Source organism: Ylistrum balloti, unplaced genomic scaffold (assembly GCF_031769215.1).
Source record: "Ylistrum balloti isolate Yb309-2 unplaced genomic scaffold, AGI_CSIRO_Ybal_v1 Utg369752, whole genome shotgun sequence".
Classification (NCBI taxonomy): Eukaryota; Metazoa; Mollusca; class Bivalvia; order Pectinida; family Pectinidae; genus Ylistrum; species Ylistrum balloti.
Window position 1 is genome coordinate 979,688 of NW_026781955.1, and position 124,415 is coordinate 1,104,102.

The window sequence follows — 124,415 nt, forward strand, 5'->3', positions numbered from 1 at the left end:
ACGTCTACGACACTACCATCAGGGTTATCTGTATCCACAGACATGGAAGGGTCCAATAGGTCTGATTTAGACACCACCAAGACAACATGAGAGGATGTTGTCTTGTTCAGGTTGTCCATAACCTCTTCTGTTTTATCAGCCATTAAAGAGTCTCCATTGACAGAGAGTAGGACATCACCAGGGGCAATTCGACCATCCTTTCCTGCCAGACTGTCAGAATCCACACTTAGCACCTGATTCAACACAACAAAATTACAACATTTTTTAATAAATTATCATAGCAATTATAACCTACCAAAGCAGCACTATATAAGCATAATGATATATAACTTCATGTCATTAAAATTGAGAATTAAAAAAAAAATGCTCATTTAAACAAGGACATCAGTCACTTAGTTATTCTAATATCTACCTATGGGGGTTGGGTGAAAAAAAAAACTGCAGTAAAAGACAGTAAACTAGAACTCAACATTGATATACACCTGAAGGAGACTGATTTTAGCATTGCTAGGATTTAGGCATTTCTGTCTTTATTCATCCTAATTAGAGCTTTAGATTTTGGTAACAGCTTTTCTAAATTATCATTTCTGACATGATAAGTTTTCTATCAAAATGTCTTCCTCAGTATCAGTAACAGAGGAAACACAATCTTATCTAAGAATACCATACTTTTATTTATCCTACAATAAGCCTATGTCTGGTAATATGTCCCTGTCTGGTGATAAACTAGGTCTGGTAATAAGCCCATGCCTGATAATAAGCTTATGTCTGGTAATAAGCCTTTGTATATTAATAAGTCCATGTCTAGTAATAAGTCCATGTCTAATAATAAGTCCTTGTCTGGTTATAAGCCTATGTCTGGTGATAAGTCAATGTCTAGTAATAAGTCCATGTCTAGTAATAAGTCCATGTCTAATAATAAGTCCTTGTCTGGTTATAAGCCTATGTCTGGTGATAAGTCAATGTCTAGTAATAAGTCCATGTCTAGAAATAAGCCTATGTCTGGTGATAAGGCTATGTCTAGTAATAAGTCTATGTCTGGTTATAAGCCTACATCTGGTATTAAGCCGATATTAATTGGTGTTCTGTATAACACTACACGACAAATTCTATTTCTTTACCTGCATTGCCCACCAGGGTTTGCTTCAGGATAAATGTGATTTATGACACAATGTAAATTTGTGATAATAAAGGAATAGTATATGAGGTGGCGTTATATTGTGTGCTAAGAGTTAGTAGTTGTTATAGGTATAAACTAATGATATATGAGATATACATTTATGGTTAGATGTCTCCACTACATGTATAATATGTATATAGGTTTTAATATTTATATTTACATACGTAAATATACCCTGTAGAATTGCCCAGGTGATATCATTACCTGGTTATACATTTCAGAAGAAAATGGGATATTTAATTGTTTCCATTTTACTGAGTGTCTGGCAAGGTAAAATGAATTATTCAAGACTAGTTTCATAAGCCACATTTGAATTGTAAATGAATGCAAAATTCTGCTTATCACTTTACTAAGATACTTTAAAAAAAAATTGTTATGATAGAATTTTATTACATTCAGATATAAAATCTAAATTGGTGATATTCTCACTCACTTTTCTTAGGTTACATCATAATGCATATGATGTCATGAAGTAATGACATCACAATGGAAATGACAGGCACATTCAGTCAATCACAGCATCGATAGGTCATATTACACATGTGTGATAATGATAACAGTGTAGCTAGGTGGTAAAACAGTATAACATGTGTTATCACATCTGATACATTTTGTTGTAAGTGCGTTATCATTGTATGATATGTGTTATCACTGTACAAAGTGTAATTCCTGTCTGATGAGTGTTATAATTGTATGACGGGTGTCTGTGGAGATGATGAGAGATGAAATGAGATGACACTCATACATACCACAGCCTCCTGATGTGGTCCAACAGTCAGTCTCACACCGATCGGCATCGCCAGATCAATTCGATGAAGGATGATGACAACAATTTCATCATCAAGAGATAATCCAGTCTGATCCATGACGTCATTGGCACTTTCCAGTAGAATGGCAAGATTTTCTGAACTCATTATAGACTCATCCAGAGTTAAGTCTGAGCTGACGGAACCGTTCACATTAGCTACATTTAATTCCTGAGGCCCTGTCATAACAGACCAGCGTCGTCTACTCTTTATCATTGAGGAATCATTATCAGAAAAACCCCTGTTGGGAGATTTGATATCGGGGTTGTGTGTTCCACTTCTGCTTTGATAATTTTTTAGTAGAAAGTTTGATTGATCACCAGAAGAACAGGGCTCTCCAGAATTGTCGTGAAAAGGAGAGTTATCTCCCCTTCTTTGATTTTCAGCATTGTCAATACATAAAGCAATATCAGCACTATCTAATGTGTTCTCTGGATTGTACACATTAACAGGTTCTTTATATACAGGATTTACACCATTATCTACAAAATCTTCAACAATGTTCAGAGAATTTCCACTAAAATGATTGGAAGATTTCTCAAGGTCATTTAGATCACCTGGATGACCTTGGAATCCAGGAGAATCCTGTTGGAAGAAAACAGAGTCATAAGTACTGTTTCCGGTGTCCAAATTATAGGAATCAGTGAACATGCCTCCCTGTACTTGTGGCTGTGAATCTATGACCACATTTGGACATGCATCTTGTGAGGAATTTACACTACATAACAAATCATTTGATTCTGACATGCAATGCACAGGTGAAGCACCATCACGGACACTGAGGCTAGCATTAGTATTAAAGTCATCTGGTAAATCCATCAATGCAGGTTGATCACCAATACTAATACCATCCTCAATCACAACACCAAAATTTGCCCCGTCATTATTAGGAATAACACCAACAATATCATCTACTGGGCTTTCTGTCAATTCATCTAGGTTCATCGGGGGAATAGTAGAGGGAAGAGGAGGAGGAATGGAGGGAGGAAGGGATGGAGGGATGGAGGGAAGGAAGAAAGGTTTGTCTTCACTAGAATCTTCAGTTGAATCTTCAGAAAGCTGAATGTCATATTCCTGGTCCCTCAACATCTCCCTAGCAATAGTTGAAGGCACAGCTGGAAGTTGAGGAGAGGGTTCCTCACCTACATCATTGAGAATGTCATCTAGCATGTCCTTTGCAATGCCCAAAGCCACAGGCATGGTGCTTTGGGGAGGGAGGGGAGGGGCATATTCCTCACTGTCAGCCTCAGATGTAGGTTCCTCACCAACACAAATATCATCCTTCATGTTATTTGGCAAGTTGTGGCCAGACAAAAATGGTTTAGTAGCATCATCTTCATGCAAAACCTCCACCGAAGCGTCAAGCGCAGGCCAAACCTTACCTTCATCGCCATCTTCTGATTCAGGCATATGTGACACCGAACAAATAACTTCCTGTGAAATTTGGTCTTGCACTACTTGATTGTCACCGTCACTATCCTGCTTATCCACATTTGGAAGACTTTGGGCGCTAGCATGCAGCATATCGACAACACTAACATTGCTTTCACTTTCCACATTTTGGACATCAACATGCGGTTTATCAACAACACTGATGATATCTGCTTCCACATTTACAGCAGGTGAAGACTCAACATTATGTGCATTTTGTGGAGTTACAACATCAATGTCTGGTGCATTTGTGTCAGAATGTGTCTCGTCACTCTTACCTGGCTGCTTAGGCAAAGTTGGTCTGAGAAATCCTGTGGCATTTTCTGCAGGTAACTTCTTCGCCGGTGCTGTAATTTGAGAAGATGTTGAAAACAGATTAAAATGACTATGATCTTTGCTTTTACGTGGACTAAGAGCAGAATTGACTTTTCTTGGAGAGATTTTCATGGTATCTTTAGCTGAAGGTGATGGCAACTTAGGAGACATTGGTCCAGGTAGATCCTGTCTTGGTGAGGAGGGATTCTGTTGAGATCTTGGTTTAGCTGATGAGACATAGTCCACATGTCCTGATGGGATCAGTCTAGGCTCTTGGTCATCTTGACCAGACTTTGGCGGACTTTTCTTTGGACCACCAATGGAGGTGAAAATAACTGTGTCAATAGGCCCTGTAGAATCTATTTCTGTCTTTGTTGTATCTGTTGATGTGGCACTTTTCTTGGCTGAACAACTTGGAGTGGAATAGGAAGAACCAACATCTGTCACACTAGGTTTCTCATATGACCTCACCTTACCAGCAGCTGAACCAACATACCCACCCATGGATGCTCGGCTTGCAGCCATTGGCTCTGGCTTTGAAAATTTGTCCAGTTTTGGTTTCGGGGCAATGGGAGGCAGTTCCTTCCTAACAGCTGGCTCTGAAACAGTTTTTATTTCTCTAGGTGCAGGTTTTGGCACAACATCCCGAGGTGCAGGTTTCGGTAAATCATCCCTGGGTGCAGGTTTTGGGATTTCATCCCGAGGTGCAGGCATTGAAATGTCAGGTTTTGTCATTTGCTGTTGGTGGTTGTTAGTAATTATAGTGTTCTGAAGCTTGTTACTGACTGTTGGCACTACTGTATCAGTCACCGGGTTACCTGGGGAAGATATATATTTGGTAGGTTCTGAAGGTGCTACAACAGTCGTAGGGGTTACCTTGGGCCCAGAGGGATTGACCTGGGGAGTAGGGGAAACCTTTGGAGACAACTGCTGGGTTGATTTTTTCATGTCAGTATCCAACACTTTTGGCCTTGAGGAGGTTTCATTAGAATCTGAAACAAAGTCAAAATAAATAACATTAAATTTCTTGATTTCTCGAAGCTCATCAGGAAATCAATATTTTGAGAGTGAACCAGAAATGCAATTTGAATAAACCTCAACATACTGTACGGTATGATTTTATATTTTTATGGAATTCAAACTTCATGGTTTCTTTTAAAATGTTTTTTTTATGGGTTCTTGATTTCATGGATGAAAGTATTCAAGAAATCCTCTAATACTAACAAGATTTGCTGAAATGACATGAATTCTCCTGCCAGTAACCAAGACGAAGTTTGAAACTTTTTAATGTTATTTGTTTTGTTAAGTCCTGCCTACAGAGTTAATAGTAAAGAATCTGAAATTAAAGTGAAGTTCCGTCTGTAACAACATCTTATAAAATTGAAAAGTGTTATACAAGGCTCTCCAATGTGATCATTTCAATTAAAATTCTCGAAGTTAAATGTCCATAATTCTGCAAAAAAAAAAGAAGTTGACCACACTTAACAAAGAAGCTGAATGGCCTGTTATTATCATACATCATTAAATTACAGTCCCACAGAATATGTTAAAGAATACATAAGCGAAAATGAGATTATAACAGAATTGTAGAATGATGGACAAGGGTAACACTACATGCCCCTTACAATGAAATGTGGGGACACCAATGACAAATTCATGTTAAATTTGAAACAATTTATTGATAAAATGACAAAAATTAATGGATTAAGAGAACCTACAAAATCACTGATAGTAAATCACAAAAACTAATGATTTCACACATCACTTTGGATCACCAGGGTTTAACAAACTTCAGAGAGCCTACCATATTTTTTCAAATGAGATTTATACAGCTAAAAGTATAACTGCCAAATAACACACATACTGGATGTAATTTCAAAGAAAGGAGATGAAAAGAGAGATCCAACATTATACAGACATGCAGACACCAACTTTGCAGTGATGTGATAATTTAATGTAATATGTTGTAAATTCTTCTTAAACTTACTTCCTCTTGGTTCACCAGAGTCACCACTAGGTGGAGTTGCTGAGGCAATAATTTTGGCGAGGCCACGGGGAAGGAGCCTTAGGATTTGCTGCACTTTACTGTCATGGAGACCAGTCAGTTCTGTGTTGTTTATAGCAAGGATGTAGTCCCCAGCCCTGGTGTAGACAAATCACAAAAACAGCTTATCAAATTAACTCCATTAATTCTGAAGTGATTACTTACAATTTTATGAAACAGTAAATGTATAGAACAGGTTGGTGTTCCAGGGGTCTGCCATGCTACATTTTCAGAAAGACCTTTCCTCTAGGATATTAATTTCCTTTGGAATTTGTACTACTAAATCTGACCTGTTCAATGTAAACTTCAAACTTTGACACTTTATTATGAAATAAGGCAACAGCTAATGTGGTTGAACATTCTAATTGTTTCAGAATTAACACCCTTATTGACAGAAGAAGGTCGCATACATTTCACTGCATTGAATACAAAACTTTTACTCATTTAATAGTGCTTCTATCACAACAATCCTACACTTCATAGATCTTCCCATTAATGCACCTGTAATATGTGTTAATATATTGTGTATATGTGTTGTTTGAATGAAATCTTTCAATATCATTTAAAATAGGTCAAGGTCAAAATTATACAAATTCTATCACTAGTAAGGTGATACTCAGACATGATAGCCTCAAATGTGACAGTCATTATAAATGTTATTACAATAAGACTTTATGACCTCTTGAAAAAGTATTTTGCCATATTAAGACCTGTATGACCCAGAAGGTATTAGGTCATTCACAAATTGATATAAATTTGATACCTCTTTATCCTTGCATTCTACTTGCCAAAAATCATAATACAAGTAATATGAATCTTGTATGGTGTAATGGACCATTCATGATTAGTATGAAAAGGTAATTTTAGATATATAATAAAAAAAAAAAGTAATGGATTGTGTCTAAGAAACCACACCCCTTCATCCATACAAAAGTATAAAGAAAAGCAATTTGGAAATAACACGTTATTTGGTCTAACATTTAACTTAAAACATGATTTTGATGTTTATATGGATCTTTGTCACATTTAAACTTATAACCGAACAGAAAAATCAGATCAAGTGGATCCCCTCTGGTGTTTACTCACGACTCTGTAGATATCCTATATGTAAACACAGGCTTATGAATGAACTAACTAAGTATCACCATTCATAGTTCTATAGACTTATTTAAATCCACACGCTATTGTTCCTTCTTGCCTCAGCTGCGCGAAGATCAGTTAACTTAAACAAGCAGTACAAAAAAACCATACCACTCAGAAACAAAACAACCTTTAAAATTATTTTCAAAACTTCAATATTTCCAGTTTCAACAATTTCATATAAAACCATATCATATGTTTTTAGTCCTAATTACTTCCCACGTGATTGACCAAAACCAAACTTTTTGGTGCTCATTTACAGATATATACTAATTAAGTTTTACTGATTAATCAAAAGAATGCTGGGAATTTCTCAGTTGATAAACCCTCTTGTGTCATTACTGTAGCTTATCACTGGAGATAATCTTATCTTTCCCTACAGGTCACTGGCTTGTAATATCTAGCTTTCATCTATACCAGCTAGCCCATGAAGATTTGCTTCACCTCATTGAACATATCAAATGCAACCTTAGTATATTTTCACCAATATTTTCGACCAAGCCCATTTTTACTAGAGATGGTAAATGTGCTATAGTTCTGATCGCCATAATAATGAATGCTACATAATAAAGAAAATATGTTCTCTCAATATAGATATCACAAAGAATTTTTTTTACCTTGAGATGGTAAATGTTCTCTTGTTTGATTATCTTAATAATGATCACACACTGCATTAAGAACAAAGAAATCACATTTTTCATGAAACCAGATCTTTGAGACACTAGTAGCTTTTATCAAATATAGACTTAACATAGGAACTTCAGTCAAGAATGCTGGTTTTGCTTTATTTATTCAGTAATAAGCCCATGCCTCGTAATAAGCCCACCTACAGATGTTGCTGGTCATAACATAAAAGTAATTTTGGGTAGACTTCACACCAGCCTCTACTAACATTTACTGAAAACACTATGATACTGAAAGTATAAGAGTTATTTTATTTTAATTATCTAGATCTATCTAGCCCAAACTTAATTAAACTGAACAGTTTTTACATTTTGTAATATAAATAACATCATTCATACTGTCCAGCTTAGTTACAAAAAATGCTATTTTGTTGTCCTGCAGTAAGCCAATCACTGATTTAATTTGAATGATTTGTATGCTGGACCAATGGGCAAGTTTTAGGATGAATATTTTAAGTGTGTGAAGGTTCTTCTCTAGTCTTGCAATCAGCACATGGGATTAAATTCTGACAAAATAAAGTTAAATTTTTGATATGATTGCATCAATAAGGGAGAGGGAACATGCCTTATACACGACGAGAACACTTTCCTTGCAGTTAAAATTTTCTTGTTTTCCCCTTTTGGCAATTAGCTTTACAAATTACAAAATTATTTACATAAGGGGAAGTTAAGACTGGGTAAAAAAGAAAAGTTTTCTGGTAGAGTGAATGAAATCTCATATAAAGAAGCTATAGTATTCTAGTTTACATACATTCTAGTTTCTGTCAGGAATGTTCACATCATATTTCAAAATTTACAAAGCACTCCATTTGTCTTCCAACGATACCTGGTAGAGACGCCTATGAAGTGTATTAATACATAAGGATTTTTTCTCCCGAAAAATTATTTTTAAATGCTATCATACTTTGCACTGCTAGAATGTGACCCATAATGACACTGCTATTGTATCAGGCTATGAAGCACACACACTATTATGTACAAGACTTGTGTCACAAAGTGAATGGAATACAAAAGGTCCCTAATCTCCACTAGAGATACAACATGTCAGTAATGTCAGCTGACACTAAGCCCAGATCTGTTTACTGTCAGGTTCTAATACTTTCAATAAACAGGATGTTGATCATGGTAATCATCTTCGCTATCTATTACAAATAAATATTTTGAGAATTTTTTTAAAATCTCAAATTCTCAGGTGATGAAAATTATGCAGAACAATGTTTAATTCAAATAAATTTCTGCACTATGGAACAAATTGTAAGAGATATCCAAGTGTGACAACAAGCTCTGTTTACATTTGTTTTGTGGATAACCAATGTTCTATGCAATGGAACTATTAAAGTAGTGAACCTACAATTACTCAATGAGTAAACAGTATTCTGGTATTCTCAATTTCATGATTTTAGAGTTCAAAATTTAAGTTGTACAAACCTGATATTTTTGTCCTTGGCTATCGGACCTGTGGACTGGACTTCTGTGACCTGAGTATGACCTTCAGGTGTGACCTTGACTTTCATTCCTAATCCCAGAATACCTTTCAGCACATTGACCTGAAATGGTTCGTCTTCCGACCTTGAAGATTTGGCCTCTGCTGTAGAGGTTGTTGAGAGAGCTGAGCCATGCAGGGTCGACAAAAGAGATGGCTTGGTGTTGATAGTGGTACTGTATTTTATAGGCTTCGGCTGAAAGCTTGTGTTAATCTTCAGTGGTTTGATGGTAGACAATGGCTTCAGGTTACCAGATGTTGTTGTTTTCTGGGACCGAATGGTACTCAGAAGACTTGGCTTGGTAACAGCTACAGATGTCGTGTATTTTGTTGGCGGTTTTGGTGCAGGTTCAGTAGGTGAATCCTGTTTCCTTACAGCTTGAACTTTTTCTTCTCCTTCTGTAGTTGTAGTTGGAGATGGCACAGAAACAGATCTTGGGGAAACAACAGATATTTTGGTCGTTGATAATTCTTTGACAGGATCCACAGACATAGTCACACCTGAAGATACTGCCCTGGGTGATGGGGAAGGAGACTTCCTGCCTGGAGAAACATCTTTCCTCGACCTCGGAACAGGAGATCTAGCTTCAGGAGACCTCGGAACAGGAAGTCTTGCTTCAGGAGACCCTGACACAGGAGATTTTGCTTCTGGAGACCTTGGAACAGGAGATCTAGCTTCAGGAGACCTTGCAACAGGAGATCTTGCTTCTGGAGACCTCTGAACAGGAGATTTTGCTTCTGGAGACCTTGGAACAGGTGATCTAGCTTCTGGAGACCTTGGAACAGGAGATGGCAATGTGTCGTGCGATTTCATGACAGGAGAACGCGGTGAATCAGATTGAGAAAGTACAGGTGATGATTCAGAAACACTACTTGATATCAAAGGCTGGCCTCCGCTAATGTCTGTATCTATTAAAACATCATTTTCTAAAGTCACAGCATTTTCATATGCCACAGGCAGATTTGGATCACTATCTGTAACATTGTCAGAGACACACAAAATTGTTTTGTGAGTTGTCGGTTGATTGACGTCTGTCTGACTGCTTTCTGACAAATCTGCATTATGTACTACTGTTATAGAGACTTTTTCATCCTCGTTTTCATCTCCAAAGTCCTCAATCCTTGGAGTGATTAGGTGTTCCTTTTCACTAGAGTTCTCTTCAGAACTATGATAATCTTGGGCAGTTTCAAGACTGATGTTGACAATGTTATCACCAGGTTTAGATCCTTGTACATTATTCACTGGTGTGACCTTGGCACTAGACTTTTGCTTGTTGTCCATAGGTGTTATTGACTGGACAGTAACACCACTGACTTCTGGTGCAGAATTATCAGTTTTGTCCGACTTTAAGTTTGATATAACATTAAACAGTCCTCCTCCACTACGATCACTTGAATTTGGTGATTTTGCTGCCCATTTATTTGCCATTACAACAAGCTGGACACCACTCCATGAATTTTCTCGTTTTGATTTCTCTGGAACAATCAATGTCTCCTCAATATCAGTGCCAATTTTTTCTTCCAAAACTCTAGAACCTTTCTCTTTCTTAACATGAATGGGAGAAACAACTTCCTCCACACTTTCTTCCGATTCACTAGATTTGGACTTGCGAGGCTGAGGTTTTGGCCTTTTTGGTGGTAATTTTGCTCTAGGAGGACTAACATCAAGATGCGGTGTGGGAGATTTATGTACAGATGTTTTCTTTTCTCTGTGAATTGATGCAGGAATGATAACATCTTCATCAACAGAGGATCCTGGCAGGTCAAATACAGATGCTGGAATATTGCTGGACAGGCTATACTTTGACCAGTCTGGAGGGGTTGACATTTCCCGTTTTAACTGTACAGGGACAATGGGTTCATCATCACTTACCTCTGTCACCACATTTTTATGTCCAAACTTTATATCTTCAGGATTAACATCTGTCACTTCATCCATATTGTTATGAGGTTGCCAATCGACCTGTTTTGAAAGAATGTTTCTGTGTTTGCTTTGAGAGCTGTCTTGAACATCTACACTGGAATGTGATGGAGATTTGGTGTCGTTGTTTTGGTGATTAGACACAGTGGAATCATCCTCTGAGGTTAGATAGCTATCAAATACATCCATGACTTGTCTCTGTTCTCTCAGAGTGTCATAGCCGTAATTATTCATAGATTTATTTGGAACTTGTAAATTATCACCATTGGTTTGGTTGTTTACTTTAAGCTTTTGATCATCTATTCCATTTTGTATACTTAAGTCTGATTCCAATTCTTGAGGACATTCCTGAATTTGTGTCAAGGAATTTACTCTCTTTCCCTCTTGTGATCGATCTAATCCACTAGAAACATCTCCAGACTGCAAATCCTTTTTGACAGAATCAAGCCTGGGAGAAGAAGGTCCTGATATGGATGGTGCATAGTCACTAAGTATATCATCAATGTTTGTTGTTGGCACCTGTTCATCCCCCGTATCTCCAGCTTCACTTGTCAATCCCGCATCATCTGAGAACTCGGCAGGAGGTGGAAGGGCCAGGCTCCAGGGATCTGAGGAATTGGATGCCATCTTTGCCTTAACAAGTTTTTGGTGTTGTGATTTTAGTGAGTAGTCAGAATCCTGGTCAGACACATTGGACTCCGAATTGTTTCTCTTAGGTGGATGTTTAGTCGGTGCACGATTTTGTAGCTTTGCGTTCTGTGCAAACACTTGACTCACACTATCTGGGTGACTTTTCTCACGATTGAAATGAAATCCACTCAAAACCACATCATTATCACTTTCAGACTCTAGTCCAGAGTTAGGATAAATCTCCTGTTCATTTGATGAAGAAACTTCAGATTCTTTCGATCCTACCCCATTGGCAACAATTACCGATATTTCCATAGGATTGTCATTTTCAGCTTGACGTAGAACTTCAAGTTCAAGGTCACCACGCTGAGCCTCAGTTTTTAGAATACTTAAACACTTAGCTTGGGCAAGATTCCGTAAGCTGGCTCCATTACAGGACACGAGACGATCTCCAACTCTGAGTTTGGTGGACCTGGCTGCAGCACCGCTTGGTAGTAATCTCTTTATCTGAAATAATGAGATTAATCATAAGAATCATTGTATCACAGGTACATAACATCTCATCCTCTATCTCTGTAATCATCGTCTGTAATCTTACAATATCTATGAACTAAATATCAAATCTAATACATTACATATGAGAACAGAAATTCCAGAAGTATCATGTCACCAATTCATTACTATCTATAACATAAATGGTGACTCACATGAACTTCAGCTAAGCACTGAGTGACAAAATCATTATGCAATCATAAGTTATACAACGTCACATATACATATGAAAATACGTACCATGTATAAGACCTGTATTGATGTACAGAAGCAAGCAATGAGTGAATCTGTTTCTGTGTGAGGACAAAAAGTGTGACACACAATTTTTAAGCAAATAAAATCATATGAACCAAAAGAATTTTAAAAGACGGAATCAAATCAATAGCCAATGCTTCATGTTAGTGACATTTCCATACTGTACAACATGTCTGTATGAGGATTACTCTGAAAGCATGACAAAACACATTTATGTACCTAAAAGTTCAAATAAGTAAAGAAGTGGCTAAACTCTTGGACAGAATTCAAAAAGAAAACATCTGAGCTGTTATAAAACCATACAGCTTACATATTTAACAAAAGAATTCAAATTCAGCCATGCTACCTATAATAACAGACAGATAATTTAGACAGATCACCATTAAAGTTTAAAGGAATTCATAGACATGGTGTCCCGGTGTCCTGTCCCGTACACCTAACTCTGGGCTAATAAATCGGTGTGAAGTCTAATTATAAAGGATAAACTACAAACAGTTAATCTAACATATCCTTAAAGTAAATAAGTCGGGATTTTTTTTTTCTTTTCAGATAAAAAATGCCTGTAGCGTCAACCATGTCATTCAGAGCTCATAACAATTGTTGAAATTTAAATATGAATCATACTACACATTCTGTGAATAAGGGCTTATAACCCAAGTAAGTAATACTATCAACTTATCCTTTTTCTCTCTGTGGGGATATGTTTGATCTGCATTGACGTAAAGGATGTTAACAGACATCGTACATTTAACAATTTCAAAAATATATACCCAGTTCATGGATAATTTCTGACAAAGCTTTTAGTAAATATACCACATTTTATAAAATACAAAAGACATTTAAATCATGTTCATTTAAATTAAAATACAACAAACCAGTGATGTATGACCCAGAATAAGAATATGTATTCTTAAAACTGAAATTTAACTGTGCTGAGAAAACTCAATTTGATATCCCCTCAGGTGTAGAGCTGTATATCTCTGTAGTAAATCTACACATAATCGTGTTTGTCACGCCACTGAAAACTTACTTTTGACAAGTAGGTCACACATAAATTTCTTATGTAAGAGATTTTCTCTATATATGGTTTTTGAGATAATTTCTAGGTGTATTTGAATTGACTCTGTGAGATATTTATATCAGACAGGGAGTGAGAGAAGGTGGAGACGAACAGAACTGAATGTGGAGAAGTATATACACACTCTTACAATGTGTCTACTTTGCAATGAACCCATATCTGGTAAAAATGCAACCTTAACACAAATATATGTTGATGTCAACATATGCTATTCTGTTACCCTGTAATTTGCTTATCCTTGACATTGAGTAAGAGGTTATATGCTCCAACCCCTTTCTAGGCTAATTGCAGGATGAAAATTTAAATACCCTGTTATGAAATTTGTAGGTAGAAATTTTCCACAACCAAAATTATGAAGAGGTTATTATGTAGGATATATTTCTAGATAGGCAGTCCTTGTAGAGAGGAGATCCTTGTAGGCAGGAAACCATTATAGACAGGAGACCCTTATAGACAGGAGACCCTTATAGACAGGAAACCATCATAGACAGGAGACTCTTATAGACAGGAAACCATCATAGACAGGAGACCCTTATAGACAGGAGACTCTTATAGACAGGAGACTCTTATAGACAGGAAACCATCATAGACAGGAGACCCTTATAGACAGGAGACCCTTATAGACAGGAAACCATCATAGACAGGAGACCCTTATAGACAGGAGACCCTTACAGACAGGAGACTCTTATAGACAGGAGACCCTTATAGACAGGAGACCCATATAGACAGGAGACCCTTATAGACAGGAGACTCTTATAGACAGGAGACTCTTATAGACAGGAGACCCTTATAGACAGGAGACTCTTATAGACAGGAGACCCTTATAGACAGGAGACCCTTATAGACAGGAAACCATCACAGACAGGAGACCCTTATAGACAGGAGACCCTTATAGACAGGAGACTCTTATAGACAGGAGACTCTTATAGACAGGAGACTCTTATAGACAGGAAACCATCATAGACAGGAGACCCTTATAGACAGGAGACCCTTATAGACAAGAGACTCTTATAGACAGGAGACCCTTATAGACAGGAGACCTTTATAGACATGAAGTTTTTAAAGACAGGACATCCTTTTTGAAAGTTTTCTCTAAGGCAGGTGTCATGGTATCAAATTAGATAGAGAAAGAATATTACTGAGATCACCATAGAAAATTGTACTTCCAAAGTGCTCCAAATTTCCTTTTCCATTGAATGCTTAAGATATCAAAGTGGTAAATAAAATGTTTGACTATTTTTTCAAAGTATCTCTGTATACATCTAATGTTACTTTATTTGTCTGAAGGTAGTATTTTTTCTGTAATTAGAATTCTAAGGAAGCCAACATATTAATACTTATTTCTAAAAAGCAGGGGGCAGTTTTTTTCCATTTAAAGGATAAAGAAAGGATATTGCTTTACCCTGTTGTCCTTCTAGCTGCTAGGCATAGATTATAATTAGACACTAGTTAACGGTAGGTGAAAAAACTGACAACTTCGAACTTGTATGTGAATAACTGCAGTTTGATTTACAACCTTCTGACTAACCCTCCGAATAAATCAGACTCAGGGATTAATTTTGAATTAAAAAGTCACATGGGCCAAATACTCACTACACAAGGCTATAGCTGAAGACACCGGAAAATGATAATTAGCTGTATGAAAGCAAGTCCTATATTACAGAGTGCTTGCTATGACATCGTTGATTGGACTCGTTTCAGTATATCATGCATGGTCTGTCGTGCACTTTGCCGTTAGCAAGAATTCGTAATTTAATAAATACGTAGAGAACAAAGACAGAGATTTATATACTCATATTCCTATTTAATTTAAAATAATTATCTTTATATCCAATACTAGACATGTCCTACAACACAACCAGAGGGCCAACACTTCTTACTCAGAGTCTGGGAATTCGCTACTAATATTAATGGACAACCATGTAGCAATATTTAATTTCTTTCTCAGTAACATCATTGGAGCAGGCTTATAACCAGGTATGGGGCTTATTGCCACATACACACTGCACTGTGAATTTCTTCCCAAAATGTTATTTTCCCAATAAATATCATGACTTTACAAGTCATACAGGAATTATTTCAAATGAATTTTCATATCATACAATGTATTACAGGGATGTGTTTGTTTTCCTTTTAATTTTATTGGCAAGCATAGCAAAATAAAAATAACTATTTGCTAACCAAATGATCCATAAGATATATATATATATATATATGTATATATATATTAAGATTGCAATACTTGTAGGACCTATTGGTGTACTCAGAAATATATTTACTGGTAAAAATGACCAGAAGCAAGAAGCCATATGACTGATTTCAGGGTCAAACTTCCTTAACATGAAGAAATCACTCAAGCATGACCATTGATTGATGCACATAACTGACCTCATTTCTCTGATGTAAGATTAAATAACACCTAGTCATGCTCTAGATATATACATATTTATACCAATATCGTTGCCACTCTGCCTTGTCTGTCTGTAATTCAGAGCAGTATGCTTATGTCAGAGTTCATACACTACGTAAATTTGTTTCCTATCGTCCACCGCTCTTGCAGGTTTTGTCTGTACATAGCATGTATACAAAAGAAGAATCTGAAATGAGTTGTCTTCTATTCTGTTTCTATTTGAAAATAAAATTACAAGTAACCTTTTTCACAGACATATTAATATTCTACAAAGCAATTTTCATGTAAAAATTTGCTAATACAAAAGATGATGTAGAACATACAAAATTATTAGACCCCTAGATTTACACTTAAAGAGTTCATACATACATACATGGACATATTGATTATGAGTATTTACCTTGTCAGAAACAGATGTCATACTTATGTTTCAATAAGGATCATCCATAACCATTGTCTCCATTCTTTTGTGAAAATAAAACAAACAGTCCTGATGATATGGGCTACAAGGTTTACAATTTAGATGGTAAGGAAATAGCTGAAACCTGTATATACACACTACCTTTAACTGACCAGTGTATGGTTCCATTAGTGCCTGGCTCTATAGACTAATGGATATTCATGGTCATGTCTTATTGTAGATCATTAAAACCTCAATTTGACATAAATATGGTCTTACAGAGAGTCAATCAGTGAAGGACCTTGTCCTTCCATTACAGACAATGCTGTAGGGGATTCTGGATGTTTTTAGTTCCTACAATGACATTGCACTATATATAATGACTTTGTAATGTGGTAAGTCCTGAAGTTAATTCTTTAAAATGGCCACAAGGTTAAAGTAGTCGGACCCAGTGACCATCACAATCCAGAACACTACCTGATCTATACCTCCATCTTGGGAGCTTTTTCTTGTAAAACAGTAAAGATATAATACTTACCATAACTTAAGTATGTATATTCAATGCCTTCAGCAATCTTTGTATCACCTTGACAAGGATTTCACTACCTTCCCCAATAATCATATACAAACCCTTGTATTACTTAACATCCTCGGAACCATAAAAGGCAGAGCTATGTCACACAGGAAGAGTACTACCTAAATTATATACTCAATATTACCTATAGTCATTGTTGTATCTTGCTGAAGTATGCAGTGCTTATATCATAGGAAGCGTTATTGTCACTTATAACACTGGAATCAACATTTTAACTGTCTGTCACCTGTCTGATATGTAATACTTGTACCTAGAAATGAACGTCCTTTGCACTCATAATTAAATCCAATCACAAATCTTACCTGGAAATTGTGTGACACTGCGATACTTTACACATACACAAACACTCACATACATATATTGACACAGACACTGCACACAACAGCCTGGTTCTCTTTATTACCCAAATTATTGACGCCGTAACATATTCTATCAATAATCTCCCTATGCCGTACTCTAAAACACAAAGACAATTAAACCTGATGGAGGTGAACAGCTGACTCAGCATTTATCCAGTAATAAGCACATGCTTGGTAATAAGTCTGTCAATATTGATTGCTGTGAAGTGGAATTAAAAAACAAATGCTATTTTATTGCCATGCAATAAGCCCAGTCTATGACTTAGATCATCATAATATGTTTTGACCTCCTGACCTATTTCAGGATAATTTGTATTCTTTGCTGGATTAATTGACCCATTAACAAACTGTCATTTTTAGGCAGGGCTTCCTTGTAATAGCTGGTGGCTACCTCACTGAACAACATACAGAAGGCCGTCACAAACTGCAACAGGTAGTTATATCAACAGCACTGAACCACACACCTCAGATCTTGTTGTGATGTAGTCAACAATCTACTGACAAAGACATTCTTCTGGCAGTTGGTAGGTGAAGAAGACCTTGTCACTCATGTCAGTATAGGTAAACATAGTTTATACACTGGAGTAAGTTTGTCTACAAATGATATATATATATATGAGTCTCTGGAATTCTTATAGTACAAGACAAGGCAGGAATATAGAAACATATACCTATCTCTACAGAAATTCTTGAACAAGTTGGAGCAAGAGTTTAAACTGTCATAGATAATTTTTCTAATCCTACTATTTGTGAATTATGTCATGAAATGAAGAATCTATCTGGTATCATGAACTTAGATCTTAGTCTGGTGATAATTTAGAAGAAACAGTGGGCTAGATACAATAGAGGTTAGTAGACAGCTGCCATAAAAGGAATAACATTGATAATCTTTGTACAACTACTAAATAAATACACACACTCCTCGGTGGTCTCAAATGTAATCTTCACATTCCATGGTTGATCAATTTTACTCCATACTCCAGCAAAATAGCTAGGGATCACAAAACACTTGTTCGCCTATAGTTTTACACAGAGACTCTGTTGGAGATTTCAAAAAATTGTATGTACTAATTAAAGTTCAACTTGCTGGCGACTATTGTATTGACTGACAAATAAGTTAAATAGGTTGTTACTCCCAACTAATTACCTCAGTAGTAATTAACTTTGTATCACAATAATTACCGTAGAGTCAATCATGTATTCTGATACCACTGTCAGGGCTTATTTTCACTTACCAAACATGGTCACTTACTAAAGATCATCACTAAGTAAAGATGGTCACTAAGTAAACATGGTCACTTACTAAAGATCATCACTAAGTAAAGATGGTCACTTACCAAACATGGTCACTTACTAAAGATCATCACTAAGTAAAGATGGTCACTAAGTAAAGATGGTCACTTACCAAACATGGTCACTTACTAAAGAATGTCATTAAGTAAAGATGGTCACTTACCAAACATGGCCACTTACTAAAGATCATCACTAAGTAAAGATGGTCACTAAGTAAAGATGGTCACTTACTAAAGATCATCACTAAGTAAAGATGGTCACTTACCAAACATGGTCACTTACTAAAGATTGTCACTAAGTAAAGATGGTCACTTACCAAACATGGTCACTTACTAAAGATTGTCACTAAGTAAAGATGGTCACTTACCAAACATGGTCACTTACTAAAGATTGTCACTAAGTAAAGATGGTCACTTACCAAACATGGTCACTTACTAAAGATTGTCACTAAGTAAAGATGGTCACTTACCAAACATGGTCACTTACTAAAGAATGTCACTAAGTAAAGATGGTCACTTACCAAACATGGTCACTTACTAAAGATTGTCACTAAGTAAAGATGGTCACTTACCAAACATGGTCACTTACTAAAGATTGTCACTAAGTAAAGATGGTCACTTACCAAACATGGTCACTTACTAAAGATTGTCACTAAGTAAAGATGGTCACTTACCAAACATGGTCACTTACTAAAGATTGTCACTAAGTAAAGATGGTCACTTACCAAACATGGTCACTTACTAAAGATTGTCACTAAGTAAAGATGGTCACTTACCAAACATGGTCACTTACTAAAGATTGTCACTAAGTAAAGATGGTCACTTACCAAACATGGTCACTTACTAAAGATTGTCACTAAGTAAAGATGGTCACTTACCAAACATGGTCACTTACTAAAGAATGTCACTAAGTAAAGATGGTCACTTACCAAACATGGTCACTTACTAAAGATTGTCACTAAGTAAAGATGGTCACTTACCAAAAATGGTTACTTATGTAGGCGGTCACTTACTACAGGTAGTCAGCTGATGTGCAATAAGGGGTTAACATTTAGGAATTAAAAACCTATACTATTGCTATGACTACATCTCAATGCCCTTGACATTCACTTGTTCCACTGACCAGTGAAAGTGATAAAGCTATCAGAAGCAGATGGACAATACTGACCATCGATAACAGGTAACAGGAGTGACACTAGAACACAATGTAGTTATAATCAGCTAGCAAAATATTCAAAAATATACTTCTCCTTAACAGGTGAGAAATCCCTTACAAACAAAAGCTTGACTATAAAGCATTATAAATACAGAAACTTTTGTTCAAAATGTTTCCAATTTATCTTTGTACTGGTAAAAGGAATACCACAGTTCCTTCTTCAACTAGTGGTCAGTTCCATCTTGTTTACATAAAAGCCTACAAATTCATGTAGGTATTGTCAAAGATTATAAATACATTGTACCTTACAATAAACAGGTACTTGAAACACCTGAGGTTTAGTTATAATATCTACCTCGATCAATACAACATAAATCAGCACCTATAACTGCTACTACTACTGTAAACTTGTCAGTTTAAATCAAGGAGTAGCTCTGAAAGTATCTACAGTAATGGTAATCAAAGCTGACACTAAGAAAACTTGAAATTTTCAACACTGATAAAAAAATTACTTGTTTTGTTATCTTCAATTATATGTAAATGATGATTATCAAACTGATAAAATAATGATTATACATAAAATTAATAGGAGAAACTTTTATCACTGATCGACTGAAGTTATAACTTTGAGTACAAAACACACAATCCACTATAGTTTTCTATACACACTATCCTTCACGATCTGACTGTGAAAAGAAACATCTCCAGTGACAAGATGTCCTTGACAAGAGCTAAAAAATACTATAGGATCTACCTTCAGTTTAGACTCTACCTTCCATGATTTCCCATTATACATTGTCATAAGTTAATAGGTGTCTCAGGTAATCAGTGATACTTATATGACAAATTCCACAAAACATTTCCCTGACTAAGGTCACAAGTGAATATAAAGGTCATGTTGACCTTATAGTTCTAATTCAGATAAAACCAAAAACTTACTTGTTTATATAAAGGTCAGAGGTCTAAAGAATATAAAGGTCATGTTGACCTTATAGTTCTAATTCAGATAAAACCAAAAACTTACTTGTTTATATAAAGGTCAGAGGTCTAAAGAATATAAAGGTCATGTTGACCTTATAGTTCTAATTCAGATAAAACCAAAAACTTACTTGTTTATATAAAGGTCAGAGGTCAAAAGCTTATTTTGATGTGCCTATATGTACAGGAAGGAGATTATGGTTAGCAGGAGACTGTGTGATACCTACACTGTATAAACTGGTCTTGTCCCCTCCCTCACACCATGCCCCGCCCCCAAAGTAGCCATGCCTGTCACCAAACTTCATTAATACGGGGATCAGAATTATATATATATTAAAATCTAGTAAGTGGTCCAATATTGGTACTGGATCCTAACAAACAAATGTTCATTGAATGCAAATTACTGGGATAGATACGTGATCAATGAAGTAATAGCAACAGTACAGACGAGTGAATTGTCAAATTTTCGAGGTAATCTGCCCCTTTGTCAAGACGCAGATATTACATGAATTACATCACATATATAGAACATGAAACAAATACAAAGTTATAAATCTAGATTGAGAGCAGTGGCGTCCATCAGCCAAAGGGATTATTGAGACACCTAAATTTACACCACCACTCTATCACAGTAACAAAACTTTCTATTGAAAGAAAGATTACAATGTTTCAGATTGTACTTAAAGTTTTACTGTAATTGATATAGACTTAGAATCTCTGAAGTTATAATATACCTGATTTGAAACCTCTCATGACGAGATATGATCCAACTACATCAGATCACATCGATCAAACCACATGACTTCAGAAAATGATAAAAAGTGACTATCAATCGTCTGGGTGTAAAATGACATCACATATCTATCAGTATATGTACAGTGATAGGGGTGCACAGCCAATAGACAACGGTGTCAGATTCCCAGAAAAATTAATGCACCTACACACTCACTATGTTTGTTTTTTGAATTTAAGTAGTGGAGAGTTATTTTCATTACCCATGCAGTGGTTTGAAATAAAAATGAACTTCAAGCCAAAATTTATGAGGGTTGGACCAATATTTACACAAGCAGAGCATTAGAAATTCCTTCATGTCTGCATTCCATCATAAAAAACTGCCTGATATGAAACACAAAACCTGTCAACATAATACTGTAATCCCTTTTACTCAGAGACATATAATTACTAGTGTACTGTGAGTACAAACACTAAGTACCGACAGGTACATGTAACAGAAAAACCTAACCTAGATATTTAAAAAATCACAAAATAAGACATTACACTTACCTGTCCTGATATAATCACCTGGAGATAAGTAAAACACCTGTACTTTCTTTACTTGATGTGACAAATAAAACATGCTCACTTTAGAATGAAGTTGTGCAGACACTCACACCTGAGTGAAAACTATCCCCCTACTCACCTGTGTGTGATACAGGTGTGATCTTCACTACCTCCCCGGCTTCTTGTTGTAATAAACACTAGTAATTTTTCCCTTGGTTCACCTCTTATGTTTATTCATACCTGACCGGATCAACCTGTTCAGGTAAACTGACAGGATTTCGTCAATGCTCAGATTTCTACCTGTTCTATATATGGCCTTTCTACCTCTACCTACACTATAGCTTGTTATTCAGGTATAGGGCCAAGCAAGTCTGAGTCTACCTGGCTGTAGCTGCCTGACTACCACAAATGTTCTCAAATTATGATGGTCATATATATTTGAATTTTAACTTTGTACTAGGAGTAATTGATTTAATGTATTTATTTTGACTATCAAGAAGTATCCAGTATATCATAACAAATTGATCACCTCTTTATCTATGTTATTCCCCCTCATTACACTTTCATTCTTCTGCCTAAATTCTTCCCTCTCTTCTTTCTTCTTTATCAGTTTCTCCAACCTTCTCTGCTTTTCTCATTCTATGCCCCAACACTTATTCCTTTCCTTCTTCTTGCTTTCTAGTCTACCATTACTCTTCCTCCTCCTCCTCCTCCTCCTCCTCCTCCCCTTCTTCCACTTTGCTTTCCTAATTTCCATTCCTGATTTTTTCCCATTAATCACCACTTAACTTCATTGCTCTATTTTCTTCCATTTTTCCTTCACACATTTCCTTTCCTGTCTCTCAGTTTCATTTGATTCTCTCATTCACCCAGCCTCTACAGTCTTCAGTTTTTACATTTCTCTCAGGTAACAGTATCATATACATTGGACATTTCCCCATGAAATGAAAACAGCATCAAAAAAGGGAAAAAAAGATCTGATGGAGCATTGTTTACTGTATTGATGAAAAAAACACTAAGGCAAAGAGATTTCGCTAAGCAAGGTTTTAAATATTTGTCATAATTTTAAAATTCAGTTTTACTGGAGCATGACTATGATAACCAGTACATAACATTTTTACATTGTCTGGGCCACAACAGCTATCACTTAGGTATATATTCAGTGCAAAACTATTTCTTATCATTCTGTCATGTAATTACATGTTTAAGCTGATAAAACTGATGGGTTTTTTTAGATATCAGATACATTTGTATTTTAAATATTGAAAATATATCAATAATGATTCATAATTGTTGTAAATACACAGAATAAAAGCATTTGGAAGCCATCTTTAATGAAAATGTTTTTCAGATCAAGAAGGAGGTTGGGTGTTTGTTAACTGATCATCTAAGGTACATGAAACAGGATAAAACACAGTATCAGCACAGATGTCCAGGTATTATCAATACTGTAGTAAAATCACTGGTCGACAAGGCAGCAACAGGAATGTGTTAGATCAATATACCTCAGCCTGATTGATTACACATTCTATAAGCTGTTTGAATGGCATTATTCTCGGCTCCTCTTAATAGGTCACTCCTCATTGTACACACAGGAATTTATAATAGCTGACACGAAAGAGTTGTCTCCCCTGACACAGTTTCTAAATATTTGCTATCTTATCAAATATTTATCAATCCACCCATGATCGAAAACATTTACAGAGCATTGTATCAATACATAAATTCTGAAAGTATTTTTACGTGTATCTTCCTCCAAAAAGAGTGAAAGATGGGTAATATTTTTGAAGGTAACACCTGTTTCAACAGATTGTCCAAATTTAAAGTTAGTTTTCCTCAATAATTGATTCTTCAAGAAAATGACCTTGTCAAGTGGTAGCAGTAATAGATTTCAACTAATCACAGAAATCCTAGGCAATATCAATTGGGCTTTATCAGTCACTTAAAATTCGATCTATGTGTAGCGGAATTGAAGGGGTGTATAATGTACAAAATATTTCAGTACATGAAACATATAGGAATTGTCAGGAATCTTGAACTTGATGTGTGTCAGTGAATTACTATGATTGAATTACCAATGAATATATCAGGAATCAAATACAACTGAGAACTTGTCAACTAAAAACTAGTGGTACCTTATATAGCTGGGAACAGTACTAATATAACTATACAGACTAGACTTATACAGCTGGAAACAATAATGATAAACCCATACATACTAGACTTACCAAGTAGAACTCCCTAGTAGAACCATATATAGCTGGGAACAGTAACGATGTAATGACTTACCAAGTAGAACTCCCTAGTAGAACCATATATAGCTGGGAACAGTAACGATGTAATGACTTACCAAGTAGAACTCCCTAGTAGAACCATATATAGCTGGGAACAGTAACGATGTAATGACTTACCAAGTAGAACTCCCTAGTAGAACCATATATAGCTGGGAACAGTAACGATGTAATGACTTACCAAGTAGAACTCCCTAGTAGAACCATATATAGCTGGGAACAGTAACGATGTAATGACTTACCAAGTAGAACTCCCTAGTAGAACCATATATAGCTGGGAACAGTAACGATGTAATGACTTACCAAGTAGAACTCCCTAGTAGAACCATATATAGCTGGGAACAGTAACGATGTAATGACTTACCAAGTAGAACTCCCTAGTAGAACCATATATAGCTGGGAACAGTAACGATGTAATGACTTACCAAGTAGAACTCCCTAGTAGAACCATATATAACTGGGAACAGTAACGATGTAATGACTTACCTGGTAGAACTCCCTAGTAGAACCGTATATAGCTGGGAAAAGTTATGATATAACTATACAGACTTACCTGGTAGAACTCCCAAGTACAACCATATATAGCTGGGAATAGTAAGGATGTAACGACTTACCTGATAGAACTCCCTAGTAGAACCATAACTAGGAACAATACTGATGCCAAGACTTTCATCTGGATTCTTGTCCACCTCTACTTTACGGAGGGCAAACCCTTCTAGGAGATCATCCTCACTCTCCGAGGTTGTAGTTGTCATGGCGTAGTTCTGCATGAATCTTTGACCTTTACACACCTTCATTTCTCTTGAACTAACCTCCTTCATCTTCTGTCTAAAATGAGACACACCATCAGGTGTGGTCGGTCCAGAAAACTTACTTCCACGCCTCACCATTAAATTTACACGTAGGGGCATTTCCTTAAGAACGGTCATACATTCTTCTCGGTTCATTTCTTTCAGGTCCATACCATTCACTTCCAAAATTTCATCACCTACAGCGATTCCCTTGGTGCTTCCAGTGGCTCTATATGCAGCACCACCTATTGTCACGGTTTTAACAAACACTCCTGATATTGTTGAATTAAATTTACCGCCTTCGATTCCAAGAATCATTCCAAGATTTTCTCCGGGAAGTCTATGTAATAATAGATTCTCATATTCCCTTAAAGCTTTATTGTCATTATTCTTTTCTTTGTCATTGGTGTAAATTTTCTGGTATCGACCATAAACACTGTGCACCGGTGAACTGTTCACACTGGAAGTTGTATCATCAGAGTTACTCTGACTCTCAAATGACGTCGAACTGTCAGTTAAGACTGATCCAAATGCTGAAAAAAGAGAACTTCCAAGAGCACTGTCTCTGGAGGATACAGAATTGTTCCAGTTTTTCGGCATCCTTCCCTGATTTTCCTTTCCGGGTGTCCAAACCTGCTCCTTGTGCTTTTTTTTGTTTGGACTCAGTTGAACATTTTCTGCTGTTGCCTCAAAAGAGATAGCATCAAATGTTTTCTCATATGATCGTTTTCCTGGGGATCCTGGGGGCACATGATTGTCGTCATCAGAGGGTTGGTTTTTGTGGATAAGTGGTGGAGAAGTGATCCTGTGTCGACCAAACTGGCGGGTCTCCCAGTCTGACAGATCAGAGTCCGTACTATACATTTTGCTGGGAATATCTACTGCGATGGATGATGTCAGATGAGCAGGATCCTCATGGTATCCCTCACTCTTGAGTTGGATCTGTAAAAGAAAATGTTTCATCAAGTTTGACCATACACCATGTGTAGATACCTGTCAGGTGCTATCAAATAACTACATAATGTATCTGCTAAAACTTTTGAATTGCAGCCAAAGTTTAATAACAGAATCTTGATAATTTGAATCATTAAATTTTCTTTTGATTGAAAATCTTTGCATAAGTGATGATACTGCTAATATCTATACTCTACTTATATTGAAATACTGTTCTTGTTTTAGTTATAAATCTTGAATTTCTTCAGTAAACCACGTTACTGGTCACTCTGTCCAACCTAACAGGCCTCAAAGGAATACCACTTGTAATTGTTTATAGTTTGTTTGCTGAGTGTACCGTGAACAGTCAGGGTCATTTTGCAGTGGGTCCTCCTTGGAGAAGCTGGTGGCTTTTCATTGAGCACAATACAAGAGGCCCATTACATGCCATCAGCAGACCAATTAAGGTAAAGTGTCTTGGCCAAGGGCACAACCACATCAGCACACTCTGGTATGTTCTCAGTTTCCTGAGAAACACAAACCATCACCTGCTATCGAGTACCCCCAAATTTTTGTGAAAACCATAGCACCTATCATTACCAATTATCATTGTGGTATGATTTTTAAATAATGCTACAAAGCACTTTGATCTATGATATAACCCAAACACAATTTTTGCTGCTTTGTAATTTGTTGTTTCAAAAACAAATGATATTCCTTTTTGAAATGTTTTTGAGGTTGGGAAGATATCATAAACACATATCCCCTCCCGTTCCTGGCAGACACAAGAAAGTGGAGTAGGGAGGGGGCTTAAAATAAGTGGTACCAAACAGTATCAAACATACAAGTACAAAGACATGCCACAAGCACAGACTTTCTAATTGTGAGTGCAACAAATGCAGGTGATCAAGTGCACTTTCTAATGACACATCGTACCTAGTACGCCTCAGGTATATTTGAATAATGAATATATGTCAGCTTCTAAGTTGATTTTAAGACTTTTTTAAAAGATGACAGGTCACACAATACCTTCATTTTCACTCCATCAGAGTTTTAATTTCTGATATATATGTTTACCGGGAAACTCCTTTGAGATTCTCCATGTTATTTGAGTGTAACCTCTGGTCCACATTTATATGCTAGCCCTGAACAATTTCATCAATCTGCTTTTATATGCAAGACTTTACCATCCTACCTTAAGTAAATGGGGTCTATATTGATTTCTGGGATCACAATTGATATTGATTTTTAACCTGAATGTTGTTTGTTGTAGCTGCAGTCAAAATTGGTACAAATCATGAAGACTCCCAACTCAGTTGTGGTTAGTTTAATACTGACCCCACCAATCCTACACAGATCATCTCATACAGATCACATGACACACTACTCCCACATAGATCAAATGACATTCTACTCCCATACAGATCACGCTACTCCTATACAGATCACATGACACAATACTCTTCAGATCACATGACACAATACTATTCAGATCACATGACACAATACTCTTCAGATCACATGACACAATACTATTCAGATCTCATGACACATTACTCCAATGTATTCAGATCACATGACACAATACTATTCAGATTACATGACACAATACTCTTCAGATCACATGACACAATACTATTCAGATCACATGACACAATACTATTCAGATCACATGACACATTGCTTTTCTGCAGGTAAAACTATTCCCATACACATTTAAATCACATGACACAATACTATACAGATCACATGACACATTACAGTACACATATTCATAAACACTAACAGATCTTGCCTTGCAATTATCTACAAGATGTATCTCCTAGTAGGATAACATTTATTGTGATCTATATCTTCAGTCTGTGTAACATCAATTATTCTATAGTCTTTTCACATCAAAATTTATGTATGAAATAGGCTTTGACTCCAAATATAGCATACAAACACTGTATAATTTTACCTTTGTTTTGTATAATTTAATAGGTTAATAATCTAACTAATTTAAAAAGTTTTCTCTTTTTCAGGAAGCAAGGCATTTTCAGAAGCCAATAAAAGATTTGAAAATTTTCATAGACTGAAAATTGTTTGAAAATTCACTGTCAAGTACAATTATATTACTAAGTTGTTCTGCAGGCTCTTTACAGTTGACCTTTAAGATATGTCAAGGCCATTCATTTAAACATATTTCATTGCCTTAATTTCAGAATGGTGCAACAGTCCACATATCATGACTCGATCACAGTTATTAAGAAGAAATCTTTTAAAAGACCTTAATGAATTAAACACCTATGAACCTGAGAGTAGGTCATAGTCATAACTTTGAACAAACTTGGTATCCTTTCAACGGCTCCACATGACAGACGCAGCCTCAGGTGAAGACCCAAGGTGTGAATTTTTTATCCTCTGAACCACATGTCAAGGTTTTGTCATTGGACAAGTTATCGCTGTTACAGAGTAACAATTATACACTTCCCACGTGTTGTTCAGTGAAGTACCCACCACCTACAATATGGATATCCCACCTAAAAATGACCCTAAATGTTGGCAGGGGAATAAACCCAACAAACAAACAAACATTGCCATCCATTAATGCTGTGGTCCAAGTCCTGCTGAAACCCTGTATGTAAATGGCTGACTACATCTGTAGTACAATTGTAAAAGACATTTGTGTAAACTACCAGCAGCAATATATCCTATATCACACAAATTCAATAAATGTTGATATTTCCAAGACAAGCTTATACTTACTACTACCAGGTAAAGTCTATCCTATACCACGTCTTATTCGGTTTTCCCCAAAAACTGGCCAGTTTGTGTGGTGGCTACAGAGCCCAACTCACAGAATGTAACCAGGCTCATTAATTATCCATGACACAATATGTTGCTCTAGAGGTAAATAATTCCTGGCCAGGTAACACAGGTAAGACAATGCGCTGGCCTAATTAGGTTCCAACTTCATTTATTATGCAAAAATATACACAGACTTAGACTTGACCAATGATATCGGAGATCTCCAAGTTATCTCTGGACTGTACAGTTTTTGTTTTTGTTGAATAACCCCAACCAATCAATTTTTCATATGAATGATGAGGCATTTATAGTACAATGACAGCCAAATATGTAGGGCTATAAAAATATGATATTTAAGACTTGACATAATTAACTATCTCAAAGGCAATGGTAATTCATTCTTCTAAGTAAAGGTCAAATGTCATATAAGGGTCAAGTTATGATACTGAAAAGGTCAAATTACAAAAATGAATAGCATTCATACAAGAAGAATGAACAGGGTTACCTATAGCCAAGACATATTCCATCACACAGAAGTTATGAATGTGAAATTGAGGAGATTATAATCACTGACAACTTAAGTACAGACGTATGGAATTTCAAGAGAACAAACTGATTATGATAAACTGTTACCTTGAAATAAGGTATTGAAAAGTTTTTCTCAAACGTTTTTGAATAATAGTTTTATTCAATACATTAATGAGTTTTTATTTGTGTATCTAAGGACCAAACTAAATAAAAATGTACAGACACTTTAAAATTATTGCGGGAAAAAAAAGTCATAATTTTATAAAGGAGTGAGAAAAGTTTACCGATTGATTAGAGGTTTATTGGAGTAGGACACGATATCTGACTTTCAATATTGATGGTCAGTTACAATGTGTTGCTCCTGAAAGACCAGAAGAGTTTGACCAATAAAACAGTCCAGCCCAATAAATTTTTTTTGTGTTTTTCTGTCAATATGACATAAAACAGCATCTAGATCTTTTTTCTCATTAGGTAACATCACTCTGCGACGAAAAGTGCATTTTAACTAAACAGGAGCAGCAATCAGGGTATGGTGTTAATCAGATTGGATTTCCCTTTATCAATTTTTAAATTTTATTTCATCCTTGAAAATAAACAAGGTCAGTCCATAATTTTGTGTTATATTTCATATGTATAATCCTCAAGGTATCATGTTTCTGTATCATTATAAGGTATCATGTTCATATATAGCTGTGTAAACGTGCCTTAACTTGGCGAGGACCACCATCAGGAAGAAAATTTGGCACAGGTATATATCAATTACATAATATACCTAGGTCAAACTTGGAATACTTACCTTACCAGACTCCTCCATTTTTAAAACTTGAATTAAAACCTCAGTTCCTGGTTTCCATCGCTAGGTAGACATCTGTAAGAAAACAAGATGATTAATTTTTGTAAGAGAGATTGCATGATCTAATTAAGAAAACATTTAAGGTTCTGGCTAAGAAATAAGGAGGCAGAGTTTCATGGCACCCTTAGCAACCTGAATCATTCATGAGTTTCAGGCTGGAGATGGTTGAACAGAGCTGAGGAAGAAAATAAAGATCAACCTTGAAAATGACCACAAGTATTTAAGTAGAACCAGACAAAAAACTGTACAATGTGCTTGTGATCAATAACCATTAAACTAAAAACAAAAAATTTGATGAATAAAGCACTAAACTTAAGATTAGGATACACAAAAGGTTTACCTAGATTATACAGATAATCATAGTTATTAAAACAAAATTGCTGGGTTTTATCATCTCATGATCATGACCAGCCAAGCTCATTTTTCTGAAATCTTAGACATCTTAGTAGTAATTCACAGTGGCTTTCTCTTTGAGTATAATACAGAAGTCCTGTTGTATGTAATCCATAGCATTTTGGTAAGGTGGCTTGCTGATAAGGACACACCCACAACAGTAAAGGATGGTCAGAGGCCCCAGCATCTTAGGAACTACAATCTGTCTTATGTATTAATCATACTACATAACTTGAGTTATCACCTGCAATGGAATGTCCAATGCTGAATTGACCAAGTTATCGTGGCCCCTAGAAAAAAATTTGAAATTACTGTAATATATCACATCTACAACATACACAAAATTTGGAAAAGGGAGGTAACTATATCATAGCTAGTTAACATTTGGAAGGTTGTATATATCCTTAAACTATCCACTATACAATATCAAATGAAAGCATTTAAACCAAAAATCTTCAATATTACCCAATTTTAGTTCACATCCAGTTTCTCTTAATATACAAATGATATGTTGCACAAACATGGGAAAATTATACTTTGTAAACCTCATATTGTCAATGTTTCTGGTATGTAAATACTTTAGCAAACAGCAGATAAATCTACACATTGTCACATAGAGTTAACATTGTCCTTTTATTGTATAAAGTCTTGCTGACCTAAATTGATGAAATTCTTTTATCCATGAAGAGCTGATATCAAATTATTGCCATACAACTGGTTGTCCAGTTAAGCTTCTGTTGTGAAATATCTCTCTCCTTCTTCTTTGAACATGTGATCAGACTTATATACATGTAACTATGTGCAGGCAAGCAGATAGTGTGGTTTTTCTTTTGTTTTCATATACTTATTATTATTTTTTTTGTGGTGGGGGGGAGGGGGGGGGGGTTCATTATCATTTTTTATTTCACTGTGCAATATTTATTCTGAAAGTTTCGTGCTAGGGAGCTCTGTAATCAAACTGTTCAATCATTTTGATTTGATTCTTACAAAGCAGCAAACAGCCAAAAGCAAAGAACAGATCCCAATGCTCACAATATCTGCTGATGTGTCTGTAAGTGCACTGTCATTGGACAGTGATGATAACACAGTTTGTAATGTCGACTCGGCTGACAAATTAGGTGTAACATATATAACAATGCTACGATCTGGTGCTAACATACATGTGATTATTCATGGAGTATTTCCTCTCAGGACACACATATATCCAAAGCTATAAATCAGAAATTAAACAGGAATATCATACATCAACTCTAAAGAAATCTCAATTCTACCAGAATTCATATTTTAACAAATTATGTATCAAAACATTACTTAAAAGTGTGGTCACTGTCTAACATGTGGAGAAATATGTACATGTAACTGTCTAAATACAAATATTCTAAATAAACTAATTTTGACTAAAGGATTATGATACTTACATTTTAATGTAATTTTCTGACAGTGCAACAAGCATTTGTCCTTTACTTGTTATCAGTACTTCAGTACTTTAGTACACTAACCCAACCTGTGTTTAATGTCCAGACATAACAATAGCTGTGATAATCTTATGTAACAACTAATTCAACATATTGCTTCAATCTCTGTACATTCCAGTGATTTCCCTATTAGGGCAAAGTATATTCACATAGATAACACCCTTCAATTCTATCAAGCCTGCACCACTTAGTCACACATACATTTACAATTTGTGAATTGTTTTTTATTTATGTTTAAAGCTCTATATAAAAAAAAGTTTGAAAAAAGGTTGTAGAAAACAAAACATTAGTAGGTAAAATACTGAGGGATATCACATGTATTTTCACAAAAATATCTATTTCTTGTAATTTTACAAAAAAATTCAATTTTGTTTCATTAAGTTGACAAGACTTGTGATATTTTTTAGGTCCATCCACAACTGTCTACTACATAATTGTGTCTGTTCAATTACCCTATGGCCAGTAGATAATTATGTCTACAACCCTACTGGTCACTTATGTTCAATTTCAACAGATCAGACTCAGATAGCGGTCAGTGTATAACAAGGTGTCCGACCCCAGGCCTACACAAATTGTTGATGTTGACAACTTAAGAAGTGATAATACATTTGTTACAGAGAGAAGTGTAATGATAGACAGACCAGACAGACCATGATGTGTTTAGTATACAACTTTAGTTACAACCCGGACCCTTTCTTAAATTAACTGAATTTACAAATGTTGACACAGCTCCAGGAATAAAATGACCTCTAGCTCTCTCCATGTTGGGGTTCTAACTTACTATATGCTGCTCTTAAATTCAAACAGAAACTTAACTGCTTAGCTAAAGGAAAGTTCCCACTAGCTGGGTCTTAGTAAGGTGACCTGTTCTGTTTTCTACACAACCTTTTCCTTTGCAAGATTGTTTGCCCCCCAAAAAAACAACAACCTAGGTTCTATATTTACAAGGAAACATTGTAGTTGTCAGTGGCACCAAACTTGTAATTACAAATGTAGTACCACATGCTCTTTATCCTGATATTCTACCACTAAAGGAGATTTATTTACTCCCACCAGCTAAGAATCAATGATTTGTGCTCTTAATATCTACACTCCAGTTTTCTCCCTTCTCAGTCTTTGCCCCAAAAGACCACCAAACCCCAGGTTCTTTATCTCCTAGGATGTAAACCTGCTATATACCTGGTAGCTTCTTCTCTTGGAGTGCAGTGAACCACACCATGTAACAAGAAGGACTTCTGATAAATGTCCTCTGCCTCTCATTCTCAAGGTAAATATACCGTAAATGTATGACATCATGTTAGAGGATGGTCAGAATAAATACTTATTTACATAATATACATAAAGAATTAAATTCTTGCTTTATGTCGTCGTCATTTATGACTCAGATTTTAAGAAATATTCCAACTCATCTAGCAGATTTGTTAATATTATGTATGTTTATGAAATGCAAATTTATCAAAGATCCTGTTTACATCAGTGAACACAAGAAATCCTGAAATAGTTTTACTTAATAATATGACACATTAAGTTTACCATGAAGAAATTAATACCAAATACTTGCGTCAAAGTGCATATAATGCTAAATTTGAAATAAATATTGCTTCAAATCCTTTAATCTTATCATACTAATTACCATTATAAGAAATTTTGACCTTTCATCTTTTGACCTTGACCTATACTAATGAAGCTCAAGCAATCAATCCTAAAATTGGTAGTTCATGATGTTATGCAATGTATACCAATGTGACAGTCAACTATCTACTGTATGACCTTGACCTTATACCACAAGATTCATTGAATTTAATCCAATCAAACTGCTTCATAATCCTCTCACCAGTCAGTCAGGATGTCAGGCAACTATGACCTTGACCTTTGACCATGCATAACTTTTAAATGTCAAATGGAAACTCCATTTAATAAAAATCAATGCTTATAACACCATATCACTGTAGAATGAAGTTGTGGAAAATAAATATCTTTACTATAAAGATAGGTAGAGAAAATAATCTGTTTCATGAACTTCCATAAAAAGCAAGCTTCTGTTAAAATCACAAAAATAAGAACCGAAAAACAGCAATTTTTATAGTAAAATATGTGCAAAGTATTTACATTTGTAAATGACTTTGAATGTAATGATGACTATTTTAATGTCTGATTGAATCCTGAAGATTATAACCCTAGCATAATAAAGCATATTCTCTAATATAACTTTGTGAAGATACCTGTATACAATTGTAATCAGGTGTAAATCCTTATAAGGCAACTTACCAAAGATATGTTTTTATAAGAATTAAAATCACAAACAGTCTTTTGTACAAATATATGATTCAAATTTTAAACTATATCAAAACTATGATTGTAAATGTTATATTTCTCCAATGAACCATACAGATCTTTAAGTGAAACTTTTTGACACTGTTTTACCTGTAATTGCTGTGGGCACTCCGTGTCACATTCCTTGTAGCTAGTATAGTACAACCTACATATTTTGCACTATTGTTATCACACACGCAGGAATACGTCTTATTGAACATCAGACAATACTGAAATATTTTATCTCTTTGTACCTGGCCTCTTTGAAGAGGTAACACAATAACCTTATGTGTAAAACAATATCAGAATGATCATTCAGATTTTACAACAGTATGTATAGGTGGACAGGTAAATGTCTCTTATGTGTACATTCTACACCAGTGTTTCAGTACTATAATAGATCACACACATACATCATATATATCTCCATTTTTACTGATGAATATATGTTTCTGTAATATAAAACATTACCTGAATAAATTCTACTTTAACTCTATATATTAAAGTTGTAGCGTTACAATATGTTCATATGTCTTCGCACATTCATTACAATCATTTCACATTTTTAAACCTAAAGTTGATCTTAAACTGGCCTTCAGCAAGGAAATTCATGTTTCCTTGTACATCAATTACAATAATTAACACACACGATTTCCTGGTTGGATTTATTTCTTGATACTACAGGAGAAATATTCACCCAGGGTTTTTTTTTGTCCTCATTTAATCACACTGTGCATTATAATTATGCATGCAGTGTTAAATTTGCCGTATCTCATATGACAGTAAAGAATAATTCTCAGTTTTCAGAGAATATACCTGTTGTAACTGAAAAATTAATACCCACAATCAGAAAATGCACTGTACATCTAGCCTTAAATATGAAGTAGGCTTCATTGGCTATTTTAGTAGAGTCGTTAAATTATCATGTCAGAGACCTGGGTTCGATTCCTGTCTTGGTGCTTGAAAGGAATGTGTTTTTCTTTGTTCTTTCGCACTGTCACCAGTCAAAATCTCATAGGTATTTAGGTTCTTGGGTTAAGATTTAGGAAATCTTAAAAACACTCAGCTGATAGAATTAAGCATCTGTACCTTATTTGGTAGGGCTATTAATGATCACATTGGAGAGCCAGATTCAATCTTTGGGGTGCTGGACAGAAATGTTTTTCCCTGTTTTTTTTATTTGAGTAAAATTAAAAAAGAGTATGTTTTTCAAACGTGTTTTGAATATTCATTGAGCAATCATCAACAACTGAGTTCAGAAATAATTATACTAGGGCTAACACAGAGATGTAGGTTCATTGTACCTGTGTAAGTATAAACAGTCTCACACACAGGTAATATACTCAGTCACACTATACAGGTATATAGTCTATACACTCAAACTATGGAACAAAAGTAATGCTTTACAACATTCATTTTCAACAAAACAAAGTCACAGAATCCTACAGATGTTTGAAATTTACCTCAAAATGGTCCAGGAAGCAGAAATCTTCACAGGTGTCATCTTGCTAACAAACACAGATACACATTTGGGTTCAAAGGGCACCTGTCATATCCATGTCATAATCCATGCAACCACATCATCACTGTGTATGTATACTTCTGAAAAGTGGACAGCAAAACAAAGCACTAGTAGGTATAAAGTCTCAGGTGAAAAATCATTATGTGTCGTTAAATATCAGAGGTAATGATCCTGCCTGTAGCACAACACAGTCTATATTTAGACACCAACATAAATCCAGATTTTTTTTTACACCTGAATGAACAGGTTGATAATACACCTTGCGAAATCTCCGATGTTAGGTGTAATACAGCCGGAATGTTAAGTGATATGTTAATATTAGATCCAGATATGAAATACATAAAAATGCGGACTTTATTTTATTCCGACTGTCACATGGCCTATATATGAGTCCTAAATGCCATCACGATAGTTGAGATTCGTGCCCGTCCCATCACAAGGTAGCGCTGACATAATCTCTGTATCCACAGATGTAAACAAAGGTGTAAAACTCATGGAACAATATGTCAACAATGCACCAGTAAACAGGTAGTACACACCTTTGCCACGGTCAGCTTTAAGCTATCAGATGACGGGGTAAATCCATTGTGTATATACACATACAGTGATACACCTAACCCTTATTCATCTCAATACTTCGACAGTCAGTATTCTAATTTAATATTTCTTTTATCTTGTTTAAACATATATGCAAAACATATTTGTTCTACACAGAATGTAGATCTTTGCATATTGTTGATTATTTTCCAAATAAAACAATATTTTGCTTGGCAATGTTGAAAACTTAACTTCACAAAGAAAAAAATTAGGAAAAAGAGAGTATGAGAGTGACCGCAGTATTGTGTGTATATTTCAGTACTTTACAAGTTGACACTTACATGATGGTCAAACATTTCCATTCTGTGTTTATAAAACATTAAATGTGTAATTACACCTCCAATAAAATTGTGGCAGGTGTGAATTAGCTTACTGGTCGATTCCCTGTAAATATGTTTGACCACAAGCTGTGGTAAACGGTCAGTGTTAAAGGTTTTACCTGATTACTGTACACGTAGTAGGTCATTGCATTGTTAGCTTAAATGTGGCAGATTTCTCAAAAAATACAGACTGCAGACATACAAAAACATTCAAATTAGCCTTGTCTATGACACATCATTCTGACTGCACCTTATATATATATCTATATAAAGAATACTTTGAATTTTCATATACAAAATAAAAATGTGTGTAAAGACTTAACACTTTTAACCTTTCGAAATATGTGACCATTTTATCGTTCGAGCTCCAAAACTGATTATAACATAACCTACCTTTGATATTAGTTTGGAATAGACATAGCTTAAAGACTAAAGTTTGAAGTCTTTCGAGCGACAGTACCTAATACGGTTGGAATAGACATAGCTTAAAGACTAACGTTTGGGCCCCACAGTGACATTACCTAATAAGTTTGAAATAGATATAGCTTAAAGAATCAAGTTTGGGGCCTTCCCAGTGACAGTACCTAATAATTTTGGAATAGATATAGCTTAAAGACTAATGTTTGGGCCTATCAGTGACATTACCTAATAAGTTTGGATTAGATATAGCTTAGAGACTAACGTTTGGAGTCTTTCCAGTGGCAATACTTAATAAGTTTGAAATAGATATAGCTTAAAGACTAACGTTTGGGCCTCTCAGTAACATTACCTATTAAGTTTGAAATAGATATAGCTTAAAGTCTAAAGTTTGGGTCTTCCCAGTGACAGTACCTAATAAGTTTGGAATAGATATAGCTTAAAGACTAAATTAGGAATTTTACCAGTGACAATACCTAATACATTTGGAATAGGTATAGCTTAAAGTCTAACGTTTGGGCCTCTCAGTGACATTACCTAAAAAGTTTGGAATAGATATAGCTTACAGAATCAAGTTTGGAGTCTTCCCAGTGACATTACCTAATAAGTTTGGAATAGATTTAGCTTAATAACTAAAGTTTGGAGTCTTCATAGTTTATTTATGTGTACCATGCTTTATACATGTATCTTTGTATTAATATGTGGACTAATATGCAGTGATTGAACCTGTTTTACAGACATATAGAATATGACATAGGAAGCATGTATGGCTTGTTGACAAGAAAAAAGGATAGTTTGCCTGCTGTGTTAAGAATTTTCAATCAGATATGTTTGGCAATAAAGAAATTATTGACTGGTATTTTAAACAGCAACAAGGAAATCAATATATTTTGTGTCCTACATTCTTCATATCAAAGTTGATACATAAATGTAGTACATGCAACAGATGGCATATTAAGTAATATCTTGACCTTATGACCTTCAAACAAAATTATAAGTACCTAATACAAATGAATATTGTTCCATTCATGACTCTTTAAATATGCATGAAAACAAGTGAACAGGGAACCTGTACCTTACAGAAACTCTTTACTGAGTTAAGTGCCTTGTGAACAGTCAGGGTCTCTTTGAAATAAGGTCTCCATACAGTGGCTGGTAGATACTTTGCTGAAATGCATACCGGAGGCCTGTCATATGTCATCCAGAGCAACTGGGGTAAAACACCTTGCACAAAGACATGTCAAATACAGCACAGGCCATATGAGAGAAAAGGGCCCCATTAGTATATATATTGTACATTGTTAGCAATATTCATGGGATATTTAATTTCACTATGTTTGCAGTCATTTAAGAATGTGTGAAATTGAATACCAAGCAAATATTTTGATAGAGAATCATAATTTAATATGCGTTTCGGCCTGGATACCAGTGTGTAGAAATGCTTTTAGTGTTTACAGCTAATTATGGAATAGTTCCTGTGAACTAGTCATAAACGTGCTAAATATTGGTACCATGAAATTGAGCAACTCTACAGTAGTTTTAACTATATATACCACTTAATCATAACAACATCTATATGAGTATCTTAATAATATATTCCATCATCTGCAATCAAGTAAATCTCATGTTACAACAAGAGTTCCTTGGTACTGTATGTGTATAAAGTGTAACTGTCACCCAGAAATTGAACTGGATGTGCAACGATCAACCATAAAGTTGGAATACCAAATTTCATTTCTATAACTTGAAGCATACCAAAGAAAGTCAAGAAAACAATATTCCCAGAAAATTTTCTAAGTTCAAAGGGGCATAACTCTGCCAAAAAGGGTCACAGACAGCCAGGAATCAAACTTAATCTGTACCCTTGCAACAAAATGCCATATGATAAATTTCATTTTGATAACTCAAAGCATTACTGAAAAAAGTCTGGAAATCTTTTGTACGGACTATGCCGACGACTACGCCACCGCCGACGACGACGCATGACGACGGACAAAGTGATCCCTAAGTGTCCGCCAGCTCTGCAGGTGACACAAAAATCATTTAAAAAGCGATTTCTGACATATAAAAAGGACTTTGATCATCTATAGATAAAATATAAAACTACATAAATCAGGACTCCACATACATAATGTAATTAAAACATAACACATTCCACTTTTATTTAATGATTTATTTTTTCATAAGAGATATTAATTAATATCAATCAATGACAAGATTGGGGTGCCCTATATGTTAGGGTTAGTCTTCATTCAATAGTAAAAGCAAAAAAGTTGTCCACATATGGCCATATCACCTGAATCATTCCGTTCTGATCTAATCCTTTCTTTCATTCTTACTGCAGTTGATCAGATCTATTTCTTCACCATAATGTATATTAACATGATATATCACATAGCAGTTGCATTGACAAGTATGTATTGTATAGTTGGTAATACTCACAGGATATTGTTATATCATGGTCAATTAAAGATAGTAGGAAATTCAGTGCTCACCAAACATATTTACACTGAATCAAAATCTTGTATGTAATTGTCTCTAAAGGAGAAACTATGTATAGACATGCACAAAATTTAATTCCGATGAACTAGCCTGCCCCAGAACTGCGAAACATTAGCCCCACAAAATCAACAGTATCCATGGTTCATACTGATATTGTTATCACATAGCACACGAGTGTATAACATATACCAGAAACTGTAATATATAGTACCTTGTTAACCTATGTTAAAATGGATGATCAAATCCTGTAGTCACAGATTCCTTAAAATTTACTTGATAACTAATATTGGAATGGAAAACACAAACACAATATTCTTAAAATTTGTATCTATGATATAATATTGATAGTTAAAAGTTTCTTTAAAAGTTTCTTGTTAATTCAATTTTTTTATATAAACTACAATTAACTAGGATAAAAATGGCAGCATTGATGGAAATCATCTGTCATATACTGTATCACTTAAGGCAACATTCAAATATCAAATCATCACTTTTCTTGTCTGTGTGTATTGAAAAACCAAATTTGAAATAATTCACTCGAACTCATGGCAGGTCCAATTGCATCAAAGTTAAGACTACTTTAGACCCTAAAAAGACATCAAGCTTTCAAACAAACAAACAAAAATATTGCATATGTCTCTTTTCGGTCTCTGTGACTAAGTAAGATCCCCATATTTTCTCTTCGTCTGAAATGATCTCATCCTATCCATGATCTTCTGGAACAAAAATCACCATATATACATTTGATCAATTCAAAATAAAAAGCAAAATATGTAACAAAATTGGTGGACAAGAACAACAAGAAAATGTTGCAGAGTGAACAAAATTATAATCGTAATACAAATGATCTTTCTATCTATGATGAATTATCAACAGAGGAGTTACGAGGTACAAATATACCTTGCATATATATATTGTAAATACAGGTAAGAACACACTGCCAAATATATCCTCAGTCATCTGGGATTGTATGTTTTTCAGATATGGACAAGTGAACTCTTCTTTAATTGAAGCATGGAATGACAAACCCTTCTTTCCTAATTGGCAACTCTGTTGTGCAGAGGATGAAAAAAGGCTGAAGCACATTAAGGTTCCCTAATGTGTGCATTTATGTTTTTTCTTCGAGTGGTCTCCCTTTGCACAATGTACCAATCAGTTACACAAACTAGATCAGTGCTCAGTGACAGTAATTCTCTGTTTTTTATTACTTAATTGCCATATTAAACCAATATTTTAGTCTGTACAAACATGAAATTGAGTAGAAGACTTTGGCATAAAGATGTCGCATACGCCCTTAACATCAATAAACAATATACATGTATGTTACAAATTTTCAGTGAGCAGAGAATGTGGCTGGAATGCTGTAGTTACATGTGGATATACACAATTATCATTGATACTCAAATTTTATCACTTTTGAATTTTTCATGAATACAACATCAAAATTTTTAATTGAATTAGTCCAGAAAGCATAATCAAACTCCTTCTTGCTACACAACAAGTCACAAATGTTGGTAATTAGTCCTTCAAATACTTGATAATTCTATTTTCTATATTGCACCATACCATTGCACCTGAATTACAGGATGGCCAACCAGCTTTAACCTTATGTGGTTGTATGCTGGAGAAATACTAATCAAATTATGGTGTTTTAAAGGTAAAACAGAAAAAGCTATTATAATGATAAATCAACATATATGTCTCTACCTGTAAAATTCCATGAAAGTCAGAATTCTTCACATTGCAGCAAGTAATGAAAATAGCGAACAATAATTACCATTAGAATGTTTGTATTCAGTTTTGTATAAAGTAAACAAAATTCAACAATAAATAAAAAAGCACCTTTAAGAAAAACATGTGAAAAAGTAATTTTAAACACTGTATTTTGATCAAAGACGATAAGAAATATGGGTGGTTTTTTTTTTTTTGCTTTCAAACTGGAAATGCATCATTTACTACAGGCAGCACTGGACATAATATATATATATATACACACATAATTTACAAACAATGAATGTTATTTGTGCAAGAATTATTCCCCAAGAAACTTGAACTAAGAAAAACTGGCTTGATATCATCACACACACTTTCTGTTTACATATTTGGCCACGTTTTGAAATAAATTTACCAGTGAAAGGCAGAATTTCTTATTGTGTTGCCTTTTGAGACCTGGAAGTTAAAACCTCTTAAGTGTGTGTAAAGCTCTATTAGAAAGGAGGTAACGTCACAGTAATTAATCATACACCCTTAACACATGTAAAGCACTAACAGTTTCTCAGCTATGAATTGCACATCACTGACCTGACACACAGCTGGACAGAATCAAATTAATGATATTCCATACAAACAAGGCAAAAGTAAATAATGCTATACCTGACACAATACATTTGTGCTTTTTTCTTAGAGTTATTCCCCTTCACACATAGAAAACGTACAGTCTGTTTCATCAACTAGACTGAGTGTCAGTCAAATTGTGTAATCAATCATTTTAATTATCTTATTAAGTCAATTAAATCTAATTAAGAGGGCATATCATTACACATTTCACAACCTTACAAAGTCTCCTCTTTCATATCGATGGTGCTGGCTATATGAAAAATTATCTCCAAATCGTAATATGCACATATTTTTGACACAGTCAGATTTCAGTTCTCCAATAATAATAATCTTTCAATAATGTAATTGCACAGGATTCCATACTTGTGTCAGGTTTTTGCAGCATGTAGTTTTAAGTGCAATACAGATGAATGCTATTTTATGCAACCTGTTGTTCACACAAGAAACTCATCCTCACTTAGTGACTGATCAAGCAACAAGCTGTCAGTACTCTGTAAAGGCAAGTCAGGTACCTGACTAACCTGAGGACAAATTTCTGGTTGTTCACCAACATCATCCAATAGTGGTTTTGAAGTCTGATAGGTGTCCTCTGTGGACAAACAAGTAGCATCTTCAAGTGGTGGTTTCAATGTTCCCTCACTAGTGCCCTCAGCTAGTATTTCAACTGTCTGACCACTTAAATCCACAGCCTGAGGTTTGAATAAATCACAAACAGGATTCTGAGATGGTGCATAAAGGCCTTCATTCTCATATTCAGGGATGAATTCCTCGGAAACTTTCGACGGAAGGTGTATTGTGATGGTCTAAAAAACAACAATCATTTGTTGTAATGATGTCTCAAGAACTGATATTTTAATAAAAAATTTAAAACTTCTACTATAAATTGTAAAACTTGACCTGAAGACATAAACTTTCACTGTATTGTACTTAGCCTTCAATAAACATTTTGGACCTTAAAACATTACTCAAAGCAGGAGATGGGGTTATTGCAGAAAATTAAATAACTTTTATTGGTTATTTTACTGACCAGCAAGAGATGTGGGTAAGGTTTATACCTAGTTAAGGACTTATTACTGGATAAATATAGAATGTCTTCAAAGCAATATTACTTTTTAAATTTTTCATATTTGGTGAACTAGTTTAGGATGTTTATTAACAGATTCAAAGTCTTAACCAAAATAACAATGTGACAATAATACCTTCAACATCAACATTCTCAATCATACTTTTAAGGAAGTTAGTTTGTCTAAGATTTAAGGTCTAAGAATCACACAAGATGCATCCATTATTTTCAATGTTCGCAAAGCAATGTAGATGTCAGTTCATAAATGTGAGGAAAACAGAAAAATGTTGCTCATTCAAATATAATTTAAATATAGTCAGTGTCCAGTATAATCTCTACAGCTTCTCGCAAAACAAAAAACATGTCAAATGTAGGATGCAAATATCAAAGACATTACAACAACACCTTATTCTGAAAGATAAATCAAGCACATTAAGTAAAGGCATGGTTAACACTCTATGACCATGCAAAATTAAAGAGTAAAAATATCTACAACAAAATCTACATACAACACTAAGGGTACAAAATCTTGTTCATGGCTCTGAGGAAACAAATAAAGTAAAAAAATCTACATACAGCACTAAGGGTACAAAACCTCGTTCCTGTCTCTTAGGACACAAATAATGGTACCTTGGTAAAATAGGGATATCTTATATCATTTTTTTCAAGTACATCCTTTTTCCCCCAAAATTTTGGTGGAACTGCAAAAACAAAACTTTAATTCACCAGAAAATGAGCTTCACAGTAACCTTGACTTTCTGCATATATTATGCTCTTTTGATGAATAATTCCCAACTTTATATTTACATAATAAGTACAGTTTTGACCTTGACCTTCATCATCACTTATTTCATCATTTATATCCCTGAAATCCAAGATGGCCATCTAATGGCCTTATATAATATAATGGAAAAATCCAATAGGAACTGGCGTGTCCTCGGCTCGGTTATAACCGGAACAAGGACGTTAAGCTCCAACAAAGAAACAATAGGAACTGAGGACTGATCTGCCCTGTGCTCTCTGATAATCAAATAGAAATAACGTTATTTGGAGAGATCACAGACATGGACAACAAACAGAAAATTACTTCATACCATGGCATAAGCTGCCATGTACCTCACCTGTACAAGAATTCCTGTAACAGGATTTATACTATATTTGAGACTTCTGAAAACTTGTAAATTTCAAACAATTAAAATTTGGAAGCAACTTTATAAAATGTTATTCAAATGTTTCTTTGAATGGCCAATGAAGGCATAGATGTCCAAGTTCTTCTAAATGTACAAGGTTCTTTATTATTAAATTTTGATGACATTGGAAATTGAAGTGAAAATACTGATACTGATGTGTGGACAAACCAGGCAGTTACCATCTATTGATATTTGTAACTATCAATCAAGCATTGTGAGAACATTTTAAACTGTTTGTGAGGTAGAAATAAAGTTTAATATACAGGATACTTTGAACTGTTTGTGAGGTAGAAATGAAGTTTTATATAAAGAACACTTTATAAACTGTTTGTGAGGTAGAAATAGAGGTTTTGATACAGGTTTGTGAGATGTAATGTAATGATACAGAGTTTAAGGGGTTATTACATCTGATACAATAGTTAGTTGTAGCTTAATGATGATAATATGAAGCACTTCTTGGTACGTCTAGTGCAGGCAGGTCACACAGAGGTTAAACAGAGGTCACAGGAAATGTTATATTAGTTCATTCACAGAATGTAAGGACAACAGAGATACATCCAAGCTTATAGTACCTTTGACATAAGTGTCACAGCTTCATAGCTAATACTTCTAAAGCTCTTCATTACCCTACAAATGGAATGGAATAGCTATGTAGGACAAGCACACATGGTTTTCAAGATCAATTGTGTTACTCACACTCTGAATAGTTGGACAATGTCATTTCTGATTAGCATTACAAAGCAATCAATCATGACTAAATTAATGGTGATAGGTCTTATCCCCCACCTCCTCCTCCGATGAAAACAAAGGAAAAACAAGAAAAAATCATCTGGGTGATTGTCATAGTCCCTTTTGTTTGAAGTTTCATGACCATCGCAATCCCTTAAAAAGTCATTGGAAAATATAATATTGTTTAAAACTACAAAGATCCAAGGTCCTGCTACAGAGAATACTTCTATATGTCATTTTAAGTATGTCCTTTAGATATGTATTACTATATAATGCAAGAAGTCTTAAGATACAAAGATAATAAATCGCAAAGGTTATTAACAGGATAAGAATATTGGTAAGCAAACTGTACAAGATGGTGGAAATGTACTGGGAATGAGTCAGGTAGAACAATTTGTGTTTAAGAGTTCTCTGAACTCTATATATAAAATCTAATAGCATATATTAAGGTATGATCTATCACCAACTCTTTTCTCCTAAAACAAATAACAGTTATAACCGAAAAAGAAATAAAAGTTTTAGACTTTTTTCCGGTACCAAAATCAAATCATGTCAAACCAAAGACTAACAAGAATGTAGAGATACGGAATTTGAAACAAAATATCAAGTTCTCTTGGCAACACTAGCTATCACAAAGTTTAATTGTTAACTCCATGTCCAACTCCTTGTTTTTGATAAATGCCTCAAAATTCAAAAAAGAAAAAAAAAACAGCAGTGTTTCGAGCAGGTTAACATTTGCATGAATGATGGCCCATTGATCTTTAAAGACAATTAATTAATTCAAGATTATGATACACTGGTGTGAACAGTGATTTCTTGTACATACTCTTTTTATATCAAAAGTGTGACCCCATAACCTGGCAATTTAAAAAACAAACACAACAAATAGAAAATTGAAATGAATCATGAAAATAAACAAACAATTAAAGAGAGTGCACCTTGAATTTGTTGCCACGCTTAACCACCAATGTTACAGGTCCTGGTTGGAGGGTGCGGAAAACCTGGTATGCATCCAGCAAAGTGATGTCCTGAAGTGACCTTCCTTCTGCTTCCATAATCATGTCACCTTTCCTGAGGACAAGTAATCCAGAAATCTGCCTAAAAAACTTTATCTCTGATACTTATAGATACTTAAAAATATTCATTACATGTAACTTGTTTAATTTGTGTTTTTTCCTCAAATCCCTATGTCATACCTTTAATTTGTACATCATACCTGTAATTTCTACTTTATACCTGTAATTTGTACATCATATTTGTGATTTTAACATAACATCTGTGAATAGCCAATACAGAATGTACATCCTGTTTTTCATATTGGAAATACTTGGTAGTGTCTATTTCAACACTGATCTACTACATCACCATAGCAACTTTTAAATAATGACCCACCTGAGTCTAGCATCCTTATCTGCCACTGACCCCTGAGCTATGTCCTGGATGTAGATGTGACTGACTCCGTTAGTGTCCCTCCTTAGTAGTGATACACCAAGTCCTATACCATACTCTGTAAAAGAATCAGATTATCTCCCTTATATCACACATGGTCCCTACTATCTTTTGCTAGGTATATCACCTCTCAAAAGTTTGTGATTTATTTTTTACTTATATAATCTAATAAAAAAAATTTTTTCTTTTTTTTTCTCTTAAATAATTTGATAAACTGTTCTTATTCTTTACAGTATCAACAGGGTGACTACCTACTCTCCTAGAATAAATGTGCAGGATCCTACCTTTCTGTAAGGTGACATAATCCAGTTCTGTACAAGTTTCGGAGTTTTTATTGCTGTGGAGGTCCTTTTTCTTATCTTCATTATTATTCCTGTTACCACCCAAACATTTGTAAGAGTCCACGTGACCAGGAGGCCTAAGAAGAAACCCACTAGAATTGTCACTGTGACCACTAACAGCCGAGCTGGTCCCTGTCTGATTAATATCTATCTTGGATAAGTCACTGAAACTTCCATAAGGCGAATGACCCGGTGTGGACACCGGACTTCCGTCGGATGAGAAATCAATGGGAGTCACACATCCAGACCTCATGGATGGACTGTAAAGACAACCAAAGGACAGGTCAATTTCACTTGAAAATAAATATATTGTACTGAAGAAACAAATTCACTATTACAATTGATCAGTTACTAAATTTATTCTTTAATGAGCCTGCATGTCCAAAGCACATTCTGACTATGGGCTTGAGTTCATTACAGGATAATGATATATACTGCATACACAACTCTTAATAACAATATATGTAGAGATACGAAGAAGTTTACTATACGCTTCTGAACAGAACTTCTGGAAATACTTCAATTTTACACTGTAGGACCCATTCTTTATAGCTAAAAGACACAAGAAAATAAATTGTAAATTGATCCCTGCTTCATCCACATACACAGAAACAGAAATCCATGATGTATGCTTCCTCAATACAACTTTTTATACATCACTTGTTTAATAGTCCCTAGGGGAAATTGTTGTATATACTTCCATCACCTTGTTGGTCTAGATCCAATCCTGTGACGGTACATCAATGTTACTGGACCTTTCTTAAGCTTACGAAATTTGCCCAGAGCATCCTTGTGACTAAGCCCTGATAAAGAGTCTCCGTTCACCTCTAGTATCTCATCTCCTGCAAAAAATAGCAAGTTGTGTTTAAAATAAATTTCAAGTAAGAAATATGTCATATTTAATTTAGCTTAACTGATAATATCAGGCAGTCAATCGATTTTGGGGCCTGGTACAATCAAAGATAACAGGGTACATGTTGTGAAAATCAGAATCTAGTGTTACAGGTCTGTCTCTAAAATAAATATTAAATGTAAGAAAAGAAAAAAGATTAGAATAATATACAAATGACCAACCTTCCTTTATGGAACCATCTTCATACATGAGGCCCTGAGGTAGTATCCTTCTAACAAATATTCCGATGTTGCCTTTCTCCGAGTCACTCCCACCAACAATGGTGAAGCCAAGCCCCTTTCCTCTGGACCCCTTGTTGATGGTTACTGTCTGGGGAGCATCAAATCGCCACTTCTTTGTTCTAATCACCTTACTTTCCAATAGATCTCCTTTGTCAGAGCTATCGGTGCAAAGCCCATCAGTTTTGAATTTCTGCAAAATATGATTATCTATCAAATGTACTGAAACATGTTGCATCACGACAAAGATACCCTAAAAAGATTCTTGTTTTTAATGGTTCTAATGGGCTGAATTTTATCAAAAACTTCAAGCAAAAAAGTGCTACTTTTTTTTTTGGTGATTTTATTTCATTCTCAATGACTTATAACAAAATTATATTTCCATGTATCACTGCTGAACTTTACTGGATGATACAGAAATAGATCATCTTCAAGTTTTCCATTTCGTATTAGATTTACGAAAGCCTTTCATTTACACAGCTTACGACAAAGTAAAATGGAAACGTCTAGAGGAGTTCCATAAATCCAATATGGAATGGAAAAGAATGTAAGATTCTGTTTATCACACAACTTTGATATTTTTTGAAAACAAATAAAAACAGCATTTAATTGGTCTGTAATAAAATCTAAGTACTCAGTACTGTATATATCATACTACAGGCTAACATAACCCCTAACTCAAAGCCAGATGGACAAACTTATTCTACTAAGACATTGAAGAAGTATAAATTCTATTGGTAATGCTACTGAACATAAACAGATGTCAGTGAGCTTATTTCAGACATGAACTTATTTCCAGAGAAATATTGGATACCTCAAAGAGTTCCTCCCACTTAATGAAAGTTCCATGAGGTGTCTGAGCGGTCAGCTCTGGCACTGTCTTATCACTACTGTTACTCTCGCAACTAAACTGGTCTGTCTGGTCACAATTTGTAGCATCGAATGATTGGCTGGTGGTGAGCATGGAGTTGGGACAGGGCGTCAGACTAGAGTAGGAACATGACACAGAAGAGGCGATGGAAGCAGCCTTCCGTACCTGTATCATATTGTACAAGATGGAGAGGTAAGGGAAGATCTTTCATCCAATGGTAAAAATCCATGACAACATTTTATAAATGTATATAAATTCAAAACAATTTGTTATTCTAAAGATGAAGTATTCTAAAAATGTTTTGAAACAAAAACATGAAAACAGATATTGATATCATTATAATCAATTTATAAACAAAAATTGTAAATAGGTATGCTCAAATTTCATTTACTCATATTCACTCAAGCTTCAAGTTCTACACTATTAGAACATTCAACAGTTTTACCGCTCTTGTCACAATCTGATCCTAACTTTTATGTTTTTGGAGAAATTGTATTTAAGCCATTAGACCTTAGTCTCACCTTGGTAGCTACAACAAGCTGAACCAGCTTAGGAGAGTTACGGAAGACATCCACAGCTTCTGTGTGGGTCAAGCCAATCAGGGATTTACCATTGATCATCAGCAACTCGTCACCTTTCTTCAGTCGACCGTCCCTGGAAACAAAGACCTACTATATACAGTTAGTTCATGGAAATACAGGGAATGAAAAACCCAGTTTCAATTCAGATGAAAAATCAAAGGGTCTTGAGACAAAGGATAAAACCTCCATAAAATGATGGGGGAGGGGGTGTTGCCTTATACAATTATGAAGTAGAACACAGCAGGAATTAAGTGACTTGCCACTATGTAGAACTCACTTGTATGCAGCCCCTGTTTCCATGGTTCCAGCCACAAAGATGCCAATGTCACCCTTCTTTGAGCCTTTACCACCAGCTATGTGGATTCCCAGACCATTCTCATCCTTCAGAAGATGCATCTTGCTTACAACTCTCTTCTGTAAGAAGATAACATATTTGTTACAATGGAAGGTAGTACAGTAGTAGTCTTTGATCATTGTCCTTGTTAGGAAGTGATCTGATTTCAAACATCAGTTAATGTTCCTCTGGAAAGCTATCATTGCAGTGATCAAGCTCCTAATGAATACATCAATAAGATGAGAGATTCTATTGAGAGTAACCTGATATTGTCACTGAATTGCTGGAAAAAATCTAGGTTTCCAATAATGAAATGATCAATAAAATAAAGAATATATATAACATACATCAATTTTCAAATACAAAAAAATTATACAAGAATATGATAATATTTAAATTCTTTTTATTTATATATTTGAAAAGATAAAAATATTTAAAGCTGTGTACTGTACATATTTCTGTGCCAAATATTTTTTTTATTTTAAGTTCAAAACACATGGACAATGATGAAAATATAAGATGTTACACATGTCATTTTAAGTGTCTTAGTCAAGAGATACTTGTCTATGCAATGAATCATTTTACAAGTTAAACAAGCACATGCAGAATGTTCTGTATCTCACAGTTAGAAAGGTCTAATGAGTTTGACTCCCAATAATTAGACTACGTACAGTAATGTGATCCTGTCCTTAATATCTGTGACCTACTCTTACTACACTGCCTCAAACCTTTCGTTTTACTTCTGGGTTGTTGTACATAATGAAATTTAGGGTCAGTTAATAAATATTTTTTCTAAATTTAATTATAACAGATTTGTACTAGTTTTATCTCACAATGGTTATTCATTATCTATTACAGTGGATGAATTTTATTTTGGTGGTGTGGCAGGACACATCGTTTGATGAGGCTCAAATGGTATTTTGCAATTTTGGGGTTTTTTTCTTATAATTTTGATGGGTAGTGACATTTAAATGAAAATAAATCTTTCTCAAATGCAGGTAATGAGTTATTTTCCTGTGTCTTGTATAGTTAAACAACATGATAAAAGAACATGATTGGCAAATTAAGTGGTCTGAGGCCGGTATAGAAGGGAGTATCTGTCCTTGTTATTCCCATGTGGCCCTAAAAATAGACACATGCCAGATGGTTTACTCTTCCTGTGTGTTTTTGCATGGTACCAGTGTCAGAATACATTTCAAGTATGTTTGATGAATTTTAGGTGAATAACTGGATTGTTTGAATCATTTGGACTCAAAAATTACTTATTTTAATGACTATTTCAATTGTGGTTACTCGTTTCTAATTTCATAGGACATGGTTTTTGTAGATTTTTGTTTCATAATGCATTGGTCCCATGGAGGCTGAGGTATATTTCAAACATTTTCTAGTGTACTTGAACATTATTGGGGAAGTATGAATACAGGGGAAAATCTGATAGCCTCATGGATTATGTCCTACACATTTGTATCTTTAAACTTGAAACAAGAGGTCCAATGGGTCTGTATTGCTCACCTGGTATTAAATATCCATAAAAAATAGTATTTATAACAAATATATCAACATGTTAACCATTGACATTCAATGTGGACACAATCAATCAATAATAGCCAATTTCTATAACAAACATCTTCTAATACTCTTCTACTCTTAGACAGTCAAATACCATACTCCTGCACATTTTAGTAGTGAAAATAAGTTGTTCAAAGGTTTTACGAATTTGTCCCCTGTGACCTTGAGTAAGGGTCAAGACTGCTTCTTTTCTCAAAATATGTCAGGCTTCATAAAAGGAGCATACTTTATATAGAAAAAGTAGACAATTTTATAAGATTCTTGTACACATTTTGGTGATATTTTAAACAAATGTATCTTTAATACATTATTTGAAAAAAAAAAAATTAAGTGGCCATTCTGTTTCCGCGTCACGTTGATCTTGGTTTTAGGTTCAATTTGAGGCAAAAGTGAGACATGCCGAAGTGCATTAAAGTTGATTTAAATTCTGATCATGTTCCAGTATTTATATATTAAAAAAAGTAACAATATATTTTGACTTTATATTATTGTAGTAATAGCTTTTGGAAATTAGTTTAGTTCCACGTTATAGGCAGTTAGAATAAAATATGTCATCAGAAATTCTAAAATCTCTCATTGTAAGTTTAAAAAATGTATAAAATTATAAAACGAAACATATCATTTACATAGTTTAACATTGCTGAAGTTTTCATGAATACTTAGTATGCAGAATCAGCTCCAGTTTTAGAGGTTTGTTCTCTTTATGCTCTCTAAAATATCTCTTATAGTGAAGAAATTCTATCTTGACATAATTTTCATGTCTGTTGGTGTGGCCGGATATGTTGAGGCTCGAGTAGTGATATTTTGTGATGGTGAGTATTTCCTTATTATTATGAGGGATAGTGGCATTTGAATAAGACTTTCTGTCTTAAATGCAAGTCACCATGAGGTAAATTCGATCTGTAGGTTCACCTTGAATTCAATTCAATTAAAATTTTATTCCGATGGCCTTACGGCCCATAGGTATACTTCTATGGCACGATGTATGAAATAAAATAAGGGCAGATTGGCATTAGAAAGCAAAATGAGTAAAAAAAAAAAAAACTCCGAAACAAACTTGAGTGGCTAAAAGTCAATGATATGAGAGCACTCATTTGATACACATCAGCCAACAAGGGCACCATAAAGGAAAGAGGAAGGGAGATCACTATATTTTTCTGTCATAATGGAACTGTAGGGAGGGTGGTATTTTAAAATATTTTGTTTTTGGGCTACAAAAATGGGTCAGGTACTGTATTTTAAAGAAAATTAAGTTATGATAAGTATTACATCATGAAAATTGGTTTTACTTGAAAAAACCTCAAATCCTTTGCAAAGTGATATAATATACTGATATTAATTTTCGTTTTCCTTGAGTAGAACATGTACACAAATAAACTGTGGTCTTTAGCCTATAATGAATAGCATAGGCAAGGAGTAATAATTCCACTATCATCATCTGAAGCAATTACCTGATAACCTAATGAAGCATATTTATATGTGTGAGAGTAAATAGGGTACAGTAATTATCAGGCATTAAGGTATTAGGAGTGTAATTAAGAACTTCCTGTCAAAATCCCATTGTTCACCAATGTTTCTAACCTCAGCAATCTTTGGTTTGAAGAAAGGCATAGTTGACTGTTAACCCTAGAGCAAGCCTAAGACGGACATACAAATGTATGGGCACATAACATCGCAAACTGTCACTTGTCATTCAAAACAGAAAAAGAAGGAACTCATTTGCCCTGAATACCTTGATCCAGAAATATGCAAGCCTGGACTTAGATGCAAACAGGAGCAACAGTCAGTAGTAGATTTTCATATTCTACTATTGGCATAATCCGTGTCACATGCCATGATGTCTAACACAATATATCACTTTGGCAGAAGCAGGCCCACTCTCTAAACACAATGTTTTCAAATTAAGTTAGTTTAAAGTGTTTAAAGGATTCATTTTGTGGTATATAATCTGAATTAGGTGTTCCCAATTGTGAAAAGGACAAAACTTTCTTGACTGTTGCCTAGGCAACAAATGCCACAATTTTCAAGTGGTGTCCTCAGCCATGTTCAAGCAAATATTATGGCTCATGCAAAAAGTCTTCATATTTACATGTGTGGGATGGATCACTTAAATCTCTGACATAAATATGCTAAATTGATTTTTTTTCTCTTTTTAAATAGCACAAATTCAGTTCAAAATAGATGCAAAAATTTGAAAATAGCAAACTTTTCTTTCAACACCATGTTGATTTATCAGTTTATGTTGCTCAGTGCTGTGCACCCCCTCTGTTATTGTGCATTTATCAGAGACCAGTATGACAGTAACAGAGCTTGTCAGCTTAAAAGAATAGTGGATAGAATTACAATATGTCTTGTTTTCCATATGATTTATACATACACGTCATGGAACTTATCATTGCTGTACTTTTTTTAGTTAATCCATCCATAATGTGTTTTCTCAGGCATGCATTATTGAATTTACAGTATCTCAATTTTTGTTAAAAAAGTGAGATCATTAATTTAGCAAGGTCAGGCCATTTTGACCTCAACTAATTACTGTTACAAAGATTAAACTTATTTAATAAGTTTGGAAAATAATACATTCAGTGAATGCCATCTGGATTTGAGTAGTGTCACTCTTAATGGTATACCTTCTCAGTTTTTTTAAGTAGAATTAAGGGCATGAGGATAAAGCAATACATATACCTATATATTTTAATCCTGTGAACAAAAACTCATTAAACTTTGACAAGATGCCTCAAAGGTAAAGAATCTCAAATACTTATGCTTTATTGATATTTGGATTTCTTTCCATTACACCTCTAATACCTTAAGCCCACCTTCATATATATATTTGTTAATGAAAATCACACACCATTGCTATCTAACTGTCCTGTAATAAGCCCTACACCCACTTTGAGCAAGAAGTAATTAATTGGCCCCTTGGTCCTTTTACAGAATAAATACAGCACATTTTTAATTTCTTCCTTAAAATCATAGACCTGTGATTATTTTTCCATCCTCTTACTTTCTGCTGTGACATTGAATCTTCTTACCTTGCCAGCTGCAGGAGATGAGTTTGAGAATCCGCTGTCTGACCTGGAACTGCAGCACGACGTTGGTGTTTGGGACCGCTCATTATAACGCCACATGGATTTTTTACTTTTCTTCTGGTAACTTCTATGGATATTAACCAATTCTGGATCTGATTTGTAACTGGATATATCACTTTTAAAGTTGGAATTCTTATTCAAGGGAGATAATCCCTTACCTCTGCGTCGCCTTGCCATTTCTGCAGTATTAACATAATCCACTTCATCACTAGCAATGTCTATATTAACAGTTTTCCATTGTAACACATCCTCAATAGCTGACGTACTTTGTGTCCGGAATTTCTCTACAGGTTCAGTTTTCACAAAATCTGCCTGACATCTACCATTATTTATTGTTTTACTATCACAAATATTGGTTGAAAGTTTAGATTGAAATTTTGGCGTCCCTATTGAATCCCCTACAGCTTCAGAAAACACATCATCCATTGAACCTGTTATTTCATCAGCTGAATCACACATGGAATTCAAAGTATATGTACTGCCATTGTTGCTATGGATGTTGCCTTGGTGACCATTTAAGTACACCACCTTAGAGAGTTCCTGGGGAATACAGTCAGTGGAATGTGACATCGGAGTACTATAACAACTTGTCCCATTGTCCAAACAAGAGGAAGCTGTTGGTGTGGAGCTACGGTGTGAGGACACATTCTTGTCATCAGGATAATCGGGTGGCGGTGGAGCAGGGCGTTTCTTCCTCCTTCGTAACGTCATGACTACTTTACCTGACCTCACAGCATTTGCCAAAAGTAACCTGGAAAAGAACATAAGCACTTATTACTAAGAGAATAAAAATAGCAAAAAGTTCAATTTCAACTTTTAGTACCCATATAACTACTCAATACTCCATTTCAGTCATAATTGCAAGAACTGAATATAGTAAAATATCTCAAAGATCTATAACTCACTCCACAATTAAATTTGACTGTTATCATTGCCAAAGATATCCAATACAAAAATTATTTGTACTGAAGATCTTATCTTAATTAAGGAGTCTTGCTCCTTCACCTACACAATGATTTTATGTAAATTGTGGCCTTCATGGTAATCCGAAAATAAAGACCTATAAGTGATAGAGGCCTGAATTGCTCACCCATTCTATACCTTACAAAGAAGACTTTGCATTTCATAAATTTCCACAAACTTGAAATCATGTTCCTAAAACATGCCAGTACAAAAAAAACAGTATCCACAACCTAATGCTTATTGAAAGAAAACATTACTAGTTCTCAGTACATTTGACCCCAGTGACCTTGAAAATTTGTTAAGGTCATTCATTTGAATACATATAGATAGTCCTTCTTCCAAGCATGCTACATTAATATCAGTGCCCTGGGCATTTTGGTTATTGAGATGAAGTTGTTTAAGTGGAAAGTTTTTGCATGGCTCATGGCCAATAATGCACGATGACAGATGAAACATGATGGCTGCTCAGATGACTTAAAACTCCCTAATACTTGATACAAAAGGAGAAAAAATCACCCTCATTTCCCTACACAGTCCTGCCTTTCTATCTTTAGTTTTCCCTATGACTGAAAGGATGACAAAAGACTAAATTTTGTTAGTATCTCTAGTACTGCTGGAAGGAATTCCAATTTTGATTTTTCCTATTTGGCTGGCTTAGTAACCCATCGTTACCAGAAGATTTCAGAGTGACACTGTTAACTTAACAGATGTGTCTGCATGGATTTTCTAGGACTATACCAGGACTAAATTATTAAAATGAAACCCCATGCCCATACCTCTATACTATGAGATTATATTCTGCTAAGTCTCCAGTGCGTCCACATCTCTGTCCCATGATAGGGTAACACTAAGTTAAGTCCTTTTCGAGGCCACACCGTAAGAGAGTGACAAAAAATTGAATCCCCTACACAACTGAGTCCCCTTCAAGTTAACTCCTCAGGGCTACAAGAGGGTGACAGCTAAGTCCCTAATTCAGATCTATACTTCTTCTCCAGGTAAGGGCAATACTATTGTAAGTCCCCCAATAAGCCCACACCTCTGCCAATCTGTGGAATCCTCATCAAATGTTAAATACATCATCCAGTAGTATTTACCTTTTCAGAAAAAAAAATGCTGTGTAGCTTAACAATTACTTAAGCATGCTTAAATTAAAATATGTTTGTCCTATTGGAATTAGTGCACTTGTCCCATTAGAACTGTCTACTGGAAAGGAACTGTTGAGCACGTCTTATTGTTAAGCCTTGTGCCCAACTTCATTCTTTCCTTCATGACGTAATTTTACAGAAACACAATGAAATACACCTAGAAGGATATATTTAATCAATATTTCATTTCCCTGACAGAAACTGGAAAGGATTCTTGCACAGAACGTGTAAACAAGCAGACAAAAGCTATGTAGTATGTCTTATTGTGAGTCAGATATAATACAAAAAGAAGACATCTAATGAATTCAAGCTAACAACATATATTGCTGCAGGGGTGTTCTCTCTACAGATCACACGCAACAGGACATACTGTAGTTATCCAGCAAAAACCAAAGGAGGCAACACAAACCTCACTCAAAATTAGAGGTGGGCTTATTACCAGACACTGAAAACAGCATTTGTTTTGAAAATTCTTCAGAGCAGCAATTAAAATGGGTGGGCTTATTACCAGGCATGGGCTTTTTGCCAGATTAATACGGTATGCTGTATTTGAAGCTTTTACATGAATATCAAAGAATGAAAACTTGCAAGTTCCTTTGTTTTTAAGCAACAACAAATTACGGAAAATCATGTACACACAGCACACATCCAATTTTACACTGCTGAATGCATATTGGTCTTTGATGGTTTCTCTTCATGTTAATGAAATATTCCTCAACTCAGATTTGGTCAATTAAATATTATGTGTGTTACACTACATAAATCTACACTTCTTAACAACAAAGTAACAATATGGTAAATGTCTGCAACTTTGAGAATTTTTATTTTTAGATTGGTTGGGAAACCTGATCATGATGGATGAATGCAGTGTTTAAATCTTCACTTTATATTGTAATCAGAATCAGTTTATTTCCAGGTGAAATATCTCACAAATACAAAACATGCTTAATGTGAAAATACACAAATCTTTTTCAATCGAAGTTTAAGAACATTTACAGCAAATTGGCAAAGAAAAAGATTTTTTAGCTTGTTTTAACCCATTTTCTGAGAGACTTCTTGGATTAAAGACATATGAAACATTTGAAGATGCCAGTAAATATATCACAGATCACTAACATACCATACATAACACCAAGGAGCAAGCTATAAATATAATTATGGAGAGTTTTAGGGACAAACACAGTGTCAGTATAGAGTGACCATAGGGGCCAGCTTATTGTCAGAATAGAGGGACTAAAGGGGCCAACACACTAAGTAAACAGGGAATAAAGGGGCCAACACACTGTAAGTATACAGGGAATAAAGGGGCCAACACACTGTCAGTACAGAGGGACTATAGGGGCCAACACAGTCAGTAAACAGGGAATAAAGGGGCCAACACACTGTCAGTACAGAGGGACTATAGGGACCAACACACTAAGTAAACAGGGAATAAAGGGGCCAACACACTGTAAGTATACAGGGAATAAAGGGGCCAACACACTGTCAGTACAGAGGGACTATAGGGGCCAACACAGTCAGTATACAACGCCTATAGGGGCCAACACATTGTCAGTATACACAGCCTTAAGGGGCCAACACATTGTCAGTATACACAGCCTTAAGGGACCAACACATTGTCAGTAAAGAGAGACTATAGGGGCCAACACATTTTAAGTAGAGAAAGACTATAAGGCCAACACATTGTCAGTATAGAAAGACTATATGGGTCACACATTCACAGTATAGAGGGACTGTAGGGGCAACACACTGTCAGTACACAAGGCCTATAGGGGCCAACACAGTGAGTATAGAGGGACTGTAGGGGCCAACATATTATCAGTATGGAGGGACTATAGGGGCCAACACATTTTAAGTAGAGAAAGACTATAAGGCCATCACATTGGCAGTATAGAAAGACTATATGGGCCACACATTCACAGTATAGAGGGACTGTAGGGGCAACACACTGTCAGTACACAAGGCCTATAGGGGCCAACACAGTGAGTATAGAGGGACTGTAGGGGCCAACATATTATCAGTATGGAGGGACTATAGGAGCCAACACACTGGCAGTACACACGGAATATTGGGGCCTACACAGTCAGTATACAGGGCCTGTAATGGCCAACACACTGGCAGTAAAGAGGGTCTATATTGGCAAAAACACTGTCGGTAGAGAGAATATACAGAGCAAACACTCCATCAGTATATAAGGGAATTATAGTGTCTGCTTATTGTCAGTATAAAGGGAATATAGAGGTAAGTACATTGTTAGTGTAGATAGAGTTTTATCTAAGCAATGTGTTTCCATACTTTATATCTAATTTCTGTTGTTTTCTTTTTCAAGAGTTTCTTTGCAAAAAAGGAGTTTGAAGTTATGTAAGTATGTTACTCACAGTTACAGAGAGGACACTATTACAAACATATACATCCTCCTCCTTAAAATCTAAATAGAAGGTCTGTATCCTTTTCAATTTTCCTCACTTTAATTCTAAACAGACTTCAACCTCACATCCTGGGGTCCTTGAAAGAAGTATTTTTTTGCACTTTAAATTGAATTAAATACTGGCTCCTCGCAGCACAGTTCAAAAGAGTCCATCAAACGAAACATCTATAGAGTTCAGAAAACATAAATGGATAAATTCTGAAACAACTTTTTATGAAAGAAATTCTGAATTAGTTGAGTGATGCAGATTCTGGGCCAGCTACAGTAAGTTACAATATGGCTACATCAGCACAAGAAACTTCTCAAAGCTAACATAACCAGTTATTTGAAATTTATTTGAACCCGTGTTTCCCGTCTGTTTCATTCAGTGACCCGTTTTTTATTATAAAAAGATTATGCTATGTAAGTTTAGCACTATTATACCAATGTCCTATTGGACCCATTGAATACAAACTTTTGTCAGCCAGTAAGTTTTAAGGTTAATCTTATATATACACTGTATATTGGGAAAAATTTGTCATGGGTTTTTCTGGTCTTACAAAAAGTCATGTTCATTTGTTATCCAGTATTAAATTAGGTCTCAAGAACATGAGATTAAGCCCACTTTTTGCCCTATTTAGTGCTTTATAGATGTGTAAGTTTTGATGAACATCCCTGAAGGAATGAAGCCCCTAGAGCACTGATCTTGTCCAAGATATTATGGTCACTGCAATGACCGATTTTGGTTTTTAATATATATGTATGTATGTATGTGTGTACAAACACACAAGAAAGACGGATGGAGAGAAAAATATAGTTCCCCCTTACTTTGAAAAGGTGTCAATCAAAAACTGAAAACTAAAATTTTGTGAAAATTTTTTTTTCATGTTCCCAAGGTTATAGAAACTAATGTGTAGTCCTCATTGAATTATTGAAACTAACAGATGTGTACTCTTAATCATCTGATAGTGTGACCTTGCCAACAAGATTTGACTGGAGGTCACTGAGGTAGATGGATTGTATATCCCAACGCCTTGATATGTACAACCTGTGCATTCATAAATGGCCGTATAATAATGAATAAAGCACAGAGCGGTCCACAAAGCAGAGGATTGCTGAGTATGATCAACCAATCCCATGCCATACAGTGAAACATTCCAACAAGTTATCAGGTGTATCTTCAGATATATATTTGAAATCTGAGTAAGTCATCTACAAAATAATTCACATTTGTACAAACACTGTATATCAAACAGAAATGTGAATACATTTATCGGGTGAAACCTTATCCATTGTCACAGTAAAATGATACAAAGAACTTGTATGTTAGCTTTGTTACAAAAACCAACTAGTTTGAATGGATAAAAGACTTTGTAGTGCATGTATTATACTGGGTCAATCATCGTATGTTTCTTTAATGTTCCCAAGCAGGGAAACTTGTTCTGACCAGTGAATTACTATTTAACTGAAAGAATCCATAATTCAAATAAAAGATTCAATCATTTGGTTGAGACTCAATAATTCAGACAAGATACTCAATAATTTAGATGAGTAAACTCAACAATTCTGTTGAGAGACTGAAGTAGCTCTGCCAAGAGACTACAACCTTCTGGTATTCTCAATTTTCAGTAATCTTTTCTGAGGGAAGCAATGTTTGCCACTCCATTCACAGCTTTAAACATGAACTACAACAAATTGTAGAAATGTATTTCAAACACATGTTATATATGCCGGAAATGTAAGCTACTACATATACTTCACATTCATACATTTCTCAAAAGTTTAACAGTGCAAACACAGTTTTCAATTTAACAGCTCTTATATCCTTAACAGCTGTGCAGTATTTTAACCTGTTTCTCAAGGCTCCAATGATAAACAGTTTTCAAGAAGTCAGACAACTCAACCCAAATACAGAAGTGATTCCTTGAACAGCAACCCTGAGAAAATTGTAGGGGGTCCTTTAGATTTGATGCTGTGTAAACACTGAAATAGCTGGCGAACATTTGAAAAAGTGAACTTCCACAGAAATCATTTGTAGGTCAAGCTATACTTAAAAGTTTTTTTTTAAGCCGAAAGAATTAGTCTGCTGTAATTTTTTTCAGTTTTTTTTTTCAAACAAAAATTACTTGAGTTCAATTTTGCTCCTCCTAACTTCAGAAAATGTAAAAATTATGAACAACATTTAAACACATTTACCATCAAATTAACATACAATGAAGATTAAAACTTTTTCACTGACCTGTTTTAGGATCAAAGAATTTTCAAAAGAGGTGGTCCTTGACCACAAGAAATTTTAAACAAGACAAGAGAATAATTCTATATATGATCCATGAATTCAGCAGCTGTCCAATAAAAAGCAGAATGATTTCCTTCCCGAACCACTATGATATTATAATGTATAGATACATAATGCTGATTCAGAAAAAGATATCTTTTTAACAATATACATTTCTGTTTTTTATTCTTTTTTAGTACTGGAGACATCGGATAAACATGAGAATTACCTAAGGTTATACACTAAAACAACCTGGTATCTTTCCACATTTACACAAGTCATCTCAGTGAGGTTTTAAGTGCATTACCTACCAGACTTATTAAGTGAAAAGCTTTTATACAAAACAAAATAAAATCCTTTCAAAAAGTCCTAAATTTAAGTGGCAACATCCTCTTTATTTTTTTCTGGTTTGGGCATTCTGGTCTAAAGGGAAGCAAATTGACGAATTGGTGGAAATATTAGGGAGTAAACTAAAAATTTGGTGAATTTGGCTTAAATATGAAATAATCTCTATTAGGTATGGTGTCACCTGCTCGACCACATGGGTTTTCCCCTCGCTAATCCGGTTTCCTCCCACAGTAAAACCCTCCCCCCACTTCCATCCAGGCCAAAAAGAGTGATTAACATAAGTTGGAAAAACTTGCTTTGCAAATGTTGTAAAATAAATAAAGTTAATTATCATCACTATCATCTGTATTAGGAATGTGGCCCATTATTGGCTTCAAAAAGCCATGACTTATTAAGGTGACTTTAACCTTTTGTTGACCCATACACATCAAAAAGGGACTCTGTTGATATACTTAATCATGTTGCAACCAATCATTAATATATTTACACTAAATGATTTTGTGGTGAAGACGTTTTATCCTATATTTTAAGCTGATGAAAATGGCCATGGAAATTACTTCTACAAATTTGAATGGAAACACAATGTTTATAATACATACCCCCATTTCAACCTATTGATTTGAAACAGTATGGGATGAGAGAGGTAGAGAAAGACATAAGTTACGGCATATGCCATCTTAAAATTGTGAGCTATTAGCATATATATGTATATATACACATGTCCAAACTTGAAATTGTCTAAGATATATCAATGTTCCCAAACTGAGAATCTGTGTTTTAGAAATTTCTTTTAATAGTAATGATGAATGAAACCCTAAAACACAAAATCATTCAAAGTGCTGTAGCAGTTGACCTTTCTCTACACAAACTCATCCAAGATACTGCAGAAGTTGACCTTGTCTACAAAAATTACCCCATGTACTGTAACAGTTGACCTTTGTCTACACAAACTGTTGACCTTTGCCTACACAAACTGTTGACCTTTGCCTACACAAACTGTTGACTTTTGCATACACAAACTGTTGACCTTTGCCTACACAAACTGTTGACCTTTGTCTACACAAACTGTTGACCTTTGCCTACACAAACTGTTGACTTTTGCATACACAAACTGTTGACCTTTGCCTACACAAACTCATCCAAGGTACACTTGAACTTTGTCTTAAGCCTGATAATAACTAGAAAATTTCTGAAGACACTAATGCCCTTCTTCCTATGCAAACCAGATGCAGAACTTGATGTTATGATACTATGAGGTAAATATGAACCAAATTGGTTGTGAGGCTCTCAAGATATAACATTGATATAGAACAGGATGAGATGCAATGTGACAATACAAGATTAGTGGTGACTGGAGTGTGGGCCAACTAGATTAGTGGTGACTGAAGAGTGGGCCAACCAGATTAGTGGTAACTGAAGTGTGGGCCAACCAGATTAGTGGTAAGAGTGGGCCAACCAGATTTGTGGTGACTGGAGAGTGGGCCAACCAGAATAGTGGTGACGGGATAGTGTGAAACAAAACATGTTTTTGTGGAGCATAAAATCAATGATATCAAAAAAGAAAATTAATTCATTTACAACTAGGTATTAACAGGCACCCACCCTCTGATTTAAAGATGTAAAGATTTTTCCTTTTTTTTTTTGATAAATACTAATAGTTAACAGTCAAATATGGCTTTCTGTTAACAATTTTTTTTCTACTCGGCTCAGTCTCCAAATTCAATAATGCACATTTAAGGGCAATGGAATACCAATTATAAAATCTATATAATTAATGGAAAGACACGACAATTTTAACACATGAAGGGTTAATTACCAGACCATCGCTTATGGACTTAAAGGGATATAGTAAAGTGGATTCATTCAATCAAAATTTGTATTAAATTGTATATCAATACCAGTAAAGTAGATTCATTCAATCAAAATTTGTATTACATTGTATATCTATACTGGTAAAGTGGATGGATTCAATCAAAATTTGTATTACATTGTATATCAATACTGGTAAAGTGGATGGATTCAATCAAAATTTGTATTACATTGTATATCAATACTGGTAAAGTGGATTGATTCAATCAAAATTTGTATTACATTGTATATCAATGCTGGTAAAGTGGATACATTCAATCCAATCAAAATTTGTTTTAACCGGTACATTGTATATCTTTACTGGTAAAGTGGATGGATTCAATCAAAATTTGTGTTACATTGTATATCAATACTGGTAAAGTGGATGGATTCAATCAAAATTTGTGTTACATTGTATATCAATACTGGTAAAGTGGATGGATTCAATCAAAATTTGTGTTACATTGTATATCAATACTGGTAAAGTGGATGGATTCAATCAAAATTTGTATTACATTGTATATCAATACTGGTAAAGTGGACCATTCAATCAAAATTTGTATTGCATTGTATATTTATACCAGTAAAGTGGATACATTCAATCCAATCAAAATTTGTTTTACCCGGTACATTGTATATCTTTACTGGTAAAGTGGATGGATTCAATCAAAATTTGTGTTACATTGTATATCAATACCGGGAAAGTGGACCATTCAATCAAAATTTGCATTACATTGTATATCAATACTGGTAAAGTGGATGCATTGAATCAAAATATGTTTTACATTGTATATCTATTATATGCTGGAATAAACTAAAGACTAATCATTCAACACTAGCTGGAATTAGACCTTACAAATAAATCCCCTAAAGAATCTAAGGCCACTTGAAGGTCTCCTCAAAGGTCAAGGATTTCAAAGAATGTCTAAGTGCCTTGATTCAAGTCCTGGTTTCCTTGGGCGGTACATCACACTGAGTAGGAATGACCTGTATAAAGTCTCTGATACAGGATAAAAAGAGGATCAGTGTAGAGTGGAGAAGGGGGTTGTGTGGTAAGACAGTAGTTGAAGGTCAAACAAACCTGTACTCTTGTGTCTCTGGATCAGAAACCGAGCCAAGGTCTTCAAATGACTCATCCATGTAATCCGACATCATTTGCTTTCAAATATCCTTCTTGTTAAAATCTAGATCTTCAATCATCAAAATGCTGTTGCTTTTTAATTTGTCATTGTTCACAAAATATTCTTATTATAACAACACAGATCTTCGAATGCCTGGTCCATATTATCCAATATGGTTCACAACGTACTATCCTTTTGTTAAAACAGACAAATATTCAATATGTTGCACACTAGATTAATTGATTCTTCAGGAAATCAAAGTGTCTGCATTTCAACGACTTTTTACATCAATATGTCAGAAGATTTCTTTTTAAGCATGAATAAAACTGTAAATCCCATTATTCAGCAGGAATGTCTATGTTATACTGTACTAATGATCTTCCTCATAAATGATGCCCAGACAAACATCTGTTGTTACCAGACAAATACAGACAGCACAGCCGGTATTGTCATACTCTCCGTGGAAGTGATCTAATCCTATACTTATGATAATGGACAGTGTATAAGGTAAGGGGAATCAGATGAGGAATCAGACAAGTTCTCTATCAGGTAATAATTCATCATCTGTCCATGGTATTGACTTATAAAAGTCATTCATCGGTAAGATTTCTTCTGAAGCTTAAAATTCAATAAATGACATTAACACCTTCTTGACCTCTAGTTCATCACCAGGTTCATTTCCATTGTCTCAAGAATATACGCTATAGTTCAAATACAACCATCAATTTCTGGCATAAGAATCATGTCACATTTTGAACCCTATTTCAAGTATCAAAAAGATATTTGCTGTTTTTTATGCCTTCCTGAAGTGTATAAAGTAAACTTTTGAAATTAAAAAAAAAAGTGTGACAGACTGCAATTATTTTTTAACTAAAGATGATGGAATCAGCAATACCATCATATATACTTAAATACATTTCCTGAAATCCTCCATTTAAAATGTTGTAAATATTCTGATAATTTTCCATTTTATGGCATTGGAAGTAAGTCCACTTAAGCAAATCACAATTTGGATCAATTTCCAGTCATCACTATTTCATCTTCAGCTAACTCATTATTCATCAGTTTTCAATCAAAGGAATATTTCATCCACAGAATGTTTCTTGATCCTCAAAATGTTTGACATCTATCACCATTTCCATGTTTAGAAATGATCACTAGAAACCATCTCTATCACATGCTTGCCTTACTACGCATTTCCTCAATGTGTTTTGGGAATTTAGGCAGGGCATTTTATCTTCACTCTAGGTTAATAGAAATTGTATCAACAAAAAAAATCTTTTCCACAAAAAGAATTCTACGTTTTTAAAATCTCCTGGTGATCCATGTATGTTAATCCATATGAACTGCTTTCTCTCCTTGCTAGCTAAGACAGCCTGGAATTCTAACAGTCTTTATAACGACACATTAGCACTCTATATACCCATGTATCTTGATCAATGTATATATGTATAAAACTTTTGGTTATGCCAAAATCTAAAGTAAAAGGCCCCAGCAGATGGGAAGACACACGCCAACAAAAACATCAGATTGCGGCTTATCTTTCCCCAATATGAAGCTTTGGAGCGATGGGAAGTTCTTTAAAAACATAGAAAAGCTGGACATCAAACGATAGACAAGATAAACTGACTACACTCTCAGGCCCCTGTCAGATTTTTACTAGGTTACTTGAGCTAATTTGATGCTTTAGTACCATCCAAATTCACCATGAAACTGACAGATAAGCTTGGCAATCATATATGTAATGTACCAAGAGCAACTCATTTTTTTTCAAACATTTTCAGAATATAATAACAACAAGGTAATGGGTCTTTAATGGGGTGATGATTACTGTTGAAATTACTGGATGACCTTTCAAAATATCAGCTAATTGACAAATTATCCCTAAATGCATAATTTTGAAAGGAAATGGATACAACCTCCTCCAATTAACTAGACAGGCAAATTTAATGCTGTTCATTGGTTCATCTACAAATACCAATTACACATGTCAGGAAATAACTTTCTACTCTTTCCCTTCAGCTTCTAATTCTCTTGCTGTTCCACACAAAATCTGTTCACCAAAATTCTTCATAAATTTCACAGAAATTCTTTGATATCTGGTTTCGGTCTATAGTCATAGGCTATTCAGCACAAAGTCCATGATATCAATCTGTTTCACTGAACTTTCAAAAAGCATACCCTGTACACAGTATTAGCTACATGTATCATTAATTTTGTACTTAGATTTATATAAACACCCATGCTACACTGTTTACCATACTTATTGTCAAATAAGCTCCCTCCTCTAAAATAAGAGTTTAGCATAAAAGTTTGGGGTTTATTTATTTGCAAATACAGTGAGGTGGATCAGATTGACCACAAAGAACCGTAACTCTGTTTAAAATAAAGAGTATATATATAAATACAGTTATCATTTAAATAATTCATATAAATATGTAACCCTGAAAATTCTAGCCACAATATACCAGTCAACTAGAGAGAACTTCTCTTTAGCTCAATGTGTTGAGCAACGGACTAGTACACCAGAGGTTCCGAGTTTGAATCCTAGTGGCGGCAATGGAATAGATTGACTGTTACATTGATGCCTATGTAGGGACTCAGAAATAATATCCCTGGAAGGGAGTATGTAACCCTGATAAATATATACCAATCCGCTATAGATATTGGCTGAGTGTCTGAACAGTAAACCAGTAGTCCCAATTTCAAACCCTAGTGCAGGCCATAGAATAAACTGACCTCTCTGTACACATATAACTTGTAGGTACAACTTGTAATGTATTTTTACAAGGGCAATAGTTTTATCAAATCCAGCAAAGATTTTAAATCTTTGATTCAAACCTGACTTTATGTTTGTTGTGTGTTTATTCCTTTCATAAATCCCATATTATAAAGAAGATGACTAATTGATTAATCTATGGGTTTTACAATGACTATTACCCACTTTCAGGTTTTCAGCAGATGAGCCTGATGAGAAAATAGCTTCATAATTACATATTTAAATAACGGATTCATATGAAAATCTTTCCGTCCAATTTTCATTCATAAAATACAGGTGTGCTAAGTCAAGTAAAGTCAAAAGTCAAAATATGAAAATCTTTCCGTCCAATTTTCATTCATAAAATACAGGTGTGCTAAGTCAAGTAAAGTCAAAAGCAGTGATCTTCTTACCATAATTTTACATGTATATGCATGCTTTATTATTGTATGTCATGAAATGCTATGGGATACAGCACTGCAGTACTTAGCTCAGAGCCAAACTAGGTCATTTGATTCATGATACTTTGTACATTACTTGAAACCTCCAACAACCATGAATTCTTTGAAAATTTTCTTTTTGAAGTTTTCTGTCTTTGACTCTTTCAAAGGCTAAAACAATGGCATGAAAAAGTGTACCTTGAAAGAAAAAATAAGACAACTATATTTTGTTTCAGGAGTTGCAAGGATGGTAGGATGCTTCTGTAAACCAAATTCCCTTGAAATCCATTTACAATTAGTGAAGTTATTGCACAAAAACTGACTGGACAATCAGAAGTGATGATCTTATTTACCAGGATTAAACACAGACGATGTTGGTAGTTCAGCAAGCATGCTGAGGGATAGGAAGATATACTAGCAATGCAGATTTGATAGAAATCCATTCACATTTAGCAAAGTTGCCAAGAGATACCATTTGACCTACTAGAAATTAAGCCTCTGATTGATTATGCATAAATGTTAATGAACAACATCAGTAGTTAAACATAAGCTGGAGGAAGATGTATAAAATATATCCCATTTCTTCTTGGAAACATGGGGGATAAAAGATCCTATTCAGTATGAAAATGAACTAAATATCTCTCCATATAATTGTGATACATGTAAGTTAAAACAATCCCTGTTCCTGTAAAAAAAAATAGCACCACAAGAATAATGAGCATCATTGCACAATTAAATACAGATGCACAAAATCATATTTGCTGAACATTTACTTTTTATAATATTTTATGTTGTTGGAAAGACGTCAAGTGCAGTCTTGTCCAGGTGTGTGAAGGTCATACTGTAAATTAGAAAATGTCTGTAAGACAAGAATGGCCTTGCTTCTATGCAATCAAGGAACTGCTCAGATGTAGAATATGACTGGGTTTCCAACCTGCAGTCAACATTAAATTCCCTAACTTTTGACCTACCAAATGTTATTTTTCACTGAGCAAAATAATTCAATTTTAATGGCCTCCATACACCATACATGCCCCTTCAGCCGTCCAGTCAACCTATCTTTTAAAAACTTACAACTCATTCAATGAAAGTCAGGTAGGGTCATTTTTTTTCTCAAATTTATCATGTATGTAGCACTCTGATCAGGTTCCACACACATTGTCCCAACCCTCTATGGTGGGCTATCAGGATGAAAGGGGCTTTTTACATGGCAAAGAAATGCAACTGACAATTAAATGATCCATTAGTTCACAAGGCAATTGTTCAGCTCTTTCTTCTACACAGTGATTTGATAAAACATTGATAATGGTATGATCATTATGACATATGTCAGAGCTCTTAACTTCTTACGCAACACTTCAACAGTCTTTTTCTTTAAGCTGCTCAAGTGGCTAGGGTCGCAAATCCTTTGCAGTCTTCCAGTTTTTAAACCTTAATCATAAAACCAAAAACCAACCTTGTTTCTTCTGGCAAGTTAATCTATTTGATTTATTTAGTAATTCATTTCAACCCCATAGCAACTGCTCAGAAGCAGGACCCAAATTTTAAATTGATTTAGTAACAGTGTATCTCAATTGCTATACATCTATATTATAGAAACAAAACAAGAGGCCCAGAGGGCCTGTATCACTCACCTGGATCTTTATGACCAACATTACTATATCTGCATATGTTCCACATTTAACACATTTGACCCCTGTGACCTTAACTATGGGTCAAGGTCATTTCTTTTACTTTCTTGGACTTCATAAAAGGAAATACTGGCCAAATATAATGATTCTAGGCTTTTTGATATTTCAGGAAAAATTGTTTAAACATTTTAACACATTTGATTCCTGTGACCTTGCAAATTGGTCAAGGTCATTCCTTTTAACAAACTTTGTAGGACACCATAAGAGGAACAAAGCAGCCTAATATTATGATTCTCATTTAAAAGGTTTTAACACATTTTTACCTCTGTGACCTGATATGGGTCAAGGTCAATTTCTTTTGCAAACTTTCTTGGGCTTCATCAAAGGAACCTTCCAGCCATATATAATGATTCTAGGCCTTCTGGTATTTTGGAAGAAGTCGTTTAAAAGGTTTTAACACATTTGACCTTTGTGACCTTGAATATGTGTCAAGGTCATTTCTTTTCGCAACTTTGTTTGGCTTCATCAAACGAACCTTCCAGCCATATATAATGATTCTAGGCCTTCTGGTATTTTGGAAGAAGTCATTTAAATGTTTTAACACATTTGACCTCTGTGACCTTGAATATGGGTCAAAGTTAATTTTTTTTCCAAACGTTGGGCTTCATCAAAGGAACCTTCCAACCAAATAAAATGATTCTTTGGGCCAGGTGAGCAAACAATGACATATCATGAAAAGGATTTTTGGAATCAAACTCAAATTGGCATTGGGAACTCTAAATCAGAAGACTGCTCTAACCACAGTAAAATGTTCAACCAAGATAATAATTTTTCCCAAACTTTTCCCTGACTTTCATGGAATAATGAAAAACCCTGATTTTTCACTGACCTGGCAACCATGCACGATGTTATACTTTGGTAGATATGAACTAATAAATTTGTTGAGAGTTTCTCAAGATATATAAACATTTAAATTAGGAATGGAATGAGACACCATTGGATAGGAATTACATCCTCTCCCCCTTTCACCCATAGAATGGCAGGGCAAAAATTAAGAGGCCACTTGGGCCTGTATTGCTCACCTGTCTTTGTAAAATTTAAACAAATCTCATCCCTGTGAACTTGAAATTGGATCAAATGCTTTTTTTCTACATGAATTTTAGAGTGATCTGAGAAAATACAATAATGTTTTCTTTAATGTTCAACAAATATTCTTGATCTTCTCTTCTTTTTGAGAAAATAGCACAGTTTGACTTAAAGAAAGAAGTTTGTTTTGGGCTATAAAATAGAACAAAAACAAACACTGAAAGTCATCCAAGATTTAAAAGCATTTGACCAATATGACCTTGAAAGTGAGTCTAGGTCATAATCCAGAAATAAACCTGAAACTCCTTGATCTCAGATTACTACAGGCTAAATATCCTGATTTGGCTGTTTAGGTGAACTGGAAGGAGTTGTTATTTCAACACATTTGACCTTGTGATCATGAAAGTGGATTAAGGTCATTGATCTCAACAAACTAGAAAGCCTTTTACTCTGGCATGCCATAGGTACAATATCTTGAATCTAAGTCGACAAGAAGACATTATTTAAAAGAAAATGAATACAGCAGACACTGACAACAGAGAACAAGCCAAGGCAATACTAACAAAACATATTAAAGTATGAAAAGTTCAGGGTAAGTCTCTTAAAAGCTTTTTTATATAAGCTATATCATTTGAAGAAATGTACAGGAAAATTCAAATAGATAAAAGGTCATTTAAAAAGATATTTAAAGACACTGTTGCCCAAAGTTCTTAACTTTACTATTTCAACAGACCTGTGGGATCGCCACGCAGCAGAATAATCAGCATCATAGATCTATCACAGATCAGACAAACATTTTTAGAGCACTTAAAGTTAAAGATGCAAGATTTTTGCACAAAATAGATAGCTTTACAACTTCTTGAGGCACCCCACAACGGCCTACATACAAAAGGTAATTTCCGCTCAACATGGATATTGTCTGCCTTTTTACTAGTGTAAATTGTGGCAGACCGGTTTTTATCAACTTGACTCCAATAGGCACTTCTAGAGTGATAAACCGAAAGATAAACCAAGATAAAGGATGTGAGGAGCCCTTGAGGGGCAACAATAGAAAGATATAAAATCAAAATGTACCATATTTTAGAAACTCAACTGTCAAAGCTGTTACTAACCTCATGTGTACATAGATTAAATCTGCTTACATTGTGATGGCTTTTAAACCTCGTAAGCTATAACTGAAAACTAGTGCTTTGATTGCCATAGCTTTACTTTTCAACCTTTTGCGAAAATTGTAAACTAGTGTTTAACTTTTCATAGCTTTACTTCAAAACCCCTTTAGCTATAATCATAAACTAGTGTTTCACTTGTCATAGCTTTACTTCAAAATCCCTTTAGCTATAACCATAAACTAGTGTTTCACTTGTCATAGCTTTACTTCCAAACCCCTTTAGCTATAATCATAAACTAGTGTTAAACTTGTCATAGCTTTACTTCCAAACCCCTTTAGCTATAATCATAAACTAGTGTTAAGTTTTCATAGCTTTACTTTCAAACCTCTTTACCTACAACCTTAACCTAGTGTTAATCTTGTCATAGCTTTACTTCCAAACCCCTTTACCTACAACCTTAACCTAGTGTTAATCTTGTCATAGCTTTACTTCCAAACCCCTTTACCTACAACCTTAACCTAGTGTTAATCTTGTCATAGCAAACCCCTACAACCTTAACCTACAACCTTAACCTAGTGTTAATCTTGTCATAGCTTTACTTCCAAACCTCTTTACCTACAACCTTAACCTAGTGTTAATCTTGTCATAGCTTTACTTCCAAACCCCTTTAGCTATAATCATAAACTAGTGATTAACTTGTCATAGCTTTACTTCCAAACCCCTTTAGCTATAATCATAAACTAGTGTTAAGTTTTCATAGCTTTACTTTCAAACCTCTTTACCTACAACCTTAACCTAGTGTTAATCTTGTCATAGCTTTACTTCCAAACCCCTTTACCTACAACCTTAACCTAGTGTTAATCTTGTCATAGCTTTACTTCCAAACCCCTTTACCTACAACCTTAACCTAGTGTTAATCTTGTCATAGCTTTACTTCCAAACCTCTTTACCTACAACCTTAACCTAGTGTTAATCTTGTCATAGCTTTACTTCCAAACCTCTTTACCTACAACCTTAACCTAGTGTTAATCTTGTCATAGCTTTACTTCCAAACCCCTTTAGCTATAATCTTAAACTAGTGTTAATCTTGTCATAGCTTTACTTCCAAACCCCTTTAGCTATAATCATAAACTAGTGTTAAACTTGTCATAGCTTTACTTCCAAATCTCTTTAGCTATAAAAGTTGGTTTACATGAATACAATAACATTGATTTGTATTTAATCGCATTAAAGTGAACACACTTATATAATGGCTTTGTCCAACAAAAGGATATAGCCAATTTAGGGATGGTAATATTACAGGAGACTTATGGATTTACTCTGAAAATTTGTTTCTTCAATGGCATCTTTACCTATACACATTGGCTTGAAAAGTACACCTGTGATACATCACATATTAAATAATTTTACAGCTGGTTGGTCTTTTTCTCAATCAATATTTAAAATTGTTTGAAAAAAATAAGATGAATTCAAACCATTTTTTGATTGTTTAGAGTCCAGAAAGAGTGAGGACAATACAGCAAAACCTGTTTAATATGTTCAACTTCTGAATATAAAGTTGAATAAATGTAATGTATTCACATCCATTTCTTCCTGAATTTCGACAAATATTCAACATGGGAAGTTGTGCCTTAAATTCTGTGGTGAAAATTTGACTCTTTTGTGTGAAAACATGGTATTTGAATTTAATGTACCACAAAAAGGAATTTCATGTTTTTTTCTTTTTTTGTTTGTAAGTGAAGTTGAACAGTATACAAAAACAGCATAAGCCATTACTGGTGGCATTAAACACTGAAACCTTGATGGGCCTCTCCCAGAAAGCCTACATATATTAGCTAACCCCAGGTTGCAAAGATAGAAAGAGGATAGCGATATCTAGGCCTAATTCATCCTGTTTACTAAAGCACCTGTTGTGAGATTGATGCCTTGACAACTCTGAAAATATACATCATCAACCAAAATTAAATATGAGCAATATCTACAAAATTTCATGACATAATATTCTATTTTCACAATCTTTTCCATATTCCATTAAAACTTTCATGATAGTGATAAAATCTTTTTGAAGTTTGATTAATACATAATTATAGTGCAAAATGGAAATCTTCTGTACATTGGATTAATTTCTGTAGATCACTCACTATAGAGTTACTGAAGCACTAGTTATAAAGCAGATTTGTGTTAAGTTAAAAAGTATATCTAAAAGTTTTGAAACACCAGATGGATGTAATAAACCCACACATTTTTAGGTCCACTGGATACACCAAGAATTAGTATGTGATTAAATCATTTTTATTAGTTACGCAAGCTGAATATCTAACAAATTCACAAAAATATGTCATAAATTGTCTCTTTCATTAAATTAAATGTGAAGTAGAAATCAATAAAGTATGAAGTAATTTTAATTACAAACACTGTCATGAAATAGATATACTTAAAGTGTACTAATTTCAGAACTTTTAAATTTTTACAAAAGGCCTTCTGGCAATGATTGTGATTTACCTTCCAATTCTAACCACTACCAGTGTATTGTGATCCTGTCTTTACTGACAAGTTTGTTAGGATTTGTTTTGAGACGGGTTACTATGTAAATTCAAGCTCGACTAAAACCTAGATATACTTAGAGTACAATTGGCTAGGAATCAAACAATTCCTCTTCAAGCTTGGTTTCAGCCTCCTACACAGGCATCATTTTTGCAATAATGACATGTTATATAGGATTGTCTAAGTAACATGTTATGTGTGTTAATCCATCCTTCTTTTTCCTCTATCTCTCCCTTTCTTTCCTTCTCCCTCACTTCTTCCCTCCCTCCCCATCCTCTCTCCTTCCCCTTTCTTTCCATCTCCCTTCCTCTCCTTCCCCATCCCTTCTTCTCTCCTTCCCTTTTCTCTCTACCTCCCTTTCCCTCCCTCTTTCTCTCCCTCCCCTTTTCTCTTTCCCTTCCCCTCCCTTCTTCTTTTCCTTCGATTTTCTTCTTCCCCTTCCTCTCTCCCTCACTTCCTTCTTCTCTTCTTTTCTGAATTTTATCTCTTCCTCACCACCTCCCTTTCCCTCCCTCTTTCTCTCCCTTCCCTTTTCTCTTTCCCTTCCCCTCCATTCTTTTCCTTCCATTCCCTTCTTCCCTCCTTCCCCTTCCTCTCTCCCTCACTCCCTTCTCTTCTTTTCTTAATTCTCGTCTCTTCCTCACCACCTCCCTTCCTCTCCTTCCTGATTCCCTCATCGATAGCTAACTAGATATCTACTTAAACAGTTATAACAACACACTAAAACATACAGATGCTATTTTTTTCAGTGTAAATCTTCACAAATTTATATACCCATACTGCAGGTCATGTGTTAAGTTTTATTATCACTAATATGAATTCTAATCTTACGTGCAAAGTTTTATTTTTGTAAGTTATCAGCAGAACTTAAAATATCAAGGAAATTCAAGATTATTTTTTATTGACTGGGGCAAATTAAGGAAATTTATGATTCAATTAAGACATTTTTTTATTCCTATACTGCAAAGCCATTATGAGTATCATGAATTCAAAAACTATTTTGCCTTGACAAAATCCCTTTTAAAAATGAAAAGCTTTAGCAAAGAGACTTTTTTTACTCGACATTTTGATTCTGGATAAGAAATCTTCCATATATTCAAATTCTATAGTATCTAACTCTGCCATATATTCATAGAGTTACCACTTAATATTAGTAAAACATATTTCACAAATCTGTTTATTAGGAAACTTTTACACAAGTTACCTGATTCAGAGCAGAATGCTCTGCCCTAACACCATTTTAGCAATGAAGACTCCATCTACCATCAGATTCACAGAAAACTGCTGAACCCTTAATCCACAGTCTAATTCAGACTTGTAATTTCAATCCTCTACAACACACTACAATATATGTACTGTAGTGTATCATAGAGAACGTGAATTACAACTCTCATTTATATCAGATAGCTTTAAACCAGTCACATCAATCACATGGCTGTAATCTATGGTGAAAATTTAAGGAAACTTCCAAAAAAATATCTCCCTAATGTCTTTTTGGTGTGATGACTAAATTTGAAGTGACTGGATAATTCAAATCAAACATTCAAATATGCAGTATAGCCAGAGGAAAGATATCTGATTACCTTGTAATAAGAACAATTGTGTGTGTATTACTTACTTAGGAAGATCCATATTGGTTAAATATATCTGCAGTCAGTCATCCATAAAATCTAATTATATCCAACGAGAGAGAACAGCCACTTCATCAATTCTTAAACTCAGGAGCCAAGTCACAATATTTGCCAAAACTGAACACAGTTGGAATATAACTTCTTCCGCCACTCATCCATCAAGATTCATCCACACAAAAAAAAGAAAATGTTCTTTTGCCAGGGTCAGAAAAAACCCATCTTAAAACAGCTTCCTACCAACACATTAATCAACGTCTTTATAGCTACACTGGGGTCACACCGATACCATGACAGGTTTAAAAATACACATCCGATCTTTAATTTATTAACCTGAAAAAGTAGTACTCCATTTCCTACACTTAAAAGATAGGGCATAAGTTTGTGTATCTTACCTTGCTTATCAGAAGACCAATCTCTTTGAGTATCTAACCTCAAGGAAGATGACATGGTAAACATCAGACCTATCACAGATATCAGAGTTTCTTTATATCTCACAAATCAACCAGCTTCCAATGGCTTGTTAGATTGTACAGAAATTTACTTCAACATTTTACTCAATATCAATAATTTTATGTAAATAAACGAACCAATAAAAGAGTTTTTTGACTGATACTTTTTCATGTCTAAAAAGACTTGATAAAAAAGAAAATCAATTGTTTTTGTTTCAACAGATTTAAAAGCTAACAATTCCTGTCAGTAATTCATGATACGTCTATAAATATATATCCAGCCATATATAATTAGATACCATAGAGAACTACTGATGTAGATTTATTGATACTGGTCATAGAGCAGTTCCTCAGATTGATGGTTTTCTTGCTGATCTTAACAAAATTTATCAATTAAGCAAGTTTCAAAATTAATCAATTAAGCAAAATTCTAGTTTTCAACAAAGTGTTTGTACTAGAAGGTTGCAGTCCTTCGCTGCTTGTCAACAGAGATGTTAACGAGTCACAACAACTAAACCAGTACTTAATTGGAGTAAAACACTTTAAATTTCTTCAATGATTGACCTTGACCTATTTTAAGCATTGCAGAGGTCACAGATTTTGCTAAACATGATGAAAATATTGTTAATCAATATCAAAACAAAAGAAATTGTACTTTCATCACAAATATGCTTATTTGACTTTATGCATTAAAGAAAAGACTATAGGGCCATGCTACATCCTTTTAAAATCCATTGAAGTGAATATTGTTAATTTCCTTCGAAAGCTTGAGAAGATGATTTGATATGTTAAGTAAACACGACTGGCAGTGCTAGATATTGGGGAACAGAATTGGCAGTGGAAGATGATGGCTGGATAATGGGGTAACTGTGTTAGTGATGGCAGAAGTGTCATAAATATAACCGGTTCAAGTATATAAAGTCTGGACTCTGCAACACATATGCAATATTACGTTTAAACTTTGACATGGTTATTCTATATTGGCCAACAAGAGACAAGTCTGACCCAAGACCATTAATCTAAACTAGATGTAAAATGCCAAAAAGCATTTTATGTTTTCTTTTGAAACGGTTTGCTGAACTTGGTAACCTTCTTATAGCAGCAGAGTGCAGAGTGCTTCTGTAGTACTAGGGTAGTTTTTGGCCAGGTACAGAGACAAACAAAAGCAGCTGTGAGGTCGATAGATTTTTCTTTTATATCATTATGTACCAACCAATGTAAACAAAGATGTTCCTTTTCTTATCTGTTTGTACAATTGAAAGTGTACAATGATACCTTTGAAATATTTGATGTACCACACAAAGACATCAAAATTCACATTTTTATCTCTACTATTGTCGATCATTTCATGCTAAACACAACATTAATTATCAAATAGAACATGAACATCAAAAGTCAACATTTGCTGACATCCACTATGTTCCTGATTTTTGGACAATGTTCAGTTTCTCCATGAACATGTTCCTATACAGCAAACATCAGCTAGGGGATAGGATTACAATTGGGTTCAATGATCTCCCATTCTGGACTATCTCTAAAGTACTTTACAAACCCTACAACTTCATTCATCATATTTCAGGATAAGCCGAACTCATTTATGTATCTCTTTGATGGGGTGTTCTCCTGAGTGTGTCTGCCTGTAAACACTCCTGACTAAGTCCCTTGGAAGCCGCATTTGGCAGACTGTTAATGCCACCAACACACAGTGACTTTGCATCTATCAAACGGCTGTCCCATCTAACTATTACATTTTTGATCAAAAGTCTTTTTTTTTTTTACTGTGAATTAAAATATGGTTACATGATATTGAGAATACATGACAAGCTAAATATACCAATTTAACAGTCATCATTTTACGACCAAACCATCAGAAAATGCTCAATAACCTGTAATGTGATTATTTTAATTAGCATATTTTATCAACAAATCACGTTTTGGGTTAGACAGCAGTTAGATTTTATCGTAGCAACTGACTTATTCATAAACTACCTGATGCTCATGAGATTTGACTTTGCTTGCCTGTTTTTAACTGACTTGCTTAAATGATACAAGTAACATAACTATTGCTAATAGTGCTCTCACAATGACATATTCATATTTATCTTAACATCTTCATGGAAATATTTAGACATCCCAAAACAGGAAACAATGTCATGTCATGTGCCGACAAACAAATCAGAATTTACAAGGCATATTCAGATATGCAAAAACACATTTAGAAAATAATTTTCTTTTGACAGCTTGAATAGAAACCAGGTTGAGAACCTTGTTAAGGCAGCTTGTTTTACTGGCCTGAACCAAAGACCTTATCCGCAGGTCAAGCAGGTTATGGAACAAGTTGTACACCAAGGAGGTGTTGATGAGGATAACATCACAAGATCTAGGTCAATAAACAATATCAAATGTCTTGTATCTTGCAGAAGACTTCCTGTAGTGGGATACCATATGTAGTGTAGTTTGTATCAGATACCCTGTAGTTTGTATCAGATACCCTGTAGTGTAGTTTGTATCAGATAACCTGTAGTGTAGTTTATATCTTTGTATCAGCTACCCTGTAGTTTATATGATATCCTGTAGTGTAGTTTGTATCAGATATCCTGTAGTGTAGTTTGTATCAGATAACCTGTAGTGTAGTTTGTATCAAATATCCTGTAGTGTAGTTTGTATCAGATACCCTGTAGTGTAGTTTATATCTTTGTATCAGCTATCCTGTAGTGTAGTTTTTATCAGAAACCCTGTAGTGTAGTTTATATCAGATATCCTGTAGTGTAGTTTGTATCAGATAACCTGTAGTGTAGTTTGTATCAGATAACCTGTAGTGTAGTTTATATCTTTGTATCAGCTACCCTGTAGTGTAGTTTATATCAGATATCCTGTAGTGTAGTTTGTATCAGATATCCTGTAGTGTAGTTTGTATCAGATAACCTGTAGTGTAGTTTGTATCAAATATCCTGTAGTGTAGTTTGTATCAGATACCCTGTAGTGTAGTTTATATCAGATATCCTGTAGTGTAGTTTTTATCAGATAACCTGTAGTGTAGTTTGTATCAGATATCCTGTAGTGTAGTTTGTATCAGATAACCTGTAGTGTAGTTTGTATCAAATATCCTATAGTGTAGTTTGTATCAGATACCCTGTAGTGTAGTTTATATCTTTGTATCAGCTATCCTGTAGTGTAGTTTGTATCAGAAACCCTGTAGTGTAGTTTATATCAGATATCCTGTAGTGTAGTTTGTATCAGAAACCCTGTAGTGTAGTTTGTATCAGATAACCTGTAGTGTAGTTTGTATCAGATATCCTGTAGTTTGTATCAGATACCCTGTAGTGTAGTTTATATCAGATATCCTGTAGTGTAGTTTGTATCAGATAACCTGTAGTGTAGTTTGTATCAGATACCATGTAGTGTAGTTTATATCTTTGTATCAGATACCATGTAGTTTGTATCAGATATTTTACAACATTAGATCAGATACAAATGTGTGTATCAGATATATTGTATGTATTTGTGTTAGATATATGTAGTGTAGTTTATAATATTTTGTAAACTATACAGCTAGGAACAGATGCTACAAGGAAGAAAAATTGACTAGCTATCAGATGGGACAGAAAGAGGCCAAAAACTCTGATCGGGCCACATGAGGCATTATCAAAATCTTAATATTTAAGATACAAAACAATAACTTACTTCTCATCTAAATTTCAGTTCTGCATATATGGATGACAGCAAAATTTTCAAACCACAAAAGTGAACTACACCATCTGCCCCTCACTACATTACAGTTTTAGAACTGACTTTGGTCAGACACATAAAACAGTTATATATTGACCTTAGTAGCCAATTCATACATAAAAACAAGATTACTGCACCAGTTCAAAGGGTCAGGTTTGTTTAACCATCTAGAGGGTAATCTGAATGGCCATAAACCTGCCCATGTATCATTCTTTCTCCTGTCAAAATGAGAATTGATGCATGTATTTCTGCCAGCATCAGTGACCTGTTTAATTCTGAATGACTGATTTGATATTTCACCACAGCTGGAATCTGATGACTGATCAGAGCAAGTTATACTGTGATGGCACCCCGGGCACCAGATTCATAATTACAGATAGTAAACACAGAATTACATGAGCAGCATATGAGCATTCAGAGTCACACTAACAGGGGCACTGAATTACAGGGGGGATACAAACCAACAGGGAAACCCAATACACACTGACGGAGAACCAGATACAAACTGAATGGAAAATCAGATACACACTGATAGGGACATCAGATACACACTGACAGGGACATCAGACACTGACAGGGACATCAGATACACCCTGACAGGGACATCAGACACTGACAGGGACATCAGACACTGACAGGGACATCAGACACTGACAGGGACATCAGACACTGACAGGGACATCAGATACACAGGGACATCAGATACACACTGACAGGGACATCAGACACTGACAGGGACATCAGATACACCCTGACAGGGACATCAGATACACACTGACAGGGACATCAGACACTGACAGGGACATCAGATACACACTGACAGGGACATCAGACACTGACAGGGACATCAGATACACCCTGACAGGGACATCAGATACACACTGACAGGGATATCATATACACATTGGCAGGGGCACCAGATACACACTGATAGGGGCACCAGATACACACTGATTGGGACATCAGATACACCCTGACAGGGACATCAGATACACTGACAGGGACATTAGATACACACTAATAGGGACATCAGATACACACTGACAGGGACATCAGATACACACTGATAGGGGCACCAGATACACACTGACAGGGACATCAGATACACACTGATAGGGGCACCAGATACACACTGACAGGGACATCAGATACACCCTGACAGGGACATTGATACACACAGGGACATCAGATACACATACACACTACACAGATAGGGGCACCAGATACACAACCTCAGATACACACTTACAAGATACACACTGACAGGGATACACACCATCAGGGACACCAGACACACATTGATTGGTGCACCAGACACACACTTGCTGGGACACTAGATATGGATTCATTTTGAAAACAACAAATAGTTTTTATCATCATGAACACACCTATTGCCTATGACTGCAATTACTTGGGATATCAGAGTGGCACCAATGTTGGCTCCCTGTAATGCCCCACCCCCTTTCCCACTTAACCTATTCAGCAATCTAAACATACTGCACAGAAGATGGCCGTCACCCCCTATCCCACCCACCATCATAAAACACTCAGACATCTGCAGGTCTCTACAGCAATTATCTGTTTTCATTTTTATGAGGTTCTATAGGTCAGATGGTACATGCATTTCAAAAAAGTATCCATATAAATAAAACTTCAGTTTTCTCAAAACAGTTTGACTTCTTCACAGGAAAACTATGAATGTTATAAGTTGATGTTGTAAGTGATTTAGCACAACAGCAAAAAGACCAAATTTCACATTTAAACAGATGCTGATTTGCTGATGTCTTAGAAATGATATAAAAAGTTCAGTTTATGACTCCTTATTCAAATTCATTGCTTTTATAGTATTAATACAATAATAAATTTGTGTCAGTTGTAATAAAACTACATTTCTGGGGCTGTCATGTTTGATAGCTAATCCTTATATTAACGATGCAGTACATGTACATATCATGTGTTTTAAATATCTATTACCATAATGTGAAACTTTTACAAAAAGCTTTTTTGGCCATCCTGTACTTAAATAAAACAACACCTAGCTAAAAATTATTGCTTAACATTGAAAGTGTATTAGGGATACAAGGTCAAGGCCATGCAAGCTACATATAAATTGTATTTTTGTCTGACCTACCTCAGTTAATTATTGGGTGTCAATCAAAGACACTGGTATGGTAGTATATGTTCTGAACACTTGCTGGTGTGGTAGTGTTACACTAGAGATTACTGGGTTTGATAATTAGTGTGGTGGGTTATACAGCTGGCTAACATGGAGCCAGAAGGCAATGCTTTATCTCACCTTGCGCTATTAATTGTTTCCTTTTCCAAAGGCCATTCATTCACTGCCAGGATTTCATCATTGACCTGTATCAAGCCATTTTTCTGAGCTAGGCTTCCATCTTTAATTAAAACTACTTTTACCACATTCACGTTTTGCCTATATAAAGTGATGCCCTCCTTCACACATCCCACGTAACTGTCACTCTTTAATCGACTTTCTGTCCGTTGAAAACCATTTTTATCTGAAGTATTCACACTTCCATTTAACTCCTGAATATCTCCAGCATCTAGAATAATTCCAAGGTCTTGTCCATTGGTTTTCTCAAACTCTACTTTAAAAATCTGATCTTTTCTTGGAGGCTTAGCTGGGGGTGGTGTTTTTTCTCGTGGTTTGTCCCTTTTCTCATAAATCCTCTTTAAACTTGATACTCTACCTTTCTCTAACATGACAGCCTCCGTCTCTGTATTAAATAATTTAGCTTTCCCATTGACTGTTGTATTTTCATCTTGGGCATGTGTTTTATGTTCAGAACTAAATCTGAACCTTGGAGTTTTTGTCATTCTTCCAAGACTTCCTTGCCTTATAAGTTTTTCTGATGACTTCAAATCCATTGAACCACTTGATGAAGAAACACTTGGAAACTTCTTAAATTTGTTAAAATATGATCTCAGTGTATCCATTGCTGTAGGTAAAATGTTGTTTATGTGTGAAAGTCCAGTTGATGTCCAAATGATGTTTATCTGAGAAATTCCGCGAAGATATCAAAATATAGGTAAAATTTCCATATCAACGGTAGATCGATGATGTGTACTGGCAACAGATGTCCAACACCGTGATTACTCATTTGCTGGGGGCTACTTGAAGCTGCCACGATTCTAGATCTCCTGTCGTCTGCTCCAGGTAAACATTGAGTTAAACTCGGCCGTCTGCCTTCTCACCTGGTGTCAGATCAGACAGATTTTCGCCATGTGGTTATTGAGTAAGGGAGTAAACGGAAGTCGCGTGCCGATAAAAGATGGGCTCCGAAAATTCGTTAACAAATTGCTTGTCAATTGAAGTACACAGCTGATTGCCTCTGCGGAATGTCCATATACCCACACATTTGCATTGAGAGGCTTAGAGACACCCAAACTAGCCACCGTGGAATGTTAAATAGTTAAAGTCTTACCTCTCATCCGCAAATATTAGAGTTTATCCTTGCCTCCGGACAAACATTTATAATCCAATTAAAATGACAGCAATTAAATGAATCGAAATCACCGACTCTACAGAGCACAGCCAGCACGTGCATCGATCGAAAGCCCATGTGACGTCACATAGTTAACGAAGTTTCGCTTTGTGAAGTATGTCAAGTATACACTCCCCTAGCTTTTTAAAATAAAACAGATATACAAATACTTTTGTTGCGTTCCGCTTGGCTGGTCAACATATATATCCTGTCGGTTATTGTACTTTATAGACTCCGGTGTAACTGTTAACGGGGAGCGGTGTGTTATGGATAATGTATTCTATCGCTCTATATCTCATATGTGAACACCAAATGACAACTTGACCGTCTGCTTCAGCAACAGTCACAACGTCTCTGATTGGCTAAACAACCGTACAAATATTCAGTTCAACCACTCAAACAATCCAACACATAAAACGTTTCTCAAGCCGTCGCTTTGTTTGGAATCACACGCGCGCTAAAATCTACTGACATGATTTTTTTCCACAAAAAAAAAAACGTCTGCAAGTTGGACAAGGCGCCGAGATGTTGTCTTAAAAGGCATCGAATTTCACAAACTGACACGTTGATAGAAAAGGGAGTGCAGCGTTTTTTGAAATTCAAACTTGTTGCAATATTTATATAAAGAGATGATTGTAGACTAAATACGTACGCTACAACTTATCTATAGTTCTGATGCTGGTTGTTCCGTTGGGATGGACCAAGGAAACAATGTTTACAAAAGTTACTTTGTGTTTACATCAATACTGTTGAACAACCACAGACTTAGATTATACCACGAACCTTATACACATTTACCATATCAAACATCGTAATTAGCTCTACAGTGTATGTCCGTTAAACCCGTGGTAGGTTCATCTCAAAAGTACATCTAATATTTGTTTGGTTTTCGTTGAGATGATAATTTTTGTAAATTACTACTTTAATTTTTAGAACAAATGGTTTAAACACGCGTACCAGACTGTGGCTGCGTTGTGGTGAAGATAACCAAACTTTGGACTAGGAATCAGCTTTCCTCGGAACTTCTGCCGCACACTTTGTTTATTTGTTAGCTACTATTTTGTATACATATAACTATTAGACGAAACAAATTTACTTTTGAAGTGGTCCATTTCTGCTATGTTCACCTCTTATGTAAATCAAACACACGTGTAACCTGAAAACCTGTATAAGCAGACTTGTGCCTTACTGTCTATACACTCCTATTCCGTTTCGGACCGTGGAAGGGTTTGGGGTCACCTGTCGGCCACGTGGGCTTTCCACGGGTACTCCAGTTTCCTTCAGTAAGAATCCCCTGGTATTTAACATGGAGCAAAGGGCAATTAGCGTAAGTTATAGCTTGTTTCGCAGTTGCCGTGAAGAAGATAATGTTTCATTGTTAACCAAAGTCTATAGTGGAAACCTGTCTATTCCGGATGCCTTCGATGACATTCGGTTGAAACAGGTTTCTTGATGACCACGAGATCCTTTCTGTCACACTTAGTTTGGTATTACTAATCTAGACAAAACAAAAAAAAAACATGTATTTCCCACGATCTTCTGACGTTTTAAAGACAGAATTCGGCTGTGAAATGATTTACTTGTTACAGTGAAACTTCAGTCTTAATTTCATAAATATGACCGAGAGTGCGCGCGCCGGGTCTCCCATTATCGAAGATAGGACAATAATCATAACGATGGTCATAAAACAATTGTTTGGGTTTTGGGAGAAAATAAGAACAATTAACAGAAAAATGTCCCTTTTATAAGTGAAACCCAAGCAACTGTGGGCATACAAGTAGTATCCGTATTGCTTAGAATGTGGTCTTCTCTTTTACTTGTAATTGACATTTGTCTACATTTTGTAATACAGAACCTACCAAGGACAGTAAACTGTAAATTTATAATTCCGGCCTTCGCAAGGAACCCCCTATATCTGCTCAAACCCCGAAACAAGTCCTTTCTAGGGGAAATTCCCATCTCTGACACAGAACCCTCTTTCTAGCAGAGTTCTCGCCCCGACACAAGACCCTTTCTGTAGAAGTTCTGAGTTCTGACCCTAGTTCTCACCATTGACATGAAACTTAATGGGGAAATTCCCACCCCTGGCCTCTGACACGGAACCATTCTGAAGTAGTTCTGATCTCTGAAACGGAACCTTTGTGAGGAAGTTCTTATCACTGACATGGAACCCTTGTGAGGAAGTTTCTATCTCTGACACGGAACCTTTGTGAGGAAGTTTCTATCACTGACACGGAACTTTTCTGAGGAAGTTTCTATCACTGACACGGAGGAAGTTCTGAACTCTGACACGGAACTTTTCTGAGGAAATTCTGATATCGGACACGGAACCCTCTTTCTAGCAAAGTTCCCGCCCCGACACAAGACCCTTACTGGAGAAGTTCCGAGTTCTGACCCTAGTTCTCACCATTGACAAGAAACTTAATGGGGAAATTCCCACCCCTGGCCTCTGACACGGAACCATTCTGAAGTAGTTCTGATCTCTGAAACGGAACCTTTGTGAGGAAGTTCTTATCACTGACATGGAACCCTTGTGAGGAAGTTTCTATCACTGACACGGAACTTTTCTGAGGAAGTTTCTATCACTGACACGGAGGAAGTTCTGAACTCTGACACGGAACTTTTCTGAGGAAATTCTGATATCGGACACGGAACCCTCTTTCTAGCAAAGTTCCCGCCCCGACACAAGACCCTTACTGGAGAAGTTCCGAGTTCTGACCCTAGTTCTCACCATTGACACGAAACTTAATGGGAAAATTCCCACCACTGGCGTCATTTTGGGGAAGATCCGCCTCTGACACGGAACCATTCTGAAGTAGTTCTGATCTCTGACACGGGGCGTTTCTTGGGACATTCTGATATCGGACACGGAACCGTTCTGAGGAAGTTCTTATCACTGACACGGAACCGTTCTGAGGAAGTTTTTATCATTGACATGGAACCTCTCTGAAGTAGTTCTGATCTCTGACACGGGGCGTTTCTTAGGACATTCTGATATCGAACACGGAACCTTTCTGAGGAAGTTCTTATCACTGACTCGGAACCTTTCTGAGGAAGTTTCTATCTCTGACACGAAACATTTGTGAGGAAGTTTCTATCTCTGACACGGAACCTTTCTGAGGAAGTTCTTATCACTGACACGGAACCTTTCTGAGGAAGTTTCTATCACTGTCATGGAACCTTTGTGAGGAAGTTTCTATCTCTGACACGGAACCTTTGTGAGGAAGTTTCTATCACTGACACGGAACCTTTGTGAGGAAGTTTCTATCACTGACACGGAACCTTTGTGAGGAAGTTTCTATCACTGACACGGAACCTTTCTGAGGAAGTTAGATAGTTTAGATAGTAAATGAACCTCTATACAAAGGCCACCTGTGTATAAAGCCACTTCCTTCCTCTTTTGCATGGCTTTTAAAGGCAAATCTGACTGTATCACAATAGGTGTGGTAAACATAACTAAGGATTACAAAGGTGCATCTTGTATTCGGCATCTAATCGTAACTGTTAATACTTTGTTAGATATCATTGGGGGTTGATATGCCAGAGATTATCATAATGTCGATCTTATTTTGATTGAATGGTGAAAGCATTGCAGACATGTGGTAATCATAATTGAGATAATAATTTTTTCTTAGTTTTCAATAAAGGTGATCAAATAGAGTTTAGTCTTATTAATATCAACTAGGCTATGGAACAAAATGAATTGACTAACAAATTAGCAGTTATAAGACAAACCATCAGGACATGTGGCTTTTCAGGAACTATGACACATCTGGCCAACTGTGTGTGTTTATAGTTAGTGAAGTGAACTTATTTGAACAAGTTCAGATTTGACTGCTTGTAAATCCAACAAAAAATCCCATTAACAACAATAATACAATCAGCTGTTACATTTTATTGACATGTAAATAAACAATTACAAGAAAAAATATTTCTCCCTCACATGCATACAGGATGCATGGAAATAGTAATACATAATTCAAATAAAAAACTAATATATGTAGCACAGATGTTGAAATACAATGTACAAGGACACAGTCACAACAGCTTTACTTTAGGCCATTTTGGTGTTTTTGTCAGAAAGTAAAAAATAAATGTAAATGTTGGAAGACAGATTTGAAATGTGTGTTTGTGTGTACTTAAGGGCAATGCTTGGTTGGGAGGGAGAGGGGGTGGCCCGGGCAAATGTTTCCCTGTATACTGCAAGTCATTTTTGTTTTTTAAATATAGAAATTTATCACATACATGTGTCAATGACAGTTTTATCACAGCTCTCTATGGAATATCCTCAAATCATTTTAACTTATAGACTACACTTTACATGCTGATTGAGTAGTTCAAAATGTCACTATCATTTTTTTTCTTGTTTCTGAATACATGTCCATGTTTCCTTTAACTTGAGATCTGGATAGTCATCGTGAGAATTGTATTTACCTGAAAATAACTGCACCTTGGATATCTAATTAACTAAAAATAAAAGATAACAGAAATACCTGGTATGGTTTATCAGCAGACCTTTGGATGAACCGAAAGCTGAGAACTACTGTATAGATCGTAGTTTTCAATAATGCAAATTTTTGCAGTTACTTAGAAGTTTCAACCAAAAAGAACAGGTATATATGCTTGCACAGAAATCATAACACATATTTCAATATCTCTACAAATCTCCTTTTTCAAGGTAACAGGTAGATAAATTCATAACTCTATTACATCTCTGAAAATATGGAAAATAAATAAAACAAAAACAAAACATCGCTCTTTACAGTAATCAAAAAATCTTTTGACAAGCAGTAGACGATGGTTAATATAAAAACAACCCAAACAAGGTTACAAGGAAGTGGTAAACAATTAGCTGTCAGGTGATTATTTATTTATAGGATGGGTACAGATTAATTATTTGTTAGTTATTGATTTAGCAGGAGATATCCTACAAATACAGAGAGATAAATAAACACTATACAATGAACACTATCATTGAACGTACTGACTGTGTTCATGGACCAGGAGGAATAAAGTCATTAATTAAAGTTTATAATGGTGATTCACAGACATTCCAATGACCTTAACTTCATAAAGTTAAAATATATTGCCCGAAAATTGCAATTCATTTATTTAGTAATGACAGCAGGTAGACAAAGGGAAATAACTCTATTTCTCACAGTCAGAAAATTTTTAATTTTTTGGCTTAAGATCTTATGGCAATAAATCTGATTTTTTAAAATCAGTTTGCAACTTGGAGGTAATAATATCTTCTTACACATAAAACAGAATTTAGAAAAAAAAATGAGCTATCACAGAACACCCAACTCGTCAGAATACCCACCAGAAATCCTAATAGTCTACAAGCAATTACTTTTCAAATCTGATCTGAAAACCCATTTTGTTTTAAAGGATGTGTGCTCAATTACTTTGTTAAATAAAGATTTCTGTCACTTGCCAATAATATGGAACAAGGACTTTGATTAAACAGTTATCATTAAAACATTTGTTTGAAAAAGGAAGAAACCAAACGTGTTGAGATGCACTTAACCAAAGGGAAAGTGCAAAAAATGTTGAAAAACATTAACATTGCACCAAGAATAAGTCAACAAAAATGGAAAGAGAAAATAAACTGCACAGAATGAAAACTATTTCAGGATCACGGCACATCCGATACAAAATACATCAATGATGTTTCCCCATATATACCCCACAAATATTACAGAACCAGCATAACAGTCAGAATATTGTATTTTCCAGCTGTAGGCCTAGGTATATCTTATATTCTGCCAGTCTGATTCTCCGACTTTCGCTGACACAATGTAGCTCCACTTGATATTAAGTGAACCAGCTGGATAGTTAAGGTATACGTCTGTTTCCCTGGTTATTTCTCTGACTTTCTAACATGCTGTAACTTTGTAATCCCGCCAGTATTAAACAACAAGCTGGATAGGTCTGACACTTGACTGGTCTATTTCTAAGACTTTCCTTGAAACACTGTTACTTTGTACTCCCACCAATATTAGAGAACCAGCTCGATAGTTCAGACATGCTGCCAAGTTTATTGTAGAATGAGCTTGTCATGTCTGAGCTGGAACTTGGCTGTGGCAGAATGGCCGCTGCTTTCTCTGTCAGAGAATCTCCACCTGTCATCACACCCTGTAAACACAGAAATAAGTCTGATGAAATAGATAACGTTGATTCTCTCATTGTGTTGTCACACTAACAACATAATATAAAAAAGAGGCCCAATGGACTTGTACTGAAGCTTATAAAGACAACAATATTGATGTCTATTCTGGTAACTTGCATTTTCAACCCAAACATCTAACCCCTTCACTGGGACAGCAAGGGGGTTGCTAGAGATACAGATGGTAATTACCATCATGTGTTTAAGGAACTAGCTCTTGTACCTTTCCACTATACTATTGAATCAGAGGTTCATTTGGACTTAAATGATAATTAGTTATGTGTGTATTGCTATTTCTTGACAAGCTTATTTCATATCAACTGCCATACAAAAATTTCGCTTTATCCTGTCCATGCTTTATTCTAACTATGTATAGGGTTGGCATTGCATCACTTTTAAACATGGTTTTTAGTTTATCGCAACCAGCTGAATAAGCATTTTTTTTTATCAAGTAATTAACATAAACCTTTATTTATCCAAACTATTAATAATTGCATTCACCTCATCCAACTAGTAACATGAGTGTCATTTGATCAAAACTAATTACAAAAGTCCCATTTCAAATATACCAGTCACAAGAGTTAAAATTTGCATCATACCACCCAATCTTGTTATATGTGCATTATTACCAAACTAGTGACATGAGCCCCACTTTATCTAACTAGTGACATGAGCCCCACTTTATCTAATTAGTGACATGAGAACCATTTTATCTTACTAGTGACATAAGCTCTACTTTATCTTATCAGTGACATGAGCACCACTTTATCTTGTTGGTGACATGAGAACCATTTTATCTAATTAGTGACATGAGAACCATTTTATCTAATTAGTGACATGAGAACCATTTTATCTAATTAGTGACATGAGAACCATTTTATCTTACTAGTGACATAAGCTCTACTTTATTTTATCAGTGACATGAGCACCACTTTATCTTGTTGGTGACATGAGAACCATTTTATCTAATTATGACATGAGAACCATTTTATTAATGACATGAGAACCATTTTATCTTACTAGTGACATAAGCTCTACTTTATCTTATCAGTGACATGAGCACCACTTTATCTTGTTGGTGACATGAGAACCATTTTATCTAATTAGTGACATGAGAACCATTTTATCTAATTAGTGACATGAGAACCATTTTATCTTACTAGTGACATAAGCTCTACTTTATTTTATCAGTGACATGAGCACCACATTTTATCTAATTAGTTGGTGACATGAGAACCATTTTATCTAATTAGTGACATGAGAACCATTTTATCTAATTAGTGACATGAGAACCATTTTATCATTTTACTAATTAGTGACATAAGCATTTTATCTACTTTATCTTTATTTTATCAGTGACATGAGCACCACTTTATCTTGTTGGTGACATGAGAACCATTTTATCTAATTAGTGACATGAGAACCATTTTATCTAATTAGTGACATGAGAACCATTTTATCTTACTAGTGACATAAGCTCTACTTTATCTTATCAGTGACATGAGCACCACTTTATCTTGTTGGTGACATGAGCCCCACTTTATCTAACTAGTGACATGAGCCCCACTTTATCTAACTGGTGACATGAGCACCACTTTATCTTGTTGGTGACCTGTATCCCACTTTCTTTTCAGTGACATGAGCACCACTTTATCTTATTTGTGAAATGAGCCCCGCTTTATCTAACTAGTGACATGAGCCCCACTTTATCTAACTAGTGACATGAGCACCACTTTATCTTGTTGGTGAAATGAGCCCCACTTTATCTAACTAGTGACACGAGCCACTAGGGGGATGAACCCTACTTTATCTAACTAGGAATGAGAACCCTACTTAACCAAACTACATGGGCATAACAAATCTAGTGACAGTGACCCCACTTTATCCAGAAAGTTACATGCAACCCCATCTTGTCCAATTTAGTTACATGGGCCACTCTTCATTAAGTCTAATTTCCTGAGTGTCAATTTATCTATGTTACCTGAGCCTCAATTTATCCAATCAAGTATCATGGCACACACTTCATTCACATAATTCTAGAGATATCAATTTATCCAAGAAATTTCATGGAAAATTCTATTTCCAAATTAGTTTGGGCATGTCTGTATCTAATCTAGCTACATGGGTAAAATCTGCTAGACAGTTACATAGGCCCTACTTTATCCAAACCAGTAACATGAGCCTCACTTTATCCAAACAACTGTGCAGTTCATAATTTCTTTAAGCAATATTGTAATTAAGTCACCAGATGTTTGAGACGTCATCCAGCTACTTGATTCATTAATGGTTGTTGCTTCTGATGCGATTAGTTCCAGATTATAGAGAAGATTAAAATCCTTTATCCTCATGGCTAACAATCTTTTGATAAATCCCTTAATTGTAACAGATATCCACATACATTGAATTTTACTGACGTAATAGACCCGTCAATCTATGATTTGACAGAAAACTTATTACAACAGAATCTACTTTTATTGTATTGCAATCAAAATATATATAAACAATACATATTCAGTCTAGAAAAATCTAATTAGAGAAAAGCACACTTGTATCTAATCTTACATTGGAATTATAAGTCTGGTAGGTTAAGTGTTATCTCCCAGTATTGTCATTTTGACAATACATACACATGGTTTTATCTACTACAATATGAACAGAATGTATCCCAAAAGGTGAAATGTATTGCATTTTTTAAAAAATAATACCACTTTAAGCACACCATTTGACAAAAATTCTTGTGAATGCTGATGTACTTACAAAAGTGAAAACAATTATAAAAGCCAACCATCTGATCAAAAGGCTTAAAATATATGAGAAGGTCAATCGTTTGAACACACTTAACAGCCCTCCATCCATGCATGAGACAAGTCCAGTATCATGGTCATATGCCTTTGGTTATGAGAAAAACTTGCTTTGAGAATTTAACTTATTTGACCTTTGTGCCCTTCAACTTTGCCATTCATTCATTTGAACAAGCTTGGTAGTCCTTCATTCCAGCATATTACTAGTCTGTAATGGTATTAGTGAGGACTGTGTGGCACAGTAAGGCTTTGAACTCACCCTGTGTAAGGTCTGTGACAGTATCGGTGATGGCAGGGTGGTGTTACTTGGTTGTTTACTCATTGGCAGCAGTATGAATCTGTTCTGACATGTGGTCAGTGGAAGGACATTATGTTGTTCTTGGTGAGTGGTCTGGAGACCTCGTCCAGTGTTAAACATCCCCAGTTTGTCCAGACTGGTCAGTGCTCCATACAATACCTAGCAAAAGTCATCCATTTAAGAAACAGTAATTCTAAATAGTCTTTAAACAGCATATAACAAATTAAAGTTACTTTATAAGCATGTACCAATAACCTAATTGGTTTTGTTTTCTTGCTAAGTTTATCATCCAGTGAACAGCAGAGTCATTTGTTCTTGTTTTTAATTGAATTTTCCCTTTGTTTCTGTTTTAATTTTTTTGCCTTCTTTTGTTTTCTTTTTGGAATATTTTTGAATACCCTAAATATGTGCTGACAAGTAAATATGTCTATCAAAGCACTTAACGAGAGATTGGGATGGTACATTTAACTCCAGTACATGCATACTTCTTCTTTCTATTATCCTCATGAAAATATTACAGCTTAAAAAAAACAAACAAACAAACAAAAAAATCCATTATGACTATATGTATATCTTAAAAACATGAAATGTTTTTCACAGACCAAAGAAAAAAATAAAAACAAAGAAAAATAAAGTTGAAATCTCACAAAACATTTTCTGGTGCTGTCTTTGTGTTGTCACTAAATAATTTGTTGTACAATGTACTGATAGAAAGGACAACAATGAATTCATAATTTGCTTTGTTTGAAATTGACATTTCAACGTGAAGTTTATAGTTTGACAATCAAATAAAATAGCATTGCTGAGAGTTTTCTCCACTGTAACAAGCTGTAGGAGTTAGGCTCTCAACTTTAAAAGGATGCAGGAGTTAGACCCCACAAATATTACAGGCTGTAGGAGTTATACCCCACAAAAATTACAGGCTGTAGGAGTTAGACCCAACAATAATTACAGACTGTAGGAGTTAAGCTCTCAACTGTAACAGGATGCAGGAGTTAGACCCCACAAATATTACAGGCTGTAGGAGTTATACCCCACAAAAATTACAGGCTGTAGGAGTTAGACCCCACAATAATTACAGGCTGTAGGAGTTAGACCCCACAATAATTACAGACTGTAGGAGTTAAGCTCTCAACTGTAACAGGATGCAGGAGTTAGACCCCACAACAATTACAGGCTGTAGGAGTTAGACTCCACAATAATTACAGGCTGTAGGAGTTAGACCCCACAACAATAACAGACTGTAGGAGTAAGACCCCACAGCAATAACAGGCTGTAGGAGTTAGACCCCACAACAATAACAGACTGTAGGAGTTAGACCCCACAACAATAACAGGCTGTATGAGTTAGAACTGACAACAATAACAAGCTGTAGGAGTTATATTCCTCAACTGTAACAGGCTGTAGCAGTTAGATTCCTCAACTGTAACAGGCTGTAGGATGTAGATTTCAGAACTGTTACAGGTTGTAGGAGGTAGATTTCAGAACTGTAACAGGCTGTAGGAGTTACACCCCACAACAATAAATGGCTGTAGGAGTTATATTCCTCAACTCTAACAGGCTGTAGGAGTTGGATTTCAGAACTGTTACAGGCTGTAGGAGGTAGATTTCAGAACTGTAACAGGCTGTAGGAGTTAGACCCCACAACAATAACAGACTGTAGGAGTTAGACCCCACAACAATAACAGGCTGTATGAGTTAGAACTGACAACAATAACAAGCTGTAGGAGTTATATTCCTCAACTGTAACAGGCTGTAGCAGTTCAACTGTAACAGGCTGTTTAGATTTCAGAACTGTTACAGGTTGTAGGAGGTAGATTTCAGAACTGTAACAGGCTGTAGGAGTTACACCCCACAACAATAAATGGCTGTAGGAGTTATAAATGTTACAGGCTGTAGTTGGATTTCAGAACTGTTAGATTTCAGAACTGTTACAGGCTGTAGGAGGTAGATATCAGAACTGTTACAGGCTGTAGGAGGTAGATTTCAGAAATGTTACAGGCTGTAGGAGGTAGATATAAGAACTGTTACAGGCTGTAGGAGGTAGATATAAGAACTGTTACAGGCTGTAGGAGGTAGATATCAGAACTGTTACAGGCTGTAGGAGGTAGATATCAGAACTGTTACAGGCTGTAGGAGGTAGATATAAGAACTGTTACAGGCTGTAGGAGGTAGATATCAGAACTGTAACAGGCTGTATGGTATTCCAAAAACTAAAACTAAGCCGAGTGCATAGGATGCTAACACTCACTGTTGACCGCTGTGTCTGTTTAGTCAGGTGTGACTGGATGTAAGGTGAAAAAACGTCAAGATCAAATGGGTCAATCTTCTCCTCGAGCCTCTCTATCACACGCCGTGACCGTTGCTGGTAGAGTTTACTCTCCTGTGTAAAACAAACATTCTATTCTAAGCCAATAAGAAAAAAACAAGAATGTATCTGTGAACATAAATAATTTTGAAAATACCAGCATTTGGCAAGTGTTATTAAAGGAAATATCTTTATGAGCCGAGACAAATTTTTTGAAGTCCATCAGAGGCCTAAGTGAACATCTTGAAATTCTAATCAACAAGAAAAAGTCCTTATTGATGGTCATTTACTCTAAATCTAGACCATTCAATTAAAAATCTTCAGATAAAGTTGAATAATTTTAGTCTGATATCCATGATTGCATCCAATCACTGCCCCCTTAAAACATCATAACCATCAATTATGTACAGCCAGGGTGTTTCCAATTAGGAAAATTTAAGTCTAGAAAAAAAATACAGTTAAAATTCCATAACTCTAATGAATAGTCTTCTGGACAAATCATCACTTCCTCCCCCTTCTCCCAATTTCCTGTTTTGAGAAAGTAAGGAGACACATCTTTCATTATACATTCACTTTTATTTGTCCAATACAAAACTGATGTCCTAGAGAGAATTGATGAAGTGAGTATACCTGCTGGTCATCTTTCCTTGGAATGATCCGAACAATGAACTTAACATCATACAATAGCTGTAACGCCATCTGTTGAGACAAGGACAGATAATTCCCGGTCTTTTTCTTCCTACAGGCATTCAGAACTTCCTCATAACAGGTGAGAATTCCATTGGACACATTCTCCACTAGTTCCTCCACAACTTTTCTGAGGAGAGGAATTTTGTTTTACACAGCATAAAGAAGACATCTACCTAGGGTAGTTTGAAGTAGACAGATGTATGGAAGGATGCTCATAGACAGGTGTATGGAAGGATGCTCATAGACAGGTGTATGGAAGGATGCTCATAGACAGGTGTATGGAGGGATGCTCATAGATGGATGTATGAAAGGTTGCTCATAGACAGGTGTATGGGGGGATGCTCATAGACGAATGTATGGAAGGATGCTCATAGGCGGATGTATGGAAGGATGCTCATAGACAGGTGTACGGAGGGATGCTCATAGACAGGTGTATGGAAGGATGCTCATAGACAGGTGTATGGAGGGATGCTCATAGACGAATGTATGGAAGGATGCTCATAGACAGGTGTATGGAGGGATGCTCATAGACAGGTGTATGGAGGGATGCTCATAGACAGGTGTATGGAAGGATGCTCATAGACAGGTGTATGGAAGGATGCTCATAGACAGGTATATGGAGGGATGCTCATAGACAGGTGTATGGAAGGATGCTCATAGACGATTGTATGAAAGGATTCACACAGGCTTATATATGGATTGATGTATAAACACACATGTCAAAGAAAATGGTAAGTTGGGAATATTATCATAAAGAATATTATATATACCATTGCTTTTTTGTCTTCAATGAGCAATTTTCTCTTAATAGGATTTTTATTTCACATTACAAATCAGACACACAGAAAAGCTATCTTATCCTAAGCATTTATGAGATAAGAACAGCATGTTTAAAATGATCACAGACTGTTATGACTTTATCACTAGTGCCTAAGATGACTGTACTGCTGAGGGTACATAAGTCTTGTAGTGATAGTAATTTACCTGTGTATAGTGTGTGCTCCCACTCTGTTGATTTCCTGACACAGATTAAATAAGAGATCTTGCACATACCACGAGGCCTGTAATGAAAACCAAACAATGATGGGAATTCCCAGAGCAATTACAATTTATCCCTAGTTACCTTCGTCAGTTTATGAGGAGATGTGTATATTCTCTCATTTCTACCCATGTAATGCTGGTCTGTCCAGGGCAATACACCCACGTTCACTGTTCTTGTATTACACACCCACCCGTGCATTACAGTCACATGTGCACACGCATTGAAATGTGATGTGTCCCTTCCCAATTGACGTCATCACCTGATACATTGTTCTTTACACATTTGTGTACAAATAGCTATTTGTTACTAATAAGTGTGTGCATGTATGTATGTGTGTGTGAGAGAGCATGTATCTGTATGTGTGAATCATACTGAAAATGCAGTGTATATTATTGTCCTATGTTCTTTGTATCTGAATGTATATGTTCAAAAATTATTAAAAATAAAAAAATCTTAAAAAAAGAATAGTTATTTGCAGTAAGTGTTTATATTTTGTTTTAATTTTCTAGGGTAAACTCTGTTTGCCAAATCTAGGCATTTTCTATGTCAATTTGTTGATTAATCGCTAAATAAAAAAATGATTTTTGTGTAATGTCTAAAGCTATTTTTTCCCAATATTTTAGAATGAAAATGAGAACAAAATACTTTGTTGGAATATCCAAATCCTACACCACTACACACAAAAGAGTTTTTCCTGACCTCTATAAAAGATATATTTGAGTTTTCCAACCTATATAGCATTTATGTGAGTTTTTGTCCACTTGCACAGAGGATTACCAAGATTTTCCCACCATAATGATACATATGAATTTTACATTTTTTACACACAAATATCTCACCTCTGCATTACAGGAGTTTTCCCACAAAAGATATATATTAGTTTTCCCATCTCTATATAGGGTTAATAGAGTGTTTCTGTTGGGTTGAGACCTATTTAATTTTACCCATCTCTACACAAGACATCCTTACTTCCACATACGATATCCCATCTCTACACAAGACATCCTTACTTCCACATACGATATCCCATCTCTACACAAGACATCCTTACTTCCACATAAAATATCCCACCTCTACTTCATGAGTTTTCCTCCTCTAAGAAATTCTTTCAAAATATGATCTTAGCACATACATGCATTATCTAGAAATATTGTCTCATCCTGCAGCCTGACTAATTGTCAGGAATATTGTGATGATTAATACTACAGGTGCCAATAAGATTAACTTTAATTGGAGTAAAACTTCACTACCTGCATAGGAATTCTTATCTTTGAGTTCACATTCTTCCCACTTTCTGTTTCTTCTTCAATATTCACCTCATCCCATCTCTGTCAAATATAACACAACATATATATGAATATAAACTTAAACTGGTGATATGAAACCACAAAACATAATGCATTCACCAGCAAAAGTTTGATATACTGATAAGGTGTATTGGTTTTTCTGCTCTCTGATATTAACAAAACATAATAGAAGCATCATCACTATGATTTAAATCGTAAAATCAATCTGTCTTCTATTAAAAACATTTATCCCTTCACTAACAGTTGATTGAGCTGAAAATTAAACTTTGAAATCCATACAGATGGTTTATAAAGGGATACTGAACAGATATGACGATCTGCCTGCCCATCAGATAATCTGATTTCAAACCCAGAGGGTAAGTACACTCACTGTACATGTTGATATTGCCTCTTTGCCCTGTGGATTGTTGATGCAGGTTTTGAAATCCTTTAACACAGTGGCAGACAGATACTCCACCCATATTCTGTAACAGAAATTTTTCAAGAACCTGTCAATCATTACATAGTCTCATATATGAAGCAAAGCACGTCCAGTCAGAGGATCTCTAAATTAGATTTTTACATAAGACATGCGAAAAAACATCATTCAAAGGCATAAAAAGTTTAAAAATAGAAAACATGTACCAGCTATCTAAAAGTAACACCTAGTCAAAGTAAACAAGGGGTCCAAAAGGCCTGTATTGTTCATCCACTCTGTACTTATACAGAAAACTTTATCATGACTACCATGACTAAAGGTCTACATGTTTTTATTAAGAAAAAGTTTAAACTTCTTAACACATTTAACCTCTGTGACCTCAAAAGTGGGTCATGGTAATTCATTTGAACAAACTTGGTAGTCCTTCATCCTTGCACACTCCTGATCCAAAATCAGTATCCAGAGCCTGTTTGTTATTAAGAAGTGAACTAGAAATTTCAAATGAAGCTTAAAATGTAGAAAATATACTTAATTCAAAAGTCAATAAATAGGTTAGGTCAGAAGATGATCACTTGCAGAAGGGTTTGCAAATGTTTGTTGTCTAGACTTAAACATCGGAAAATACCTACCTGTAGACACTTTGTGGCACTTCAGGCCGAGTCCTTACCTATATGTACTCCTATGACACTGTGCCAGTCTATCTTTCACTTGTAGCCATACAGGATCTTCCACTACCTTTGAGCCCTGCTTGCTGCTCTTCATTTGTGATCTAGTCAATTACACCAAAAACTTTCATCACATAAGTAACACCTGTATCTTTACTTATTTATTGACATTCCAATATTTAGTATTCCTTATGCAATGTTATTTGATATTCCACTTCTACCTTACATATCACAACTATATTCAAGTGTAAAGAGTTAACTCCCTTACACCTTATACCTAAAATTCAATGAAGTGAAAGACAAAAAAAATTGTAAAGTCAGTGGCCTTTGGACTTTCACAAACTGATGTAGTAGTAGATATTTACCCCATGCCTAGTTATAAGCCCACCAATATATACTGCTGTTCAGTACCATTACTAACAAATACTTTTTCAATGTTTTGTAACAAGCCCATCACCTTGAAATTGAGTCAGATGTAATGAACCCTAAGATATTGTAATAAGCCAAGTACCTGACATTAGTCAGAAGTAATTATCCGTGAGGTTTTGTAATAAGCCCACCCTTTGATATTAAGTCACAGGTAATTATCCGTGAGGTTTTGTAATAAGCCCACCCTTTGATATTAAATCACAGGTAATTATCAGTGAGGTTTTGTAATAAGCCCACCCTTTGATATTAAATCACAGGTAATTATCCGTGAGGTTTTGTAATAAGCCCACCCTTTGATATTAAATCACAGGTAATTATCCGTGAGGTTTTGTAATAAGCCCACCCTTTGATATTAAATCACAGGTAATTATCCGTGAGGTTTTGTAATAAGCCCACCCTTTGATATTAAGTCACAGGTAATTATCCGTGAGGTTTTGTAATAAGCCCACCCTTTGATATTAAGTCACAGGTAATTATCCGTGAGGTTTTGTAATAAGCCCACCCTTTGATATTAAGTCACAGGTAATTATCAGTGAGGTTTTGTAATAAGCCCACCCTTTGATATTAATTCAGAGGTAATTCTCCTTGAGTTTTTTTATAAGCTCATCATTTTACATTTAGTCAGAAGTTATCATCCCCTGAGGTCTTGTGATAAGTCTACCCTTTGACATTGAGTCAAAGGTAATGACCGCTGTGGTTTTGTAAAAAACCAGCCCCACATCTTTGAGCCAGAGGTAATGTGTTTGCACCCTAAGGTTTTGTAATAAGTTCACCCTCTGACATTGAATAACAGGTAATATCTTTGGAACTTTTACAATATTCACAGCCTCCAAGAAGTGTACAACATATGTAATGGTATTAATCATGTGGAAAAAACTTTTAAATTCAATATCACTCCATCACAAAAACATTAAAACTACCTCCCCTTATACTTACTTAAGAAGATCAAGTTTGTCCTGTGTTGTCTGTCCCACAATACAATGATGTAATGATGGCACCAGCTCTGACAGTGCTCCACAAAATCTCCCAACAAACAGGATTCTACAAATCACAAACTTGATAATATGCTAATGTGCTTATCAAGAATCATCCTTGTTATATAGTCCAAGGCATCTCTAGGGAAATAACAAAAATCTTATTGAAATCTCAAACAGGAGACCCAATATCACCATTCTATTTCTAATATTTAAACATCATTCCAAGTAAACTGAATGTACTCCGAATAAAAAAATGAAATGTATACCACAGGACCAAACTCATCAATAAAATACTTTTAAATTAAAATTTGTCATACAATGGATTCCAGCAGGAGCTGTGATATTTCAAAACAGGTTTATAATTATGTATATGTATCTATAATTGTGTAGCCATCGATTAAAGTACTAATTCCTTTTATATTTTTCATAACAAGTGGATCTTAGCAAGGTTTTAACTAGTGATCCTATTATTGTAACATAATTGGTTGATAATGAGCTTGCTTCTGATTAGTTGTACCTACTTGTTGATAGTGATCTGATTGGTTGTACCTACTTGTTGATAGTGATCTGATTGGTTGTTCTGTCTGGTATCTCCAGAGACAATTTCCATAGCTCTAGTTGCTCATCAACATATGTCATAAGTCTGAAAGGGAAAAAGTACAGCTTTAATGATATTTACAAATTCTTCAGGACTTAATCAAGCCTTATTCTCAATTGAATATAACTATTATCAGTGCTACTGTAGGAGGAAAACGTTTTACACAATTAACATCTGTCATTAGTCACTGATTAACTTTTAATGTATGATCAACTCAGGTCAATCTAATCAGGCTGTCATATCACTTTTCTTGCATCACAATCTCAATTAAGAATTTGAAAACACCATCATTTTTATTACAAAGAAATAAAGATAATTAAAAAGTGAAAAAAAAAAACATCAAACTACACATTTTTTAAACTTTATAATTGCATGAAACATACCAGAAAATCTGTATCAACATTTTATTTTTGATAGCACTTTCTGATTTTTATAATGTCAAGTGACCATTTTAAACCTCAATATGGAAAATTTCACCGAAAAGCTTACATGCGTCATATATACTGTCAATATAACCTTCGTGAAGAAAAATCTGAATTTGGATGAATAAGATTTTTACCTATAAAGTCTGACCTACCACTGGCCACTGGTCTACAGTACTGATAATCAAACTCCAATAAACTGTGCTGTATACTCACTCTTCTACACAGCGATGACATGTGACCTTGAGATGGTTACGCAGGTCAGCTGTATCACCATAGCGATTGAATGGTTCATCTGTCTGTGTGTCTTTCTCATCTGCAGGTTGTATGTAATGTTTACAATCCTCAATCAGAGTCAGTAGTTTATCATCATAGTTACGACACAAGCTACAAACAAATACAGTGTAAACAAATCATTTATCAACAAAATACAACATTTACATTGGCAAGGCAATGCCACAATATCAATCAATTAGAAAGATGTGTGATTTATGATACAACAAATGCCATCTACCATGTCACCATTATGGCGTCAGTGTTGTGGATATAGTGACAGCACACCATTTAAAGGGCTTTTCAATCTAGGAGATTACACTGTGATTAATAAATCATTAATTTCAGTCTAAATGAAGTTGTAATCAGTGTAAGACAACAAAATAGGAATTTTTTCTCATATACCATATAGCTGATTATATTCACAGGTCAAAATTTTTAGGATATTCTTTTAAAACAAGTTATATTTCTTTTCATAAAATGATATCTTATACACACATGCATCCTTACTTCACCGATTAAATTTTCGCAATCACATTGATGTCCCGCAAAATAATGAAAATATCCTCATTGCAAAAATGACTGGCTACACGTGTAAATGAACTAAGAGCCTCCACAGAATTTATGACAAAGGTGTTGTTATGCTTACCTTTGAATGACAGGAGTGAAGGCCTTAGCTTTCATCAGAAGACCACTAGGGGTCTGAGTACTAGAGGTACGGGCACTGGCTGTTGTCCATGCCATGTTGGCCTGTATGTCCCCTGACCCCTCACACCAGATATACTTAGACAGGTCTACCTCCAAATCACTGCTCCTATAAATCAAACAAATAGTTGACACGGTACATTCTGAATTATCTCATTATGGTTCTCTATCATAAATGATAAATAGTGATGACTCTATCAGGTAGATGATTAATAGCGACATCAAGAGACTTTTACCTACCAGAATCATCCATTGTAACTATATTGTAATTATAGAAACATAATAAAGAGTTACTGTAATAATCTGCATTACTTCAACATACTGTAAAATCATATATTTTTGTGAGCACTTGGATTTGTGGATGAATATTGCTCAATAAATCTACTTATAATGATTTTAACACTTCATGGATATATGAATTTGTTGATTAAGAAAACCAAAAATTCATCAAAAAATTATCCCCCATGAAAATTAATGATTGCACTGTACTTGCTTGGGTACTCCACTATCCTTAAAAGATTATCAAATGATTTCAATGATACATCAGCTAAAGTAAAAAGACTATGAACCAAAACATATATAAAAAAAATATAACATAAAGGCAGCAGTTTGTTGTAAAGTACAACTTCTTACCCATCTTCTAAACTTCCAATCTCCATCACCAGTTTTGACACTTGGCGTTTGGTTAATTCAGTCGCTGTGTCCAGTTGGTATTTCATCAACGCCTACAGATAAACAATTATAGATCCTTAAAATATAAACTGATTAGTTTGAAAAGATAGCATTTTCGTGCTGAATGACCTTGACCCCACACTTAATAACATTGACCCTGCTTATATCTTACAAGGTAACTAACCTATTTGGCATTCAATGACCTTGACTCTACTTAGATCTTTGATAATTCATTGTGACCAAGAATACTGGTAACTGACCTTAACCCTGTCCAGGAAAAGTGACCACAGGAAGTCATCCCAGCTGGACAATTTCCTGTTGAGTATACGAGAACACACTCCTTGCCAATCAGCCATACTTTGGTCCTGGGACAGCAGTTCCCACACGGCATCACGGATGTCAGCCAATCTCTTCACAGTGTTTACAAAGCCTAACAGCTTCCCAACGCCATGTTTAACGTCCCGAATACATCTGTAGAAGACAAAGTCTTTCTGAGAGTGGACATCTGTAGTAACTCATGGATTTGAGAATTCTGTACTTAACAAGGAGTAATTGAAGAATCTTGCTGAATAAGTGAAGTTTAAATAATTTTATTAAAGTTAATGTACTAATTTTTAATTCACTTGCATTGGAGGAATGCAACAACTTTGTAAGTGACGGTTGAAAATGGACATTTCCATTTTCCAAAAAAATTTTCTTTTTAATACAAGTTATTGTCAATGAATTTTTGAAACATATTTGTAAACAAGTAAACTATTTTTATAATTGTGAAGCATATTTGATTCTACTTCACTTTGAATATGCTAACGTACAAGTTGTACATTCAATGAATCTTTATTTTCACTATTTTCAAGGACAGAATAACATTGTGAAAAAAAGATATCTTGAACAGAAAATCAATGAAGATGGCCTTGATTTAATTGCTTCTGTGAAAATCAAATCCTTATTTCCAGGTTTTGATGAAACGATGGAAATTTGTCCTATCAAAAAAAAACCATTGTGTACAGGAGCAAGGTTTGTACATACAGTAGAAAACAAAAAGGAGGTCACATTTAAGCTAACCAATTCATCAAATTATCCACTAGAAGTAGCCAAACACAAAAATGGCTTTCCCTCCCTGTATTGGGATACTCTTGATCCTGTCCAATTCTGAAATCCAACTTACCAAAACAAATTGTCAGTATAATGTTAAATTTAACTAGCTCCCTTCTTAACTGTGAATTTAAGTTTTACAAAATACTGCTCTAGTGCTGTGATAATGGTACAGACAGAGACGTACCAGCACAGCATAGTTTCTGAACATTTGATATTATATCAACGACAGGTAGACATACGTGTCAATCCACTGCTGGCAGTTGTCCTGGAGATACTGTACCGATACAGGTGTGGCATGCGACCGTAGGGTAGGGCAGAAATCTGGTGAACACAATACAAACCATTATAACGTGGCAATTTTACTGATGCACAGTAAAAGATGATCATAAACTTACAACAATAAATCAAAATAGAGCTCTAGTCTAGGAATTCCATGGAACACCTTCTTTGAGAGGTAATTTCATGCATGATTTACTAAATCTATTGACAATGTTGAAACCTTTATATTTCACAGGCACTAATACATCATTTCCATATTAACTGTTTATGACAAGAGATCCCAGTGGGATCTTGGCGCCCACTATTTGAGGATCTGTTTTCAGTTCTTGAAGATTTGTTTATTTTTTTTTTTTTGTTACAGGTTTTGTAAATGTTCATGAACTGGTCTTTATTGAATGTACTAAATGATGGCACAAGATATTTTTATAAAGCACCTATTAGCAAATATCATTTGAAAAAGATCCCAAAGTATCATTAGATAGCAGTCAGTTACAGGTGGATAATGGACATGGTCTTGAATCAATATGATAGAATAACGAAGAAAATATGCTTGTGCTGTATTACTGTCGACATCCAAGATGGCTGCCTGTGGGCCAACTTGATTTCAAATCAGTCCAAAAAAGGTACAATGCACAACTAGGGACCAAGGGGAAACTGCATATGAAATTTGAGAAAGATCTATCCAGTACTTTCCCAGAAATAGCGGTAACAAGAATTGTTTACGGACGGACCACGGACCACGGACGCAGGGCGATTTGAATACCCCACAATCTGATGATGGTGGGCTAAAAATCCTCACTCAAATTAACAGGGATATACCAAGGGGATAACTTCATCACAAGAAGGAGTTACCGATGGAGATTTCCTTATCACCAAGGAAGATTTACCAAGGTAGGAGCACAAATCCTTCAGGATAAATACAACCTTATTGTAACATAGATATCCAGCCTAAAGAAAGTAACCCTACTTATCATGTTAACAGCTCTGGGGCTAGTGTACCTGTTCTTTCTCAAAGTCAGAAGTGGACTTATTGCAGGACATTGAAATATCTGCAGTCCTTTTGAATAGGCGGGCTTATTATCAAACATGATAAATACAGGATGGCTGTAAAGTTTAAAGTTGTTAATAGCAAGATGTCTGAGCATTACATAACAATGTTAGAATTACAGTCACTGAAGTTGTTTTCAATCAAATTTACAATTGATTAATTTGTAAGTCATCCAAAGTATCCTCGCTATAGAAATTTTCAGGTGGAAGTTTGTCGTCATTACAGGTCAACATTTCCTGATATTTCTGTAAGACATGATTACCTAAAACTGATGAAGGCAGGCTCTTCAGTGAAGAGGACTGGTGAAAGTCCAGTAATCCAGATTCTGTAATTTAAAATAGAACACAATCATGTAAAACATTTAAAACAGAATTGTCAGCATTTAATAAGATGACAATTAATTTTACGTTGTTCATATGCAAAATGCAGTTCTATAATTCGTCAAATTTTTCTTTCCATTAAAAAAAAAAAAAAACTCTCGCTCTGCCCACTTGAAAAACAATTGGAGGAGTCAATAGCAACATGCCACCTGGCGGATCTCCTTCTTCGTATAAATGGAATATCTGCTTACACATACACTTGGTGTGTGGATCATTGTTATTCAGTGCTGTTACCAAAAAATGGACTACAACATCGTAAAATGTTAAATATCTTACAATGTATACAAAAAAAAAACCTAAACGAATAAACAGTGGCATTATCAAGGGAAAAAAACCTGTTACATTTTTGTCACATTTTGAACTTAGGACTGACAGCAATATATTACACCACAACATCAAAATGTCATCTGCTTTCAATTTTGGCAGTGTCTTTGACTTTGATGCCAATACAGAATTTTCTGAATGGTGAATTAGATGAGAATTCAGCGAACATCAACATCTTATCTTTTGTATCAGAATTAGTGAGGAGTGCCAAGTTGCTCTTCTCCCACTCACCACTGACACAAATTGCTACTGTTTATAATCTTGCAGCACTTTTTCCGAATAACAATTAAACAAACCACCTGTCACCTATATGCTCTCGGAGCCCCTCCATCCACTGTCTTACAATATAGATTTCCATTCGTAATGTGACTGGCCCACTCACCCATGAATCCTTAATGACTTAAAGTGGCTTGCATTAGCTGTCAAACTAATCTGCAAACTTTTCATGAATGTGCTATGTACATTTATTCAGTTTGCAAATTGGTTTTTCTTTCATACCAGCACGAAAATTTAAAATTTCCTATCAAAACTTAATTAAATCAAATTTGATTTTTACTAACATTGTAAGATAATGTAGTAATTTCACACAACCTCACTGTTCCACTGGTTAACATTGTGAGAACATCTTCCCCTAATATCTCAAGCATTTCAATTCAGGAAGCATAAAAACAGAATGACACTGACACTGTAAATTGTCTCACCTTGCTGTTTCTGAGATGTCACAGTAGTCAGGATAGTCACCAATAGGTTACTGGTCACTGAAACAGAATCAGGGACATCTTTTTAATGAAAAAACAATTCATAATCTTGATTATTAGTCATATCAACTTTTAACATAGATTGAGATTCAGAAATATCTCTACATGCACAAAAAAAAAAATTATAAAATGAAAAGTGAGTGTTTCAAATTGTTGAAGGTATATTAGACAAGGCTCACTGTGGTAATCATGGAAATTATTTGAATATGTGGAATTATCAGTAAGATTAATTTTATAATTTTCTAACATAGCATGTTGTGCGCTTGTTTGCACCACCTCCCAAAGTAAGGTCACTGTGTATTTGGTATACATAACCCCATATCAGAGCTCTTATCTCGGTAAAAAGACAATGTGTGTCTGGTAGACATATCTCCAATATCATAGCTGTTGCCCTGGTAAAAGAAGCTGTGTACCTGGGAAACATACCTCCCATATCAGAGCTGTTGCCCTGGTATAAGACGCTGTGTATCTTGGATACATACCTCCCATATCAGAGTTGTCGCCCTGGTAGAAGACGCTGTGTATCTGGTGGATTGTTGTAGTGATAAGCTTGACTACAGTACAGACTTGATCTTTCACACCTTCTGTCTGGTTTGGATGGAACAACTGCTGTACTGCTGTCTAGAATACCACAAAAGAAATAAAACACCATTTAAATGAGATTAGCATATCCAACTTCAACCATAATGACTGTTCATAATGTCTGGTAAAATTCAAACTTTCAATTTTTCCCTTAAAAATTAAATGCTATGCAGAGTAGTTAGCTTTTTTCTTGTGTTCTGTTAGTAGACTTACAGTTCGAGCAAGGAGGAACTCATTGAAAACCTGTCTTGGTGTACTATCCTCCAGTAGAATAATACTACACAGGCACTCTGCTATCTTCTACAAAGGAAAAAAAACATCTTCAGAAAACAATATGTAAAAATTCAATACGTATTGTCTATAAGATTGACTAAATGCATTTTATTTTGCTTTCATTTCCTGTTTGATGAATATTCATTTCAAATAATCTTCACAGACATTGTCTTTTTTTAAAACAAATCTTTATAAATATGGCAACTTGAAACACTGTAGAAGACTTTACCTGGTCAGTAATGACAGACTCCTTAAGCATACCTCGACTCCCCTGAAATTACAAACACTCAGTTAGTTTATGGAGTTTTATGATACCCTACAGCAGCACACATCTCACTCATGAAAGAGTCCTCCACTAATACACAGGTTAAATATTACCCAATGAAAGTTTAATTGTACGGTAGCTTAATCAAGTAACCAACAATTAACACACATTCAATTGCCTAGAGCAAATTATGTCATATTGTGGTACAAACTTTCAGAGATATCAAATATAACACAAACAGTAGTCAAGTTGTTCCCACATTAGTATGTCAGCCCAGCAATGACAGACATTACCTTTTTATAAGGAGGCACTGAAGTGACTGACATTGACTTTCATATGGTGGCCTTGAATAAACTGACATTGCCTGTAGTACGGTGGCCCAGAAGTGACTGACGTTACCTGTAGTACAGTGGCCCAGAAGTGGCTGACATTACCTGTAGTACGGTGGCCCAGAAGTGACTGACATTACCTGTAGCATGGTGGCCTTAATCTATCCAATATTACCTGTAATATGGTAGCCCTGAAGTAATTGACATAACTGGTAGGATGGTGACCCAGATGTGTCTAATATTACCTGAAGGATGGTGGCCCTGAAGTGACTAATAGCTGCCCACTGGCGATTCAGGACTGGAAATCTATGGAGGAGGTCTGGAGACTGTTGCGAGTCAAGCTGGAGACTTGTGTGGATGTGTCGAGACAGTAAGTAGTGTCTTGTAGCTGTCAGATAGTCACAGTGGTCCAGGGCACTCCAGATCTATTAAAATATTTATCATTCCAATAACATTAAAAAGATTTTATCAACGATCTAGATCACGATAATGATTTCAAGCCAGCAATCTTAATAATGTAAAAATGTATCAGCAGTAATGATCATCTTAATCATGGTATGCTATTTATAAAACTTGTCACAAAATTCTTGTTTATTTTCATTTAAAATGTATATTTTTGATATATTTTTTACATCTTGAATTTTTAAGGTCTTAATAAGGATTTAGCCATTATTTTGTTTTATAGAAATGCCCCCATTGCAGTCTCCTCTTACTTTTTCAGGCATATCAAGCAGTAGTTTGATCTGCATTGCTATACTGTGGAACTTCAACTCCTGGTTCCTCCTAAAAATATACAACAGATACAGATCATTGGTTGATGACTTTGGATTTTGTTAAATTGTGAACTTTGCCTCCAATCTTTGAACCTTTCACCTTTACCAATAACCACCTGAACATGATAAAGTGTACAAATTGATGGTGCAAAGTTCTCAAGAAATGAGACTGATTCAGAGCCAGGCAGGATGTGATGTGACCCATGGGCATAGGTAACATTTTATAACCCCTGACCCTTTAAAATGGTGATGGCGAAACAACAGAAGTAATGCATTATGTTTAAATGTATTTTGTAGATGTAACTCATACCAAACAAATGTATAAAAGCACCCCCACAGCTGCCTATCGCTAAATCAATAGCCTGCCTTTCTGACCAGCAATGTTGATTGACTTATCATCTGATCAATTCCAGGCACAAAAGCTGCTAATGTTTTTTTCTAATAAATGAATGTTGTTTTCTTTTTAATCAAATTATTCAGTTGACTTACTTTTGATCGAGCTCCTTGTTAGATCTGTTGTGGAAGGAGGTGCCTCGTACCATGTGACTTTGGTTCAGTTCCTTACACATTTTGTCTATACGGGCTATAGACTTCATAACCTGTAAACAAGCATACCAAGGTTAATGGGTATCAAAAAACATAATTTCTTTGTTGTTTACACAGGTTTTTGTCATTTTCGTGATTCATATTCCAAAAAATATATAAAATGACAACTACAAACTAATATAACAATACCACATCAACACATTGCATGAAAACATATTTAGATTCTTAAGAATGCTGTTTATAGACTGGTGTTTATCTTTCTAGTTACCCTTTTTTAAATTAAATGTCCTAAAGACTGTGTATTCACCATAATTCTGCCAACTATAGCTGCGGATTGTTACACTGTTCCGCAGACAGCACACCTTGTATGCCGAAACATGTCCACAAATAAAATTTGCTGATAATTTCTGATTGATACTCTCCAGTTATCTCTACACTTCACATTGGGAGGATTAGTTATTTAATCTTCTCATACAACTTTCTTAATAATCTCTCAACATGATCATTTTTCTAATACTTGCTATCATTTCTTTATTTTGTAGTGATCTGTTCTGCCCCCAGATATAAGGTAGGTAAATTTGAACCCAGAATGTTATAGGTGAAAATGTCAATACCTGGACAAGTTTGAACTTCATTTCTTACAATCTATTTACTGATCATATCTTGGTAACCTAAGAAAGCCTCCCTGATTGAATGAAAAGTACTTTTCCAGCTCACTGCCAGCAGATTTGATAGGGAATTTGTTTTTAAATCTAATTAAGATAAAATTAATTTTTTGTTTTATAAACCACTTTAAAACATTCGTTTTCAAAATTGGACCTTGCTCAGATCAATCCATACAGTCATTAGTCAATTACTAGTTCTATATGTTGTTTATTTTTACCCTTACAAGTTTAATTATAATCTTTATTTCTTCTAAAAGGTTTTTTGTATTTATTATTGCTTTACATCCTAATAACAGCTAGGATCATTTAAGAAAGTGCTTGGTTGCAGTGGTGAAGGAAAGCAGGAGATCTGCAAGATAAACCACCAACCTACAACCAGTTATTTGTGACTGGCCCACAATGGCCTTAAACCTGTGGCCCAGAGATGGAGGAAAAGTGAAAAAAATGGTCATACGTCCTAACAATAAACCTTACGTTTTGTGCACTGTTCTTCATTTCAGTAATGGTGTCTGCAGCCTCTATTAGGTCTCGATATCTTTCCCTAGATAAATAACAACATCATCAATATCAAAATAAAGTACTTAAATACGTTTTAATAATTCTGCATACTTGCTTTTCATTCAATGTATATAAAGTGAATGCTTATTTGGAACAAATTTTAAGACAATACCAATTTTAAAACAGACATAAAGTATTTTCAGTTAAGTAATACTTTCTTCATATTGCTGAATTCCTCATTAATATCTAAATCTGCATGAATATTTTCAAAAATAAAGGAGATGAATTTCTCTATCTGAAATGTTGGTTCTTTATGATGAAATCATTGAACATGTTTATATTATTTGATATACAAATAGCCTGACAAAGTATCTAATATTAAGTCATTGTTTAGTAACCCTTCAAAATTTAATGTATAAGATCCTTGTAAGAAAGTTAGGTATTCATGAAAAATGAAAAATGCTAAACATACCCAACCATGGTCCTCAAATCTTCTTTCTTCCTTTCAATGTCATTTCTGTCCAATGGAAAGATCAATCTTACTTGACATATAACATTATTTTATGTTCATCTAGCCAAAATGTCATTAGGCTTATATACTAAATGTTAAACACTTTGATGGACTTATCATAGCTTTTATTAATACGTAGTTGTGTGAAAGAACATGGGTAATCACATTCCAATGGCATGCTCTAACAGGAACCAAACCCAGATCTCCAGTTTTGGTGCTACCATAAACATTATGGAAAGTAAGATATCTCAGCTGTGTAGAGGAGACTGTATTTCACACATAAAACAGCAATCAATTACTTTTACAATTGCTGCTTGACGTTTGAAGTATTTTAGTGTCTGTTTATTTTGTTAGAAAGCATTTTATAATTATGATAGGTTCCTTACCTGGTCTTCTTTTCAATTCCACGGATTTCATCGATGGTAAACTTTTCAAACAATATGTTAGTGTCCGTTTCATGAGTAGGTAATGCTGTAAAAGGACCAATTAATCATATTAAAGATACTGTGCCCATCTGTTATGCAAATGGACAGCGATGTTCTTAATAGCATGCATTAGGTAAATATATCTATAGTCAACACAGATGGTATAAATTGATACAGCAAAGAGAAAAATCAATGCTAGAAAGCTGCATGCTGACAAAAGGGATTGACTGCAACAGGGAAAAATAAATCTGTTTTGTTATGTCGATGACAAACTCGTCGCTTCCAACGACCATGTCAATCTATTAAACGTACTGGAAAAGAGTAAGAAAAAATGCTTGGTCTGTTTTCAACAGCTGAAATGCAACCGGCCGACAGAATGTCAGAAATCTGCGATACTCGACACGATCGCTTCTTTCCTACGATAACTACAAATAATATGTGATGGATTGGCAGGTATTCATTAAAGTTCGTGCAAATGACCGTTTAAAATTATCTCGCACTTGTACATGATCAATATATGCTACATTACTTTTTGATGACATGTCGGCCTTCATTGGGGAAGCCATCTTGGTGATGTGTGAAGAGTACAGACAAGGGAAACTACTCTTGTTTCCTAAATTAAGCATGTACAGTGGAAAATGTGTTTTGAACGTTTTGACAAGTATGATACCTAAGTAGTAAAATCTCAAAGCAATTGTATAAATTAACAAGAATTCAAAACATATTATAGAAATAGTAAACTTTATCAGGAAAATGGAATGAATTCAGATTTAGACGTGTTTTACTAAAAGCGATTATAACTGAACAGTTGATTCTGTGATATGATTTTAAATAATGTCATATTTATGGGAGTGGAGGGTCGGGGAGGGGGGTGGTGGAGGCGATGTGTTTGGTATGATGAGTGTGTAATTTGGTATGATAAGCAAACATTGCCACAGAACGGCGCCTCGGAAGCCAACTGTGAGTACAGAAATCTAGATATCTCATTTAAGTAGAATGCCATATTCTAATGAATATCACGTTTCGGTGACAAAATGTCTGCTGTTTCCATTCGTTGCAGATATATTTGCTGATATATCACTGTGCTGTATCACAGGCCTTGTCCTTGGTTGGGTCTGGTTCGTGTTTTTTTTAAACAGTTGAATTTTGTGGTTTTATTTTTTTCGTCTATACATATACTAGAACATAGTTTGCCGTTTGTTCGTCATAGTTCAATACGTTTTGGCATTATTGTTGTCAGTAGTTTACAGTTTGGACATAGGTAGCCAGTTTCGTCTATAATGTAGTTTAACATTTTCGTCAAATGTTAAATGTCAAATGTTAAATAAGATTTGTTGATGTTTTGATAATAGTTGAATAAAGTTTGTCATTTTTGTCTATTGTTGAAAATATTTTGTCGTTTTTATCAATAATTGATGATACTTTGTCGTGTCTTATCAATGGTTAACTACACCCTGAGTTTTTTTGTCGATGATTAATTTGTCTTTTACGTTCACTGGTCACGACTGAGACTAGACAGTCAGTTCACTGGTCACGACTGAGACTAGACAGTCAGTTCACTGGTCGCGATTGAGTCTTTGTTGTCTTTTCACTAGACGCGATTGAGTCTTTGTTGTCTGTTCACTGGACGCGATTGAGTCTAGGTTGCCTGTTCACTGGACGCGATTGAGTCTAGGTTGTCTGTTCACTGAACGCGAGTGAGTCTAGGTTGTGTGAGTCTAGGTTGTATTTTCACTCGTTTCGATTGAGTCTTTGTTGTCTTTTCACTGGTCTAGAATGTTTATTTTCTAGACCTAACCAACGACAAAAATAAAAACTAATGTTATATAGGACGTTTCATAATTTTTATTAACAAAGGATGGAGTAAGTTGAAAGTCACCACCAAAACACGTGATTTATTTTCATTATTTCTGGGCATATTTAGCACTGAGCGAAAATGAAGAATTTTACGCGAAGGTAAACATGGTCGTAAGCAGTGTTTACTGACTATAGCCGATTTGTCAGATTGTTATTAATTACGATATTTAGATTTAATGTCCGAATTTTGTGAGTCTTATTCCTAATTCAATAATGGATGTGAAAAATAACTTAAGCAGTCGTTTATCAGGACTACGGTAACTTTTCCTTGTCACGTTTGTAATCATGTGTTGACCAGCATGTGCCACGTGATACGATCACGGGTAAAGACATTCAAACATCTTCACGTGTATCTGAACGTGACTTCTGCACGGGGTTATCCAAATGCCATCTTTCACATATTTTTACTTTTGCTCTATTTTTAGGAATAAATGCACATTGTACTTATTTGAATTGCAAAACATGCAATATGATGGAGAAAAAACATCATAATTAGCGAGAAAGTATAGTTGATAATTCATAGAATATCCTGAACTTATGTTGGAAATATTTGTTGAAACTGTCACACAAAATAATCAAAGAAAAGAAAGAAAAAATTCTTTTAACCTCTTGCTGGATACGTAAAATGAACGAGTCCAGATAAAGAATTGATTGGAAGGTAAAAAAGAAGGCCAAAGAACCGATTCGTGGTGAATTCGTATCCGAAAAGTACTGACAAATAGTGGGAAGTGGGGTCAACGTTTTAGTATGCTAGACCTAACTCGGGAGGAATAGATAAGGGGATTAGGTCATGTTTGTTTTGTTTTCATAACTTAAAAGGTTTGCTCGATAAGAAATATGTTTCGTAACGCACTGATTTGCGGTTTCTATATAAGACCGTACCCTTTGATAGAAGAGCACTACATACACATCAACACCCAAAGCTTTCACACCACAGCGAGGCCTTTAACACAAGGTAAGAGTTTTACAGGTTTAAACAATAGTAAATCATGTATATGCCGGATTAAGCGTCAACCTTAAATGTAATATATTTTGTCATTGACAGGTGAATGTTTAGTTAATGGTTAGAGTTAAGTTACGTCATTGCAAGTCTTGATAATACAGACATATCAGAATGCCTGCTCACTTTTTCTGTAACAATGCGAGTTTTGTGTAATAGCAATACCTTCATTTGAAGTAGCAACATCATCCATGACTCAATGTCTCATGTGCGTATAAATATATACCATTAATTTTTCCCTGTAAGTGGCATATCAGTATAAATTACAGATTTCTCGCAAATATGTCAAAATGTCTCACGCGTAATTTTGTTCTGTTGTAGCCATGCAGTATTTTGTCTATTTAACCGCTTGTGTGGCTGTTGCAAGCGCAGTAGCCGTAAATCCTTTGGCCAATGTCCATAGTCAAACGGCATCACCAGATTTCTGTCATGACTTGGAATGTCCTCATTTCAGTGTGGTCCAGACATTCTCGGTAAGTCTAGGAAGGTTCTTCTTATCTAAGATTTTCATTATTTAGCCTGACCTTTAAGTTTCAACTTTTAGGAAGCACGAGCGAGCTCTTTATTGTATAACTATATTATGTGCAAATTAAAAGAAAATGTGAGAGATTTAATTTGATTTCGGTGCTGATAAATTCCCTTCCATACTGCTTTTAAAGTTTAAAGTCATTATCAATAAGCAAAAATTACGGTTAACCTGATTTCTTGTCAGTATGAATTGATTTCGAGGGTTCTTAATTCCTCAGTCGCTCCATAGGTTTCAAAGTTAACATCACTGACGAGTCAAGGAGGGACGAAACAGCTGTATGATACAAATACTTCAGTGTTCAGCCCTAGTGTATCTAATTCTAAGTTTAGCAAGGGGTGCTATTCACTTGTGTGTCTTTTGTACAATCTGCTAGAATGCAGATAGTAGACACAGCTGGTGGACTATTGGTCCCTGATTTTTGCCATACCCTGTATGCAACGTTTCTTCGAATAGTGACACGCTTTAGAATATATACATGTACTTAACGTTCGTTTGAAACTATCAGATACATTTATGTGTAAAAATTATGGGACTTAGGCATCTCCACATATAGATTTTGACTTTTGACATTGCTTTCGATTAATTTTGGTTTTCTCAGTTTTCAGAAATATGATATCAACATTGAGAAATGTCTTGTTTGTGGACGTATTCTCATCTCAAAGGTAGCTGCATAATTATAACGAGAATAGTAAGAAAATGCACCCTAAATAGGCGAAGATAGAAAGAGGGGATTCTTGTAAACAGCCAAGTTTCTTATTTATCTTAAAGTACGCATTTCCTTTGTCCTATTAAGATATTAAAAGAGTGATTTTCTTTTTTTTTCAATTTCAGGGATACCAACTACGTCACTATGAGAAATCCATGTGGGTTGCTACCAACAAAACCACTATGGAGTTTACTGACCAAGATAATTCTGAAATGTTCTTCAAATTGTTTCACTACATCTCTGGCAACAACACCCGACGTGAGTATGGCGTCCGTTGTCTCTTATTGTATTCTAAAATAAATTGTATTAATATATTATATTTTGTATCCTAACTGTTGTCAGAATCCTTTGTTAACATAACTTGCATCGTGTAATAGGGTAATTTTATCTATATCATTGAAGGTAGGTAGCTATCAATAGACTCATTGAGATGTGACACAGATATTTCCTCACTGCTTATGCTGATTAATAAATTGTTAAAACTGTTCAAATATTCCACGGGAGTTACTTTCATCATTAGATATAATAAATGTGTACAGATAATTAAATGATAAAAACATTAGATAAAACACCTGGATACATGTACATTATTACAGATACAAAGATTGAAATGACAGCGCCGGTCTTACTGAAGGTAGAACACGGACCAGGACCAACTTGTGAGAGCTTCTTTTACCAACACTTCATGATACCATTTGAATTTCAAGCCAGCCCTCCAGTTCCAACAGATCCTAGTGTTTATATCACAGAATTACCTCCCTTTGATGTCTATGTAAAGTAAGTAAAACTCTTTTTGATATCTTACTATAGAGTTTGTCTTTCTAATATATCAAGCTGCAATAGTCAACAACTTCTCTGTTTAGTGTTTCTTTATTAAAATGATTTGTGAAAATATGTTAAGGAGGTATGATAGGTTAATGTGACAATAGCAGATCCATTAATGACAAAGGTACACAGATATTGGTGATATAACAAAATCAGCAGGATTTGTAGTTTGTGGAGAAACACTCTAAAACTACATTTTGTATTGGATCATATATCCCAAAGAAAAATAATTCGAACTTAACTGATATTTTTTCCTCGGCGTGTGTCATATACTGAAGTGAGATAACGCCCCCTTTCTTCATATATATATATGTATTATTTGACATTAATAAATTGATAGTTACTTTACATGTTCCTGTATCACGAGTATTGTGTTATAAGAAATCGTGAAATTACTTCATCATATTTATACTATTTACACACATTTAAGTATGAGACATTTTTTATGTACGAAATGATAAATTTCAAACTATAGATATATATGTGTATATATATATACCCTAGTAAAACTTTGAGACACATGTTTCTTTTTATTCAATGAGAACGGCGTTCAGGTATTTAAAGATTATTATATGAAAATTGTAATATCACACCCCTAAAAAGGGCAGTAACTCTTGGCGATCAGAATGAGATATCTATGCTTAGCTATTACCCGTAACGTTCGCGAACTGCAGGCGTATCACTAATAAGGGAAACTCATCCGAAAACGACACTACCCGGAAATTTGAGTGTGATTCTATTTCAAAACAACAACAACAACAACAACAACAACAACAACAACAACAACAACAACAACATCAACAACAACAACAACAACAACAACAACAACAACAACAAATAATTGATTAATTAAATTAAGAAAGAAAGAAAATAGAATTTAAAAAACCGCATTTCTTCCTGCCGAGCAATATTTATGTTCAAATCAGAGAGCGATGAGCGGAAGCGACAGAATTAAATCACTCGGGCTGATATCAACTGTTAAAAATGTATGCTTTATCACATGTACAAAAAAAAAAAAAACCCGATGTTATCAGTTGTAAACATATGATTACTACACATGTCGATTTTTATTACAGAACGTTTGGAGGACGCCCCACATTTGACGACAAGATGGCCATGATTGAATCTCTAGTAACTGAGATAGGGAACCCGTCCCTTTTTGAGGAAAGATATTATTATTTCAGCGGTTACGACGGCCCCTACACAATTCGTGACCGTCATAATGAGGTGTGGTTGGTAGCTCGCCATTAGGAAAGCTGGCCAAAACGAATGACAGTGATGAACGCAATATGAATGTCTGATAGATGTTAGGTGTGGATAAATATGAGTGAGACAAGGACTTACCAAACTTTTGTTAATACTGTTTTTGTTCTGTGTTTTTTATATCTAGTTTACGATTCTATTTTACATAAAAAATAAACATAATAAAAAAAAACAGATGTTAAAAATGAACATTGCGTTTTTGTGTGTTTTCTTGAAACACTTCAATGTTTGTCTATACATGCTAAATAAGATGACAAGGACTTGTTTTTGGTCGCGATTTCAGGAATTGTATTGGATGGATACGTTTCACGTGCAAGCTATGTAAAGTATTGTAAATTATCTATTTTCGTAGTTTTCCAAACTCAAAACAGAAATAATAATTTCGTTGTTACACAATATGATGAATCTATGGACAAGTGTGAAATACACTAATACCACAATATATGCATTCTTGAACAATTAATCAAATCGTGGACATCTCAGTTGGTTAATTAAGGACATCCGCGAAATCAAAGAGGATAAAACCGCAACGAAAATTAACGACTTAACAGTATATAATAATCAAATTTTAAAAAGTAAGGACGGAATTTCATGCAAACATTCCTTCAATTTCAATGACACGTCTCTTTTTTCTCTAAAAATTCGCAACATATGCCAACAGGCAGGGATTTGAATTCATTTTTGGAATATCTTCATACTAAGAATGTACAACTGAACATTAGAAACAATATGACAGACAAGTAAGATTCTATCCCTGTCAATAATTTTAAGTGTAAAAGAAACCAATAACGTTGACCTCATTTAACATAGCGTCTTCAGTTCTGCTTCTTTTTTCAAGCAGATGCAGTTTATGTTTGTTTTTGTTTTTTACTTGGGTCAGCAAATGAACTACGCAACCATTCTTAATGTACTCTAGTGTTTACTATATACTAATAAATATAACAGTAACAGTGAGATAACAAGGTGTTACGTGACATCACAGGCGATGATTACAAATAATAATCAGTCAGTGTCGATGTTTAAATACAAAGATAGCGCGTTAAAATTATAGATATTCTTATCCGTAACTCCCTCTTCGATATTGTTAGACAAGGAAAATTATGTGATAAGGCCACTAGACATTAACGGATATTCAGTTCATCACTGAATATAGTAGTGATATATATAAATGAACACATACATAAATTTCAAATAGACTCTATCTTATATATTTACTTGTATAATCATCTACTGATTTTTATTATAAATATTATTTATCAATTTTCCGTACGACTTCATTGATATCAAGTGACAGATAAAAAATTATTTCCGTGTAAACAGAAGCAAAGCGGAAACTGTTACATCGACAACGAGTTCCAACTTCCGCTTGTCCCTGTTCTCCTCGCCGCGTTTTCGCGAAAGCTTAACTCTAAAAGAGAGGTGAAGCTTTCGAGATAAGATGATATAAGAACTGTCGATTACAATACTTTACACTTACATAGCTGCCGAATCACCGATTTTGACATTTCTCAGATGTTGAAAAAGAGCGTAGTCAGAAACAGTATGATGATACCTTTCATCATCTCGCATTACAGTATGTAATTCTGCATTTAACTGTGCTGTTCACTTGTGTCTTTAGTACAATCTCTAAGTCCGCGATGTTAACCGCATGTCAAGTTTTAATTCATACACGTGTAAATACTGTTCCTTTCAAATTATCAAATAGATTTTATCTTGTATCATGATGCTTCCTAAGATTTTCCTCAATATACCTACGAGGTTTCAAAATTTTGGCCCTTAGCATCACTGACAAGTAATAGAAAGATGAAACAGCTTATGATGCAATTCAATTCATCATTTGGCTCTTATGTATCGTATCTAAATGTCCACTGAAAGGTGCCATTAAAAAAACTTGTGTGTCTTTTGTACAATCTTAAAGATACTGCTTACGGACTTTAAGTCCCCAAGGTTTTATGTCTGCTGACGGACTTAACGTTCCCAATGTTTTATGTCTGGTGACAGACTTTAAGTCCACAAGTTTTTCTGTCTGCTGACGGACTTTAAGTCCACAAGGTTTTCTGTCTGCTGACGGACTTTAAGTCCACAAGGTTTTCTGTCTGCTGACGGACTTTAAGTCCACAAGGTTTTCTGTCTGCTGACAGACTTTAAGTCCACAAGGTTTTATGTCTGCTGACGGACTTAACGTTCGCAAGGTTTTATGTCTGGTGACAGACTTAACGTTCCCAAGGTTTTATGTCCACAAGTAGGTTTTCTGTCTGACGGACTGTCCACAACGGACTTTAAGTCCACAAGGTTTTCTGTCTGCTGACGGATTTTAAGTCCACAAGGTTGTCTGTCTGCTGACGGACTTAACGTTCCCAAGGTTTTATGTCTGGTGACAGACTTTAAGTCCACAAGGTTTTCTGTCTGCTGACAGACTTTAAGTCCACAAGTTTTTCTGTCTGCTGACGGATTTTAAGTGCCCCAAGGTTTTCTGTAACCAACTAGCTCCGTTTTAATTCATGCAATTAGTGGCACGGTTCAGAATATATACATGTGCTTGATCTTTTTATATGAAAATTACAAAGTTTTTTTTTTAATTATGCGGTTAGTGCAATTCTTCATCTAGATTTTGACACGGTTCTCTTTAATAACGTGCCATCAAAGTCGATAACTTCAAGCTGTATATAGTACAGAGGACTGTCAGTGTCGAACTTCAGATACAGAGACAACGTGTTAAACTTATAAATACTCTTTTCCATAACGCCCTTTTCGTTATTGATGGACGGTGGAAATGATATGACAATGCCACTAGACATATCTCCCCATCACCGATTACTGGAACAATGGATTTCCAATTCAGTATAATAATGAACGGTCACGGAAGTTACAATCATACAAAATATCGCATTAAAGCACTCTCAATTTCATACCGTTATCTACAGACGAAAACCTGTGTTTATATATTTGATTTTATCATTTTTTCCTGTTCGATTGCAACGGTATTAAAACTGATAGATATAACATCATTTCCGCGTAAATAGAAGGACATTCTCTCTCACGGGAACTTTACCATCCGTTTATCATTGTGCCTGACACAGTTTCCGCGTAGAGCGAAGTATTAAATATATGTTGTTCATAAAGACTCTGGTCGAAAACCCACCATGGAAAATTAAGTTATGTGATAATTTGTCAATAAGTTTGACATGACAAGTTTAATATGACAGTAATCGACACTTTGTAGTTACATGTAAATAAAAATCAATTTTCATGTATATATCTTAAAGAACATTTCAATATTTCTTTATAGCTTTGATCGTTCATTTACGTGTATCCGTTTATATATCTGTTAGCATTGCTTCGATGAGTAACAAATCAATCACCATTGTTCTCAAGAATATATATTCATTGGACATATGGATTTTACATAGTTGGACTTCCATCTATAAACTATATATGTATATACATATATATATATATATTGGAATACCAATATATACGGACTTAATTATTATCACTCTTCAAACTGCCATCATATCATGATTTACAAATTTAAAACAAATGCTTTGACAAATAATAACCATCATCACAAATGAACTTTGACCTTCTTGTTTTGTGTCTCATTACACAATATACCAGACAAATCGTAACAGGTTTGTGTCTCATCACACAATATACCAGACAAATCGTACCACAAATCGTAACAGGTTTGTGTCTCATCACACAATATACCAGACAAATCGTACCAGGTATGTGTCTCATCACACAATATACCTGACAAATCTTACCAGGTTTGTGTCTCATCACACAATATACCAGACAAATCGTACCAGGTTTGTGTCTCATCACACAATATACCAGACAAATCGTACCAGGTTTGTGTCTCATCACACAATATACCAGACAAATCGTAACAGGTTTGTGTCTCATCACACAATATACCAGACAAATCGTACCAGGTTTGTGTCTCATCACACAATATACCAGACAAATCGTACCAGGTATGTGTCTCATCACACAATATACCAGACAAATCGTACCAGGTTTGTGTCTCATCACACAATATACCAGACAAATCGTACCAGGTTTGTGTCTCATCACACAATATACCAGACAAATCGTAACAAACAGAACAAAAAGATCGTATGAAATATATCTAAGTGTTGATGTTTGTATACAAATTACAATTATCTAAATACAAAATCACAAATTATCTTAATTCAAAACTTCACCTCGTTTTATAATAATAGTGATTCAATTTAATTGAATGATTTTTTTTCATTTCATATTTCTCATCTGATTTTTTCTCATCTAAGACCCCAGCATGACTTAGGAGTCTCAGGAGGACCAAAACAATAAGCTGCACGATGCAGTTTCATTCGTTATTCGATTTCAATCTTCCACCATTGTCATTTCTTAGCTTCATTGAGGCTGGGCTGGTGTGTGTGTGTGTGTGTGTGTGTGGTGTGTGTGTGTGCGCGCGCGTGTGTGTGTGTGTGTGTGTGTGTGTGTGTGTGTGTGTGTGTGTGTGTGTGTGTGTGTGTGTGTGTGTGTGTGTGTGTGTGTGTGTGTGTGTGTGTGTGTGTGTGTGTGTGTGTGTGCGTGCGTGCGTGCGTGTGTGCGTGTGTGTGTGTGTGTGTGTGTGTGTGTGTGTGTGTGAGGGTGTGTGTGTGTTTGTTTGTGTGTGTGTGATGGTGTGTGTGTGGTGGTGGTGGTGGTGCGTGTGTCTTTACCTCCCATCAACATAGAGGTACATAAAGTGAAGTATGTAATGTAATAGGGAAGAGGTGGGGGGGGAGGAAGGACATCTTTCTCGTTCTTATATTAATATTATGTCTTAATGGGAAGGGTGCATGTTCTTTACCTCATTTGTATTGAGGCATAGACATTAAAATATGTAAGCTATTCCTACCAGATAAAATTGCTCAGCATAGAATATCGGAAGGTCACGTTAAGTCACAATTTGCATTGACACGTCTTCTGAGCATTAACTTCCCTTGAGCCTTGTAGATCGGAAGGGGTGTTGTGCTATATGAATGAAAGGCCGAGGTTTTCTCTGCAGAAGTTAGTTGTCGTAAATTGTGTTATCAGTGGTTGGAGTTCAACCTATATGTATCCAACCACTGTGTTATATTTGTTATGTTACAACGGTTACACGTTGTCACTGTATTGAACACCATTATGTTTGAATTATAATTCTGTTTAATGCCTTCCTTGAGATAATACTTCTATTTGTGGGAGGACTTTGATGTTGGTGTCTGTACCGTCTTAAGGAAGTGTACTCGAACATGAGGAAGCATTACAAAAACACATACACTCTTACCTCTCGGACAACAAGGAGCTCGACCGTCCATAACTTGTCCTTTAGTGACTAGCGGTAGTGAAAGGACATTCGACAAACTGCAAAATCAACGAGTATGAAGAAAACCATGAGATGGGACTGACCATGTATGCTACCCTGCCATCAAGTTTCACAGAAACCATGTAATAGAATTCTAACAGATATTATAGTCTGACCAACTGAAATACATCTGTTAAACAATCTGGAGACCCGCCTCAAAATTGACTGCTGGGACTTTGGTGGATAGTGGAGGGGGAGGGGGAAGGAGAAAGGGGGGGGGTGGGTGGGTGGGGGGGGTCACAGTATAAAAAACTATGATTTTACGGAGTGGCATATCTTGGAAACGGATTATTTTTCAGAATGTATGTTAAAAACTAAACCAAATGGTTTTTTTTTCAAAATCAATATTCATGGTGCAAAACATTCAGTTCTGGTAACGAAGTTAAATGTCTGGAATGATTTCACTTTTACGAGAAGCTATGAGAGAGGTGCAGTGTCATTCTGAGAACTCAGTCAAGATACTGTAAACAATGATCAATAATGTTTATAGCATCATCGAAGGGAAGTTTAGGTACATACTACGTCCATTTAAGTGATATGAATATATTACTACGGAATGCTCGATAACGTATACAGTAAAAAAAGCGTGTGCAGTCGTTCTGCATATCTAAGCGAAACCACAAGATAACGACAGCGTGTGTAGACACGTTAACAACAAAAATGTCATTCATAAATACATCTACAACTGTATTTATATTGAACAAATAATCCAAATATCCTCCAGTACAAAATATATCAATAAGATCTTGATTTGCGTGACAAAGTATATTAACATGCAGCAATGATAGACATGGTCTCAAATACGCTCAGTCAATATCCCTTCCCTACACTTAATCTGCGAGGACAAAGAAAAAAGATGGCCCGTTTAACTGATTCTTGTCCATTTGCTGACGTCATATTTTGGAACCATTCCTACTTACAAAACCTAACTTCGACCAG

General features: G+C 35.2%; 3 protein-coding genes across 3 annotated transcripts; 1 reads left to right on the forward strand and 2 right to left on the reverse strand.

Annotated features, from left to right (window-relative positions):
- Positions 1-40,503: 40,503 nt before the first annotated feature.
- LOC132543314 (tyrosine-protein phosphatase non-receptor type 13-like) lies at positions 40,504-82,843 on the reverse strand. The gene is made up of 12 exons (XM_060206803.1): positions 82,182-82,843; positions 54,354-55,152; positions 49,684-49,820; positions 49,347-49,479; positions 48,769-48,990; positions 47,898-48,147; positions 47,530-47,665; positions 46,767-47,083; positions 46,426-46,540; positions 45,972-46,104; positions 44,877-44,931; positions 40,504-42,854 (listed from the first exon to the last, which is right to left on the reverse strand). Exons 1-11 carry the CDS (start codon positions 82,841-82,843, stop codon positions 44,914-44,916), a joined length of 2,922 nt encoding a protein of 973 aa, XP_060062786.1. The 3' UTR covers positions 40,504-42,854; positions 44,877-44,913.
- Positions 82,844-87,266: 4,423 nt separating this feature from the next.
- On the reverse strand, positions 87,267-112,482 carry LOC132543284 (conserved oligomeric Golgi complex subunit 1-like). The gene is made up of 27 exons (XM_060206767.1): positions 112,446-112,482; positions 111,878-111,962; positions 111,453-111,497; positions 110,957-111,023; positions 109,761-109,870; positions 109,212-109,281; positions 108,744-108,923; positions 108,134-108,175; positions 107,845-107,931; positions 107,532-107,670; positions 106,993-107,049; positions 105,850-105,912; positions 104,500-104,581; positions 103,426-103,636; positions 103,127-103,218; positions 102,438-102,602; positions 101,732-101,902; positions 101,049-101,138; positions 100,455-100,559; positions 99,092-99,193; positions 98,377-98,470; positions 97,950-98,027; positions 96,642-96,718; positions 95,598-95,784; positions 94,911-95,042; positions 92,621-92,818; positions 87,267-89,529 (listed from the first exon to the last, which is right to left on the reverse strand). The coding sequence occupies exons 1-27, from the start codon at positions 112,480-112,482 to the stop codon at positions 89,371-89,373; spliced, it is 2,925 nt and encodes a 974-aa protein (XP_060062750.1). The 3' UTR covers positions 87,267-89,370.
- Positions 112,483-115,096: 2,614 nt separating this feature from the next.
- On the forward strand, positions 115,097-118,084 carry LOC132543343 (heme-binding protein 2-like). The gene is made up of 4 exons (XM_060206835.1): positions 115,097-115,246; positions 116,134-116,266; positions 116,605-116,785; positions 117,910-118,084. The coding sequence occupies exons 1-4, from the start codon at positions 115,097-115,099 to the stop codon at positions 118,082-118,084; spliced, it is 639 nt and encodes a 212-aa protein (XP_060062818.1).
- Positions 118,085-124,415: the final 6,331 nt, after the last annotated feature.

Excerpts from the sequence above, each read along its gene's own strand:
- LOC132543314 (XM_060206803.1), bottom strand. The coding sequence starts at position 82,843 with ATGGATACACTGAGATCATATTTTAACAAATTTAAGAAGTTTCCAAGT. Across the intron at positions 48,991-49,346 it reads AGCTTGTTGTAGCTACCAAG|GTACGGAAGGCTGCTTCCAT; the intron begins GTGAGACTAAGG and ends AATATGATACAG. Across the intron at positions 48,148-48,768 it reads AGTGGGAGGAACTCTTTGAG|AAATTCAAAACTGATGGGCT; the intron begins GTATCCAATATT and ends CATATTTTGCAG.
- LOC132543284 (XM_060206767.1), bottom strand. The coding sequence starts at position 112,482 with ATGGCTTCCCCAATGAAGGCCGACATGTCATCAAAAA. Across the intron at positions 111,024-111,452 it reads GATTTGAGGACCATGGTTGG|GGAAAGATATCGAGACCTAA; the intron begins GTATGTTTAGCA and ends TTATTTATCTAG. Across the intron at positions 103,637-104,499 it reads TGCCAGCAGTGGATTGACAC|ATGTATTCGGGACGTTAAAC; the intron begins GTATGTCTACCT and ends TGTCTTCTACAG.
- LOC132543343 (XM_060206835.1), top strand. The coding sequence starts at position 115,097 with ATGCAGTATTTTGTCTATTTAACCGCTTGTGTGGCTGTTGCAAGCGCA. Across the intron at positions 116,267-116,604 it reads CTCTGGCAACAACACCCGAC|ATACAAAGATTGAAATGACA; the intron begins GTGAGTATGGCG and ends ACATTATTACAG. Across the intron at positions 116,786-117,909 it reads CCCTTTGATGTCTATGTAAA|AACGTTTGGAGGACGCCCCA; the intron begins GTAAGTAAAACT and ends TTTTTATTACAG.